The sequence below is a fragment of the Phaseolus vulgaris genome, chromosome 1 (genome assembly GCF_000499845.2).
Source record: "Phaseolus vulgaris cultivar G19833 chromosome 1, P. vulgaris v2.0, whole genome shotgun sequence".
Lineage (NCBI taxonomy): Eukaryota > Viridiplantae > Streptophyta > Magnoliopsida > Fabales > Fabaceae > Phaseolus > Phaseolus vulgaris.
Genome location: NC_023759.2, coordinates 49,326,859 through 49,447,192, shown reverse-complemented (window position 1 = coordinate 49,447,192; position 120,334 = coordinate 49,326,859). Strand labels below are relative to the sequence as shown.

General features: G+C 30.2%; 15 protein-coding genes across 17 annotated transcripts; 8 read left to right on the top strand and 7 right to left on the bottom strand.

Moving 5' to 3' along the window:
* Positions 1-1,185: 1,185 nt before the first annotated feature.
* Positions 1,186-6,053, bottom strand: LOC137815065 (arginyl-tRNA--protein transferase 2-like). Its single transcript, XM_068618096.1, has 6 exons — positions 5,675-6,053; positions 4,958-4,996; positions 4,255-4,405; positions 2,693-3,817; positions 2,108-2,423; positions 1,186-1,496 (listed from the first exon to the last, which is right to left on the bottom strand). Exons 1-6 carry the CDS (start codon positions 5,784-5,786, stop codon positions 1,380-1,382), a joined length of 1,860 nt encoding a protein of 619 aa, XP_068474197.1. The 5' UTR covers positions 5,787-6,053; the 3' UTR covers positions 1,186-1,379.
* A 4,003-nt stretch (positions 6,054-10,056) lies between these two features.
* On the top strand, positions 10,057-14,937 carry LOC137815064 (uncharacterized). Of its 2 annotated transcripts, XM_068618095.1 has the most exons (6): positions 10,242-10,384; positions 10,508-10,825; positions 11,020-11,137; positions 12,429-12,543; positions 13,138-14,235; positions 14,432-14,937. In XM_068618095.1, the coding sequence occupies exons 2-6, from the start codon at positions 10,627-10,629 to the stop codon at positions 14,687-14,689; spliced, it is 1,788 nt and encodes a 595-aa protein (XP_068474196.1). In that variant the 5' UTR covers positions 10,242-10,384; positions 10,508-10,626; the 3' UTR covers positions 14,690-14,937. The 2 variants fall into 2 exon arrangements, with proteins under 2 accessions (XP_068474195.1, XP_068474196.1); XM_068618094.1 differs by having other exon boundaries at positions 10,057-10,825.
* A 781-nt stretch (positions 14,938-15,718) lies between these two features.
* LOC137815062 (anthranilate synthase alpha subunit 1, chloroplastic-like) lies at positions 15,719-21,426 on the bottom strand. The gene is made up of 11 exons (XM_068618092.1): positions 21,161-21,426; positions 20,645-20,838; positions 20,386-20,575; positions 18,132-18,283; positions 17,792-17,904; positions 17,461-17,707; positions 17,320-17,376; positions 17,015-17,167; positions 16,560-16,640; positions 16,388-16,474; positions 15,719-16,292 (listed from the first exon to the last, which is right to left on the bottom strand). Exons 1-11 carry the CDS (start codon positions 21,321-21,323, stop codon positions 15,969-15,971), a joined length of 1,761 nt encoding a protein of 586 aa, XP_068474193.1. The 5' UTR covers positions 21,324-21,426; the 3' UTR covers positions 15,719-15,968.
* A 737-nt stretch (positions 21,427-22,163) lies between these two features.
* LOC137815063 (anthranilate synthase alpha subunit 1, chloroplastic-like) lies at positions 22,164-26,710 on the bottom strand. Its single transcript, XM_068618093.1, has 11 exons — positions 26,418-26,710; positions 25,628-25,812; positions 25,340-25,529; positions 24,809-24,960; positions 24,293-24,408; positions 23,960-24,206; positions 23,799-23,859; positions 23,488-23,639; positions 22,972-23,052; positions 22,785-22,871; positions 22,164-22,688 (listed from the first exon to the last, which is right to left on the bottom strand). The coding sequence occupies exons 1-11, from the start codon at positions 26,596-26,598 to the stop codon at positions 22,365-22,367; spliced, it is 1,776 nt and encodes a 591-aa protein (XP_068474194.1). The 5' UTR covers positions 26,599-26,710; the 3' UTR covers positions 22,164-22,364.
* Positions 26,711-28,383: 1,673 nt separating this feature from the next.
* LOC137815042 (auxin transporter-like protein 1) lies at positions 28,384-32,566 on the bottom strand. Its single transcript, XM_068618063.1, has 9 exons — positions 31,851-32,566; positions 31,579-31,760; positions 31,152-31,337; positions 30,913-31,025; positions 30,544-30,727; positions 30,340-30,437; positions 29,443-29,650; positions 29,067-29,324; positions 28,384-28,814 (listed from the first exon to the last, which is right to left on the bottom strand). The coding sequence occupies exons 2-9, from the start codon at positions 31,747-31,749 to the stop codon at positions 28,602-28,604; spliced, it is 1,431 nt and encodes a 476-aa protein (XP_068474164.1). The 5' UTR covers positions 31,750-31,760; positions 31,851-32,566; the 3' UTR covers positions 28,384-28,601.
* A 9,673-nt stretch (positions 32,567-42,239) lies between these two features.
* Positions 42,240-44,048, top strand: LOC137816258 (large ribosomal subunit protein uL10). Its single transcript, XM_068619336.1, has 5 exons — positions 42,240-42,591; positions 42,719-42,787; positions 43,004-43,102; positions 43,205-43,597; positions 43,807-44,048. Exons 1-5 carry the CDS (start codon positions 42,334-42,336, stop codon positions 43,939-43,941), a joined length of 954 nt encoding a protein of 317 aa, XP_068475437.1. The 5' UTR covers positions 42,240-42,333; the 3' UTR covers positions 43,942-44,048.
* A 7,390-nt stretch (positions 44,049-51,438) lies between these two features.
* Positions 51,439-53,651, top strand: LOC137815061 (nematode resistance protein-like HSPRO2). Its single transcript, XM_068618091.1, has one exon. It carries the CDS (start codon positions 52,005-52,007, stop codon positions 53,502-53,504), a length of 1,500 nt encoding a protein of 499 aa, XP_068474192.1. The 5' UTR covers positions 51,439-52,004; the 3' UTR covers positions 53,505-53,651.
* Positions 53,652-60,452: 6,801 nt separating this feature from the next.
* On the top strand, positions 60,453-61,952 carry LOC137815060 (probable aquaporin PIP-type 7a). Its single transcript, XM_068618090.1, has 4 exons — positions 60,453-60,966; positions 61,049-61,347; positions 61,438-61,578; positions 61,699-61,952. Exons 1-4 carry the CDS (start codon positions 60,630-60,632, stop codon positions 61,789-61,791), a joined length of 870 nt encoding a protein of 289 aa, XP_068474191.1. The 5' UTR covers positions 60,453-60,629; the 3' UTR covers positions 61,792-61,952.
* A 1,916-nt stretch (positions 61,953-63,868) lies between these two features.
* Positions 63,869-67,724, top strand: LOC137815041 (eukaryotic translation initiation factor 3 subunit F). Its single transcript, XM_068618062.1, has 6 exons — positions 63,869-64,283; positions 65,485-65,564; positions 65,863-66,092; positions 66,916-67,037; positions 67,107-67,220; positions 67,385-67,724. Exons 1-6 carry the CDS (start codon positions 64,053-64,055, stop codon positions 67,472-67,474), a joined length of 867 nt encoding a protein of 288 aa, XP_068474163.1. The 5' UTR covers positions 63,869-64,052; the 3' UTR covers positions 67,475-67,724.
* A 3,273-nt stretch (positions 67,725-70,997) lies between these two features.
* On the top strand, positions 70,998-71,855 carry LOC137816257 (WUSCHEL-related homeobox 5-like). 2 transcript variants are annotated; one of them, XM_068619335.1, is made up of 2 exons: positions 70,998-71,440; positions 71,539-71,855. In XM_068619335.1, exons 1-2 carry the CDS (start codon positions 71,110-71,112, stop codon positions 71,739-71,741), a joined length of 534 nt encoding a protein of 177 aa, XP_068475436.1. In that variant the 5' UTR covers positions 70,998-71,109; the 3' UTR covers positions 71,742-71,855. The 2 variants fall into 2 exon arrangements, with proteins under 2 accessions (XP_068475436.1, XP_068475435.1); XM_068619334.1 differs by having other exon boundaries at positions 71,536-71,855.
* A 2,034-nt stretch (positions 71,856-73,889) lies between these two features.
* Positions 73,890-78,090, top strand: LOC137815059 (26S proteasome non-ATPase regulatory subunit 7 homolog A). Its single transcript, XM_068618089.1, has 10 exons — positions 73,890-74,218; positions 75,114-75,206; positions 75,297-75,378; positions 75,664-75,760; positions 75,920-75,995; positions 76,145-76,203; positions 76,355-76,477; positions 76,742-76,799; positions 76,880-76,965; positions 77,770-78,090. The coding sequence occupies exons 1-10, from the start codon at positions 74,032-74,034 to the stop codon at positions 77,836-77,838; spliced, it is 930 nt and encodes a 309-aa protein (XP_068474190.1). The 5' UTR covers positions 73,890-74,031; the 3' UTR covers positions 77,839-78,090.
* A 5,595-nt stretch (positions 78,091-83,685) lies between these two features.
* LOC137816256 (uncharacterized acetyltransferase At3g50280-like) lies at positions 83,686-85,711 on the bottom strand. Its single transcript, XM_068619333.1, has 2 exons — positions 85,026-85,711; positions 83,686-84,651 (listed from the first exon to the last, which is right to left on the bottom strand). The coding sequence occupies exons 1-2, from the start codon at positions 85,660-85,662 to the stop codon at positions 83,864-83,866; spliced, it is 1,425 nt and encodes a 474-aa protein (XP_068475434.1). The 5' UTR covers positions 85,663-85,711; the 3' UTR covers positions 83,686-83,863.
* A 7,673-nt stretch (positions 85,712-93,384) lies between these two features.
* Positions 93,385-95,206, bottom strand: LOC137815039 (uncharacterized acetyltransferase At3g50280-like). Its single transcript, XM_068618060.1, has 2 exons — positions 94,546-95,206; positions 93,385-94,316 (listed from the first exon to the last, which is right to left on the bottom strand). Exons 1-2 carry the CDS (start codon positions 95,192-95,194, stop codon positions 93,556-93,558), a joined length of 1,410 nt encoding a protein of 469 aa, XP_068474161.1. The 5' UTR covers positions 95,195-95,206; the 3' UTR covers positions 93,385-93,555.
* A 13,517-nt stretch (positions 95,207-108,723) lies between these two features.
* LOC137815040 (protein SRC2) lies at positions 108,724-110,013 on the bottom strand. Its single transcript, XM_068618061.1, has one exon. The coding sequence runs from the start codon at positions 109,920-109,922 to the stop codon at positions 108,984-108,986; it is 939 nt and encodes a 312-aa protein (XP_068474162.1). The 5' UTR covers positions 109,923-110,013; the 3' UTR covers positions 108,724-108,983.
* Positions 110,014-112,588: 2,575 nt separating this feature from the next.
* LOC137815058 (peroxisomal nicotinamide adenine dinucleotide carrier) lies at positions 112,589-117,337 on the top strand. The gene is made up of 11 exons (XM_068618088.1): positions 112,589-113,013; positions 113,124-113,201; positions 113,304-113,378; positions 114,348-114,478; positions 114,786-114,840; positions 115,483-115,590; positions 115,911-115,979; positions 116,045-116,137; positions 116,255-116,323; positions 116,628-116,682; positions 116,869-117,337. Exons 1-11 carry the CDS (start codon positions 112,933-112,935, stop codon positions 117,060-117,062), a joined length of 1,008 nt encoding a protein of 335 aa, XP_068474189.1. The 5' UTR covers positions 112,589-112,932; the 3' UTR covers positions 117,063-117,337.
* The last annotated feature ends 2,997 nt before the right edge of the window (positions 117,338-120,334 follow it).

The following is a 120,334-nucleotide window of genomic DNA, read 5'->3' as shown; positions in this document are numbered from 1 at the left end:
GTGTCGTATATTCATGAAAGAAACGTTCTCGGTATCTACTTCAAAAAAAATAAAATTGAATTGTCAAATTTGGAAGATAGCTTTTTATTGAATAATTCATAAGCTCTTTTTTCAGAAATAAAAATTAACTTCTGAATTGCAGAATCCAATTTTTTTTTTTTTTTTTTTTAAAAAATTACTTTTGGACCGCACAATTCTAAAACTTTTTTTTCATGAAAAAGATGATTTACGGATTGTTTGAATCTGGAAGTTAGTTTCGAATTTGAAAGCCTATTCCACGTTATACAATACATAAATCATTTTTCATAAATAGAGTTTTTAAATATGCGCAATTAAAATGTTAATTTTTACATAAAAATAGAACTTCAAAATTGTATAATCCAAAACATAATATTGGTTTCAAATTATATATTTTCAAGTTCTGATTTGCACAATACAATAGGTTTTTAAATGCCCAATCCAAAAAAAACTTTAAAAAGAATGACAAAGTGGGAATTTTAATATTTTTTTGGGATGCAAAAAAAAGTATAAGGGTGAAAAAAAGAAATTTGCTTTATTTATTTGTTATAAGTGTTTTTTATAATCTTGTTGGATTTGTATAAATGTTTGTTCTGTTCCAAAAGAAATTACTTTGGGTTTTATCTTTTAGCACTCCATAGTTTCTTCTCGCACTTGGTGTGTGAGAAGTTCAAATTGTTATTAGATTGCATAATCTAAAATTTAGATATGTATTTTTTATTATGCAATATAAAAACGTATTTTAGATTATAATCTAGAATATATTTTCGGATCTAGAATATGTTTTTTGCAATCTAAAAATATATTTTTGGATTAAAAAATGCAATGAACAGAGGAAAGATAAAAAATGGGGAAAATGAAGTAAATTGATTTTTTTACAGACAATACCCAAACCCTGCCTGCTAACTGGAAAAAAAAAAATACTATTCGTTCCAGAAACAGAATTCATGACAAAATATATTTCTCAAACTAAATTTAGATCGTGCATAGATTAAATGTCCTTTTTGAAGAAACTAATATTAAAGAGATTAATTTTACATAATAATTTATACAAATTATTTTATACATAATAAAAGAATTTTCGTCTTTTTTTCTTCTTTTTTGTTACATTATAAAATATAATCCTTAACTAATGCACTGGAAAAGAAAATACCATTGAACTCCGTCTATGCAAACGCAAGAGAATTTTGATTATGTAAGATGTAAAATGAAACAATCCATTAACCAAAAACTTCTGGGCTCACACAATTGCTATTGCCATTATCATTAGCTATCCCACAGAAGAACGCGTGAATTATATTTGCAGTGGTTTGTTTCCTTTCTGAGTAGCTTCTTATTAAATTGAAGTACAGAGATTTATATTATCCAAGAGAATAGACCATTCGCTCAGATACCACTGTACCCACAACCTTCCTGTATCTCCGCAATTGTGAGTCCAAGTAACTTCGCTGCTCAGGACCAAGGGCAATCCGCAGATCCTTCAGAGATGAAAACGCCAGTATATGCAAAGCAAAAAAGTAGACAAAGCTATAGTCAGAATGAAAAGGGATAAATCACGCAGCACTTACCTGTTGTTAAACACAAAGGTCTACCAAATCAATGACTCTTATCCCATGCAATCCTGTTTTGTGTTTGATAATGCATAATTTGTTTTCATTCCATGTTTTACAAATTATTACAAGAATGTTATGTTTTCGCTTCTTTTTTGTTTTCAAATATTTCTACCCAAATGATGAAACAAGATAGCTGTTTTCATCATTTCCTTCCCTTTTTACTTCCATCAAATGTTCAAACGCTATTTCAAATAGCGTCTGAAAAAATGCTATAAATTAGTGAGATATATTGGGTAATCAAGCACAGAAGAACGCGTGAATTATATTTGCAGTGGTTTGTTTCCTTCCTGAGTAGCTTCTTATTAAATTCAAGTAAGACATACTAGATTCCATTGTGACCAAGTCAAACATGTTAAAATGCTGGTTATACGAAGTCAAGACATGTTAAATGGAATGTTATATGCTATTTAAGAACAGTCAGGTGCTTAAAGTGCAGGAAGTAATAGGTGTATTTATTCACCAACCATTAAGCATACCTTGTATTTCATATGCGATCCCTTTATCCCCAGCAAAACCTTGCTGACATCACTAATTTCTGGATCATCATATGAAGTAGTTTCTAGATCAGGTTCATCGTCAGAGCATTCTGATTCAGACTCAACCATTTCTTCATCCTCAAGCATTGGAACATCATTTGCATCTTCTTGGCCACCGTCATCAAACTCCCTTCCCATTATATCATCAGTATTTTGAGGTAGGGGTGACTCTCCATTTTGTAAAATGGAAGCATCTGATAAGACAACATAAGGTCTTCTATCAAGCAGAGGCCTTGCAACATCAAATGGGACCCACCTGGAGGTCGTGCATTGCTGTCAGACTTGTATAATATATAGGGACAAGGGAGCAGAGAAAAAGTGATCCAAGTTCAGGGAAAATAACTTCCATTTTACATTATTTATTCCTTAAGCGATTACACCAAGATTTGTAGTCAAAGAGAATGTGAATGGATATAATTCAAAGCAAAACCAAGGGGTTGCAGACAAACTAAATGCTCTATAAAAATAAACTGGAAGCATGATGAAGAAGTGGTTTTATTAGCTCACTGCAATGGAATAACTTACTGATAGCGAAGAGGGCATAGAAGTTCTGAAGGGCGATATGCAGCTTTGTATCTCATCTTGTTGCAAGAGTGAATATAGTAGCCAAGATAATAGTATTGTAAACTAGGACAATAAACCTGGTTTTCTTTCACCCAACCTATTTCTTGAAACGCTGAGTACTTGCCTAGTGATAGAAAGGCAAAATCTGGATCCCAGAACAAATATTTACTTGACAAACAATTAGGAAGGATATCTATAACACCAACTGCCACTAACTTGCCATCTATTAGATATTGTTGATGGAAAGAGCCAAAACCACAAGGAGGAACCGTGCTATCACCATTAGGAAAAACTTGTAATAATGGAGTATCAACCAAAAACATGCGATATGAGCTCTCAGTGACACTTTGTGGTTTATCATTATGTACTTTGATCTGATATCTTCTGTACAAAGCAAATTCTTCTGGATCAAAACTGGATCTGTTTAAACGGATCTCAAGCTTTCTTCTTTTTACCTGACAATGTTGAGGACCAATCAAACCATTTTCTCCAATATCACGCTCCATTCTAGACTTTTTGGGAACTGAAGCAATTTTACCACTTCCAGTCAGGGAATCGTGCTTACTAGAAGCATAAAAATTAATATGTCCATTGCAAGCCCTGGTCAAAAGACCAGAATTTTTCAATGTTGGATCTAAAGAAGCCACTAGCTTTTCTGCAATAGTTTTAGGAGAGAATTCATTCTCCTTTTCACAAACTTTTGATGGGTTGGAATCATTGCCAGCCTTGTCACATGATTGTGCCCGCTTTATAGATGCTGCAATTTGAAAGGCAATATTGCTGCTGTACAAGAGATCTTCAGATCCATTAACTAGGAACTTTCTTTTTCCCTGTGAAACTATTTTTACTGAAGCTTTTGGTAATTGAATACCAGAAGGAAATTCCCCCTTCTCAATGAAGATGTGTATTACACTCTCAATTTTGTTTGATAAATAGTGCAGAGATTCTTCAACTTCATCCTTGTCATCATTGACAGCAGCTAGGGATTCTTCTGACATAGGTCTGGAGTGGTTTTCTGATTTGGTTGAAGTATTTGGGTCCTCCATAGCCTCAACTTTTTTTACATCCAAGGCTCCATCTAAAAACCTAGGCAGATAGAATTGCCGATGAAAAATACAGTTTATGGATAGACAGAATATGTGCGGGTCACAAATGTCAAATAAAGAGAATTTCCTGTGCTAGAAAAATACAATTCTAATGTTCTCTACTACCTACTTGAAAACTCCCACACAAATAAATGAAGGAAAGAAAAGAGGAGCAATGTCTTAAGCTAAATATATTGATGCACTTCAAAAGTCCAACCACCTTCAATCCCCAACCCCAAAAGAAAATAGAATAAAGTTAGAAAAGGTTTTTTTGTAAAATAATGTTAAAAATTGTCTCTCATATCATGCCTGTAAGATGCTTAAAAAACATCTAAACTTGCAAAAAGTTCACAAAAATAACACTTTCTAATTTCAACAATTTCGATTTTAAAAAATGCAGCTCAAACCCTCAAGAAAAACCATATCGAACAATCATACCTTTGGATTCGTCTAGATACACGAAGTTGTTCCTTAGAGGGAACGTAGTCACTTGCTTTCAAACGAATTGTATAAGAAGGGCAACATGTCTTTTCCATCTCTGGTTTATAAAGAAAAGATCCAGATCTTCTCCAGCCCCGATCAAGCAGATCTAGCAAAGGAAAATAAAGTGAAATTTAAATAATTTGAACTAAATAATACACACAAATCCATTCAAATCAAAGTTTTATTAACGAACAGCTAAGAGATAAAAGCTATACATCTCTCCAAAAACAGAAGTTTGGAACATAATGTAATTTGAAGGTCAAGAAAGAAGGGAGAGAAAATTAAACCATGAAGCAAAAATCACCATTTCAATTAAAAAGCAATCACTTTCATTAGAAACATTTCTTTTGAGGAGAAATAATCATTCTTTTAAAAGCTTACTTTGGAAGCTTTTTATTAAAACTTGCACATCAATTTCAAAGAGGAAAATATTCAATAGAAAAGCATCAGTTTTGATTTGCAACAAAGAATATGTAGTTCCAAAGCATGTCACAAAGCTATACATATACTTCATGATGCAAAAAGCAGGCTTGTTAATCTAAGCCTCGAGAATTTTCTTACTCAGTTGGAAATTAGATATTAGATAATGCAAAAAAAATGAGCAATCTAGAATTGAGTAGAGAGTGTCAAGCATAAGCAAAGAACAAACTGTACTGACCTTGGTAGTCTTCCACTGTAAGGCTATGTGCCCACATCCCTATGATAAGAGGGAAAAAAAATAATTAGACAACTGATTAATTACATTAGTGTAAGTCTGGAGAAGGCAAGAAAACAATCAAGACATGATATGTACTCTTATCTATCAATAATATTGAAAATGCATGATTTTCCAAAAGGGAATTAAACACACAATCCGACGTAGACATTAATAACTTGGTGCTCTCGCCAAGCTTATCAGAAGTGTATTTCTGAATAGTAATCCATATGGCCATAACATAATGCTAATTCACAGTTATAAAATGTCTATCAACAATACAAGTTTTTATAATCTATTCAGAACAATCAAATTAATTGTTCGAGTCCATGGCTCAGTGGTATAAGATTATTGAAGTAAACAAAAATTGAAAAACAAAGGACCTTTGAACAATAAATGAAAGCAATTTTGTAAGCTCGCTTAGTCATAGCAGGATTAAGTGATTAACTAACTATAGCAAAGCGAATTAGAAGAATGCGTTTATGTTTGAATTAAAAACTAGACGCTATCGTTTTCCGCAGAAGATGACTCGTTTCTATTAACCAACCAACAAATTCTTCAAATTGACGGAGAAAACGCAAACCGCACCGAATCCAATAAAGAGCCGAAAACTCAGTTCAGGAAAAAAAAAGGAGAATTCACGAAAAAATCAAATTGAAGAGAGAGAGAAAGGGAAGGGACCATGAGAGATGCTATTGTGACGAGAAGATCTGCAATAGCCGCAAGAGGTTCGACGCCTTCCGCAATCCACAATCACGCTTTCCTTCGGCATGTTAGTGCTGCTACTCGCCATTTCTTCTTCGCGCTTGGTTCAGAGGTTTGGGGCTTAAACGGCGTCGTATTAATGGATATTCATCGATGTCAATGTACTCTTAATATCAGAGGGTTCTTTCTTTCAGACAAGTTTTTCAATTTTTGTTTGTTTGGAGATCTAAATAATTACGCAGTACAGCAAAAAAAAGAATGCGTCAACATCAAACGCACAACAACAACAACAACCCCGTTCCGTCTGATTATAACAGTGATTCATATTCTGGTCTCACAGGATGTTTCTATCGCAAATTAATTATATATAATTCTTTATAATTTAATCAGTGGGTGGTTCTTTTTTATTGTAAGTAAAAAAAATGTATTTGTATTGTCTAACGCGACTATTATATTAATAAATATACTTATATATATTACACAATTATAACAGAAATCCTAGGTTCTTCAAACTAATATTCATATTAATTACATAAATATTACAAAGAAACTAAAAACTTCTAGTTAAATATGAACTAGTTATATTACAACATATACAATATATATATATGAATTAATAAAGAACAGGAAATAATATAAATATATATATATATATATATAATAAGTCACATATTATATTTTACTAAAATAATATACAATGAATTACAATTAAATTATTTTTACATAAAAATATTAATTTTTAACTTCATCTCAATAATTTTGTATAATTTATCATACTTATCACATTTTTTTTTATATTTGTATTAAAGACGTCTCTTATATAATAATACTTAAATCATAAAAATATTAAAAATTCATATTATGAATATTATTTATTAATAATACAGATAATTAAATATACTTTGTTGGTTTTAAGTGATATTAAGAGAAATATATAATGTCTTAGAGACATTAAGAGGAGTATATAATATTTTGTTCACTTTAATTACCTTTTATCATTTTAGTCTTCTCACTCACTCTAAACCTTATCCATTATTTAGTATTTATTACTTAGGGCAATTTCAATGCAGGAGAGATGTTCTTTCTTACATAACCCAAAATTTAAGAATCATCCTTCATATCACTTCCTCAACTCTTGAGTTCACATTTATCATTTGTTGCTTAAGGCTCTGTTTGCTTCATGGGTTGTACTCTTCAAGAGGAAGGATGTGAGTGAATATCCATGGTTTAGATCAAGGGATGTATTGAAAAGTGAGAAAGTGGATATCCATGAAGAGTTATTTTTCTCATCCTTCTCATATACAAAAATTTGAGGGGAAAACACCTAAGATAGTGGTGTTTTCCCTTTTTGGTCTTTTTTTTTTCTTTGTCATTAATGTAATAATATATATAATAATACCTTTTATTTTTATTATTTTTCAATCGTAATTATCATATTATGATATTTCATACTTTATTATATATATTTTTTGTTCTTTATAAATAAATTTGTTGTACAATTCACTCTATATATAATATTTTTTTATTATAAATGTCCTGTAAGATATCTACATTGTTATGTATTTACATACAATCTAAATCAAAATCAATGAATATAAAAAACTTTCAAAATGTATAAATAAATTTGTATATGCTTAGATAATATTATTTTTATGATTTTTTTCATGTTTCGATAATATTAAATAACTCGTATTTTTTTAAAAATAATTATTTAATAGTATCAAAATAAATTATTCAATTGTACAAAAAATAATTTAAAATATTTCAACTAACTCAAAGTTTCACAAAAATACATCATATTTCATTATTTAAATATTTATAAATACAAAGGTAAATTTGTAAACTTATATTTTACATTTTTAAAAAAATAAATAAAAAAACCTCACAGCATTACATCACTCACAAACTTTCCTCACACATTCATCCTAACATACTCCAATCCAAACAACCTCATTTTCTTCTCAAATCCTCACACATTTACTCCTTCAAATGTTCACACATCCCACTCATCAATCCAAACATGGGATAAGTGTTAATAACAACGGATATTAACCAATAATTTTGGAGGATCACAATAATATATTTAATTTAACTATAATTTTAATGTCTAATATTCCTGTAAAGTTACTAAAGTTTATTATCAAGTATCGTGAGTGAAATTCCCTTTCTCATACACAAGTTTCACACCACCCATGTGAACAAATAATATAAAACTACTACATCTTCATTATGCATTTATATAAATTTAAAATTATACGAGAATGATACGACATGATAAATTGGCAATTTTTGTCTAAATGACATATAAAAATATAAATAACATTTTACAACTTGATTTATTTGAAATTTTGTTCTAATAATCACTTACATGTTTTTTTTTTGTGATATAATACTACTCACTCAAGCTATATCACTTCTCCGGATAAACATTACTTCTTTTTGTTTACCCTATTTACTTAATCCATATAACTTTTATTATCACATGTACCACCTATAAAATCTTAAAAAATATCAATTATAAATGCAATAATTTTCATAATATTTATAAAATTGTACATCTATATACTTTAAAATACTTTATTAAAGTTTATTTTGTGAGAACAACAACTTCCCAGGTATACTTTAATATTAAAGAGTGTTTAAAAACAATGAAATTATAAAAATATAGAATTTCTAATGAAATAAAAAATGAAACTTTTTAATTTTTTTATCCATTTAAAATTTATTTAAAACAAAATTTTACATCTTACATATTACACTCTTTTTTATTTTTCTTAAAAGATGAATTAATTTTATACGAGAATTATATGTCGGTGAATAAATATTATGGAGACTTTTTCCTTGTACTAATTATTGACGCAATTGATAACAAGTATTTATTCTGTCTTTTAAAATCAATAATAATATATTTAAATTACATCGTTGAACACATCAATTCTTAAATATTCCTAAAGTAAAATGTTAATAGACACTAATTAATACGCTGAAATTAAAATTTAATTATAGATTCTGTAGAGTAAGATCATGAAAATAAAGTAAACAAAAATAGTAATGAGAAAAAAAGGGAGAAAAATAATGTCAGAATATTGTCCTTTAATACAATACATGTTTGTTACTTATAAATTAAATAGTATAGTTTTTTTTTTAGTATAATGAGTAATTTAAATTTTATGAATATTTGTAAACAGGGTCTCCAGAGAAATAATTAACAGTTATTACTCAAAAATCATCTTAATAATATTTCATAAATTTAAGTAAAGAAATATTTCGTATATTAAAAAGTTTTATTTAGTGAAAAGTAGAATTTAGTATGTTGTATTTTTATATTACATATACTTTTGTCTACATTTTTGTACCTTTATTTTCTTCAACGTAGTTAACATTTACCGCAACAAAATTAACTTGAAAACATAATGCTAAATCATACAGAGCTAAATTCAACATCACTGTGTTGTATTTGAACAACTGAATATGAAAACTCTTATTTAAATATGTAAAACAATATTTTTTTATTAATTCATATTTGCTAATAATTTATTCAATGTAAATGAAGTTTTCAAGATAACATGTGTAAACTATTTTAGTTTTTCTCTCCATATTTCAAAAAATTCGTAATTTTGGTTTGCATATATTTTATTTTATTTATTTTGAACTCTAAATATAATATATTATCAAAATAATGATTTAATCAATTAAAAGTAAAAACAAAAAAACAAACATATACAAAATTACAAACTATATAAGAATTATGTTTCTAAAAATAAGAAGACTATAACTACAAAAAAATAAAAATGAACCAAAAGTATATTTTTAACGGAACGCCTGAAGTTAACATTAAACTCTTCTAACATATCACTGTCATAAACAACGTAAACGCAATTTCACGTGAAATTTTTCACTAAAGTAATGTTTTTATAATACAATTAATTAATTTAAGCAATAATTATCAAACTATTAAAATATTGAATTGGAGACAGAGGAATGCCACCTTTGGTAGTTTTTTTTGTACTATTGTTCGTTTTTAGAATGAAAATAATAACAGTTTTTGCTAGTGTCACTCCAATACTGAAAAATTATTACTAGCTTTGAAATATGGAAGACCATATTTTATAAATTAAAAAATATCTAATTGAGAATTTTGTTTGAAGCAAGAAAATATGAAAAATGTATTAATGCTAAAAAAATTAGGAAAGTTGAATATTTTAATTACAGTATTTGGAGAGACATTCTAACATAATTGGACTACACGAGACTTCATTTTGGAGTCACATTTTCCATTTAAAAAATTAAATAATAATAATAATATGTTTTTTTTTTGTTGTGATATGATTAATTTAAGCAATAAATATGAATTGAAATTGGGGAGAGTGCATGGCTTCTAAGGAAAGTCACCGTTGCTAAAATTCAAAAATAGAAGTTGGAAGAGGAGGGGTATTTTGGTGATTATCTACCAAACCATGAAACGTTGCATCAAACCAATAGGAACCAATATCTTTACGATGTCCTATCCACAATAAATTCCCAATTTTGCATCTCAACAGTTACTCATATTACCACTCACTGCCACTGTCTCTCTCTCTCTCTCTCTCCACCGTCAAACTCAACCTTCCCGTTTTCCGATCCCTATCCCCCACGCGCCTCTTGCTCCCACCTTTCCCACGCGACGTTGGCGTTTTCTAGAACGCGGTTCGTTTTTTTTATCTCTTTATGACAATGTCGTTTTGTTCGAGCTGCGACCGTTTTGTTTTTCTCGCTGAGATTTGAACTTCGCGAGATATTCAGCGGTTTCTTTCACTATGGCTTTTGTAGAGTTCTCTGTGTAGGAAACCGCTGTTACTGGTTCTCTGTGCTTGTGTGTGGAGTCAGCGAGAAACTCGGCTAGGTTTTTCGGTTGTTAATTTAGGGTTCGTGTCGTTTGGATTTTGGGGATGAATCGGAGTTTCAGGGCTCAGGAGTCGCAAATGCACTCTGCGTTGAAGCGGAGGGAGCAACAATTTGGGGGTTTTAGGGCGTCGGTGATGAAGGAGAAGGAGGAGGAGCTCGCATTGTTTCTGGAGATGAAGAAGCGCGAGAAGGAGCGGAGTGATCTTCTGCTTAACGGCTCCGAGGAGTTCGATGCACCTCTCGGTATAGATTTGTGCTCGTTAGTTTATTTATCTGCTTTTGGTTTTGAGATTTTTGAGGATTTGCTTATTTGCAGTGTTTAGTGAACTGAGACGAGCATGTGAACTTTTGTCTGGTCGTTTAACTGGATGAAGAACTAGAAAATGATTGTGTTGTTTGGATTTCTGTTTGTTATGTTGCATGTTTCATGGTTGCAGGGTCGAATGCCAGCGCGAATCCCATATTTAGCATTTCGTCGTCTACGCCGGCTCCTGTGAGGAAGACTGGTGTTGATGAGTTTCTCAATTCGGAGAATGATAAGAATGACTATGACTGGTACGTCGTACCCTTCTAATAGCATTTTGGTTCCATATGTGTTTATTAGTGCAATAATGGAATTTTCGCTGCATAAATAGCTATACGATATCCCAATATGGTGGCTTCTAGAGGGCACCATTAATAGGCATGACCCCCTAATCACACTTGCTCATGCATAGGAGGAGAGGCTTGAGGTTTCTTGAGTTCTTGACTGGCTTTAGAACCCCTCACTGATTGTGTTTTTAGATCATTTCCTTATGGAGAAGTCTTTCCTTTTTTCCTTTTTCTTTTCCTTTTTTCAGGTAGGTTGATAGTACATATATTTTGTACCATATTTCATATCATATGAAATAGCGTTACTAGTATTTGATAAGAACTTTGGAAGAACCACACCACGAGAGTTAGCTTTTGTAGTGGGAAAGGTCAAGACCTTACCCCACACTAGAATCCAAGGCAAACTGTGAAATGCCAGTATCATCATCATCGCCCATGCTGGTCGATTGCATCTGAGAGATATGGTTACCTATTGATAAGAACCTTAGCTTAGGTGAACCGTACTTCCAGTGTGGGACTCAATTCCCACACCTTGTACATTTGTCCCACACCTTGTACATTTGGTATCATGGGGCTGAGCTTGTTCACCTATGCTCCCAGTAAAAGGCAAAAAGAAAATGTAAGAAACGTAGTATGGTTTGCTTCAATGCGTAAACAAAATCCTCAGGACCTGGGTGTGTGGACTATGAGGTAGTAATTTTTTACCCTGATATTATCAAATAAAATAGAATATTATCGTGGTGTTAATATATTTGGGGTTCATTTCAATGTTTTAGTTGAATCTAAACATTTCAATAATTTTTTCCTATAACAAGTTGTGACGCAAAAGTTGATTTTAATTTATGGAAAATTTTCCCCCATTTATTAAATTGCTTAGTTGAGGACTCTGTTCTAACTGACTCTAAATGCAAAGTAAAGCCAAATAAATTATTACTACCTCTGTTCTCATATATAAGAGAAAAAAATTACATTTTTCTTGTTCTCAAATATAAGTAAATTTTAACTAGTATTTCATTTAATGATACCTTTCCTAAAATACCTTAACTTTAATTAGTGTTTGACTTTTGGTTACACTATCACAATATGTTTCGTTTGTTTTACTATACCACCACTTTAGAAAGAATATTAAGAGATTAGTAAAACGTAATGAATTAACTGGTTTCCTTAATTTGTGGGAAGATTTTTTTTTTTTCCTTATATATGAGAACATATATTGTTATTCAAATTGGTGCTTAGTGTGTTTCATGTGTTTCAGGCTTCTCACTCCTCCTGGTACTCCTCTTTTTCCTTCTTTGGAAATGGAAAGTCGAAGGACTGTTATGAGTCAGCTTGGTACTCCAACCACACGTCCTGTAGCATTAAAATCGAGGGTAAGCATTTTGAGTGAAGCTTTCAGATTATGTGAGTTATTTTATTTATAGTGGATGCACATCTTTTGTGTCTGGTTTGAAATGACTAATGGAGTGGTACTTTTCCTTGTAATTTTTGGTCTTAGAAATTTTATCATTATTATTATGCTGTATACCCGATGATGTGGTGTGGACTTTCTGCATAAGTAGTTGAACATGTTTAAGATGTGATCACTATATTTTATTAGAGTTATTATATATTTTGGGTTTCTGATGACTTACTAGATATTATTTGTTATTATTTACTGCCCCCTCATAGCAATGACGTCTTTGGTCTATATATGGAAATAGCTTCCCATCATATTGCATGTTTTACATATTTTCCGTAACATGCTTTGGTTGAGATCTAAGTATAACATTGCAATGAATATGTATCAAGACTTTTAGATTGAGGTAAATTGTCCATTATTTTGTTCTAAACTTTATATGGTGATAAAAATGATGACTCTCTTTGATTGATCCATGTTGTCACTGATCTCTCATAGGGAGAATTGGCATGGCTGTTGTTAGTGTCAGGATTTCAATATTTTTCTTATTGTTTCCTTGTGGTTATAGTTAGCAAATCATCAATCAGAGCCTGCTGTGAGGACTAATTTTGTATCTAAACAACCTGCTTCCTCTCCTGGGTTGAGCTCTTCAAGTGGGGGAACCAGGAGGCCTTCATCATCAGGGGGTCCAGGATCACGACCTGCAACTCCTACTGGACGCCCTACACTAACTGCATCTTCAAAATCATCAAGACCTTCGACACCTACACGGTCCACCTTACCTTCAACTAGGTCCATGGCAGCTACATCTAAGAACACAATTTCCACAGTCAAGCCTGCAGTTTCTACTACAAAGCCTCTGAGTTCTGCCGCTAAGACTCCAGTCCCTGCAGCCAAATCCACAATTCCTTCAAGATCCTCTACGCCCTTGTCAAGATCTGCTGCAAGATCATCTACGCCAACTAGCAGACCTACTTTACCTCCTTCCAGGTCCACATCAAGAGCATCTACCCCAACCAGGCGACCCTCTTTACCATCAAATGAACCCAGCATATCTGCTTCTTCAGTTAAAGCTTCTTTGAACCCTAAGCCAGCTACTGTGACATCAAGGCAGCCAACTCCTGTGACAACAAGAAAGCCCGCTCCTGTGAACTCAAGGCAGCCAGCAGTACCATCACGTGGCAGTTCACCAACAATGAGATCAAGACCATGGAAGCCGTCTGATATGCCAGGTTTTTCACTTGATGCCCCACCTAATTTGAGAACAACATTACATGACAGGCCTCTGTCAGCAACTAGGGGCAGGCCCGGAGCACCTACTTCTCGGTCTTCATCTATTGAGCCTTCTTCTAGTGGAAGACCCAGGCGACAGTCATGCTCTCCTTCAAGAGGAAGGGCTTCCAATGGTGTTGCTCATATCAGCGGAAACTCTATGCCAGCGGTTAGTCGAGGGCGCTCCAAAGTAAATGACAATGTTAGTCCCGTTGTAATGGGCAACAAAATGGTTGAGAGGGTAATAAATATGCGAAAACTAGCACCACCAATGATTGATGACAAAAACTCTCCGCGTAGTAATCTGTCCGGCAAGTCAACCTCATCTCCAGATAGCTCAGGTTTTGGAAGAACACTTTCTAAGAAGTCGTTGGATATGGCGATTAGGCATATGGTGAACATCTTCCCTGCATCCTATTTATTGTCTTTCCTAATGAAAATAAACTTGTCATGCCATACCTGCATATAAATCACCACTCTTCTCATAATTGCTAGCTGATTACCTGTTTTAGATGCGTGCTGTAATCCAATTTTCTTATTTATTATCTTCTCCGGACATCATGATTTTAATTGTTTTATCTTTTGAATAGGATATAAGGAGAACCATTCCAGGCAATTTACGGCCATTGATGACAAATATTCCGGCATCTTCTTTGTATAGCGTGAGGTCTGGATCTCATCATGGCCGAACAATCAGTGTTTCAGGCTCTCCACATGCCACAAGCAGTAATGCTAGTTCGGAACTGAGCGTAAACCAAAATGGAATTTGTTTAGATAGCAGTGAAGTAGATGATGATATTGGCAGTGAGAGATGTGGTCAATCCCCTGCCAGTGTTCGGGGAAGGTAAACCTTTCGCACTTATTTAAATAGCACCAGTGTTCATCCTGCATTGGAGCTCAGCTAACCACGCTTTTACTAATGTAAAGCTTCTTGGAAGCTATGTAACCTCATGTAGTGGGAGGTACTCTGATTTGAAGTAGATGATTATCTGTTGTAGCTGTAATGCTCATTTTTTTAAACAAGCCGAGGTTTATCCTCCATTTATGAAAATTGAGCTTAGTATCTGGAAACCCTAAGCCAGATATTTATATCCTATGTCATGTCCATGTAAATGCTTCACAAATTCGCATTACGCTTCACTTTTTCTTTTTTTTTTTTAAATAATTGACAGCTTTATAAGCCTAAGCAGCGAATGGATGAAAAATAAGATAATTTACGAAATAAGTGTTTTAAAAGTTAATCGTTGGTGAAATTGATTCAAATATTTCAAACTATTAAGGCTTGTTCATATTTGTTGGTTATCATTAAACGATTTATACTCCGTTAAAAAAATTAAAGTGAATATTTTGATATCTGGGAAAAGGTCAAATCAGTTTAGTGTGTCTACAAGACTATTTATAATATTTATCAAAACAAATCAAATATTCAGGACTAAATAAAAAAATTAAAACATACTACAAGGACAAAAAAAAACTTAGAGAGACGGTCAAGTTTTTTTTTTTATCAGCACGGTCAAGTGATAATTATTTTAGAGACAAAAACTAAACACAAGAGAAAAAAGAATATCATTTTTATTTTAAGAACTAAATATGTTTTAGATTAAATATTTCAAAAAGTAAAAATGAAAGTTGCATATATAACATAGGTCTCTGGTACCAAAATAACAAAAATACAAAGAACATGCAACTTTAACGTAAAAAATAAATATATTTACCAATTTTTTTGTATTCAAAATAAAAATGATTTAATATTTATTTTTAAATACCTAAAATCATTAATTAATAGGAAATATGTGTTGTCATCCGGACACTCACTACGAGCAATCAATATTTTGTCTACATAATTAAGTATTTAACAACTTAAATTGCAAGTGCTTGAATTCTATTTTGTAGAAAACAAAACTTCAGGTATCATGACATAAAATTCAAACAAATAAGTGACAATTTAAAAAGATAGCCATGATGTTGTAATGATTGAAGTGTGCAATAGTGTGATGTGTATAGATTCATACAAGAAACTAATTTCTTCCACAAATAAAATTTAAGTTTGGTGGTCCATGAGGCTTTTAATGAAGAACTTCACTATATGCATTTGCTCATGACTATATTATGATGAGATAATTGAATTCAATGATCAACAAAAGCTGACTCTGCCAAGTCAATAGCACGAGCAAGAGCAGCAGCTTTGTTCTGACACTCTTGGTGCTCATCAGCAGGAACACTATCAGCAACTATACCAGCGCCAGATTGAAGATAAGCAATCCACTCATGACGTTGGTCGAGGTCTTTGTATGAGTACATTGTGTCATACCTTGTTCCTGTTGGAAATACCATTGTCCTTAGAGCAAGGGCAATGTCCATCTCACCAAAGAAAGATATGTATCCAAAACCTCCACTGTAAGGCCCTCTCCTTGTCACCTCCAGTTCATCTATCAACTCCATGGCCTTCACCTGCATCCACCATCCATCACATTAGATAATGGGCTGTCACTCCTCACACCAACCACAGCTATGTTCCTATCACAACCCAAATCACCTCAATTTACCTTTGGTGCTCCACTCACAGTTCCAACTGGCAATGCAGAACGCAGCACATCCCAGCTACTCAAATGCTCTTGCAATTCTCCAGTTACCTACAAAAAATAAAAATCAACATTTCTATTGAAATGGAAAGATGCAATTCAATACTGACTTGGTTGAATACCAACTAACACTTACCGTTGAGCTTATGTGCATGACATGGGAATATCGTTCGATATTCATAAGTTGTTCCACTTTCACAGAACCACTTTTTGCAACCTACAAAAAATCATTTTTGTTTTCAGAACCATCACAACTTAAAGTACCAAATAAGCCATCTTTTCAGAATGTCAGAATAAATTACTTTCTCCATGTGATCACACAAACATTTTTTTCTGCTTCATGATATGTAACAAAATCAACTATTAACAACATATTAGTTTCTTACAAAGAAATGAAGATTACTTAATTACTGCAAATCCACAACAATAACTTTTATGATCAATATCCATAAAATAGACAACTCAATTTAAATAAAGATACACATTAACACAGTGTGGCTTTTCCCGAACACCAACACAAGTTCAGATAAAAAAACTGATATCTATTTAAAGAAATAGGAGTATCTACTAAAATGAATATGTAGAACAAACCTTGCCAACATCATTGCGTCCCAAATCAACCAACATTACATGCTCTGCACATTGCTTTTCGTCTTTCAGCAGTATTGCTTCTAACCTTGCATCTTCTTCACGTGTATTCCCCCTTCTAGTTGTCCCAGCCAAAGGACGATTCACAATCTTATTCTGTTCATGAAAAAAGTTCTTAATGCCCTAGTTTGTTTTAAAATGTATCAGAGTAATTTAGCAAACCTAATATAATTTTATTTAATTTATGACTAAGATAACAGTGGCCAAGTAAGAAGTATAATTCAATTTGTAGATGTACATAATCCTACCTTCTTTATACGAGTAAGAATTTCTGGACTTGAAGCAACTAGAATACACCCCCTGGCCTGATTAGGAAATACATAATAGTCAAAAGATGAAAAAGCAAAACGACAAAAACTTTCTTGAATGAAGGATGCACAGAAATAAACCTGCAAATAGGCCATATATGGACTTGGGTTCACAACTCTCAATGCTCTATAAATTTCAAATGGATCAGCAAATGTCCTTCTTTCAAATCTCTGACTCAACACAATCTGGAAAATATTCCCTGCTTTAATATGTTCTTTGGCCTGAAGAACTGCCTCCTTGTATGCTTCAGTTGTCATGCTCGACTTCTTTAAAGGTGGACCAAAATGGTGAGTGTGTAAATCCACAAAGCCTGGCGCCAGCCTTGGACTATGAAATGCACATTTTAAGTTACTCTTGTTCAGCCATAACATGTACATCATCAACCATAGAAACGATCCACAGATGACTTACGATTGAGTTTGTAATTTGGAAGCTAATTTTTCTAATCGTTCCATTCCATCCTTGTAAGCACTCTCAACGGAGGGGTACCGATCAATCCTCACCCAATGAATCAAATATGCTTTCTGTTATCAGTCATGAATGAGTCCTAAATATAATCCATATCAATGCAATTATACGATGCAATTCTAACATTTTGTGCAAGCGTGTGAATTGAGTTTTTGTTGAAATGATAAGAAGACATACTGCAAATTTCAACATCAGAAACAAAAGACTGTCATGGAAGGATTACCAAGTTAGATACCATACCAACATTGAGACAGCATTTGTGAAGCAAAGAAAGAAAAGGTACCTTTTCTACATGGTCAAACACAATGACATTCTCGTAGAGGCCCAGATGTATGTCAGCAAGGTTCCTATCATCTTCTGGAGCATTTGAAAATGGTAGCTTTTTCTTTTCCACATAACGAACTGTATCATACGAGAAATAACCTGCCCAACCACCTAGAAGAGTAGCTTGAATAGTTAATGTACAATGAATAACGTAATTAGAAAACCAAAATCTTAATCATCTAAAACCACAAGAAATCCAAAACAGAAAATACAAATCTTAAGAATTTTTTGTTTTGACTAAATTGTTTTCACTAAAAAGTGTTTTAATTCATATTTTTAATAGCATGGTACTATTATGATATGAAAAATTTGGCTAAAATTATTAATGACCTTGGTTATTAAAAAATACATATTTGGAGAATGATCATAGTAAAAAAAAGACTAAGTATATATTGATAGAATTTTTTGTAATTTTGCATCTTTTGTTGGTTGGTTTTGCGAGAGGGAAAACTCTTATTGTTATTATAAGAAAAATATTTACAATGGGCTCTTTGAGATTTAAGTTTCTAAATGCAATTTTGGAAATGATTTTTTTTATGACATGCGATATTGGAGATTTATGTTTTGTTATTAAGATTTTTGAGTAATTTTAATTGGTTACAATGTCAACTGTGATATATTATAAAGTTTTACAAAACATTACATGGTTAAGTAATTTAAATTATGGTATGGTGTATTTCCATGGAGAATTCAAATTCAATAATTTGTTTTTGGTTCAAACGGGAAAAAAAGTACAGAAGTACTTGTTTGAGTACGAATAGTTGTCAATTTTATGAAATTAGAATTTCTTGTACTTAAAGGTTATTATATTAAATATTTATAGAAAAATAAAACCTAAGGCAATTAAAATCATGGTTTTAACTCAATCTTTGTGAAGGCATGAACAAGGTTTAAGTGATAATCAAAATAAATCTTTAGTTTGAGTAATTTTTGGATTATAGTAAAAACTTTTATGTTTTGTAATCACATTTTGACACTTTTGTGACTAAATTGATGGGTCAATTCTTTTCTAATTAAAATTAAAACAAGAAACTATTTTTTTTATCGAATTGTTTGAGAGATACAACATGCAAAAACATTATAATTTCAATCATCAACTTTATAAATTAAATTTTCATTTGTTGTTTGTAATAGAATAATAATATTTTTAATTTATCTAATTGAATACATTGATTAATAAGTTAAAAATTTAGAAAATATTTTCGTAATTAAATATGAATTTTAAATAAATATATATATTTAAAAAATCAAAACTTAAAAGTTACAAAGTTATTAAAAAAATTGAAAAACTGAACCCTTTTCATATCCTAAAAAAGTTTACTATCTGTTAGCAAAAAATGATTATTTGGCGTCCACTATTTTTAAAACAATCTCTCGATAACTTCTTTTAATGATCAAATATTATATTAAGACGATAGTGTAAATATAAATAAATTTTTAAAATAAAATAATATATATATATATAATTATAATTATAATTAGGTGACAGAAAGAATATTTGGACATTTCCAAAAGAATACTCTCACCTAATAACCAATTTTAACAATATAATAATATATATTAAGATTTAAAATTAAAAAATATATAATATTTTTATCTTTGAATGATGTTAAATGAATATATTTTACTTTTTAATAATATCAAATAAATGTATTTTATGGTAGTGTCAAAATATCACCATTTATGCAACATACTAATACCAAACACTTTATAATTTGAAACTTCTGAATAGTTACATTACCTTTGAAATCCAGATGTAAAATCTTGATAATCAAAGCAACTATATTATAATAATATAAATAGATTCAGATAAATTAAATAAACTTGTGATGTGACAAATCAATAACATAATGTTATTGCAAAATATATTTTGATAGATTTAAAATAAATATATATAATAAAGGATAAATTTAAAATTAAATTATATAAAAACATATTAAAATAATAATATTAAAAGTTATAATGTATTTATATAAAAAAAAATGTGAATTATTAATATATCATTATCCATAAGATACCTTTCTTCGTTTGTAGGTGTGTCTCTTAAATAAAAGAGAAAGAAGGACACTGTCATGCCAGACTTCCCCTATCTACGTCAACATTTATGCATGATAATACCATATAAATTCAGCCCCATTATTCATATACACTTATATATATATACACACACACACATTTATTGTAGGAAGAAATTATAATCCAGAAATGCTTACCACAAAATGCATCTGGAAGTTCATCAATGAGACAGGGTTTCCAACCTTCTGAGATTTCTTTTGGAATCATGATGGGGTCATCAACAAATTTCTCAGTTAAATTCCCAGATTCATGATCAATAATCGTGACCTTATTTTCTTTTGCCACAATCTCCATTGAAGGATGAGCTCCAACAACACTATAGCGCCCCTGCAATAAAAAAATCCTAGTAAAACATCTGAAAAATTCAAAATCATAAAAGTGCTAAAAGCTACTCACCACACTGGAAGCATGATAACTTGGTTCTGCAGACTCAAAGAGAAAGCTTGGAGCCTCCCGATCATCTTCTTTAAGCAAAATCCGGTAAGCAAGAACAGGAGTAAGTTGGTCGGAGAATATGCACTGATAGAGAGGAATCAAGTTCCCCTTCTCTGAAGCCTCTTCAAACTTTGTTCCTTCCTCAAATGCAAAAAGTAATACATTTTTAGTCCAAGATTTGAAAAGCCATATCACAAAAGCAAGCCAAATGCAATGCCTATTCACAGCATACTTTCTCATTCACCATAGAATATCCAAGAACTAATCCAAACATGGAGAAAAGATCATAACTTGATGATCAACATACTTACCCATTTCTCATGTTTTCCTTAAGATTAAAAGCAGCACAAAATACCCATTCAGACATAGTAGAATGCATTCAAACATGAAACATTATTGAATCTTTGTGAACAAGAAAGTCAGTCACCTTGTGATTCTACCTACAATTTCCAAAACAAGAACAAAAACACTTACGATGTGAAGAGCACCTCAACGTGAGAGGAGCGCATGAGAGTGAAGCGGCGGTGAGTGTAGCCGGAGAGAGACGGCTGCAAGGGGGAACCAAGCGGCGAGAGAAGGATAAGGAGGCATTTGCAGAAGTGGCGGAGGCAAGAGACATTGGAATCGTTGCGGAAAACATCTTTGTAAATTCTGTTAGTGTAACCGTTTCTGGCTCTAATTCTAATGTGGAGAAATTTATGCATTCACTGAATGAATGAAAAGATAACAATGAATCTTTTCGTTCCTAATTTATAGGATAATCATGTTGAACTTTTCTTTTGGAAAATGTTGACAGAGAAAAACACGTCACATTGTTTTAGAAGTTTCAATGCAATTGCAACTCTTGTAAGGACAACACTCCTTAAACTTCAAGACATATTTCTCCAAATCCTTTTCCTGTATTATATTTATCTTTCATGTCTATTATCATAAACATTGTTTGTATTTTAATTGCTATGTGAGATTATACTATTTTTTTCATGTTTACCATTTTTAGGCTTATCGTTTATTTTTTTCTCTCATAGAGAAAAAACCTTATTATTTAATGACCAAGTAATATTTTTAGATGCATTTCAAAATTTGTGCAACAAGTTTACTTCTTATTTATTTATCTATTTTGTTTCTCTGAATAAACTTATATCAACATATTCAATTATTTTCTTTCTATGGCTTTCATATTTTACTTCTTTATTTTAAATATTTTGGTTTATTTATTTATTTTGAGAACATTACTCATTATATTAGTGATTATTAGTTTAAGTTGATTCACCCTAAACTAAAGCCGTAGATCAATAAACTATTAGAAAGAGAAAATAATCAATTTTTTGAAGTTTCATGGCAAAATGTTTTATATAATGCATGTTAACCAACAATTATCCTCCGAGGGGAAAAAAAACTAAAAAGTAACATGTTATACTCTTGATAATAATAATAATAATAAAAAACAAGATTTAACCATATAAAAAAACAAAAAAAAGAGTTTAAAGAAACAATGAGACTCATATTTGAACTAGAAACTAAGTTCATTCCTTTGATGGAAATTTGAATTTGTAGAAACATACTCCTCTCTCCACATTCACATGATTGAAAGACAGTGATGCTCATATATATTCACCTATCTAAATGAAGTTTAAACTTGAAGCTCTATCAAGTCTATATGCAATCAGGAGTTAAAGTGAGTTCATTTATCAACAAATGAGGACTCAGCCAAGTCAATGGCACGTGCAAGACCAGCAGCTTTGTTTTGACACTCTTGCTGCTCATCTTCAGGGACACTGTCAGCAACTATACCAGCACCAGCTTGAAGATAAGCAATCCACTCGCGGCGTTGGTTGTGATCTTTGTATGAGTACATTGTGTCATACCTTGTTCCAGTGGGAAATACCATTGTCCTCAGAGATAGAGCAACGTCCATCTCACCGGATAAAGAAATGTATCCAAATCCTCCGCTGTAAGGCCCTCGTCTTGTCACCTCTAACTCATCAATCAACTCCATTGCCTTTACCTGCAACCACATCATCACAGTAGATAATGTGTATCAATCCTTACACCAAACACAGTTCTGTTTTTATTCCAAGCAAATGACCTCGAACTTACAAACCTTTGGTGCTCCACTCACAGTTCCAACAGGTAATGCAGAACGCAGGGCATCCCAGCTAGTCAAATGGTCTTGCAACTGTCCAGCAACCTACAATACAATAAATAACCAACATTTTTATCCAAACACAATGCTATTAAATACTATCCACTATTTTGACTTAATTAATTGAATATCAGCTAACACTTACCGTTGAGCTTATGTGCATGACATGGGAGTATCGTTCAATATTCATTAGTTGTTCCACTCTCACAGAACCACTTTTCGCAACCTACAAAAGGGATCTCTTCATTTTCAAAACCATCACAACTTAAAAGTATCCCAAAATATAAACCATCTATTGAAAATGCAAGAATAAACTACTTTCTTCATATGATCATCCAAAAAGCTTTGTTAAAGATACCCGAGCAAAGCACCTATTAGCTATATAACAAGTTGAACATTGAATTTTACTAAACACATACACAGGTTTAGATTAAGGATTAAAAACTACAGGTACGAAAGCATTGCTTAACTCCAATTATTAGCTATGCTTCATATTTGTAACTGAATATTTTGAAAATGAAAAGGAGGTCTGACTCCAAGTTGTGTCATTGACTTTTTAGTCCTTCGGATTAGTCAATTGGATTTCTAGTTTGGGACAAGGGAAGGAATATAATTTGTAAAGAAATAAGAGTATCCATTAAAATGAACATGTAACACTAACCTTTCCAACATCATTGCGTCCCAAATCCACCAACATGACATGCTCTGCGCACTGCTTCATATCTTTCAGCAGTAATGATTCTAACCTTGCATCTTCTTCAGGTGTTTTCCCCCTTCTAGCTGTCCCAGCTAATGGACGGTTCACAATCTTATCTGTTTGTGAAAAAATCAAAATAACTATAAGTTCTAAACTAAATAATAGACTAATTTAACAAACTTAATAGGGTTTTTTTCTAAGATTTTATGCCAACCATAGCAGTAGTCAAAGAAAGAAGTATAATTTAATTTAAAAATCTATAATATTTACATAACATACCTTCTTTATACGCGTAAGAATCTCCGGACTTGAAGCAACCAAAATACATCCTCTAGCCTGTTTAGCAAATAGAGATAATCATCAAAAGATGAAAATAGTTGAAACATAAAACCTTCCTTAGTGAAGGAAACAATTTCAGATGTTACACAAAATAAACCTGCAAATAGCCCATATATGGACTTGGGTTCACAACTCTCAATGCTCTATAAATTTCAAATGGATCAGCAAATGTTCTTCGCTCAAACCTCTGACTTAACACAATCTGGAAAATATCTCCTGCTTTAATATGTTCTTGTGCCTGAAGGACTGCTTCCTTGTATGCTTCTCTTGTCATGCTTGACGTCTTTAATAGTGGACCATAATGGTGAGTATGTAAATCCACAGAGCCTGGAGCCAACCTTGGACTAGGAAAACCACACTTTAAATTAATTTTGACTCAATCATAACATGTACAATCATTCGAGGGAAAAGTGATCAGCAGATGACTTACGGTTGGCCATCTTGTAATTTGGCCACCAATTTTTCTAATCGTTCCTTTCCATCCTTGTAAGCACTCTCAACAGAGGAGTATCTATCAATCCTCACCCAAACAATCACATATGCTTTCTGTTATGTACAATACGAATAACAAAGAAATATTGAAGTTATGCATTAGTCCTAAATATAATCCATATCATACAGTTAAATAATAGTGAAATAATTGGAGAGTCATTTCACAACTTTTATCCTTTAAATATATGTCCAAAGATGTAAAAAGCCATGTTTGTGAACACTAAAAAGTGATAAGATTTTCCCTTGGTAATTCAATGAAACAAAAATCCAATTAAAAACTAAAAAAGAAAAGAATATAACATTTTGTTTATGAGCATCTGAATGGACTTTTTCTCAAATGATAAAAGGATATTCTATACTGTAAATTAGAAATACTGAGCTAACAACATTAGAAAAAAACTGTATAGTGAGAAATACCATATTAGATGGCAATATTTACAGGGAGAAAAGGTACCTTTTCCACATGGTCAAACACAATCACACTCTCATATAAACCAAGATGTATGTCAGCAAGGTCCCTATCATCTTTTGGAGCATTTGAGAATGGTAGCTTTTTCTTTTCTACATAACGAATTGTGTCATATGAGAAATAACCTGCCCAACCACCTAGACAAGCAGTTGAATGAAACAAGTTAATGTACTATGGATAATATATTTAGATAAATAAAAAAATGCTTCGAAAATACAATCCTCTGTCTCAAGCACAGGTGTATGTGTGTGAATACACACATGTGACACGCACATGTAAATAAGTCACCTAACATACAGAGAAATCAAGATCCCCAACCTCTAGATTTCAAAAGCAGATACTGTGTAAAAGCATAATCGACAAGCAGATTTAATATTCTCTACTATCTTAGGATATTTTTTTATCAATAAGCTTTCTGTCATTGTGAACACCCCACATTATATGTTAATAAATAAATGATTTGAGAATATCCTATCTTAGTACACATGAGTTGAGTTATGATTATAGAACTCTTACCACAGAATGCATCCGGAAGTTTATCAATGAGACAGGGTTTCCAGTCCTCTGAGATTTTTTTGGGAACCATTATAGGATCATCAACATTTTCCTCGGTTAAATTTCCAGATTCATGGTCAATTATTGTAACCTTATTTTCTTTGGCAACAACTTCCATAGTTGGGTTAGTTCCTACAACACTATAGCGTCCCTGTAATCCATCAATCAATCCAGTGTAGAATATTAATAAAGACACATTCAACTCAACTCAACAATTTGATATCATAGAACTACCAAAAGCACACTCACAACACTTGAAGCATGGTAGCTAGGCTCTGCAGACTCAAAAAGAAAGCTTGGAGCCTCTCGATCATCTTCCTTGACTAAAGTTCGGTATGCAAGGACAGGAGTAAGTTGGTCAGAGAATATGCACTGACAGAGAGGAATCAAGTTCCCATTCTTTGAAGCCTCTACAAACTTTGCTCCTTCCTCAACTGAACAGTAATATTCATTTAGTCCAATATTAACAAAAAAAAAGTTTATGATCAATAATAACACAAGAACAATTAACCAAATGTTCATGAATGGAAGCCCCAAAGCTATCCGAAGATTCCTTCATTCATCTAAAATCAATTATCACAGGATATCAAAAGTTTATTCAACCATGGAGAAAAGATTAAGCCTCAAAAGCTTGCTTGCGCGAAAAAAGGAATTAGAAATGATGATTGTGGTTTGTTTGAACTGATTTGGAGGGATTGGATCAGTGAAGAAAGTTTTGTGGACTCCATTGATTATTGTCGGTTTGTGTACATGTGAGGGAAAAATCCATATATTTCCTTTTCAGTTGTAAATACCAAATAATTAAAAATAATAAATAAAATTATTAATAACAGCATCTCTTGGTCAATCCTTTTCTTACTTCTTTTTCTTCTCTAACAAAAAGATCATAAACTTTTGACTAAACATAGTTGCCTATTTATCATTATTGCTATCAGAGATCTAACACATTCAAATAACCATTTGCTTCAAATGAAGAATTTACATTGCATTGCATTGGAACTTGAAACAAGACTACCAAAAAAAAAAAAAAAACACTGACCGTCGTAAGAGTTTGGGAGTGAATAACACCTCCATTTGATAGAAGCCCGTGAGGGTGAAATACGGACAGCATAAAGACCATCGCTGCCGCCGAAAGGAACAATGTGGCGGCCGGTGAAGGCTAGAGAGACCTTTGCTGGCATGAGCGAAGTGAGAGACATTGGAAATGTAGGAGGAAGCATGTTCACGAATTCAGCTACTGCAAAGTTCTGATTCTCTATATTTTTTTTTCTTCTATGTTTCAAGTTCCAATGCAATGCAGGGTAAGAATCGATTCAGTTACATACTATTTTATTTTATTTAATAAGCAACTGCATCTTCATATTTGTTTCCTTTTATAGTGAGGGTTTAAGTACATGGATTCAATTATCCTTATATTATATTTGGCATCCAATTAATTTTTTTCTTTATAATTTTTTCAATGTATATCATAACTGTGTTTATTATCTTCCTTTGAAGTATTGGTCGGTTTAATTTTATTAATTGATATAATGAAATTTGGTCTTCAACTAATTAATTTTTATTTTTTATTTAATCTTTTATTAATTATTGTCCAACTCATTCTTTAAAAGAACAAGGACATCAGTGAGGAAGAAAACTTTTAAAAAAGTTAAGAAATAAATTAAAAAATGAGAAGACAAAAATAATATTCATATCAACCCAAAAAAGTAAACAAGAAAATAAAAACGATAATTGTAATATGTTATACTTTTATTTTATTTTTAATAATGTTTTAAATTTATAATACAATGAAAGTCTTAAAAAAGTATATAATATAATATAATAAATAAATCCACAGAATTAAACAAAAAGCTATAGTCAATTTTTCTATTATAATATAATATCTCATATATGGCTGTATGATTACGTAGGAAATAACTTATTGAATCATGTGTAGTATTTATTTATATATGCAATTGTCATATAATATGTGTGATTGAATAGTCAATGAAATGTAAATACAAATTGTAATTAAATATTATTTTTTGTTTTTGATTTTTTTAAATTAAAATTAAAAGCGTAGGTTAAAAAGTAGAAAACGTAAAAAAAAAAGTCAAATACAAATGCAATTTGCATTTAAACATTAATTTCATTACAATAAAAAATTATGTAACATAATCAACTTAATTTATTACTTATTTAAATTATGTTATAATATTTATTTAAATTATAACGATAAATTATCTAAATTATATTTAATTATAAATAACTTTTTAAAAATTTACTCATTTCCACAAATTTTCTTTTCTTTTTCACAGGTGCCCTTGTATTCCTTTGAAAATACTTTTATGAAAGAAACTTTCTCCACTCCTCCATGCCTTTCTTACACCATATATTTCTTTTTATTTCCATTTCCCATATTTATCTATGCCATAAAAATGTTCACATGTTGTTACTTACATGCTTGAACGTATGATATGCAAATTTTCTCACGTATTACACATCCATCATGCATGCATGTTGTTCTCTACTGAGGAACATATGTACTATGCAATTTTCTCATCTTCCATTTTCTCTCTTTCCTACACTTTTTACTATTCTTTGCTCAACCAACCTCTCTTTGAAAAGCAATTGGGCCCAATTGCTTGCTATGACAAAATTGTATCATAAAAACATGATTAATTTATTTGAGCAATGTTTTAAAATCCTATTTATTAAAATTCATTATTTTAATAGTAGTGTTTAATAGTTTCTTTATAAAAAAAAATACTAAAACCTTTTTACGGGGGAAAAGAAAAACTCTTGTTAAAAATCAGAATAGAACGGATCCAGTCTCATGAATTGAAACCGAACACCGTGGCCTAGTGTTAGCCATAATGATTGAAATGATGATAAGGAGTAGAGTGGAGTAACATGGTGTTATTAAAAATGGAAGCTATAATAGGGACTCGCGGTTCATGTTGTACCTTCTGCCAACCATCAATTCCTAGAATAGTTATGTTCATGTTCATGATGACACCAAGTGATTAAGAAAATAAGTATCATGATCATAAAAAGCAAAGTAATAATGTTGTAGGAAGTATTCTAAGAAATTGTTGTATAATATCATATCTGCCAAAGCAATATGGCTTTCTACATAAGGATCATAGGAGATTAAACTGGACAAAATAGGGATAATTCAGCAGCATCAAAAGGGGTGATGCAGATGCCACCCTACATAGAAATAAAGAAACATAGTTTTTTCTCAGTGATGCAGGGTGTGGTTAGTGAGTTTGGGTGGACACTGGTAGCACTTGGCAAATAGCCCAAATGTGTCGACCTGTTTGATGAAGTTTGTCATGCTGGCCCACCCTCCAAACCCAAAGCCCACCACCAGAACCCACACCACCACAAGTGCATTCACCACATACATCACCGTCCAGTTTGGAATGAAGGAGGGCAATTTCTCTGCAGCATTCTGTTTAAAATACCAAAATGAATAATCCATATCAGATACTATGTGTTGTGATAAAAAAAATACTACATGATACAATGTAATTTCCACCAACTTCTGCTTCTCACTGCTCTTATGATGAACTCTTTCAAAGTTGAAACAAAGATATTAAGATAAGATGAGCATTCGATACATGCTTGTTTTTAGTAGGCAGGGTTGTGATCATATTTATTTGTTGTTTCTTCCTGATAAAAAAAAATGAGAATTGAATTATACCTGTCTTGCAGTGGCAGATCTGAAGGTAAGCATATGAGCAGAAGCAGGAATGATGTAAACGGTGAAGCTGACCAAAAGGGCCCCAACAGCTGAATTGATGGGTCCAAAGAAAGGGAAAATAATAGCCAAAAACCATATTGGTATCACCACAGGCAACCTGGCTAGAGCCCTCAAGCATATGCTCTTTGTGTCATGCATTCCGATCACTTTCTCCCACACAAAATACAATGGCGTACAAGCAAACCCAAATGTTATGAACTGCAAGTTACACAGAAAAACACCAACTATTAGTTACTCACTAAGAACCTAAACATCACTAAGATCTCGACTAATTCACATGATGGTTTTGAATTACGTAAGAAAAGTATGCATGGACCTGGTGAATGAGCATTAGGATGACACCAGCGTCACGCCAGCCAGTGCGTGGGAGAAGTGAGAAGGCATTGGAGTGATCCAAAAGTTGGTCACCAAAGGCCCAGTAAACCGAAATAGCAGAGGGTAGAGTGAGGGTGAACACATAAAATGTAGCATAAAGATATATATATTTGAACTTCTGAGGCTTCCACATTGCATGCATGATTTCCCTGAAATAGTTATATCACATGCTCCTTATTACTTCATTGAAACTTTCATCTACAAATGACACATGAGATTCCCAATATATATTTCATTTCGAAAATATGAACTACACTAAATGGAAAAACAAACCACCCATTGAATTTCCAAGATTGTGTATTTTAATGCTAAAAAGGTAAACACATGCTTTTGGCACCATTTTTAGCTTAGTTGAACTATGAAACAATTCATGGTGAACAATGCCTGAAAGACAAACAAACATAATTTAATGTGTGCGTTTATGTTCGAACTTATGTGCCTCTAGCACCTTTCACTGGAGTGAAATAAATAACTAGGACGTACCGGTACCACAGGGTAAAATGTGGCTCCCTTGTTATTTTAAGGCTACAAATCCAGCTCTAAACGAAGTAGAAAAAAGTTGAAGTGGGGTTTGATATTTTTACTGGTAATGCAGAGAATCACAGTGAGCCAAGACACCATCGTAATGGTTATTCAAAAGGGTTGCATAAAATGTTTGTCTTATTTCCAAGGGACATTAGAAATGAATGCAGGATGATAAAGGTGCAGTTGAAGAAAGGGACCGTGCAGTGAAATTCTCCAATTATCTTTCTTTGGTGTCTGTCCTAGACAATAAAGAAAAAACAATATCATGATTGTCTTGTCCAACTTAATAAGCAAAATATTAAAAAGTGCATACACTGTGACGGCGTGCCCGCCGAAAGTGTAGAGTATGTTGGTGGCGCCTGTGAAATACAAAACCAACTTTTTTGGGCTCGAATGAGTCACATTCTCAACCTACCAAATAAAAAACAGTTTTTAAACCAAGTTTAGTTGAAACAATTTCAAAGGGTAGATACCCCACCAGAGAAAAACATTTAAGGTTGTTGTTGGTTTTGCTTACCCTGCCATGAACAAGTGCTGCGATGGTCAAATACCAAGCAGTGTATGTGGTCATGCCAAGACCAAGGAAGGACCATATCCTGTAGTTGTGGAATGATGGAATGAACACTGTGGTGGCACAACATGCCCCAAATATGTAGGTCCAAGTCCTCTTGTCCAAGTGGTCATTTATGTAGTATATATTACTGCATATAAAGACAAGAGTCTATATAAAACTAAACAAGTTAAATCTTTTGGATCATACATATCTAGCTCAATCAATTCACACTCTTCTATCAGGCCACTGTTGCACATTCTAACCCTGTATAATAGTTCCAATGACATAAGAGTTATCCACACAAAAATGAAAAAGTAATGAGGAAATTGAAACCTGGCACAAGCTATGAGCTGGATGACAGATCCAAAGAGGAGAAAAGTGCAATTGAAGGCCAGTCCAATGGCTTTCCAGTATGGACCCAGCAAGCCTTCCAACACTTCAAACCACTGCAAAGAAATTGAAGGGAAAGTTGTTGATATTAAGAGTAAAAACAAAAATGGCACTGTATAGAGTGGAAAAGGAGGTAAAAAGTGGTTCAATTGTTTGTTATCTGGGTTCCTTGGATATCTAACCTGGATGACATGGTTTTTGAAGCTGACATTCTCTTTCTCTTTCCGGCTTCTGTACTCAATGTACAGAATGCTAATTAAATAAGCAGTATAACTCCCAAGCAAGCCATACAACACTTGGAATATGATCCCTGAAACCATCCCCAGCTGTGAGAAAGAGTAAGGCAGAGTCAACAGAACCTGGGCAACCTGCACATCACAAAATCACAAAAAAAATTGTACATTTTCCTGCTTTAGAACAAACCAAAACGGTGTTCAACCTCAGAATCTCATCTCCTATCATGAGAAAAAGAATTCGTTGACTCATTTTTTTAGGTGAACACAAGTAACAAAAAGCCAAAACCAATTTATGTAAATCATGAGATTCATTTGAAAAAATGATCTTTCAAAGCAAATGCTATTATATACACATAAACCTGAGTATAGCTACCTGATTTGAGGCACAGCTGAACCAAGCATCATAGGCAGAACCACCATGCCAGAGAGCATTTTTGAAGCTAAAATGTGACGTCTCTCCTTTGACTTCCTCTCCCTCTTCACGCTCAACCGTTTGGGTGAGGCTCGACACCATGGCTTCTTCAGCTTGCTTCTGGCGCGACATCTCTTTCCAATCTGTCAAGACACATACACACAGAGTGTCAGAGTTAGGAACGAAGCTGAAACCTGACAAGAGAGGAGACTTGGGTGTGTGAAGGACAGTACCAAATTATTCAAGAAGAGAACAAAAGCAAGAAAACTGAGCAATGTTGAAAGGGTTTATTGCTCTTGTTGATTTATAACTGAGAACTTGGAAGGTAGCGGTTTAAGGTGCAACAAATAAGGGAAGGTTCCTTGTAACTCCTTCCAAACCAGCGTGCTTATCTCATTTTTCCTTACGATGGGGCAGTTCTTGCGGCTTTACCACTCACTCGGATAAAGTTTCATAATTGCAAGCCGAAGCTCCTATCTCCTACCACTCAACCAGGTTTTAAGTTCAGGGTGTTAAATGCACGAGGATTTGGCAGAAGAAGCAGCTAGTGTAGTAGCAATTTCAATGCATGTAGATTGCGGAAACCCAGCGAGCAAGTAACAGTTACTGTGTTATTAAATAATGGGAAATGAAAAAGGTGAGATTGGGAGAGTTAAGCTCAATTCTTGGAGTTGGAGAATGGAAATCTGACAGAAACGTAAATGAGAGAAACCATAGGCAATAGGCAAAACAAGAAACAAAGTGTTCAAGTTTCAATTCAACTATGGTTACATTTGTCACAGTCTTTTGTTTGCCTTCGCATTCTCTTTATAGTGTGTCTTTTTTTTTTCTGTATTCTCTCTATCTCTTGCTATTATTTGTCTCTGCTGTCACTCGAGACTTTTTGCAAATGGTTGGTGAGAAATGAGAATGTGACAGTAGAATAGTAATTTTCAGACATTTGTGTGACAGTGACACTACTCATTCCACCATTTTTATTAACATGTATCCACAGATCAAGATCTTTCAATAATAATGATAAATAAACTGGGAAACAATTTGAAAATGTTTATTGGAATTGTTTCATAGATTATTTAAGAACATTTAATTTAATGGTACCGTAAGTTCGTATTAAATTTTTATCATCATTCATCTGTGAATGCATTAAATGTGTGTTTAATTTTGCAAGCGTTAAATCAAGGAAAAAGTTTTGTTAACACTCCAAACAGTAAATAACACCATTCAACAATCCATTATAATAATATAATAATATTTTAAATTAAAACTTCAAATGAAAATAGTTAAAATATTAATTTATTTATTCGTTAAGAATGTGTTTTTACTGTAAGGTCCTTAAAACAAACGTTAAATTTCTTCATTGACAACTAAGCCTCTTTTAACAGTTGCGTTGCGACCCTCTCCTTTCTTTTTTACGCGGATTAATAAATTTAGTCATCATTCAAACATGTTAGTATAATTTTAGCTTTTGTTTGAATTAATGTAACATCCCTATTTATATTGGATAAATACTATATCATAAAGTATATATAGAGATCATTTATAAAATATATCAATTTTCATAGGAAAATTAAAATATATATATACATACACATATTAAAATAAAATATTCAAAAAAATAAAGAAAATAATTAATTTAGAGTTTCATTCATTGTAACGACGACTTCATTGTAATAAATTAACATCACATATCTTAAAACCAACACAAAATATAATTTTTATTTAAAAAAATCCATTTAAAAACATATTAATCATATACATCCTCCAATTTTAAAGTAACAAACACTAACCGTCTACAATTATCTCAAAATTCACATACTCATACTCGATCCTATAAACCCTCATGACTATTAGTACTTAGTACTCTTCTTTTACGTCATGTCACACATCAATACATTTTTTTAACAATTTCAATACAATATTTTATTTACTAAAAATATTAGATTTCGATCACACTTTCACTTTTTTCATCAATCATTTCAAACATTATATATTCATTAAAGATCAAATATTTAACTTATACATATATAAATAAGTATTCATTAAAATAAAAATAAAAAATTATTACACAATCAAAATTAGGAGAAGTTTTTTTAGCTTTAACGAAAATTCGCCTTGCTTAAATGAAAAATTGGTTATTTAATTAAATTTTATGTCAAATTTAATTATATGTTTGATTGAAAATCTTTTAGAATATGTAATTATGTGTTTTTTTGAATAAATTTTTAGTTTGATTGAATTATAAGTTTTAATGAAATTGTAATCGAGACATAATATTTTCAATAAATAAAATACCGTATTCAAATTGTTAGCATGTGCATTGACTAGTGATTCATCTAAAATGAGGTATCATAATTCTACTTATGTAATGAACTTATATATATAAAATTATTCAGATGGTGAGTGAGTCAATTGTTTGAAAGATAACTAATTAGACATAATTTATGAATTAACTACAAACATAAATTATAAATCATTATAAACACTTAATTACTTTAAAAATGTATGAGAATTGATAAATATATGTTTGTTATTTAAATTGACATTTATAGTATAAATTTTAAAAATAACTACTTACCATTTAATTTGTGTTGTATTCTTTTTATGTAGTATAAATACACTGAATCCATGATATTTCATGTGATAGAGTTTCATTCTTAATTGATAAAGAAACTTATGTTTATTTGATATTTTATTTTAAAATATATATATTAAAATTCGTATAAAGAGAAATATATTATGAAATATTAAATGGATGATATATATATATATATATATATATATATTATTTAAACATGATAACTATGAATGTTACACTTGAACGGTTGGTTTGATATATTTGTATAAAATGAGCACAAAAGAGGATTATGTATAAAAAATAAATTTAAAATTGGTTAGTCATCATGATTATATTGTTAGTTATCATTTTAAATTTTTCTTCGAATACAATTGATAGAAAAGCTGTATATTGAAAATAGAATTATATTTAATAATTAGATTTTAATGATTTTAAATTCTTAATTGATTTTATTAACATAGTTAGTGGGTAGGGAAGCTTATTATCCATTAGTTTCATTTTGAATAACATAATTATTATCCAACATTCATTTCTGTTAAACATTTTTGTAAGACCTCTTGTTACAAACAAAGGAGGTAATAATGATGCGTGGGTCAGGTAAAAAAACTTGAACCTTATTATCTACAGTTCTTCCGTAAAGTTCGCAACCACACTCCACGCTGCTACACATGTTAGGAACCATCACTTTTACCAATCATCATTTTTTTTAAATTTAGTTTTTAAGAAAAACAAACTCAAATGAGTATAGTTTAAGTCAAAATTATCTCTTTAAATATAATTTTCATTTAATGGATCTAAATAAAAAATATAAATATATGAAAAAAAATATAAAAGTTAATATTTTTTTCATCTAACAAATTTATTTTGATCACTTAATTTTAAAAATCATTCAAATAAAGATTAGTGATCCCGTACGTGACTCTAGCTAAAGAAAAAACATTTTTTTTTACACATACTTTTAAGTGACACTTAAATCGCTTCACTCGAACATGAGAACAAATGTATTACCGGATAGTCAAGAAGATTTATATAATCGATTGGTCGAAAAAGTCAAATGACTCTTTTAATTCAAACACAGTTTGTAAACCCACAATTAATCGTAATTAATTCAGTTTAGTTGTAAATCGTGATTAAGGCACGATTGAGTCATCTTTTGGACCCACGAGTAGGCCATGACATTTAAGACTCATCCAAAAGATATAAATATCAAACGAGACCCAGTGCCAAAGGTAATTTTTCTCTCTCGACTCACCTGCACATTGTACTCAGACTAACTTGATCGTCAGAGTACCTTTACAAGTTTATCTAAGTGAAAAGAATAAACAATTAAAGACCACTACACTTAAAGACACTGAAAACCAAAAGGAAAAAAAAAAGAGTTCCTCTAATATTAACTCAACTTTGTAAAACACAATTTAATATTCCTCTAATATGAACTTAACCTTGTAAAACACAATTTAGTATTACGAAACTCCGTTGAGGAGCAAATAATAAAAAAATATATATTTATGTCTAATATGTATTCATTAAAATTACTCATTTGATATTCATTGCAATTTTTTCTATAAATATTAAATACAATCTTTTCAATCCTAATTATACCCACTTTTCAAATTGTAGACTTTTGATACTCGTTTTGTGTCTACGCAAGTATATCCCATCCATGTAAAAGAGAAATAGTTAAAGCTATAAATAATGTTTAGAAGTAGTAATTTATGGGAAAATTTCTCAAAGAAAAATATACTAGTATTATTTTATTTGAAATATCAAGGTAAATAAAAAATTTAAATTATTTAATTTCGTGTTTTAAAAAATATGAAAATAAATAAAATTTATAAATTATTCAAAATATTATATTATTTAATATCCTATTTAAATAACATATGAAATAATTAAATTTTTTAAATTATTCAAAAAAATTAAAAAAATTAAATATAAATTATTTAATTTTGTATTTAAAAAGAAAAATAAATAAAATTTTAAATTATTTAAAATCCTAAAAAATCTTAAATTAAAAATTATTTAATAACCGTATATTATATGGTAGCAAATGATACTTCAGATAATGATAGTCCATTTTAAAATGAGGAAGTAGTTTATGTTTAGAATTGTTGTCTTCTTTCATATATATATATAGATATATTTCGAGATATTGTGAGTTAGATATGATAGAAAATAGGAATGTTACATACATATAGTTGAAAAGAAAATGTATAGAGTTTTACTCACATATGGTATGAGTAAAGTTGAAAGTTAGAATGTGATATAATTATGTGTATAGGAAGGAAGAACACACAAGTTGTTGTGTGTATGAGAATTCTGAATTTGAAAGTACTCGATTCTGATTTGGTAGTTATGATTAGAGGAAAGATGAGTGGATGTATAAGAATATGATTGAAGTTGAGAGAGATAAAAGTGAGAAAATGAGTAGGATATAGGCTTTGGAAACGCCATACTAATACTTCATTTCTTTTCTTTCATCATGTTTGCCAATGGCTATCATTTTTCTTGCAGGAGCATGGCTGCCATGTAATCACTGCTTCACTCATTTCGATTCTTTCTTTCTTTTCAACCCTCTCCCCAAATTCTTAATATAATTATTTAATAATAATAATAATAATAATAGTGTTGGAAAGTCTTTTAAATGAAAATCTTATTTTATAACTCGATTTATAAAGTTGAGTTGGTTGGAGATACAAGTAGGTGTAAATCATGTTGGAAATTCCTCATCGATTAGATATTAGAGTTTTCATAATATATAAGTGGATGCAAATCTCACCTTATTGAGTCGGTTTTATGGGATTGAGTTAGGTTTCAAGTCTACTTCTTAACAAATTTTATCTTATAACTCGATTTGATAAAGTTGAGTTGGTTAGAGATTTTAAATTAACTAGAAATAAAAATATTTAATAATATATAAACGAATGCAAATTTCATCTCATCATAGTTTTATAAAATTAAATTAAACTTAAATTTCACTTTTTAATAAAATTAATTAAAAAATAAATTTCTCTTTGATAACAGTATGAGTGAAAATTAAAAATATGAAAACGTGTATTATTTTACATCTCAAAAAAATCTCTTTTAATTTTTTTATCATGTGTTTTAGGGTACGGGTTATCATTTTTCTATGACAAATAAAATTAATGTAAAGTTTTGTTGAAGAAAAAGTGCGTCACTTTAAACAATTTACATGTAATTACAAGAATACGAATATGTGATAATGACTTGGTTGTGGAAAATATTATTACCATCTTCTCTTCATTACTCATATACTACTTTTAGAGGAATATATTCAATTTGTGACCGCTTCAAATCAAACTTTGGCTTTTTTTTAATTTATGGAATTAAAATTATCGTTAAAATATATTAATTTTATTTAAATTTACATCTTGTGGTACAAATTATTTAAAATATTTATAAAAATCATTTGATTTTATTATATAATCTAATTTTTACATACTTTAAAATCAAATTTTCAGTTTATATTCTTAAAAATTACTGTTAAATAAACGTATTTTTATAGGTGATATTTATATGTTTAAGTGGAGAAGAATTATAGGATATAACAAAATTTACGCTTTAAATATTTAAAATAATTATTATTTATGATATGAACTCGATAGTTAATATAAAACAATGATGTATCAATTGGTGTTTAGATTTTTGTATTTTTATATTCAATAAATTTTTGCCACCACCTAAGACTAAAATTGAGAATTTATAAGAAAGAATTGCAGAAACTGAATCCGAGTGTTATCATATATTAGAACTATTATAAATAAAATACTGAGTTCGATCTAGCAGTGAGAGATTAAAGTAATACATGTGATGATATAAATTTCAATCTCAGTGTAACCATTGTAAAAAAAACTATTAGGAAGTAATAATTTCATATTAAAATTATTAAACCACAAAAAAATCATTAATGATGTGGGAACACAAGTGTTTTTTTTTATATAAATGTTAACAGGTAGATACTGATTAAAGAATTAGAAGATTTTTTTTAATTGAAATAAAAATGTTTTTTTTTTAACTTTTCTTTTATATTTTTTAATAAAAAAATATTTTAATTTCAATACAATATCTTTAGAGAATTTGGCAGTGAGAGTTTTTTATAATGTGAAAAATGTTATCTAAAGCACTCTATGATACCCCTAAAATGCTATAGGCTTGTAGGTTGTAGCCTCTCATTGCATGTGGGGGTGACCCCACCCACCACTGGAATTTTAGTTATAACCTATGTCTAAATACAATGGATTTAAATTTATATGACCTAAATATAAAATGACTTAATTAACTTCTTTATTTTATTTAATTTTAATTTGTTTTAAAAAAATTAACTAGATCGTAATAATGTGATTTCTTTTCAACTAATTTACTTGTATAATAAATAAATATTAATAATGTAAACTTATTTATTTTTCGGTTTGGTTTTATAAGGTTTGAAATTTGAAACATCAATTTTTATGAATACATACAGAGTAAAACTGACAACATTGGAATCCAAAGACTATGATTTAGTTACTATGAAAAGGGCATAAAATTCATGTTGTGGCTACCTCGAAGAACACAAAGAACTAAGGAAATTGTTCGAATATGAGTTGCAATGTAATACTATGATTATGATATATTTTGAAAAGTTTTAGCAGGGATTTTTTGAAGTGAAGGGAATAGTTACGTGGAGAGAAACTTGAAAGGAATCGAAATTGTGAAAAGTGAAGGTGTAGAAAGTGAAGATTCTTGGTCCAGTCCTGCTGCAACAAATTACTGATGCAACATATCAATGCAAAACGAACAATTGAAGATGGTCATTTCTTTTTCTTCTCTACTTTATTTATCCTTTAATTCCTCTCTTTGGTACCACTGTTTAACTTTTTCTAATTTATCACACAAATCTTCACTTAACACACTAATTTTTTTTAAAGCATTATAAAAGAATGAAGCCCATTTAAGTACGTACAAAAAACACTGAAACAAGATGCATTTTGGGCATTTTCTTCCTGCATCCCTAAATTTTTCTTCCTGCAGCCCCACGCGGTTGTGCAAAGACAAAACTGTCCCTTTATAAAACTGTACATTTATTTTTTTTGTATTTCAGATTATGAAATCCAGAAATTTTTCAGATTGGTGCTTCTGGTAAAATTTTGGATTGGCGCGTCCCATAATCTCCCGGATTGATGCTTCCGGTAGTACATGAATGACAGTGTTAATCCAAAATAAAAAAATGCAAAACATCCATAATTGAAAAAACTATTACAAATCCACCAATCCATAATTCAAAATATGCATTCTAGATTCAGAATTATAATTGAAAAAGTTCATTATGGATCTACCAATTTGTAATAGAAATTAGGCTTTTGAATTCAGTAATCCGAAAATCAACAATTTATGCAAACTTTGCTTTCGGAAAATCCTCTCACCAGAAAGCAACATACTTCAAGATTGATGAATCCATAGCACACTCCTAGATCCTGAATTCAAATAATAGGTGAAGGTTAGTTTCGAAATTTACAAAATTATGGAGGTGCAGGAAGAAAAATGTAGGGGTGCAGGAAGAAACTGCCTGCATTTTGTTGTTATCTTTTTTAGAGTTTTAATTTGGGCCGAAGTCATATTGGCAGTAAATTGGATCTAGGCCCATCACCAATATTCCAAGTGTTGTTTAGAACTCAGTAAGCTTGAGGGTTTCTCTATTTATAAGATCATAATCTATCCCTATCAATAAAATATAGAGATTCTCTTATTTAACTGTATTTTTTAATTAATTTTATTTTAATTTAACTGTATTTTTTATTAATTTTATTTTTATATTAATATTTATTTTATTATTTTATCTTGAAAATTTCAATTATTTTATTATTTTTATAAATATTTAATAATTAATTAATTATTTTTATAATTAATTTAAAACTGTTTTTTAATCTAATATTCTATCATGTTGTAAAAAGTCGTTATTAATTTTAAATTATATTATATACTAATAATTGTTTTTGCATCTATTTTTTTATTTATTTTTACTTTATAACTCTCATTAATAATATTTATATTTTAGATTATTTTAAATGATTTTTTTAATATCTATTAACACTAAAATGTGAAAGACAAATTTAGAAACTAAATATTGCAAATAGAAAATGAAGAATAATTGAATAAATACTTTACTTCTTTTAATTGAATGGAAAAATAAAAACATCTTAAATTTCAATATTTATTTAATGTCTTAGAATTTATTATGACAAAATCACAACATTGTAAATTACTGCTTTATTCTTTAAAGTTTATCATTAAAACTTTTAAGACACCAAATTTATGGTTAACTATTATCTTTGGCTATGTAAATTGTATGATATTTATAAATTGTCTGACATTTTATTTACCATATTACATGACATTTTATTTATCATATTACATGACATTTATAAATTGCATGACATTTGTGATATATAATTATTATGTTGGCTATTTTTTTTTTATCATACTTCACTTAGATGATTGATGTGTCTTATTTGTATTATATTTAAAAAGTTTAATAAGTATAATTATATATAAATGATAAAAAAAATCACTAGTTAATAATAATAATAATAATGTAGTTAGGGATTAATTTGTTTTTAGTCAGGATTAATTTGCTTTTCTGTTTCTAATTTACTCAAACAGGATTATAGAGGAGCAGTGAAATTTTCAAGGGCAGAAGTTATATTGGCAGCAAGTTGGACCATTACCAATATTTCAAAATATTGTTTTAGTTTTGGTGCTTTATTTGTAAATATTGAACAATAATCATCAACATTTTCACCATTTAGATTATTGTCTTTAACTGCAAACCATTTATTTTTCTATTTAATTTTTATATTAATATTTAATTTTATTTCATTATCTTGATATTATGTTATTTCTTATATTTTTTAAAAACAATTGGTCGTAGACGAGTTTTTTTTATATTTCACTTATTTTTTATTTTTAAATATTTATTAAATAAATAATTATTTTTATAATTAATTGAAAACTATTTTTTTTTTTAAAAACTAATATAGTGTGAACAGTTATCCATTTATATGGAATAGTTGGTCAAAAATCTTTATTTATTAAACGTGCTAACAGTTAACAGTTTATTAAACGTTAGACGTGGAAACATTCTTAAGCTGAAACCATTCTTCTTTTTATATCTTCGTCTTTCTTAAAATTATAGTTTTTATATTTTTTTATTATTTAGTTTAATTAACATTTTTTATTTAATTTTTAATATTAAACATAATTATATATAAATAATAAAAAAATCAGATACTATTTATTTAATTTTTAATATTAAACATAAATATATATAAATGATAAAAATAAAAAAATTGATGCGTATGTTTCCGGTAGTAATATTATACTTATTCTATATCTATATAAAGAGGATTTTTTTATTATAGCTGTATTTCTTTACACAGTTTTTTCATATTTTATTATTATATTAATATTTTATTTCGATTATTTTGCATTTTATAATTACTTAAGTTTTAAATTAAAAAAGAAGTTAATTGTAATCACTGCAATTTTTTTTTATAAAATTAGTAAATTTAAAATATGATTTTATTAACATTAATAGTTATTTTTAGTTGATCTTTTCATTAAAAAATAATTTAATTTTTTCTCTTTAATATATATATATATAAATTAATAATTGAATATTTAAAATATACATATATCTATATCTCATTTAAATAAATATAAATACACATGTAATAATAATAAAAATACAAAATACAAATAGAGACTTTTTTTTTCTGTATATAATAATAAAAAAATAAAAAAACAGAGACGTTGCCGCTAACAATTATAATGTAGTTACTAAGGGATCAATTTGTTGTTTTTCTGTTTCTCTGATTTAGTCAAAAAGCAGGATTGTAGGAGCAGTGAAGTCGTGGGCTATTTTAGAAACCAAGTGGGGTGCAGTTAAAGTGTGTATTCACATAACTTAGTATTGTACTTGCACTTCATTTCTAACAATTTCTTGTTCCTCTCAGATAGATTTGCACCCACCGTAGAGGAGGTTAAAGAGACGGCGGCGTTTCGCTGTCCACCTTGACTCAGCCCTAGCTAGCTAACTTTGTCTAGGTCCTCGCTCCTAGTAGAAGAACTAAGGTGCAACAACAATGGCGGTGAAACTCACGAAAGCGCAGAAGAAGATAGCGTACGATGCGAAGCTGTGTCGACTTCTGGATAACTACACCCAAATTCTGGTGGTGGCTGCGGACAACGTGGGATCCAACCAGCTTCAGAACATCCGACAGGGTCTACGTGGCGACTCCATTGTGCTCATGGGAAAGAACACCATGATGAAACGCTCTGTTAAACTCCATGCTGAGAGCACCGGCAACAATGCCTTCCTCAATCTTGTTCCACTTCTCGTGGTCAGTGCATGCTTTAACATTCTCACAATATCCTTACACTCATTAAAGCTTTCCGCTATTCTAACCATTCTAGACATAACCTTGTTCATTCATGATGTTTATATGTATATGTTTTTGGTTGAGTTAGGGTAATGTGGGGTTGATTTTCACCAAAGGTGACGTGAAGGAGGTTAGTGAAGTGGTGGCTAAATACAAGGTATACTCATTATCATTGTTTTCGTTTTTCATCCTTCCAATGCATCATTTCTCTTTCAAGTTTTAATGGTGCATTTTTCATTCATTACTGAACTTAACATCGTGGTTATGTATGAACGTTTGGTGTATACATTGCATAAAAAGTTTAGGTATAAAAGGTGGTGGTTTGTTATATATTGGCGTTTGAATTTTGTTGTATTGGAATGTGTGATTACAGGTGGGAGCTCCTGCTCGTGTTGGGTTGATTGCACCAATTGATGTTGTAGTTCCTCCAGGCAACACAGGGTTGGATCCATCTCAAACTTCTTTCTTCCAGGTTTCTGCGATCTTCTTCTTCTTCTTGGAAGAACCTGTTTATAATATACATATATAGTATGGTGTTCGTTTACATGAATTTGATACAAATATAAAATTTCAGGTGTTGAACATTCCTACCAAAATTAACAAGGGTACTGTGGAAATTATCACCCCTGTGGAACTCATTAGGAAGGGTGAGAAGGTGGGGTCTTCTGAGGCTGCACTGCTTTCGAAGCTTGCGATAAGGCCCTTCTCTTATGGCCTTGTTGTGGTTTCTGTCTATGACAACGGTTCGGTGTTTAGCCCTGCGGTTCTTAACCTCACTGATGATGACCTGGTTAATATGTTTGCTAATGGTGTTTCCATGGTTTCTTCACTGTCGTTGGCTATCTCCTACCCAACAATTGCAGCTGCACTACACATGTTCGCCAATTCCTATAAGAACGTCCTCGCTGTCGCAGTCGTAACAGAATATTCCTTCCCCGAGGCTGACGAGGTTAAGGAGTTCTTGAAGGTATATACTCTTCTAATATTTATGTCTTCAATGCCATTCAACAATTCAACATCAAGGATTTTCATAACATTTTAAAGATTATATGAATTTTTGTATACATCTATGTCTATGTTGTATTAGTGTTTGTGTTATATAGATTGCTGTAGAATTCATGAGATATTGTTTTCATTTTTAAACTTTGTGACTAACCGTTGAGACGATGATTGCAGGATCCTAGTAAATTTGCAGTAGCTGTTGTTGCCGCAACTGCTACTGATTCTGCTCCAGCGGCTGCTAAGGAGGAGGAAAAGAAGGAAGAACCAGAAGAATCTGATGATGACATGGGCTTCAGTTTGTTTGATTAAGTTGTATGGTTATATTCATTTTAGTTTAAAATTGCTGTCTGGTTTGGTAAAATAGATTTTTTCTTATGTAGGTGTTATTTTCTATTTTGATCATTCCTATTTTAGTTACTCTTTATAATAAATAATAGTGCTAGCACACACTATTTGAACCATTTTAAAGTAATTAGGAGTAGTTTAGTTTTATTTAATTTATTTTAATATAATGCAATTTATTATATTTAAATATTATATACGACTACATCGAAACAATTTTAAAATTCAGATTAAAAATAACGACTATCTAGTTGGTAAATATTTTCGTTTTTGTCTTTTAAAAATATATAAATAAATTAAAAGTATCAGTTATAATGTATTTTGTATTCTAATGCTGTGAAACTTTTGCCTGCCATACCACAGTTTGATTTGATTTCATTTTCGGTCTTAACATTTAGCATAATTAGACAATATTTTTAACTGTGAATTACATTAAAAATTTAAAAACTTTTTTGAACATTATTAAGAGACTTTATTTTCGACATGTTCTTGAATTATAATTAAAACGTAAAGTTCTTAGTTTTTGAACACCTTCACTATTGACATTAATCTAGATAGTTTAATTTTTTTTAGTTATTCCCATAGTCTTGTTACTTTTACATAATGACTCATAAAAAGATATAAAAAAATAAATTATTTTTTATAGATTAAAATTAATTTGTATATAAATTAAAAATAAAAATTTAGAGAACTTATATGAAATAACTTATAGAAATCGATTTACGGATGAATTTATTTTATTTTACGAAGAATTTTTTATTTAAAATATTATAAGGAAATGCCGCAATTATTGTAATTTGTTTTTCAATGACTTTCCTTCATTAATATAATCTTGCTTGAATAGAGTCAAATTACTATGAATAATACTACTATTTTTAGAATATTTTAAAAATAATTTTGATAGACTAATTTAATAAAAAAACAATTTTATATTATTGATGTTGCTGTAGCATTGCCATATTTTCTTATTTGCCGCCGGTGTTCGTTTGGATTAAGGTATATTAGAGTGGATATGTGAGAAAAGTTTATTGAAGTTTGTGTATGATAGGATGGTTGTTAGGAGATTTTTATTTTTTTTAAATTGTATAAAATGTAAGTTTACAAATTTACCCTTTAAAAAAAAAATTCACAAATCAAATCAAAACTAAAATTAACTTTTATTTTTATTTTTGTTAATATTATTATTTAATAAATTTATTTTAATTATTATTAAATATGTAATTTATATTTATATTTATTGTTATTGTTATTTTTTATATTTAATACTATTATTATATAAATTATCCTTTGTTATAAATAATTATATTTATTATTATTATTAATAATATTATTAAATAATTTTATAATATCAAGGGTAATATAATCAATTCACATCATCTATGTGACTTTCTTGGCAAATCTTTGGACACCAGTGAAGATGAAAAAATATGTTTCAGCACGTTTCTTCGCTCGCCAATACACAGAAATCAGTGGAAACAAACGCAAATAATCTGTGTCTTTCTTTCTTCGAATACAACCAGAAACAAACACAACCTAAAACTGGTAGTGATAAACCACGGCTACAAATTCAGCAGCAGATAGATTAACAAAAAAGAGGTTAAAAATAAAATATTCATTTTATTTTTCTTGTAGATTTTAAATTTAATTTAAATGCATCTAATGTAAATAATTGCTTTAATCATGTCACTTTGCATAAAATATTACCGCTGAATTTTGTAATAAATACTTACAAATTATGTGCTTTGTGTTTATTTTTTAAAATTTATTTATTCAATAAAATATATAAGTCATTTATGCTTTTTATTATACATTTATTAAGGAAGTGAATATTTTGAAATTTGTGAAGTTTATAAGTGTTTATCTTAAAATAACTTCTAATTGATTATATTATTATTGGATGAAACAAAACATATGTATGAAAAAAATTATAACACATAACAAGTAGATATCAATATAAAAAGAAATAACAGGTTAACCACATCATAACACAAAATTATAAAAAGAATTTGTTTTTATTTACCTTACCTTATCTTTTAGTTAACTTTTTATGAGCAAAATAATAAATAAATTAAGAATTTTAAGAACATTTCAACTCATTTTAGAAAAATAATAAATATTTGAATAAAGTTTTTGTAGAAATATTTAGAAAGAAAGTGATCCATGTATATCTGTTAGTAAAAGTAGAGGTGGATTAGAATGAGAATATCTGTGGTTGTGTCACCCAACAGCCAACTGGGAAAGAAAGGGACTGAAAATGAGAGCACAATGGTTCCAAAAGTCAGTGCAACAAATCATTCTCATCGTCCCTGCATTTTGAATTTTGAACCAAAATCACATTAACAACTTACACATGGAGAATGTACCACCAATCATGCCAACATTATCTTTCTTTCCAACACCAAAACAAACCATCTTAGAATTTTTTCAACATTTAGACTACAGGATTGTTGACATACATAAAATGTAGATAATTATGAAAATATGTATCACCGACACTAATACCACACGAATAGAAACACAAAGATATACAAATCTGTATATTATATAATTATAAATTGATAATAAAAATTTATATAAACAATTATTTTTAAAAAATTAAAGCACGAACAGAGATGAATTTCTAAACCTCATGTTATACAATAATATTTCATAATAAACGTGTTAAAATGAGTAGACGACATTTTTTGAAGTGGTAGTAGATGACGGCTACCTATAGTATTGCCTCATCTATTGATACACATGGATTCAGAGTCCCATGTAGTCCGCCACAAAACATGCTTCTTTCTCATCATTTACACGCTTTCTTTCGATGTCAACCTACTCAAACTACCATACATCATCATTTCCTTTATCCTTATCAAAACCATAATAAACAAATCATAATCTCCAAATTATTATATTATACACACACATGCTTTTGTAACAGAAAAACCCTTAAAACCATTTGTTACTTCGTATCATCACAGATCAAAATCAAATTATTTTGTATCAACTAATTGGTACAAATTTTATGAATCCGTGTTTGTGTTTATCACCTTTTTTTGCTTAACAGTTTATGGTACACAGGCAAAATATCTGCTATATATACTTTACTTTACTCACAGCCCAATAACAATCAAGTGACACGTGGAAGCATCCTGTGATGCAGTTGTGAACTGTAACAGTCTAGTGACACGTGGAAGCATCCTGTGGTGCAGTTGTGAACCGCCCGAGCGACCTGATGTGTCTACCTTTGACCGACAGCGTGAGTGGACCGCCACGTCTCACAATTTATTCTTGTAACGGTCGACTCCGTCCATTCACAATTTTGTTTAGGCTGGATTTTTTTTTTTTCTAATAAGTCGACAGATATTTTATTTATTTTAAATATAATTATTATTCTATAAATCATATTCACTTTTAAATACATGGATACGTGATCATAGTTCATTTAAATTAATTTCTCTGAATGAATCTAATTTTAGTGCTATAGTTATTTTCAGTTTTGTTAATGGTAGGCAATTCTTTGTTATTTTAGTTTGAATGGATATAAAAGCACAAATATGTTTGGATCTGATTTAAATAACAAACAGTAGTTATTCTGTACCTCCTAACATATAAGACCTGTATTTTTTTTTACCAGACATGATAATAAAGATTTGGTTAATGAAAAGTTAAAAATGTTAGACGCTAGTTAACTATATGCTGAGTGCCTAATTTCAGGTATAGACTTGAAATTATGGAAGGATATAAATGATTTATTTCTAATATTTAACACGATTATTGAAAAATTATATATTTCTTCATATATTATATATTATATGATCAATTAGACTAAAGTGTTCATTTAAGGGCAGAAAGATATTAGTCTTCTCGTGGTAATACTATTATTAGTTTTCAATTTTTAAAAATATTATGATATGATATTTAAGTTAGTATTACAAATATAGCTATTGTTGGTAATACATATTTTTTTTCATAAAGAATATTTATCTTTATTAGTTTACATACTAATATGATCATAATGAATCTTGAGTGTAGACTGATATAGTATTAATTATTATGTTAATATTAGTATTAAGACAAGATGCTTATAATAATTAAGTTAAGTACATATTAAGAGATATAATTTACTTCTAAATATTAAGTTTGGGCGATATTAATAGTGGATATTCACTTGGTAAAGATAGTAGATAAAGTAAATAGTGAAGAATCTTAAGAAAAAGTAGTGATTAACTATGTAATGACAGTGCATTGAGCTATATAATATTACAAAAACTCAGAATGGGAGGGATCCAGCTGTGCAAGCTGCAAAGGAGAAATTGAAATTGGAATTATAGAAACATCATTTTCAGAAGTCAAAAGATGAAGATAGTTGTCAGAGTGGGACATGGCTGGTTAGATGCATGAAAGAAAATTTGTGTTGTTCAATCTTCTATAGAGTGTTTTATTTAAATTGTTTATGTTTTTTTTTATTCGTTAAAGAGACAACTTAATTGAGTTTCTCCAATTTCATCTTCTTAAACCCTAAATCATAAAAAAGACGGTTAAAACTTAAAAACGAATCAACACCATGTTAAAAGAAGAAGGAAACTTCACCCTCAAAACGTAAATCTCAGTGTTTAATCTAGATTCATGAAAAGAAAGTGGCAGACAGAACAGAATGATCTATTTAATTTAAATATGTGATTTTTTATTATTTAAATTTAAAAAAAATTATTAAATAACAACTAATTTAGAGATAAAAAAATAACTAATTAATTATATTGACTAAATTATATATTATGTTATAAATAAAAGACTATTGATATTTAAAGTGGTTTTATTATTAATAGAAAAATTTAAAGTAATATCTAAATTGATATTTAATATTAGTATCAAAGTTTTAACTTCTAGCTATTTTATATTTTAAATTAATCTCGAGTTAGATAAGTAATGTCGTATATTTAGATGGTAGTCTTTTTAATATATGTTTTAGATTATTAGTACCAAAGTTTTAACTACCAACTATTTTATATTTTAAATTAATCTTGAGTTAGATGAGTGATGTCGTACATCTGGATGATGTCTTTTTTCTAAGGTATGTTTTAGATTATTTTTTGTTTGAGCAAAAGTAATTCATTATAAAGCTTAGAAGTTTCAAAGATAAAATTAAATGCATTGAGTATAAAATGTTTAGGAAAATACAAGGCATGAATTTAAGGTCAAAATATAGAAGATAGAAGATGGGACAACGATCTGATTAACACACTCATAATTTGAAGGTTATATATTGTTCAAACCTGGTGTATCTTTAATTTACCTGTAAGTTGTTGACCGACATGTAAGAGTCATGTAAGAACAAGATACAATAGTTATATCTATTTAGTAACTAAATTTGGATAATATCGTTAAAACATTTAAACTATTTTAATACGAATCATTATGATTTTAAAGAAGTGTAATTAGTAATAAATGTGATGAATGGAAACTAAAAAAAACATGGTATGGATTATAACAAAGGAGTAGATAAATATGAGATTATAAAAATTAGTGACAAAAAGTAATATGGTGTCATAAATTTCAATTATATAGGTCTCAAAACCTTGGTTGTATGATGTCATGGATAAATCCGATTGAAAATGATTTTGATAGAATAAGAGTTGATTTTAGATAAATATATAATTGAAGATGAAACAAACATTTAATAAAAAGAACTCTTTAATTTTTTTTTTCATATTCAAGATAATTTTAATACAATATTAAAATATTATAAAAAGTATAAAAGTAGTATTTTATAATAAATAAAGACTAAAAACAGTATAGATAAAGAAGGAAGAATAAGAAATCAATAGAACTATAACATGTGAGAAAATTGAAAGGGGAAAAAGAAACTCAAACTACAAATCCTTATGTTTCTGGCTAATTTAAGATACAACCTTTCGTTTTAACTACGAAAGTTGTGAACTAATCTTTAATTGTAAATGAATACTGATTAACCTTTTTGGTCATCATATGCCAGTTGTTCTGCATGGGAGAACGCCCAGTTTAATCGGTGTAATGTACTTCAAATTTATGTCGTTTTTATCGTAAATGGTTTTTTTTATGCATTATAAAAGGTGAAAAGTGGCGGCTACTGAGATATTTTCTGACGCATGACAAAGTTGGCGAATTCCACCGATAGTTCTTGCTAAAGAAATTATCCACGCTGATGAAATCTTTTTATGATTGTTATTCAGTTTTTTTTTAATCGAGCCTCTTCTTTTAATTACGTTTTTTATTCATAATATTTAAATATAAAATATTATTAATTGAAACAAATTTAATAGCTAAAACAGTGTGTTGGAGAAAATAAGCAGTGGATGTGGTGGAGTGTGGGCGCCGTCGTTTTCCCAGAAAGCACGGCCAAATTGGGCAGTTTGTGACAAAGAAACTTCACTCATCTCTACCAAAATAACCATTCGCATTCTGCGTATCTAGTCTTCTCCTACATTTCCCTACTCTTTAAGGAATGCACACTATACACATATATATATATATATGTATGTATGTATAGTTACTGTGTATCTACCCAAAGAAAGTCTTCGTGCATATTACTTAAGACTGAGTTAAAGTAAGTTCATGAATTAGGCCACTGTGTAAGAACAACAGTGAAATTTCTTATTCTTATTATTATTATTATTATTATCTGTCAGATTGGAAAGGAGTCTGATCACAGCATTTATGCCAGACCTGTTTATTACTTTATGAATTCTTTTTTAATCTAGATTCAAAGTGTTTTTAGTTACTTGTTTTTGTCTCCAATGAAACGCAACAGTATTATTACGTAATTGTTAAAAATGGTGATTAGTAAAAGGTTGTTCATTTGTTAAAGTCTTTCAAGTTTTACAAACAAAAAATAGGTCGAAAAATGAATATTACAAGTGATAAACAAAGTTTTATGACAAAAATAATTATTAATAGAAGTTAAGAAACATTTCACAGTTATCGAAAAAAGAAGCTAAATTTGATTATTTATTTAGTTTTTGGAGAAATATTAGTTTGATTGTCCATGGCGTATCTCGATATTAACACAGTATATGTGAGTGAGATATAGCATGTAAATACAGAAGTTAGAATCATTGGTCGATATAGAGACATAGGGTTTAAAGTCTACAGAGTCTCTCACTCTGCAGCATCAAGGACATGAAGAGACTATAGATAATGAGATTTATTAATAACTTTAGAGATCAACAACCTCTATTAAAGTACAAAAAACACAGGGATAATATAAGTTTTTAAATGAGTCTGAGAGTAGATGACCAAGTTAATCCTTAATAACGTTACTACGGAGTATAGAAACAATTTTTTTTTTAATTTGTTAACTTCTCTTATCTAAAATAATTCCTAAAGTCAAAATCAATTTTAATTAATTATGAAATAAAATTCATTATACCTACAATTTTTTATTGACCATCTTAAATTCAATTGGACTTTTATTTTTTTTCCTTAATATTCTTTAAACATATTTTACTTTTGGACCTATTTAATGAACTTTATTATTTTTTATTTAATTTTTCAATTTTACTGTTAATTTTTCTACGTTTTGGTCAATCTTTCTCCCTTTTGAACCTTTTGGTCTAGAGAGTAGATTAATTATACATAAATAAGTATGAATTTGAAAAGGTAAAAATGATAGAAATGAAGAATAAAAAAGGAGATTGATATGATAATTTTAGAAATGAATTGAGAAGGATATTAGGGCGAACCGAGCGCCGAATGATTGGGCACAGAAGAAGAGGAGTGTGAAAAAGCGGTGGGTGGGGAAACCAAACGCTGCCTTCCAACGCGTGCCGTAACTTGGAGTAAGCACCAGTTTCCCATTTGAGAGTTGAAAGTAAACGGAGAGCCTCTTCAGTTTTGGATAAGCTTCAATTTTGCATTGCCGCTCCCTCTTTCCCACAAGATAAATATCGCCCCCTCTCCTTAATTAATCTTCAAATTAATATATTCTTTATCCTAAACCACTTTCCGTAATTTTAAATCATTTTAAAACCACCGCGACTTTCTTCTCCTTATTATTCTTCTTCTTCATGCCCCCAACATTCCCAGTCCACACGTCTTTCAAATTTCACAACTCCATCACTCCTCTCCTTCCTTCCATATATATACCCTTCAATCTTCCTTCCCCGTTTCAATTCCTCATCACAACACAACAACAACAACACAAAACTCCCAAAATGGTTGATTTACATTGGAAATCAAAGATGCCCGCTTCCGACATGTCTTCCAAATCTCCAAAACTCTCGCTCTCCGCCAACTCCTTACCCTCTTTGCACCTTCCCTTCCGCACCACAGACATATCTCCCGCTGCACCTTCACTCTGTGCTGCATACGATTACTATCTCTCTCTTCCACAACTCAGAGCCCTTTGGAATTCAATAGACTTTCCCAATTGGACCAACGAACCAATTTTGAAACCTGCCTTGCATGCTTTGGAAGTCACTTTCCGTTTTCTTTCCATTGCTTTCTCCGATACCAGGCCTCATTCCAACCGAAGAGAATGGAAACGTACCATAGAGTCCCTCGCTGTTCATCAGATAGAGATCATAGCCATGCTGTGCGAAGACGAGGAGTACAATTCTCAGACACGTGGCGCCGTCCCAACCGCTGATCTCACTCTAGATACCACCAACAGAAGCTACAGCGAGGCCAGTCTTCTTCCGCGGCTTGCCACGTGGTACAAATCCAAGGACGTGGCGCAGAGGATTCTTCTCACCGTGGAATGCCAAATGAGGAGGTGTAGCTACACCCTAGGGTTGGGAGAGTCGAACCAGGCGGGGAAACCGAGCCTGCTCTACGATCGCGTCTGCAAACCAAATGAAATCCACGCGCTCAAGACCACGCCTTACGACGAGCGCGTGGAGAACCACGAGAACCACGCGGTGCATGCCACGCTCCAGATCGCGGAGTCCTGGATCCACGCGTCGCGGAAGCTTCTTGAGAGGATCGGCGATGCTATCGTCTCCAGGAGGTTGGAGCAGGCGGCGCAGGACTGCCACGCGGTGGAGCGCATCTGGAAGCTTCTCGCGGAGGTGGAGGATCTCCACCTGATGATGGATCCGGACGAATTCTTGCGTTTGAAGAACCAGCTCTCGGTGCGCTCGTCGAGCGGCGAAACGGCGTCTTTCTGCTTCAGATCGAAGGAATTGGTGGAACTGACGAAAATGTGCAGAGATCTGAGGCACAGGGTGCCGGAGATATTGGAGGTGGAGGTGGATCCGAAGGGAGGACCGAGGATTCAAGAAGCGGCGATGAAACTGTACGTCTCGAAGATCGCGTTCGAGAAGGTTCACGTGTTGCAGGCGATGCAGGCGATTGAAGCGGCGATGAAGAGGTTCTTCTACGCGTATAAGCAAGTTTTGACGGTGGTGATGGGGAGTTCGGAGGCTAACGGCAACCGAGTTGGACTGAGTTGCGAGTCGGGTGACTCGTTGACTCAGTTATTCCTTGAACCGACGTACTTTCCAAGCTTGGATGCCGCCAAGACTTTCCTTGGTTACTTCTGGGATAATAGCGATAACAAGTGTTAGATCTCATCACCAACACACTTTCATCTTCGTGTAATTCACAAAAACTAAATTTGTAATTTAGAAATTCTTTTTTTCTTTTTAAAGAAAATTATATTTTGTAACGGGCTTCGTCGGTCTAAATTATATACCAAATTATTTTTCGACAAATGATTCTGCTTCGTTAATTTCTTTGGAATGAAATACAGAACTTCAAAAATGAAAATTGGAATAATTTCGCGAATACATTTTTTATTTATTTTAAGTAATGTTGAAACTATCGACTTATAGTCTGAGTTTAGTTTTGATTTATAAAAACTATTTTAGTCATTCCAAAACTTAAAATTATTAATTCTTATTTCAAAAGTTGATTACCAGGTGGATAAATGTCGCTTAAGATGTTGTGACTGTGTTTTATATTGTAATGAATGATAATTATGATCATGTTTGCCTATTAAATCAGAACGTGGCTCCCATTTTACTCTTAACATTATAAGATTTTATTACTCTTTTATGAAAATGGATTGAGTAGATGTTGATTATGATATTGGCAAAGGCAACTAGACCCACCAAACATGGAAAAAAAAAAGCCGCCAGCTAAAGAAACTCGTAGGAAACAAACCAAGTCATGGTTTCGGTTGAAGGTTCCAAGAATGTTTCCAAGTTCAAATTTAGTCAAATATGCCTACATGGGACCATATTGAGACACTTAATAATACTTTCATTCATACTTATATTTTATCAAACCCTTACTCTCTTGAGACTTTTGAGAATTTCCCTCAGATGAACATCCACGTGACTTTTATTTTAAAACTCGACAATCATTTAAAAAAAGAGATAAACTCATTTCATTTGCTCAGTCAGATTCTCGATGTATTATATCATCTTTGCTTTCCCAATATATACCTTTTATTTATTTTCTTTAACTATGATATTTGATTTATTTGCAAGATAATGTGTGTGTCGTGTTAAAATGAGTAAAAGCGTGTTACTTATCCATCCAAAGTTGAGACAAGAACATGGTTATCGTTTTGGTAATGATGGAATATCTATGGAGTAACTTGAGTTTCCACTGCTTCTATTCAATCCTTTCAACCGTAATATTCTACTCTGTTTTGAGCATCTAGTTCCTTCCACAAATCACTTTTGAATTTTGTATCTTTTCTGACATATAATTCAGTACTTGCTAAAACTAGGTTTGAAGCTTTGGATATGTGTGTCTACATACATAAAATTTGACGGGCTTAGATGCATTCAGAATCGGATATTTCTTTCTACATCCCTACATTTTTTTCTGCATTGATAATTTTGGATGATTTTGAAATAAGAGTTTCTAGAAGGCAAAAAAATATTTCAAAATATTCTTTTTGAAACACAATTTTTTAATTTTCAGAATGGTAAATCTGAAAGTTATTTTTAAAAAGGATAAAATGGTATTTTTCAAAATAGATGGGGTGCAGGAAGCCATTTGTTGGGGTGCAGGGAGAAACACCCTCAGTGCCTTGTGGGTCATTCATGATTTATGCTGGCCCAGCTCATTCAATTGTACCCACAACAGCAAAAGATTTTAAAAATATTGTTTATTGTTTACACCTTTTTCATTGGGCTATAATTTTAAAAAAAGACCACAATAATCCAACGATGAGTGCTTAAAACTAGAAGTCAAAAGGTCATGCTTTTCACAAATTTATATTTTTATTGAAGGGGCTCCATTGATAGTAAAATTGTGAAAATTATTTTATTCTTTGTACAATGACTAACTTTTTTATAATATTTCTCATCTCTCAAAGTTATTTTTTCTATTTTTCTAGTTAGGTGATCTTTTTTTTAATTATAAAGAAAATGCTTATTTTTTATATTGAAAGTGTCAATTGTCTGTTCAGTCAAATTTGATTACAGTATATGTTTTCAATGCAAGGTAATGTTTTGACAGTTGTGAAACGAGGTTTATTCGTGGTACTACGTTAATATATAATATTATAAATTTTTCAAAAACATTTAAAACAAATGTAATTTATTTAACTTAAATTAAATATTAAGAATATTAAAAAGTAACTACGGAAGATTAACATTTAAAAAATATTTTGTAAAAACTGTAATTAAAATGCATTAATTTTATAAATATTAAACTTAGCGACTAAAAATTGAAAAGAGGTGAAAAAAAAACATCAACTAAAATCGAAAGTCGACCATTTATTAGAAAATAAAAATATACTTTGACCTCGATAAAATCTATAACTTACAGTTACAAGACACCACGCATAATTTAATAGCAAAAAACAATTGCATTTACGCAACACCTTTTATATTATTAAAAAAAAACTTAACTATGTTTTATTTTTATTGGGAAAATTAGTTAAAATTTTAAATACTAAAATATATTATAGTAAAAGAAAAGTGTTGTTTCTGAGAAATATTTTATCACCAGGGACATAATATTTTTCTTTAAAATATTTTAATTTAGATAAAATTAAGTGTTCACAAGTAAAAAAAAAATGTTTATTCTTAAAAAATAATTACACTCATATACTTACATGTATTTGGCAAGGCTAATAAATTAAATACTAGTTTGTTTATTTAACTATAATTAGTTTGATTGTTACAACAAAATGTTTCATAATATATTTCAAATAATTTATTTTAAGTTTTTTATTTCATATTCTACTTCGATTAGAATTTAACTTTTAGTTTATTTATTATTTTTAATTGTTTATTGCTTATAAACCAACCAGTTTAAATAGAACTTGTACAAATAAATAAAAGCATGTATTCTAAAAAGTAAATAAAAATACAAAAAATTTAATAAAATTTAATAAAATTTTAATTATTTTAAAAAATTCAATATATCCTCGTCTTAAAAATACAATTTCTATTAATATTTATATGAAAAAATTATGTAATTATATTTTATATTTATAGACTAACTTATAAGCTAGTTCTAATAAATGTTTTTCATTCAATAAACTAACTTATTAACTCAGAGAAATTAAATTTTATCAATTAGATGCTAAAGGTTAGCTTATTACCTACAATTAATTTATAATATAGTTTTACTATACATACATCCGATAGTATTGAATTGTATTTTTCCAAACCTCAATGTCAAACTGATTTATAAGAGCCAATTACCAATGTGATGACATCATTAGATATTTATCTCCAAATTTTACATTGATAAGAAATTATGTTGAATGCGTCAAAGGAAGCAATGTAAACACAAGAAAAAACAACACTACATGATTCAACGTGTAAGAAAATATGAAACATAAAATAAGGATGTGTATCCACTACTTTTATGAACTTTAAAATTTTGAAATTTCCAAGAACAAGATAAGCATATCACAAACAAAGCTAGAAATTAAGAAATTAAAGGTATGTACAATGTAATATACGTATACGTGCCATTCAGGTAGATAAACAAAGATTTCTCAATGTTGTTGTTGATCCAATTAGATAATAATAATAATTCCCGTTAGAACTTCTCAATCTGTAAGTAACATAACACCATATCCAAAAAGTTAGAGAACAGGGAAGTGTTTTTATTAAACAGTTCCACGAATCTCTTAAACAGGGAAGTTTTTTATTAAACTTTAAAGTTTTCAGAACTCATTACACTAAATTTATTTGTCCTTGTAGAAGGTTTTGAAAAAACATCATTAAAAATGAGAAAAATTTAAAATAACCATTATATATAACTTTTGCATTCTTGTTCTAAAAATTAATAAGTGCTTCCTTCAGAGCCATCTTCTGTACCATCATATTGCAGGACTAATTCATGAACTCATGCATACCACTCCAGATTCCAAGTTCATGAACCTTGCTAAATGACATATATGCAAAAATGGGTTAAAGAAAGAACAAGAACAAGATGAAAAGTATCGACAAATAATCAGATAGAAGGAAAATCAGAACACGGCAAGGTCAAAATGGGGTTCATGGTGTAAAAAAAGAAGAATGAATGAATACGAAAATGATACAAATAATGTTATTATTCAGCATGTGATATAATGAGTGTGCGGCTGTGAGAATTTTTCATATAGCAAAATAAACCGTCAAGATTCATATAGCCTCTAATTAAAAAAATATATAATTTGAAACTTGTGGCTCTAATTTAGTTGACAGTGTATGGTGAAGAAATATTACACTATTTAATAATTTTCCGTCAATAGTTTGTCAACACAGAAAATAAAACTTTTCTGTATAATATATATATATATATATATATATATATATATATATATATATATATATTCAATTATTGAGGCATACGTTGTTATGAATTGAAAGAGACAAATTCTTATTCTTAAAATAATACATCATTCTGAAAGCAAAAAGCGAATAACCAAAGTTTTTTCTTTATCAGTTTTTTTAATGGGTAAAGTACAATATTAAACACTATAATTATTTTTTTTCTTCACTGAATTTTTATTATTATTTAAAAATGTTATCATGATAATTTTTATATATTATCTATCAATCTCCATTAATTGTTTAATTAAAAGATTCCGTTGAATTATATTGCGAAGAGAGCTGCTGTAAATATTTAAAAAATAAATAAAAAAAACGTATAATCTAAATTTGTTGAAAAAATATATAACATAGTTAACTCTTTCTTTATTTAACATCGCAAAACCAGAGTTTAAAAGAAGCAAGAAGGGTCGAGGACTATGATTTGAACAGGACATGAGTGGCATTGCCAGATCACAATGATGAAGAAAAACTCTAAGCTTACTAAAAAATGGTTTTACAAGGCAAAGTGATCACAAATAATTTGTTTTTATTAATGCCATCCCTGACAAGTCATTGGAACCAGACATGGAACTAAATTAACGCATGTTAGGTAGCATTATTAAAAAAAGGTATAAAAATATTTAATTTGTTTTATGTGATAACAACTTTGCATGTCTATGAATAACTATAATGAAAGTAGTTATTAACCATTATAATATGTTAAGTGCATGGTTTAAATTTCTTTCTTTTTCTATGAAACAAAAATACAATATTCCTTTTAGTTGTAAATCACCTAAAACACTTGTCTCAACCATTTTATAATCTTTATCGGCATACTCATTTTGTTGTCATCATAACATAGTTTTCTTTCAATTTTTACTCAACAAAATTACGAATTTTTTATTATATATCTATTTTCTTTAATTCTGGAATTGATTTTACCTCGTGCTTCAATATAAAGAACACGTTCCTGATATACAAACTAGGAGGCATAAAAAGTATATGGCTTAGTTATTCACTGTCTCGTTCTATCTTATAGAAACAAAATAGTGCAGAGTTGGATCAATTATTCTAATTGAGAATAAACATTATGTAGCAGACGTGAGATAAGTTAATTGCTGGACAGCCATAGGCCAACCATATTCTAATTAATTGATTTTCGAATTCAAAAAGAAGAAAATCGATCATAACGGATAGAAAACCAGGTTTATCTAATCCTCGATATATTTTTAAAAGTATGATTGGTTCTATATATAAAGGTGGCTTTGGCTATTTAATATTAACAACGTGGAGAAATATGTTAGGAAGTGAATTTATATACTCACTAGTTTTTTCGAAAGGAATAAGAAAAAAAAAATAAATTTTAAAACAACAACTCATAAGCTAAATATAGTGTTGAACTTTTTACAAGCAAGCAACAATATTATAGTCTAACATTACAACAAATTAATCTAAATATATTTAAGACAATGGTTGTTGGGAGAAATGTAAATTGTATTGGTATGGGCAAGATCGAAGATTCGGTCATCCTGATCGAGATTCGGGCTTGCTGACTGAGATTGGGAAAACTTAGTCGAGATTACAGAAACTTGGTCAAGACGAGGGAAATCGTCACAGTCGGCTTGGCCGACCGACCCATACATCCATCAATGCTCAAACCAAGGTCAATAAAGCTAATTCGTCATTAAGAACTAGGTAATACACCCATAAGTGAGGTTCATTCCACTAATCAGACCCAATAAGATAAGTCCATTAAAATAATATAAATAACACACATCCCAAGGAGAAATGTACGTCATTTATTACTGTGCACCTACCCGAATACTGATCACCCGCTTTACTGACTTGAGCATCGGAGTGCCTTCCACAGGTACCCCATTCAGTGTTCACCCGAGACCGAGAGCCAAAGGAGAAGTACGAAAACGAGAAGAACCCCAGTCAAATACCCAACAACCTGCCTGACCGAAGGAGAAAGACGAAGACTTCAATAGTTCTCTAGGTCTCATATCCCTAACAGGAACATAAATTAATTGTTCTTCAACCAGGTTGAAACTAAGAGAATGATTGTCTTTTTCTCAATTGGTTGGTATACATTTTTTCCCTTCACTCGAACGATCTCCTTATACTCATCTCGCTTCTCTACTCCTTGTTTTCTTAAACTTCTAGCTCGAATGGTACCTGTAAAAGACACTCTGAAGATCAAATAAAATTTCGGTGTTCAACACTCGGTGCTATTAGTATAAAATGATTTGCATGAGTTTATTATTATTGAATCAAATTAAATAATGATTAAGAGTGTATCATTTAGTATTTAACCACTAATTAATCTTGTTAATCCTACGTTTAGTGTCGTAGTTTTGATTATCGGTTAATCTTGAACTAGTGTTGAATCTTGAGGTAGGTGTAATTTGGTAAAAACGGTAGTCTTATGACTCTTGAAGGTGTAAGATGTTGTGACAATAGGCTATGAAAATTGAAAACGACAATTTGAGTAGAATGACGGTGAGTGCATTTGAATTTGACAGTGGAATTAAAACATGGCGAAATCGAATTCCATCTCTTGTGCATATTTATATGAGCATGTGCAACTGAATGGAAAAATGGCACAGTGGGCCATGGTCTCCGTGGTTAGAGGCGTGCCAGCAAGGACAGTACCATTGTCTGTTTCTCCGATCATAGTCTTCCAACGAAGTCCCCTTCATACCAATTCATGAATCAGAATGATTGGACGGCCAAAAAGATAAGAAATCACAACATCATTAGGCCCCACCAGCCACCCCCCACTCACCCTCAATTTCTAATTTTCTTTTCTAATCCATTATAACACTCTACGCATATATAAATAATCCCCTCAACACAACCATCATCATCATCATCTTCATCATCATCACCACTGTGTGAGGGATAGAGTGAGCAAAAATGGAGGGAAAGGAGCAAGATGTTTCACTGGGAGCGAACAAATTCTCGGAGAGGCAACCCATTGGCACTGCGGCTCAGATCCAAGACGATGGAAAGGACTACAAAGAGCCTCCATCGGCTCCACTGTTCGACCCCTCCGAACTCACTTCTTGGTCATTCTACCGAGCCGGAATAGCGGAGTTTGTAGCCACTTTTCTTTTCCTCTACATAACCATCTTAACCGTCATGGGTGTCAATAGGTCCGATTCCAAGTGCGCAACCGTTGGCATTCAAGGCATTGCTTGGTCCTTCGGTGGTATGATCTTTGCTCTCGTTTACTGCACCGCTGGAATCTCAGGTCAAAACACTTCCTCTCTTTCTTTCATATGCTGTTATGCTGTTATAATTATACTAATGGTTTGTGTTGGTGTGTGATGCAGGGGGACACATTAACCCGGCTGTGACATTCGGACTCTTCTTGGCGAGGAAATTGTCGTTGACTAGGGCAGTGTTCTACATAGTGATGCAGGTTCTGGGTGCTATCGTTGGAGCTGGTGTGGTCAAGGGTTTCGAGGGAAAAACATTCTTCGGCAAACACAACGGTGGTGCCAACTTCGTTGCCCCTGGTTACACAAAAGGCGATGGACTCGGTGCTGAGATTGTTGGAACCTTCGTTCTTGTCTACACTGTTTTCTCAGCCACTGATGCCAAGCGTAGCGCTAGAGACTCACACGTTCCTGTATGTACCCTCATGTTATTATGCATGAATTTTATTTTTAGATAAATACATATATAAATGTGTTAATAATAATATTGATGAAATGATCAGATTTTGGCACCCTTGCCCATTGGGTTCGCTGTGTTCTTGGTGCACTTGGCCACCATCCCAATCACTGGCACTGGTATCAACCCTGCTCGAAGTCTCGGTGCTGCCATCATCTTCAACAAAGACCTTGGCTGGGATGATCACGTATGTTATCTTTCTCTGTAAATTTTGAAATATAGTTTTATCAAATTTTAGAATTTTCAGGAACCAAGTTAATGAGGTAATGCAGTGTTATTTATAACCTTTTGCATTTTTGTTGCACAGTGGATTTTCTGGGTTGGACCCTTCGTTGGAGCAGCTCTTGCGGCTCTTTACCACCAAGTCGTGATCAGAGCTATTCCCTTCAAATCCAGCTAAGGGATGAAGCTTGTGATGAGTGGGTAAAAGAACCAGACGAAGCAAAGTTTATGGTCTAATTTTATATTGTTATCTGTTATTTAAGTTGGAAGATGACCATGAGCGATGTGTGCTGTAATTGCTTGTGAAATAAAAAACAACGTCCTCTTTTTCTGGGCTCATTGTTGTGCCTCTTTTTCTTGAGAGTGTTTTGTCCCTCTGCGTTTGGCATCTTTCATTGGGTATATGCTCAAATTACATTCAATTATGCACACTACTAATATTGTTGCATTATTAAGGTGGGTGGGTGGTGATGCCTAACTCACACAACCCTGAATTCATAAACCACACCACATGTAATTAAAGATTGATTGCCAAAGATATATCATCATTCCCATGTTGCTATTTGAGTTGTTAGCACATTTAAAACTAAAAATGCTTCTTCACGAACCAGAAGTCATGATTTTCCAAAGGAAAGATTTGTTAAGTAACTTACTTTCATTTAACAATTCTTTATAATAATATTTAAATTAACAAAATAAGATAAATATAATTAAAATATTAATTTATCAATTGTTAAATAGATGTGTTTTACGGTGTTAAAGTATCACGGGCCTTTTCCTAAACCGACAAATCCTCTTTCTCGTACCATTTTTTTTTACGGTTTTACATGTAGCATCCGCTAAAAACAAGATACAAATAAATAAGAGGGGCCAAGCATTAACACAAAGTTACAAGTTAAAGGAAATTAGGCAGGATTCTTGATGACTCATTGACCTTTAATATTATGAGTTTGATGAGATGAAATTTATATATTTAGTTGATTTGTTTATCTTTAATAAAAAAAAACATAGAAATTATCTTTGTAAAAAATACTTGTGAAAGTGATAGGGAAAATGATAAGAATAATGTAATTTGATCATAAAATTACACCAGCCCAGAAGATTACATAAATAGAGAAGTCATCACTTCACGTAAAGTTATAATTATAGTTGATAACTTTTTTTAAAAACTTAATAAACCTAGCTAATTTATTTTTGTATTGAAGTCACGTCATCCTCAGACGATGACAGTTAAATTTCTCCTTGAATCATAATTATTTTTTAAATAAAAATATTTATGTAATAAATTTAATTATTTATTTTCTTTTATAAATTTTTATTTTAAGCTATATAATTTTAAAATTTATATTTAACTAGTTTTTAAATTATCATTTTATTTAGAATATTAATTATTTTTACTATAAAATTCATAGTTTAAAATACAACATTTTTTTTAATTTGAAAAATATTTAAAAAAATAGTATAATATTTTTAATTTTTTCCACAATTTATTTTTAACCTAATTCATTTAAAAATATTTCGATACTGAAGTTTAAAACATATTATTAATTAAAATATTAAAGATTACTGTTTAAATATATTTTAAAAAATTAATAATAATTTCAAAAAAATAATCCTATAAATAAAAATAGTTTCGTAGAATTTAATTAAAATTTTAATATTTTGAACGTCTAAAAATTGGAAAGTAAAATTAAATTTGTTTTATTAAAAAAATACTCTCCCTATATATATATATATATATATATATATATATATATATATATATATATAGAGCAATAAATTTTTTCTTTCAGATATCACTTTCTTCAACAACAAAGTACACAAAAGTGCTATTTTTTAATTATGTGCTTTATTATTCATTGCAATATAAATTAGATGGAGAAAAGAAAGATAATAGTTTTTTCTTATATATTAATTAGTGAAAACACATTTGTATATGTATACGTGTGTTCAATTTGTCTTAAAATAATTTAAAAAATAAACAAATATTAGAATAATTATTAAAATATAGATAAAAAGGAATTATAAATTAAATAATTTGATTGTAAATAGTATTTTTTAGAGTTATTAGATAAAAAGTAAGAATTTGTATGGAAAAAAAGTTAAAAGAGATAATCTTTTTTATTAATGTTGTAGACATACATTGAACCCTAAAAATATATCTGTGTAAGTAGCATATTTTTTATTTAAAAAAAAAAAACTTAGCGTATGTAACTGACCCTTTTATTATTGGGCCTTATGGGCTTTGTTTTTTTGAAGTAAAGCTTACATCAGAAAAAAGGGAATTGTGATTGCTGACCGGCCTATTGACCAAAACCTGAATATTGAGGAGCCCATTTGTAAAACCCTACTTCCAGATTAGGGTGCTTGCGTTGTGCTGTGTTTGCACGCCTTGTTCGGTGCTGTGAGTAGTGACGGTGCAGAATCGAATCTCCGAACATGGCGTCGAGCGATCGCACAGTGTTGCAATTCTCTTCATCATCTTCTTCTTCGCAAAGCATCTCGGCGAAGGTTCACCCTCTCGTTATCTTCAACATCTGCGATTGCTACGTTCGGCGTCCTGACCAAGCAGACCGTGTCATCGGAACCCTTCTCGGATCCGTCCTTCCCGATGGAACCGTCGACATTCGCAATTCCTATGCTGTTCCTCACAACGAGTCTATTGAGCAGGTCCTTTACTCTTTTTTTTATCATTATTTATATTATCATCGATAATTAGGGTAAAACCTTGGTAGCTGCTTATGTTATCTTGCCTTCTATACATTTGGAATTTAGTTCCGCATCTGGATCTGAGAAATTGGATGTTACATTTATATTTTGTAGTTTTATTTATTTATCTAGTTTAGTTTATGTTTTGATTTGGATTTGCATTTAGGTTTGTGTATGCTCCAATATATTTCTCGCATTGGATTGACCATATGCGACATGTTTTCTCATTGCTGTTTCTTTATTATTTAGGCATTGTGTGGATAAACTTCTCAGTAAGTACTTTTAGGATAGGAAAAAAAAGAAAGGTGTAAGGTAAACCTACCTTATTACAAATTAAAATAAACCTTTGGGGAAGTCAAATAAGAAAACTTTTATGAATTAGCCTATGCCAAGAAAATGTTAACCCAGGGAGTTATGATAGAAAGAAACATTATGCATTTTACTTTCTTATTTTTTTCTCCTACAGGTGAGAGAATTTTATCCAATAAAGACCCGAGCTTTTATTAGTAATTTGGTTTTGATTACTATGCTCTCTGTTCTGGTTAATTGTTGCATACTAGCAATTTGTAACTCCTCTCTGTTCTCTCCCAATTTATTCTTTAATTGATATTCAAACATAGTTTAAGGCTCATATACTATTCTCACATTATTTAATTGTTTTGTTCTCATTCTGAAACTCAAACTGGACGGAAGGAAGAGGGATGCCCATTTCTTAATTGAAAGTCAGTTTAAGCCTAGACAAATAATGACAGCCTTATCCTACAGCCAGGTGAAATCTGGCTTAGGGCCTCTTATAGGAGAAGATGTATGTGTTTAATTTATGTCCTGTTGAGGCAATTTATTTTTATCTTTGTCATGGAAGTTGAGATTAGTAATTCTGAGTCAATTATATTGAGCGTACTGCATGGATTTCTTAAAAAGATTGAAAGGTTTTAATTTTTAATATTACGTTAAAATTATATTCGATACCTGTATAGTTGACACTAGTATTTAAAGCCTATAAAAGAGTTGCATTGTTAAAATTTACCTTTGACTCTATTATTGAACTTTTGCAGTTGGCTTTAACCGTCTCTCTTCTGGTTGCAGATTCTATTTCTTCTTACATTTCAGCTTCCGGTCTTACTAAAAATTGTTCTGATATTTTAACTTGTTTAATCTACAGGTTGCTTTGGATATAGAGTACCACCACAACATGTTAATATCCCACCAAAAAGTGAATCCAAAAGAAATCATAGTTGGATGGTAATTCCATTTTTTTGTAAAACGTAATTTTTTTTATTATCATGATAGTATTCTCAATGAAGTGGTGGTCAAGAGTACTTTGAAATCCATATGGCCTAGGTTAAATGACGTTTACTTTTGGTGGAGGCATCTGCAATATTTGACTTATAAATAAAGTTGGTTTTGTTGGATCCTATTGGAAAAAATAAATGTTTTTCAGGGGGGAGCTTCGGTGATGGGTATAAATAGACTGAATCCTGTTTTATTTATTTATTTTCCTGGAGAAAGAAAGCAATGCTAACTTTGGCTATTTATTCAGGTATTCTACTGGTCTTGGAGTAACTGGTGGTAGTGCATTAATCCACGAGTTTTATTCTCGAGAAGTACAAAATCCTATTCATTTGACTGTTGATACTGGGTTTACAAATGGAGGGGGTACCATCAAAGCATACGTGTCCAACAATTTATCTCTTGGAGAACGGCAAATTGCTGCACAGTTTCAGGAAATCCCATTAGATCTTCGTATGGTTGAAGCAGAGCGAATTGGATGTAAGTAATTCTTGGGCCTGTATTTTCAATCACCTCTCTCTTTCCTTTTCCCATTCTTCTCTCTCTCTCTCACTCTCTCTCACTCTTTACTCTTGTCTCTTATTTTATATACTTAATAAAGAGTATGTGCTTACTTCCTTGGATGCACTTGAAACAAATGTTTTAATTTTCTTCTCTTCATCAGTAACTTGTTTTCTGTGAGTTGTATTCTAGAATATTGCTTGATATGGAGTATTTTGAAATTATTTAATTGATAATTATGTAAATAAGTCATGCATTGCATTGTGCCAAAAGGATGCAGTCTAAACACGTGCTCTCTGACTTTCTTGACCTTCTTTCTTTAGTTCTTGATGAAGTAATTTTTCATGACATACCTTCTAAGTCTAAAGTCATTCTTTAATATAAAGTTATCCTCCTTTAATCTGAAAACCTCTAGTTTCACTGAATGAAATTTTGTGGTACTTCACTGAGTCTTCAACTAAGGATTCCCTATCCTCTTATTCCAAACTGTTTTCTCTGGTTCAGCTTTTTAGTGTATGGATTGTGGGTGCTTTAATGTCCCTTTTTAATTGTCATCTGGTTGGACGTTCACTTGGATGAAAGTTCATAGTTATTTAAGCTGTTCATATGTTTATATTCATAGTATAGAAAGAAAGGTCCTTGAAATTTTATCTTTATGATGGAATTTTCTGATCTATATTCTCCACTATGCTATGGCGATGTCTTTTCAATTGCATCCTTTAACTAACGTTGAAATTATCTTTCTATAATAATGATTCTGAAATGTTTATAGCTGAATTTATGTTTATTCTGGTAATGGCAGTTGATATGCTTAAGGCAACTGCAGTTGACAAAATTCCTTCAGATTTAGAAGGGATGGAAGCATCAATGCAACATCTACTAGTCTTGATTGATGATATCTACAAATATGTTGACGATGTTGTGGTATGATATTGACATCTTTAATCTCTCCTCATGTCCTATAAGATCGTATTAATTAGTTTTTCATCACAGGAAGGGCGAGTTGCGCCAGACAACAAAATTGGGAGATTTATATCCGATGCTGTAGGTTCCCTTCCTAAAGTGTCTCCACGGGTTTTTGATAAGCTTGTGAACGATAGCTTGCAGGTAATATTTTGATGCTTTACTGGTGAATGATAGCTTAGAATTTCATACTTCAGTTTTGATGAAAATTTTGTAACGTGATTGATTGAACAATTATTATTTTTTTGGCTTGTGAACTTGTCTTTCATAGTGTTGTTGTGCTGACACGGGTGTTTCATCCATTTCAGGATCACTTGCTTTTGCTATATTTATCTAGCATCACAAGAACGCAGCTTAGCTTGGCCGAAAAACTGAACACAGCTGCCCAGATTCTGTGATTCTTTCGCCTCTTTGTGTCGTGGAAGACAAATTTTCCTGATAGTTTTGTTGTCATTATTATGTCAAATTTCCAGAAACGTGGAATGTTAGCGTTTTATACTCCAGTTTTACTTTGCTTTATATATATATTTTTAATATTTTGGGTCCTCTTTGCATAGTTTATTTAGTTCACTTGGATATTAGCAAGGTATGCCGTTGTAGCTTCCCCTTGTTAATTTTAATGTAATATGAGCGAATGCCTTCCCTCCATTGCCTATTTGTTTCTTCTTGCGATTGGATAAAGCTTGACAAAATGATATTTTTCTTTTAGAAGTTAATCTTGAAATTTATTTTCGTTTTTGGTTTTCTATTAGATTTTTTTTTCTGAAGAATGGAGATTTTTTCTAAAACTTTTTATCAAATGATACTAATATAGTATTATATTGTATTATTAAACTTTTTTGCTAAAGAACAAGCCGGTCTATTTTCTCTATTATTACTTTTATTATTGTTAATTGTTTTTTAATAGTGCTTTTTAAATCTTTCAGGCTTAAAAAATGTAATGTTTGAAGTTTGAATAAGAACAATATGTAGCGATTATTGCCATTCAATGTGTGTGTTGTTAATTTAGCATTTCTTTTCCTTTCATCCTTTTTAAATGAATGAGCTGTTAAGGATTACAAAGTCGATGAAAGTATAAAAGACGCAGGCTGATACAGAAAGACGTCAAACATTCACACTGCACTCTACTAATTCTTATTCTAAATCCTGCCCTTAGACTTCCACAATACACAATAGTTTAGTCACAATGCGGCAGTAATTTGATCAAATATTTATAAATTAACCAATTTAAATTTTGCTGATAAAAAAAACAATTTAATATTTGAAATTAATATTGTTGGTCTATAATCCTTCATTTTATAAATAAAGACATTTTGATTTGAACAGTTTTTTAATTTATTTTCTATTTAACAGAAAAACTATTTTTTTAGGTTATATATTTTTTGGCCATGAAGTATAGGGTTTAGGGTTTATTTACTTCAAAATTAATTTATTCCTTATGCTAACTAATTGATCTATTTGATGCATGCACCTTTACATAATTGTGATAATAGTTCTCATTAACACATTATATTAATCTTTGGTTTACCAAACTAACACTATTTCACTCAGCGGCTACAATCAAGCAAAATACAATGGAGGACTTTTAGTCACTTGTTGTCTTTTGACACAGATGGAATATAAAATTGGTAAAGTATGAAAAGTAGAGCAATTTTTTTTCAAAACTTTGTTGAAAATCCCATATAAGTTAGAAATAAGATTAATTAATAGTATATAATTAGAGTAAATATCACCTTATACATGTGGTTTTGTTGGAAGAGTTAGATTTAAATTTTATTAGTTTAATATAGTATTAAAACAGTTAAAAGTATATTCTAATTGAAATTTTAGTCTATTATACTATCAATTATCGATTTTCCCTCAACTTTTATGTTTGATCTCTTTAATTCGAGATGGTGTATTGTAGATTTTAAATTGATTATAAAGTATATAAATAGAATAATTCTTTTTTTTACTAAACCGTTTTTATAGAATTATTTTTACTAAACCTTTTTTTTAATAAATTTAAAAAACGAATAAAATACTATTGATAATATCATATTTGGAGTTTCAAGTTATTATTTAATAAAATGAAAAAATTCAAACTAAAATTCTAATTTAACTGGGAAAGTCACAAATAGTTAGACAAATATCTCGTGAATAATCAAAAGTATAGATACAATTTTTCTAAATATAATATTTGATCTAGAGCAAAACATTTTTTCTTAAAGATAAAAATTTCATATAATTATGCAATCTTTATTATTACTCAAGTAAAACTAAGAATTAGCTTAATGAATGCAAGAAATTTGATCATCCATGGAGTGTATATAAGTATTATTGTTCTATTTTTTGGGGGATCTTTGACAATTAGAAAAGACAGAGTAAAAAAAGTTCTTTATATAAAAATAGCTAAAATTATAGTTTATCAATAAAGTGGATGTTTTTTTTGGTAGAAGAGATCAAATATAAATATCTATCGTGATTGTTCAAATTGGTAAATAATATTCGTGCTTAATTCAAAATTAAAAGAATTATGTTATTTGCGATCGCGTTTGATTTTTGATTGATTCAGTTGATTTCAAGTTGTGTTACCTTCCTCGAACCCTTAGATAACTGAATTAAACAAATCAGAAATTTCATATATTTCCATGTTGTTTCAAAATCTTGTGACATTTTCTTCATGAAATTTTGCAAAGACACTTACAATATTACTAACCATTTTCTTAGCATGAAGTACTATAATGATGACTTATTTGACAAAGAAACTGGTCAATTACTTTTTGTGTAATTTTTTTTTTTATCACTTTTTTTAATCCAAATAATTGAAATATAGAATTATACTTAAAATTAATGAGATTTAATTATATTGGAACGAAGCACTTGAAACACTTAACCTTCTTAAAGAATTCTTAGCTGCTCGATGAGGTATTTTTGTGTATGACAAATAACTAGATGCCTAGTATTTGAAGTTGGGATAACAACTTCAGTCCAAAAGTCCTACAAGTTAGAGTACCCAAACCCCTTATTGCCAACTATGAACAGACAAATGATCCTCGAGAATTGTAGGAAATGATCCTCTCTCCTTTCTTCACTACCAAATAATAGTATTGTATCATACTATTACTACTATTTCATCACACTCTACTTTGAGTCCCTGTTCGAAAGACAAATGTTAAAGACAAGAGAAAGTGACATAAGAAAAGCCAAGTTACTCTCCTTTTTGTAGGTCTTGAATTGTTCCTCTAAAATCAATCAATTGGGTGGGTTCGTTGTCACTAGTATATGTTTTCACATCTTAAAAAGAAGTTTTCCATGAAAACTAGTCAACCTAACTCGTTTCTATGTCAGTCTTTACTCTGATCACAATAGTCCAAAAGAGATGAAACAATATGCAACTTTGACTTTCACTTCCCTTTGTCTCTCCTTCATACTTACATATAAAACTACTTTAGACCGTTCTTTACAAACTTTAGAAGACAACCACTTCTTTTAAAAACAAATTTTGGCTCAACTCACACTTCTTCATGGAATTAGATTAATCTCATAAGTATAATTGGTGAAACATAAAGCATTGAAAATTACAGGAGAATAGCAGTATTGTATCTAAGAAGAATAGCAGGAGAAGTGGAAAACATTTAAATATGTTTCCATAGCATAAACTACATATATAGTTTAATCAATACGTACATGTTTTCGGCCTCAGACCAAAACGTTGAATAGTGACTGCTTTTGCGCATGTCTTTCTCTTTTCTACTTCTTTATTAGCACAAAAAACTAGGCTAAATCAAACTACACATGTTGTTCAGTGTTCATTAGTCTCATATTTCCTAAATTCAATAAGACAGAAGATGAATTATAAAACATAGTGGTTGATCTGTAATCCCCAAAAGCAAATACAAAAAACAAAGTGGAAAAGGTAAAAGATTTTGGTACTAGATTATTGAGTCATGGCATTATAAATGTACACGGACTGAGATCTTTATGGTTCAGAAGCCCAGAGCTAAGGTTCAGAGGCACATAATCATTGAGTGGCTTCTGATAGTGAAATTCTATGGAAGAGGGCATGTCAGATTTTTGTTTCAGAGGTGAAAATGTTGGTTGTAATAGAGGTAGTGGTAGTGGTACCAAGTGTGGGCGTTGGAATCCCACAACTGAGCAGGCTAAGGTTCTGACTCAACTGTTCAGTTCTGGACTTCGAAACCCAAGCATTGATCAGATTCAAAAGATCTCTAATCAGCTCAGTTTTTATGGTAAGATTGAGAGCAAAAATGTGTTCTATTGGTTTCAGAACCATAAGGCCAGGGAAAGACAAAAGCGTCGCAAGGTTGATAGGGATGTGACTCGTAGTGAAAACTCTATCTCCATTAATTTTTTCACACAAAGTAAGTACCATATCAGATTCATTTTGTATCACCACAATCTTCTTTCAAACACCAAACATATTGGTCTAATATGTTATCTGATATGTTTCTTTTAGCAGATTTTACTCAGCTATATGACGTTTCTGAGACTGAGAAAGTCACTGAGACCCTTCAACTGTTCCCCCTGAACTCTTTTTGTGAATCAGAATCAGAGAATATGAGGGTTCATGCAAGTGACTGCAGGAATAATACAGTGTTTTCTTTCACAGAGGAGGAACAAATGAATCATTCACCATTAGATCTTCGCTTGAGTTTCACGTGAACATGAGAATCTTTTTCGGGTGGTGGTTAGAAAAGAGAAGGGTTTTCTTTGATAAATTCTTGGACATTCTTCTCTGCATGTTCGTCGTGTTAGTTTTTTTTTTTTTTTTTTTTTTCTGAGTATACTCTGTTGGATTGTCGTTAGATATCTTCAATGCTTGTGATTCTAATAACTCTGCATTCTAATAATAATTTTACTATTTAACATCTATTTAATTATATTTATAATTTCTTGATGTTTTTCAAGAAAACCATAATATTCTTAAAAGAGTTAGTTGACGAAAGTCAAAATTGAATGCTAAAAATACTAGGATACACTCTTGTGCCACCATGCTAAAAATACTAGGCTGCTTCTTCCTGCACCTCCATACCTTCTTGTGCCACCCCCATAAATTTTTCTTACTCCAAAAATACCCTTTTCAATATTCCGGATTACATAATCCGGAAGTCTTTTTCTAGATTCAAAATTAGCTTTCGAATTATGTAATCCGGAAGTCTTTTGTGATTAGCTTCCGGATTACATAATCCGGAAGTCTTCTCTATACATAAGATTAGCTTCCGGATTATGTAATCTGGAAGTCTTTTTTTCAGATGTGTTATTAGCTTCTGGATTGCATAATCCGGAAGTCTTTTCTAAATATGAAATTGACTTCCGGATTATGTAATCCGGAATTTATCCGGATTACATAATCCATAAGCTTATTATTTCAAATCTAAGGGGTGAAAAAAAATGATAAAATAGTATTTTCATATTTAGTATGGGGTGGCACAAGAAGGTATGGAGGTGTAGGAAGAAAGAGTCCACTCTGAAATACTGTACAGCTGTTTATAGTCCTGGGCCTAAACACTAAACATTGATTCTAGCCCATATCTAACATAGGAGGAGGTAAAAGCCAAATTCTTCCTCCACCTCATTAATTGTGATTTGTACCAGATCTTCTTTCAAAAAATTTAAATTACCCTTCTTTATCTTGAACTGAAAATCTGAAAATTCAAAAAATTCAAAAATATATTATGGAATTTTTTTTTAAATAGATTATTATGTTTCAGAAACGAAATTTCATAATAGAATTCGAAAATCAAAATCCTATTAAAAAATAATTTCAAAATACAAAAAATACATTTTGAAAAAAAAATCAGAAAAAAAATTAAAAACATATTATGGAAAAAGATTTATGAGATTTATAAAAGTGTTCCAAAAAATCCAAATCTAAAAACATGTTTTAGAAAAGGAATTGCAAAAGTATTTTTGATTCGGCCCCACTTTTATGCAAAGGCATTTTTTATCATTTCACATAAAAATCGAATACAGTTTAAAATTGATTGATCAGGTGCGGGAAGTAATTGTCGATGTAAATTCTATTATTCGAATTCATGATCTTATTTTCAATTCCAGAATTTTTTTGAAAACTTACGGAAAAAGATTTCCAAAATTCAGTGTTAAAAAAATCCAAATTCAGAAACGTGTTTCAGAAAGAGAATTATAAAAGTATTTTTTATTTGGACTGTTACTTTTATTTAAGGGTATTTTTTATCATCTTACATAAAAATTGGGTGCAGTTTAAAATTGATGGACGAGGTAAAATCTATTATTCAAATTTATGATCTTATTTAAAAAATAATAATTTATGGTATTATGATTACACAAACCAATATAATAATAAAAAAATAGTTATATATAATTTGCTAATCAATTTGGCTTAGTGTTAAAATTTGCTTGTATTTGTATGAGTGTTTTTTTTTTTGTATTTTTATGGATTATATACATCAATGTGTGGATTTGTTTTAAAAATATTGCAAAAAGTCATTGGTTTATTCGCAAAATTGGACCGGTTCATATGATATCACACCAAGATGATAGCATGTCCAGTATGAAAAATATCTTTTATTTAGTCACAACTATACCTTCATTAGTTTTCTTTATTATTAGTACAAATTTTAATCAAATAAAAAATAACATTTGAATAAATATAATATAATAAAATGAAATGATATTAGTAATTTTCACCTAGTATGAATTAACTATTTTTTCTGGAAGTTTCGATTTAAGATTGGGCTTGAAGCCCAAAGCAGTTTGAGGACAGAAAAAGTGGGCCGTTGTACAATATCGAGGGATTAAATAAGATGAGAGTCCAATCCAACACAACACGCAAAGAAAAGTTGAAGAAAAGGAAAAGGAAAAGCCGGTTGGTGAGGCGCAGAAGAGAAGAGAGGAGAGGGAGAAGAAAAGAATTGAAGTTGGAAGAAGAAGAAGAGGAAGAAAGAGGGAAATCGGAGTTTCTGAAATTGCAATGGACGTGATAAAGACGCAGCAAATCTCATCTCGACCAATCGAGAAGGTCGTGGTTCACCCGCTTGTGCTTCTTAGCATCGTCGACAACTACAACAGAGTCGCCAAGGACACTCGCAAGCGCGTTGTCGGCGTTTTGCTTGGCTCCTCTTTCAGAGGCACGGTCGACGTTACCAACAGCTACGCCGGTTCGGATCTGTCCTTTTCCTTTTCCTTTTCCATTACCGCATTCCTTTACTCAATTGTTAGAGTTGTTGCAAGGATTTGTGCCCTAATTTTGTCTAGCTAATAGATATTGGTAGTGAGATCGTGTGTTTGTTGATCCTGAAACTTGATTAATAGAAACTCCGACACTAAAACCTCTCTTGCTGTAAATCTCTTGAACATGTAAATTTAATGTATAGCTAGGTTTATTTAGCGTGGTGGCCAAGATAGTAATTACTTTAGAGACCTTAAAAGCATGTTGCTGAGTAAAATGAAGTTGAGAGCAGTGGCATGTCGTTGATCAATTCGTGTAAGTTTTGTGTCTCTGTGTGTCTACTCCGTTGACCATGCGTTGCATTTGCTCCTCCACCTTTGTTTATATGTGTCCAAGCGCTTTACAGATTCATCTATTCTTTCTTCTGCACCATAATTGCCGTTCATATACACTTTCTCTTTCACTCGCCTGCCTTGCTGCTGTCTTAAGCCGTTCTTTGCCTTCTCGCCTGACCCTCTCTTTTGCTGTCTTGCTGATTCCCTGCACATCTTTCTCATCTCTGGATGCTGTTACTGGTTTAGTGTTTTGGTTTGCTTTGTAATCACTGAACATTTCCTTTTTTGGGCTTGGAGATAGTGGTCTGGAACTGGTGGATATTACGCAACTAATTATATTATGAGTCTCTTTGGACGTCATGGTTATTAAATTTCAGTTTGATGTTTGCTTTAATGTTGCTATTTATCTGTTTCTTACCTATTCTATACGTGTGTATGTATTAGTACAATTTTACATTTTGGTAAGATCGTTCTAACCTTGTTAGGATACTATGTTTTACGATTTTGATATTGAGAACATTGCTCACTTTTTAGTTATCTTATTGACAGTGCCGTTTGAAGAAGATGACAAAGATCCCAGCATTTGGTTTCTTGATCACAATTACCATGAATCAATGTTTTCCATGTTTAAAAGAATAAATGGTATGAGTTGGACAATTTCCTTTTCCTTTATTTTATTTCAATTGAATATCTCTAACTAATTGAACATGGATTTTTTGTTTTGGTTTACAGCAAAGGAGCATGTTGTGGGGTGGTATAGCACTGGTCCAAAGCTGCGTGAAAATGACCTTGACATTCATGGCTTATTTAATGAGTATGTTATTGATCCGAATATCTGGGTATAATAATATTTCAAATGCAATGTGTTTTCTTCACTTCATTTGAGCATAAATATTTCGTAGTTTTACAGGAAAAATAAAATAACATAGATACACACACATTGGAAGTTCCTTATCCTCATCAATATGTTTTTAATAAATTTAAACTAAGTGTTACTTTTATGGTCTTTGCTTCATTCTGTCTTTACTCGTGTTCATCTGTAGCTGTGTGTACCCTGTTCAAACTTTTTCCAAATTGACCAAGCTTGTAACGATTGCAGTTATGTTCCAAATCCTGTCTTGGTTATCATTGATGTTGAACCCAAGGAATTGGGAATCCCAACAAAAGCATATTACGCCGTTGAAGAGGTTAAAGAGGTAGAAATTAAGTCCTTTATATCTGTAATAGAAATGTTATATTGTTTTTACTGATATTATTGCATAAGTAATATTGCTGTATATGATGGTGGGAAGGGAGTTTGCTCATTACTAAATTAGTTGTCAAAGAAAGTTACATATAGTTTATTTTGAATGCAGAATGCCACCCAAAAAAGCCAAAAGGTCTTTGTACATGTGCCATCAGAGATTGCAGCTCATGAAGTTGAAGAAATAGGTATTCCATGCCATTGAACATAAAACTGCTGTAATTTTTCTTTTTTTATTCTGTTTATAAACTTTCTAATATGAAAATTCTGAATTTTATTATCCATACAGTAGTGTAACCAATTCCTCTTCTTTTATTTTTTTCTTACCCCTGTGCAGGAGTGGAACATTTGCTTAGAGATGTAAAAGATACAACCATTAGCACCCTTGCGACTGAGGTTTCATTTTTCCGTCATGATGTCCTTATTTATTAATTCCTTTCACTTTGTGTTCATTTTTCTTGATTTTTTTTTCACTGCTTATACTTTTGTTGTCCTTTTAAAAGAAAAAAAATTAATGTTTAGTGTTGACAATGTAATTTTTACTCAGGTAAGTGCAAAACTTACAGCCTTGAAAGGTTTGGATGCTAGACTTAAAGAGATAAGGAGTTACCTTGACCTTGTTATTGATGGAAAACTTCCATTAAACCATGAGATCCTGTACCATCTGCAGGTTTGTTTCTCGTATTCTGGCTCAGTTAATGCCTCTGATTATTTGGCTTTGTTATCAATTGGTTAAAGAATCTTGATTAAGTATTGTCTGCTGATCCAAATTTCTTAGTTTAATTTGTAACGTTTTGTAAGAAAACTAACAAAACATGTGATGTGACATTAATGGCTGGAAGGCTTTAATTTAATTACTTGGAATAATAGAAGCATTTTTTTCCTTTTTTCTTACGCTACATTATTCCTTCTCATTTCTATTGCAATTTTCCAGGACGTGTTTAACCTGCTACCGAATCTCAATGTTGCCGATCTTATCAAGGCGTTTGCAGGTTATGATTTGTGACTTGTATTTTTCAATGTCATGTTTTTCTAGAATATCTCTTTTAAATAGTTGATCTGTCTTGTGTAGTGAAAACCAATGATATGATGCTGGTAATATACCTCTCGTCTCTCATTAGAAGTGTAATTGCACTCCACAACTTGATTAACAACAAGGTTAGAAACATTTCCCTAATTTTTGCTGCAAGTATCATTTATGTTTGCTGATTACTTAATAATTTGGTATTAAATTATGAAAATAGCAATTGTGGCAAGGTTGGAGAAAAATTTAGTGCTCCATTTGTACAAGCTAGGCACTTGATGAGCTTAGGTGTGTTCATGCATTACTTTGAACAGGATTCAAGGAAAATGAAATCCAAACCAATTAATTTTTATTGGTTTGAATTTTTCTTTTTAAATTGCATGATCCAGAACCAATAAAAAACTGGTTGGTTTGAATCGATTTAAGTCCACTGATATGTAAATGTACAAAAAATTTATTTTAGGCATAGAATGAATACATTATTTTGTCAAAAAAAAGTTGCATAGTCCTGTCCTTGAAAGCGGTAAATTACATCTTATTGTAAGTGGCTTAAATTAACTAAATAATAGCGAAGTTAAAAAAGAAAAAAAGATTGTGCTATAAAATTCCATGCACAATATTTAATAGCAAAAAACTTACAATACTGATTTTGTTGAGTTTTTGGTAGTTCATAAATCTAATTCTACTAATCACATTGAGTTTGATTCAAATTGAATTTGATTTGATTAGGTTAAAAATCAAAAACCAATTTAATTGGTTCAGTTTGGATTCCTGGATTCAAACTAGTGAATTCCAATTGATTTCTGCTTACACCTACTGGGTACATGGATTATATCTATATCATAAATGATGAGTTAATCTTGTCAGGTGAAAGAGGTTGTTAAATCATCAGCGATTTACTGTGTTTCATGTCTTTATTTTTTGGAATGTGATTTCAGATGCTTAACAAAGAACATGAGCGGGCAGAAGACTCAAAGTCAGTTCCAGTGCCGAGTGCAGCTGCATAAGTTTTGATGGATTGTGATGGTCGGAACTCCTTGGATTGAGATTGTAACACCTTTTTCACTTTTGTCGGGTTAGAAACTTACACCTAACATGGCATAATGATCCTTTTATGCTTGTTCCGGTGCTCCATGTATTTTACTCTTCATTACGTTGCTCATTTTCTTTGTTCGGTAGCTTTGGTAACGGCTCTTAAAGAATTCGTTATTATAAACAAATTGATTGAAGATATCAGAAATGAATCTTTGCTCTGGTAATTTTTTGCTGATTTTTAATTGACCTGTATCCGCTGAATCCCGTGCATTGTGTTGAGTTGCAACTAGAAAGAAATCATGTAACATACCATATTATAGTTTATGGACTAGGCAATAGATTGAACCATGTTAGCTAAGATTGGGGGTGGTGGGAGTATAACCTGCAAATAAGCAAGTATCTGCTAATTGCAATGGTAAATTACTTAGATCGTAAATTACTTGCAAGTTCTAGATTTTTTATATATTGCCCCAGAAGTGTTAATTTTAGTAACACATCATCTTGAATTTAAATGCAAATCATTTTTGTAAAACAAGAAGTGAAGTTTGTGTCAATTTAAATGCATCATTGATGTCGAGCCGAGGGGGCCCGCATCGATGTTGAGTCAAGCAATCCTGTGCCGATGTCAAGTCGAGCGTGCCCGCATTGATGTCGAGTCGTTCGGGCTCGTGTCGATGTTGAGTCGTGGGTTGATTTTGAGACGTTCGGGCTCGGGTTGATGTAGAGCTGAGCGGGTCTGGGTCGATGTTGAGTCATTCGGGCTTGGGTCGATATTGAGTCGTCCGGGTTGGGGTCGATGTTGAGTTGTGTGTGCTCGGGCCGATGTGAAGCCGAGGGGTCTTGGCTGATTTCGATGCGAGTGAGCCCATATCGATTTCAAGGTGAACGGGCTCGGGCTGATGTTGAGTCGTTCCAGCCCATGTCGATGTCGAGTAGTTTCGGCCCAAGTAGACGTCGAGTCGTTTTGGCCGGGGGTGATGTAGAGTCGTTTGGGTCGGGGTCAATGTTGAGTTGTCCAGGTCCGGGTTGATGTCGACTAGTTCGGGCCCGGACCGATGTCTGGTTGTTCGGTCGAGTCGTCCGGACCCAGGTCGATGTTGAGCGTCTGGGTCTGGTTCGATGTAGAGCCGAGTTGGTCCATGTCCAGGTTGAGTCGGCTTAGGTCCAGTTCAAGCCAAGTTAGTCTGTGTCCATATCAAAATGAATTTAATGTAATTTACAAAGTGGATTCAATATAATTAACAAAGTAGATTTAATGTAGACTTAATCTCACTTTTTAAATGAATTTTTAAAAAAATTAATTATATTTTGATCTATTTAAAGTGGATATATTTATTTGGATTTGGATTGGATCTTTTGGAAAATCCAAGGCCACCCCTACAATTTATGTTTCAACGATTTTTCTAAAAAATCTTTAACATGGTATACGTTTAATCGTACATACTAGACATGGTATACGTTCTTAAAGCATTTTTCCATAAAAAAACCAAATGCTAAGTTACTAACTTCTGCTCAAACAAACGTTTGCCCCGTTTTAAAAACCAATACAACCAAGTAAATGGTTTTAAACTCTTTATGCAAGAAATGAAATCTTTTCACCCTTTTTTATGAGCTTTTGGTTCGTCAATTACTTTTGAAATGCGTTCCTAGTTGTTTTAGGAGAAGACTTCAAAAAACATTTTTACATTTTTATTTCCATAAAATATGGCTTATTGAATCAGAATGTTTTATTAATAAAAGAATATGCAAAATACTTACCATTTTCTATTTATACGCCAATAATCATAGTATTATATGTTTTCTATGTAAAAATTATATGTAAAAGTTGTTTAATCCATATATGATTTAATTAATCTCGTAATAAATTTTTTTTGTAATTACCAAGTCAACTTATATCACTTTTGTGAAAAAAATGATTTCTATTATCTAGTTTATTGTAAAAAGAGAAATATGAATTAAATCATTACTAACATTTTGATATGTATTTTTTTTTTTATAAATGTTATTTCCTTCTCATTTCACAAAAACAATGTTGGTTTTGATAAGCTTTCCATTTAAATAACAATACAATATGGTGTATTTCTTGTACATATCAAGACAAACTCAAGATTGGAACTATAAAGTTTCCTTTCATTAAATTGTAGTCATAAATTAACCAAGAAAGAGAAAAGATATTTTGATTTTGTTTTAGACAAAAAAATAAAATGAAAAAAAGGAAATAAAAAAATGAGTTTCCTTGTACTATTTATCTTTACCCCTCATTCTATTTCTCTTATGTTCTTTTTTAAAACAAATTCAACGCTATTTTCCATTCACATCACTTCTGTAATGCCATTTAAACCAATCTACATACATCCTTACTTATGTACTTACATACTTTGTTAATTAAACTTTAATCTTACTTTACATAACATTCTTACTTTTTATTTGTTTTATAAATTTATACTAATACACTACAAAAATTCTCACCATAGAAAACATATGTGAACGTACATCACTGTTTTTTTTTTTTCTTAATAAGTAATTTAAGATATTGATTAACATTTATCACATATACATATAAGGATATTGATTTTTAAAAATTAAAATGGCGCATACATTAATTATATTTTAAAACTATTTTAATCATAAATGATTTTATTATAATATATATATATATATATATATATATATATATAGTTTTAGATTAGTCTCGTGCATAATACATCTCAGTAACCGTTTATTTGGATAAAAATTTCTATAAAAATTTAATAAAAACAAAAACAAGTTAAATTAAAATTTTCATCATTTACATATAACTGAAAATCTTATTTAAAAAAGGTTACCAAGATATTATTTTACAAGATTTTTATAATTTATTTATTTTCATTTATAAAAAACTTATTTTATTTTAGTTTCTTCTGAAAATATTTGGGAAGAAGTTCATCTATTATACTTTTGATCTCTTCACAAATTTTAAAATAACATTTAAATTAAAAAAAAAATATTTCAAAATCTTAACGATTAAAAAGAAACGAGTATTTCATAAATTAATGGTTATTAATTTCTTCTTTCAATAAAATAATTATAATTTATTATATATATATATATATATATATATATATGAAGAAAATATATGTATTAGAAGCTAATTATGTGGAGAGGTACTCTTAAGGTAGTAATATTTGTAAAAAAATGTATAAAATGTATTTGTATAAAGATGGGACATGTAATACCTCATACTCATAATACAATATTTTTCAATATAATATTTGAATCACATTTTTTTATTAGATAATGTAAATATTTTATTGTTCCCAATATATTTTATAGGTAAAATAATATAAAAAATACTACTTAATAAATAATATAAAAAAAAACTATTACAGGAGGAAACACATTTATAAAAGCAGAAACATGGCAGTTGCACTATGGAATTTATATGTTACATTATAATCAGTGGAAAATAGTGTGTACTTAATTTTCCGCTTACATTTTTTTCTGTAATTTACATGATTTATAAAAGAATTGGATTAGGAAAAATCATTTACCTTCTTTGTACTTAAAAATTACAACTTTTAAATGTTAAATAAAAAAAATACTTATTAAAGAATAAAAAAAATAATTAGTATGAGATTAAATTAATAAATTATAGTTTCACCAATATTGAAAGAGTAAATTCACTATATTAGTTCGTGAACACAATGATTAAATAAGTACATTACAATTACGTGATCTGTGAAAACATTATTGCCCCATTACAATGATTAAATAAGAATGCTACTAGACGTATGGGACTGATATGGCGAAATCATGAGTACAACTTTTACTTGTTCATAGGAATGGTACCCCCATTATTGCCCAATGGGAACACACGTAAGTGGAGAGGAGGATATATATGCATACCTATATTATAAATATATGAGAAACTAAAAGTTTTTTTTTTTTTTAAGATATAATTAATTGGTGGGGTTCTTCTATAATCATTAAATACAATTAGTTCATTTAATTTTATTGGTATTTGTAGAATAAAATTTAAACTTAGTATACAGAGTATTTAATATTTAATATTATAAGATTATGGGTCGAGTTCGTGATGAAACGATTCTAATGTCGATTTATGTAAATAATGATTATGAACTTATTAATATCATTAGCTTATGTTAGAGACTCTGGGGTTGTGAGGTCATGGGCCAAGCCCAATAATAGGCTGAAAGCATATATGATATTGACATCTGGAATTTAATGTTTAAGTTTATTAGTCTCATTGGCTTACGCCTGAGGCTAGGGGCTATGAGGTCATGCGTCGAGTTCAATCATATGGTGAAATGATTTTAATGTCGATCTCACGATCTCTAAAGTTAATGAAAAATGTTTCATTTATTTCTCATGAAGAGGGGGAGGACGTTAATTATGGAGATTGACTGTATATGCGAGATTGTAATTAATTTGAAAATATAACTTAAAATAAGACCAAATACAAAGAGAAGGAGAGTACTACCTTATATAAGGAAAAAAAGATGATCTCATAAGACACAACATTTTTTAGGTTTAGAAACCACGGTTTTCAGCTTAACTGTATGTTCTAGTAAGAAGACATCTCTCTTAACTAGAACATTTGTAAAACTTTTTCTACCTCCACAACATATATGAAAAAAATTTCTTATTTCACAAGGCAGCACACACACCATCAAACCATTTCTCTTGCAAACCACTAGGTACATTCCAAACACAATTTCCATGATGGTGAGTAATTTTGTTGTCTTGCTTTACTCTTTTAATGTTCTTTCCTCAATGGTAAGTAATTTTTGTTGTCTTACTTTACTATTTTAATGTTCTCTAGGTTTAATTTTTATATTTAATTTAATACTCTTTTATGCATTAAAAATTGTTTGTATAAAACTATGTTAGTGTTGGATAATTCTCCTACTTTTTAAATTTTGTTTTATATTTTAATATTTTCGTAATAACAATTAAAAATGACTTGTTGGTTAAATTTTGTGAGAAGGATAATCATAAACATTTGGAGCATTCAAATCATTTTGGTCAATAATAAAAATTATTTTCATGAATTCAATTATGTTATTAATTAGAATGGATAGAAAGTTTATTAAATTAAAAAATATAGAACTTCAGGAATTAAGTTACCAAAACTGCAATGTACTTATGCTTTTGAACATTTTCTCTTATCATAATCATTTTGTTAGAGACCTTTCATTTAGTTATTTCTAAATTATTGAGTTTTAAATTATATTTATTGCAGGTAAAAGAAGTGTCAAGCTCAAGTTCGATCCACTATCGGAAGTCAGTTGAAAGGTGGAATCAAGCAATACCAACAAACTTATTAGCTTCATTGGCTTATACCTGAGACTAAGAGGCTGTGAGGTTATGAACCGAGCCTCATTATGTGATGAAACGGTTTTAATGTCAATCTATATAAATAATGTTTATGAACTTATGAACCTCGTTGTCTTTTGCATGAGGTTGGGCTATGAAGTCATATCTAAAATTTAATATTTAAGTTTATTAGTCTCATTGACTTACCCATGAGACTAGGGGGTTGTAAGGTTATAAACCGAACTCAAAATGATTTTAATATAAAAGATCTCATCTATGTTTCATAAAAAAAAAAACGTTAATTATAAATATTAAATGTATATATAAGATTGTAATTAATTTAAGAATATATTTCAAAATGACAGACTAAATTACAATATTTTTTAAAACTAAAAATCACTGTTTCTTACTTAATTTTTCTAACTCAATTTATGTTTTAATAAGGAGACATCTCCTTTAATTAGAATAATTCTTCATTTAATAAAATTTAATAAAGAAAGATGTTTTAAAAAACTATAAGATTTTCAAGAACTCAAACCAATAATAGTAAATAGCGATAATACATATTACATCCATGCAAAGATGTTGGCGCAAACAACAAGACATAGTTAATTATAGTTGAACATAAACATAATCTACCAATAACAAGATTACGATAAAACTTATTATTTCCTTTCACGTTCAAACACGACTCCCTACGCTCTGCGCAGACACGTAAACCATGAATTCAGGATCGGACTCCAGTTGCGCCATTGTTTCAGCCGCCAAAACCACCTCCACATCCACGCTGCCACCGCCACTACTCCCGGGAAACGCCGACAACTTACCGTCAAACTTGTTTGCTCCGCCGCTCCGCACGGTTACGGGCCGCCCCCATCCAAAATCGTTGTCATACATCGGAAATCTTGGCGAGCTTCCCATCTGCACAGTGGCGCCGTCATGGTTCCCTAACTCGTAGCACTTGGGATCACTCTCCCAATTCTCCACATTGCGCTGCACCGTAGCGCTATCAAACGCCTTCACGCTCCTATTCAGTTGCTCTGCGCACCATGGAAGGTCCTTCGACACCACATCACCCACCTTTGCACACGTCGTAATGCTCTGAAGCGCATTTCCGAAGTAACAGTCCTCCAACTCGGGCTTCATGCGTTTCCGAATATTAACAGCCGTTCGAAACGACGTCATTTTAGACTTCTCCATATTCCTCGCCCTCGTCACCACCTTCCACATCAGTGCGCACAACGATTGGAACGAAGAAATCTCTGTTCTTTCACCCCTTACGCCTTCGCTAGCTGTTTTCAGTTCTGTGTCGCCGTTCAGTTTCGCCGTCAACTCATCCGCCACATCAACGTTCTCCGCCGTAAACATGCTGCTGTTCACCGAGGCTTTCAGCTTCTGAATTGATTCACGGCTGAAACTGAAAATTTTCTCGCGAAACGGCGCGTCAACATTGAAGGTGACCTTGATTTCTACTTAAACAAAGAAAGTTAGTTACTCTGCACTCTGTATATAATTATTAATTTTCTCTATAATTCAAAACATTTCATTCTTGTTTTTATAAATAAATTTTAATTTATTTTACTACTAATACCTTTTACCCTCAAAACTCTTTTCTTATCCAATAATTCAAATTAATAACAACTTACATTTTTTCTTTCTTTTTTAATTAATTAAAAGTCATCTGAGAATAAAATTTCCACAACAACATTCGTCTTATATAAAAATATATTGAAGATTGTGAAAGAAGAAAAAATATAATAATATTTTTTTAATTAAAAGTTATAATCATAAAGCATTTATGTATAGAAATTAAAAAAAAAGTTTTGATTTCAAGTATTGTCACCTTTTGGCAGTCGAAGCACGACGTTCGAGGAGAGGATGGAATCCCGACGAAAATCCGGGAGCCTGGAGGGACAAGCGGTTTCTCCTCGCGAAATGGCGGCGAAAGTGTTAAAGAAGTTCCAGAAGGTGGCACCGTCGGTGACGGCGTGACAGACAGCACAACCGACGAAAACGCCGTCAGCGAGTTCGGTGACCTGAAAGGCCATGATAGGGGAAGAATGAGCAGCGTAGCTAATTTTGTGGTGGAAAGGGAAGAGGTGCTTGACGGTTGGATGAACATCGGACGACGACAGGAGGTCGGCGACGGAGATATGAGTGGCGGTGGCGTGGATGAGATCGACGCCAGCGTCGTTGCATGCGATGTAGACGTAGCCGTCAACATCAGTTTTGAGGCGACCTGCAAAGGGAGGGAAAAGGGAGAGTGTGTGGGATAGTGCTTTGGTGAGATGAGGGATGAGAGGTTGAGACGGTGGAGATGGGGTGGTGAAGAGACACCCCTTTTGGATGTAGTGACATAAGAGCATGTTAAGGTCTGAGATTGAGAGTTTCAGATCTCCCACAGTGGAGTTCTTCAGAGGGACAACTTTGCATTTTGAAATCACTGTGACTGAATCACAAGGAGAAGATGGAGAAGACATTTTTGTATGTAACAAAAACGAATGTGTTCTTCAAACTCTTGTTTCTGTGGAAAAGAGAACGATGGGTGTGCCTTATTTATACTAACTACCAAACATGTATGTGTGCTCATACCCTTAAGGATAAACACTTTTAACTCTTCTTTAAACATCTGAAAATAAATTATGGAGGAGAGAGATAAAGAAGAAAATAAGTAATAAATAACCATATTAAGAAGAGAGAAGAAAGAAAAAAAAATTATGTGATGAAAGACCATTGTTATTATTTACGACCCTTAAAGTTATATATAATTTTTTATGTAATAAATTTATATAATAAAAATAAATTTGAAATTGAATAATATGAAAAAATATTAAAACAATAATATTAATAGTTGTAATGTGATATAAAAAATGTGAGTGATAATATGGTTTGATAATAGTATTTAATATAAGAGTTTTTATGAAAACAAAAATCAAAAGTGAAGAAAACACAAAATAAGATGTTACGCTATAGGTAGTAGCAGTTTTATTTACATAATAATTTAAGGATAGTTAATGTCTATTTGAAATATGCTACGTCAATTAGAATTTATTCATTTATGTGGCATAACAAAAATAATTAATATAACCAGTTTCTATATGTTTCTTGCAATTTAATATTACATGTTTACGTTTCTAGTTTAAAAGAGAGAGAGTAAGTCAAAAGATCATTTATAGCGAAATTGATTTCACGAAAATCAATGAAATAGCAATTAATACCATTTAAATATTTGACTATTTTACATAATTAAAACTATAATAACTTTTTTTCTAATGAAACAGTTCTACGTTTTCTTTATATTTTTATAGTTTACATAATAATACTGGAAAAAAATTATTAACTAAATATTAATTTTAGAAATATCAAATTCAAATTTTTTTCTTTCTGAATTTCTAACCATTCTAACACGTTCTAATACAATTTTGAAAAAAAAAACATTAATCTTTTAAAAATTAAAATTTGTTGTATAAATTTTTATTATGATTATAAAAATAAGAAATAAATTCTTTTTGAACCACACATGAAAAATAACACATTTTTCTTCAAAAAAAAAGTGAGCACATAAATTTCTATTGTCAATTTATATAATTCATAATTATATAATATATAGATCTGTGTCTCGTATCCTACCTTTTAAATATTATATGTACTCGTGTCAATGTTTTTATTATATTTATGCTTTTGTTTGATTTTGAAGATAAATTTTAGAAAAGATAAAAAATATTTGAGAATAAAGATAGAAAAAAAATGAGTTCGTTTGAATTAAATATTTTTATTATAAATTTAGTTTATATTTATTATTATTAATTTAATTTAATTTTATTATTATTGTTTTATTTTTGTTATATTATATCAATTAGGTTATAATATAATAAATTATTTGTATAATTAATTATGTTATAACATAATAATTATATATATTATCCTATTATTATAGGTAATATATAATTGATTATGTATTTCGAAAGTCTCACCTTTTTTATGTCTAATCCATTTTAGCATTATTATTTCTTAACGAATCATCGTCACATAATTATGTCAACAAGCACCATAGCTTAGTTACAGATGTTAATATCATATCAAACAATTTTTGTTTTGCATGTATTTAAATTTAATATATTTTTATTTTTATTCAAATAAAGGGATCAAAAGAAGACTAACTCCCTTAAATTCATCTTGTTGAGAATACTCACAGTATATAAATATAAGAGGTTAATTATTTCTTTCATTTAATTTTATATGGATTTATAAATCCTGATAATTGGTACACTAGCAACTGTTTTTTTTTTTTGTTATAATTTACATTTGAAGTGCCTTGTAATTTCCTCTTAATGTTTATCATAAATAATTATTTTTATTTGAAATCTGGTAATCAATTTCTTAAAACCACTTGTTAGTATTTATTTTAATTCATTGATTCTTCAATTTAAAAAGTCAATAATCAAAGCAATTGTTTATAGCATCAACATTCAATATTGAATATTTAATGGGAAAAAAAGTCTTTTGCAAACATTTAATGTAAGTTATTGAAGGTCCTTTTTTTAATAGCACTATAAAAAAAGGATGAACCTTTGTGTTAAAAAAATATAGAAACTATTTAAAATAAAGAAAAAAAAATGAAATTAAAATAAAAGTTAATAAAAAAATTAAAAATTAATAAATGAAAATAATTGATAATAATACAATAGTTTATATATGATTATTTTTATAATTATTTTCTCTTACTATACATATTATATTACATTTTTTTTCTTCCATCTTTTCCATGTTCTTATAATAATATGTTCTTTAACAATTTCTTTTAAATTTAAAATTTATTACTAACCAAGGTGTCATTAAAAAATATTAAATAACAATTAATTTAAAAATAATAAATAATTAATTATATTAACTAAATTGTCAGAATTGACCCTTTTTCTTCTGTTTGTGTGTGACAAGGTTTTAGTTGGTGGCAGCCACTATTATAATTTTGCGGGCCACTGTTATATCTCTGCAACGTCAACTGATTGACCCATAGTCTGCACCACTGCATGTCCACCATTTAATGTAAATGCAATTTTTTTTTAATAAAGATTGAAAACTAGGATGAATTTCTTTATAAATATATTTTTAAAACATAAATAGTATACAAACTTTTTAAATTAATTTTTTATTTTTTTTGTTTATAAATTAATTTCTTAATTTTTTTTGTTTATAAATTATTATTAGTATAATTATTATAAAATATATAACAGTTTATAGTTAAATAAAAATAACTTTTGTTTTAAAATTATGACATCATTATATTAGAAAATTATTAAATAAAAAAATTAATTTAAAACCAAAAAAATTATTATATTAACTAAATTAAATTTTATTTTAATTAATTATTATAAATATTTAACATTGTTTTTTCAAATTACAAATCTTAGAAAAAATAAAAATATATAACGTAATTGACCTAAATTAGTTAAGTTTATCCGCTGAATTTAGTAGAATTAAGTCCAATAAAAAATCTGTACCTGTAATTTCATTTGATTTCATATTAAGGATTATCACAATCTCTTAGGCCAGTATAAAATTCAGTCCTTTGTCATTACCATATTATTCAATTAACAAATATAAAATGTACAATGCGAACTACAACATTTAAGGATTTTTGAAAAATCTACCACCAAAAATAATGAATTAGAATAAGTTTACTATATATGTCACTATATAATAATTATCTCCTTATTTCTAATTACTTGATGTCAATGTGTATGCATCTTAGATTATCAATAAAATAAAAAATATATATAATAACATAATTATTATTCTTTTAATAAAAAATTTCATGTTAGACAAATAGCATAATTATCTTTATTCAATATATAATTAATAGTTCACATGTTAGATTTGTGACTCTAAATTTATACTATTTTGATTATTTTCAAACAACATAATTTATTTAAACAAAATCACAAATAAAATAAATATATAAATTAATATTTATTTTATATTTATAATAAATATTCACATTCATTTCATTGAAGAGACAAAGAAAGTGAAAAAAAAAATTAACCTAGAATGAAAATTGTCTTGCTTGAACAATTTTTTTTTATTTAAACAAAAATCCAACTTAAAATAATAATGAGTTGTAACTCTATTTTTGGTTGGACCAAAAATCTTTCACTTAGGACCAAAAACAAATGTTTGATTTCTAGTTCTATGTTTGCTTAAATAGAAATAAGACTAAAGAGCAAAACTTGAATCTCTATTATGTTTTTATTGGACTAAAATCTTTAGCTTAGATAAAAAAAAAAATCAATTTCACATAAGATCTACTTTAACAAATACAACTTTCAAACCTTTTAAAAATCATTATCATATTATTCAATTAATAAATAAAAAATGTAGAATGACAACTACCTACTTAGATATGATAGTTATTTGTTTTAAAATTGATATAGTCCAACTGAAATTTAGTTATTTTATAATATTAGATTGGCGTACTCCCTGAATGGTAATAGTAATTTATATATGCTTCGTGATATTATACAAAATCATAAAACAATTTTGGTCATGTAATAATATAAAATATCTTTTCATATTTTTTTTCTCATGATCATCTAACAAAATAAAATAAGACACAACTTCATACCGAATTAATCTTAACTAGTTAAGATAGGTTTGGTGTATTTAGAAAAGATTCTTGGTCTTATGTAGTGGTCCGGGAGCAAAGCATGTGAGGTTGATGAGAACAATTAGAAATAAATAATAATAAAAATTTGGCAGAACATTGGATAAAGATTGAGACAAAACATATATAACAATTATTTTAGAGAAAAAAAATGTTAAGATGCATGCACTTGAAGGTGTTTAAAACAGGAAAATGCTAATCAGGAGAATTTCACACATGAAAACGCACTAAATAGAGATGGTGTTATTTGGAAAAATTATAAAAATGGTGCAATTTGACACTGAAAATACCTAAACGGATAAACGCACAAAAAATTACGTATATAGATTCGCTATTAGTAAGTACAACTTTAATCATTCAAAATAATTTAAATATTTTCAATGTATACAAATTTTAATTTAAAAAAGAAATCTTCATGACCAAATATAATTTTTGATGAAAATTTAAATAGAAGTCGTCATCTATATATACAAATTTAATTAAATCTCTGATTTGTTATAATCTCTTTTAAATTAAATCATCAATAGACGATATTAATTTCAGTTAAATAAATTAAAACAAAATCATACTAAACAATGACGACTTGTTATAATTTATTTACATTGAAATTATTATTCCCTATCATAACTTGAATTAGAAAACAAATTAATAGATTAAAGACTTAATTAAATTTGCATATAAGGAAGACGACTTTTATTAAAATTTACGTTGAAGTTGTATTTGAAAATTGTAATTTCTTTTTCAGACTGAATGAGTTTAATTATTTTGAAAATTGAAATTGTACTTGTTGACGAATACTCTCCATATATGTAAATTTTTTCGCATTTGGCAATTTACTTATTTTCAATGGCAAATTATAATTTTTCCGTGTTATTTAATTGTTATGACTTAGTTTTTCTTTAATAGGCAAGTGTTATGGCTCGGTAGAGCCAATAACAAACTTAATAAATAAAAGAATGTACAATGAAACATTATTAATAATAGAAATAAACATTTTTATATTATAAAAAAAATGTGAACAATCCTTATATATATCAAAAAAGAAAAATTTAGTCTTTTCCTAACAAAAATAAAACCTCCTACCAACAATAAACAAAACTTCTGCCAACACCTAAGACAAGCTAACATTGCAAAAATATCATATAACTAACCTCATACAGATCAAATGATGAAGACACTAATCAGAAGAAGAGAAAAAAAAAATGAAGATATCTTGGAAGTAACTCACGACCAAACCTTCACTTAAACAAAAGTAAATATTTTTGAAACATCAATCACACCATATTTAAATGTGACGTTGTTTATGTGCTTCCAAATTTCACTTATTATAGCAATTCAAATTGTTTCTCAAACATCATTAACAGATTCAGATGCTCCATTCATCATAAACTATAAAAAAAATGATATCATGAGTCATTGTGATTCATTAACGTTACTTCAAATCAAACATAACACTAACTCCAAACTACTTAAGCTCTTTTTACTTTTAAAAAGTAAATAACGACGCTACCTCTCATTCACCTCAACTTATTCAGAAAGAAAGAAATTATGATAATTTCTACCCTTAAATTAATATAGAGTTTCTTCCATGTTATTTTTTATAAGAGAAATCTTTGAAATAAATGAGGTGATCTGACCCAGTTAGCAGAGTGACAATATCTATCTTTCCAAACATGGATTGTGTATGAATGAAGTTTCATGTGGTGGGAACAATGGAATCTTCTTTGGAACCATTAACATTTGGAGTATATAGAATGTAACAGAGACCATTATTCTGTGTCTCAACATACATGAAGTGATGTCCAACCTCAACCACCAAATTTGGCAGGACATTCGAGTTAAAGAAGATCGAGGCTAAAGCAAAAAGGCATCAGAACTAATTATACGTACAAAACACTAATTACAAGACTACGCACTACCACAATCCTCTGGAATTCCACCTTGTTTTTGGCATGCACACTTTCAGTTTATAAAAAATTTAAATAATTTATATCTTATCATGCATCATCTGTGATGTATTTAAGTTAAATTCGTCAAGGGAAAGTATATTTTCTACTACTTTGAAGGTTGTGTACTACATCTGTATGGCAATGTATGCAAATGTGGATTTTAAAAAAAAAAATTATAAGTAGTTCATAAAGAATTTTCCTTCGAAACACAACAATGGTTGTATGGTTCTTGAAATTTCAAACTATCTGATTTGCTCTCATCTCATCGATGTTTGTTTAATTTATCATTTACAAATCAACACATTTATTAATCTACATTAAACTTATTTTTACAAATGAAATTTTAACTAACTAAAAATAAAACCTTAAAGTTGTCATGAAACACAATTTCTACTTAAATGAAAGAAAAAAACTAAATATCCTAAAGTTATAAATATAAGCACGACTTCTACGTACCATATCTTAAAAAAAAGTAAACTATCCAAAAGTGCTTCATATCATGATTCCTTTACATAAATTAAAAAAATAAATTCATTTTGAAAAAAAAAAAATGTTTGAGGACTAGGTCCTCTTCCCAACATGTGTGATTCGTGTTGAAGGATTCGGGTATCTCATCTAATCAATTCAGCCCGAATCAAAATACAAACTTTCAAAAACTAGTCACACAAATCTCTATAAAATTGCCTATTATTAGTGAGATCAGGTTTCAAATTGAAGCTGTATTGATGCTTTAAACTAAGGTTAATGTGTGTGTATATATATAATTTTAAAACTGAAGAAACAGTAAATAGGTAAGAGGGTGGTTCACTTCACTTTACACAAACGACATTTTAGATATTTTTAATATTTGTCAATATAAAATTGAATTTATTGTCGCTATAATTAACCTTTAGATGTTATGTCGACCTTTATTATATGGGTTGTCGATATTTATGAAACTCTTAAGCTAAACTTGCGTAAAATAGCAGCAGAAGTATTGTAGCAGTTCTAAAGAGGAACACAAATAATTTATATTGTTCTAATTGTTAATAAATTTGACAATCTTTCTCTTACTTAGACAATAGTATTCACGATAATATTTTTTTTTAATTAAGTATATATAAACTCCTTTCTTTCTTTCTTGTATATTTTTTTTAATATATTAAAATTTTCACGATATCTTCTCTGTATCTGATTTTATTATTAGTTTAATTTAATAATAAATGTCGTCTTCTATTTAAGATAGATTATTCAAAATTTATTAATTTACGTTGATATGCTATTATTATTCTTAAATATGAATGTTGATAGAGAACCTGTTTATATTATTTAATATCAAGTTCAACCATAACGCTAGAGCCCCTAATCTCAGACATAAGTCAATGAAACTATAAGTCAAGTTTACTTTGACGATTTCCAATCAACCTACATGTCTCTTAATATTGGATTCGCCCATAATACTACCGTCCTAGTATCATATATAAGTCAATAAAAATAAAATTCAAATTTATATTATGACGATATAGAATAAACTAACATCTCTTCAAATAAACATTATTTTTGTTTCAATACATTCAAATGTTTTTAATATGATGAGATAAGAATTGATTGTCGTGAAATAAAATTTTATATATTTAATTTTCAGTGAAATCCAAGCGGAATATATTAAACAACGTAGCTTTTTTCTTTTCCGATCTTTAGGAAATGTAAAGACAGAAACGGACTTTTATTGTAGATTTTGACGAAGTGAAAGCAATAGTACGTTCTAAAAGTGATTATCCAGACTAACCGGACACATAAAACATGAACTCGGGATCAGAGTGAAGTTGGTCCATTGTGTCAGGCGCCAAAACCACTTCCAAATCAACGCTACCGCCGCCATTCCTCCCGGGAAACGCCGACATTTTGCCATCAAACTTGTTGGCTCCGCCGCTCCGTACAGCCAAGGGCCGCCCCCATCCAAAATCATTTTCATACATCGGAAATCTGGGTGAGCTTCCCATCTGCAAGGTGGCGCCGTCGTGGTTTCCCAACTCAAAACACTTTGGCTCACGCTCCCAATTCTCCACATTGCGGCGCACTGTATCGCTGTCGAACGCCTTCACACTTTTGTTCAGTAGTTCCGCGCACCATCGGAGATCGCTGGATACCACGTCACCTGCTGCTGCACACGCGGCAATGCTTTGAATCGCATTTCCAAAGTAATAATCTCCCAACTTCGGCTCCATGCGTTGCCGAACATTAACTGCCATTCGAAACGTCGTCACCTGAGGCCCTTCCAGATTCCTCGCCTTTGTAACCGACCGCCACATCAGCGCACACAAAGATTGAAACGACGAAATCTCTGTCGTTTCGTTAGTTATGCCTCTAGTAACCGGTTTCACCTGTGTATCGTGGCTCAGCTTCCCCATCAACTCAACATTCTCCGACAAACAAACTTTCCCACCATTATTCGCCACGGCTTTCAGCTTCTGAATTGATTCACGGCTGAAGCTGAAGATTCTCTCGCGAAAGGGTGCGTCAACGTCGAAGGTCACCTTGATTTCTATTTCAAAATATTAGCAACTACACAATTTACTGTAATTTTAAACGTTGCTACTATTAAATTTTGTTTTGACACAAGATTCATTTTCTATCGCGAATATTTTTTTTTTGAAGTTAATCAAGTAAATTATCATCAATGGAATATGTTAAATGGTGATTACTCATCAATTTTGGTAGTTACAGAACGAAGAGAATAATTGAAACTAAATTTTTTTTAATGTGACAATTACCTTTTGGCAGCCGAAGCAGAATCTTGGAGGTGAGGATGGAATCCCGACGAAAATCCGGGAGCCTGGAGGGACATACGGTTGCTCCTTGAGAAACTGCAGCGAAGGTGTTAAAGAAGTTCCAGAAGGAGGCGCCGTCGGTGACGGCGTGGCAAACGGCGCAACCGATGAAAACGCCGTCAGAGAGCTCGGTGACCTGAAAGGCCATGATAGGGGAGGAATGAGCGGTGTAACTGATTTTGTGGTGGAAAGGAAAGAGGTGGTTGAAGGTTGGATGAGGATGGGACGGTGACAGGAGGTCGGCAACGGAGATATGAAGAGCGGTGGCGTGGATGAAGTCGACGCCTTCATCGTTGCATGCGATGTAGACGTAGCCATGATGGTGACTTTTGAGACGACCGGCGAAGGGAGGGAAAAAGGAGAGCGTGCGAGAAAGCGCGTTGATGAGGTGAGGGATGAGAGTGTGAGAGGGGAGAGATGGGGTGGTGAAGAGACACCCCTTCTGAATGTAGTGAGAGAGGAGCATGTTAAGGTCTGAGATAGAGAGCTTGAGATCTCCTAGAGTGGAAGTTTGGTGAGGCACAACAGTGCATTTTGAGAGGACAGTAATTGCATCATCACAAGAAGAAGAAGAAGAAGACATTGTTACCATGCACCACTTGCTTCCCTTGAAAAGAGAACACAGCATATGTCCTACTTATAGGCCACAAGGTGGTAAGTGAGATTTGGTTTCATAGTATTTTTTAGATCTTTTCTCTGACTTAAGTTGAAGGTTTGATTTTACCTCACTTTTAAGTTTTTTTTTTTCCCTATATAGGTGTTTGATCCTTTAATCTGTCTTAATTTATGTTATTGTCTAATATTTTTATGTTTGAAAAATATTACATTGTCAAGTCGTTAATGATTTTTTTATATAAAGGTTCAATTATAAATGTATATATTATTTATTTTTATAAAAAAAGTGTCTTCATTCATGCCCTATACGAATTCAGGTTCTGCAGCCTCCATTAAGAAATAAGGCGTATTTTCTTTAAGTCTGATTTATTCTATTTATATACGTGGAAAGAAGAAAATATATCCCATATGATGCTGACCAAGAACCATATTCCTCACTATTCTCGCAACTATTGCAAATCATTTTTAAACACTTTTACATAACTACATGCCGTATATTATCTTAATTTTATTAATTATATCACATCCCAGTAAGGTGGAACCACCTTTGCCAATAATATCTTCAAATTAAATCAAGCTGAATTCTATATTTAAATTTACGGCTTAAACAAACTATTCTTGACATGTATATATATTAAAAAACTAAACTTTACATAGTTTTATATTTGTCATTATAAATAACTAATTTATTTTTTATATTAAAAAATAAATAACATTAAATGAATAACATTTACGAGGCTAGATATAAAATAAAAGAATTATAACCTTTTTTTTTTTAAAAAACATTTTCCTATTTATAAATGATATAATATTTTAAAATATCACAAAAGAAATAAATATTAAGTTTTAAAAATATTTTTATTCTAAATGTGTAAATAATTTTTACATCATATATATTTATTTTCCTTATAATATATGAATTTTGTACTCTTTTAATCCGTAGGATTTTTTTGGTTTTTACATGATCGGATGATATTTGGTATATCATAGATCAGTATGATATATAAGACCATACATATGGTGTTATGTATCTTGATGGCAATTCATATGGGGTTATATGTTGTGGGATTATACATGTATCTTGATGACCATATATAAGTTTTATTTTTTCAAAATGTGATTTTTTGCATCATGTAAGTTCACACGGTGTTATATATATTGAGATCTATAGTTGAAATATCCTTTAAATATTTCATTTATTTACTTATTTTTTTTATAAAAAAATTTAATAACAAAATCATTTCAATTTATCATTTAATCACTTATGAAACTTTAACGGACAAATCAAATTAGTAAGATTTTAAATTAGACCAAAATAGATTAAAAAAATCACCAAAAATTATAAAATGAATACATTAAAAAGGATAGCTGGCCTGTTACTGTTTATTTCCATAAAATAATTATTTATTTTTATTAGTTTCTTAACAAAATTTTGAAACCAAAATAGATTAAAAAAATCACCAAAAATTATAAAATGAATACATTAAAAAGGATAGCTGGCCTGTTACTGTTTATTTCCATAAAATAATTATTTATTTTTATTAGTTTCTTAACAAAATTTTGAAAATGTTTCGAATGCATGCATTTAGACGTCCCAAGTACTTTCCATAGTGCCAATTATGTAGCTCTTCAGACAATGGATGTGTGATTAGATTAAGACAGCAAATGCCCTTTAATACATTGTTAACTTATTTTTAAGTCTACAGATGATAATTTGAACGAAAATCAATTTTTATATGTCAATTATATACTATAAAATTTCAAATAAAAAAAGTTGGTCTGTTATTGAATTGTCCCTATTATCTTCTCTTTCTGTCTGTTATTACATACTAAATTCATATTTATTTTCTCTCTCTCTCTCTCTATATATATAATAAATCACAATTAAAAGAGAAGGTGTTAACAAATAAGATATATATTGATTAAAAACTGAACATATTAGGATGTGTTAATTAATTAAAAAGAACTTTAAAGAATACTTTCAAAACCTAGTACAAGCGCATTAGTAATATTGCTGGAGTTTTGCAAAGTTACACATTAACATTCCAAACAAAACAAGAGGGGTGTTCAAAACAAAATCCCTTTTTTTCCCTTGGAAGGTTCTTTTAAATAGGGTAGTTACAAAACAAATCTGAACAAGAGGGGGGCTCAATTAAGCTTTGGAGATTGTGTCCTATGTGATAGAGCTCAAATAAGCACATCACATATATTTATCACTTGCCAAACTCCACATAGAGTATGGAATATTTGCAACTTTTGATTTGGAATTATCTCCTTTCATCAAAATTCTCTAAAGGAACATTTTACCTATTGTCTATGCTTTAACAAGGAGGGAAATAAGTTATGGAAATGTGGGTATCTATCACTTGGTGTATATGGAAGTAGAGAAACAATATTACCTTTAATCATGAAAAGGTTGATTCAAAGAACATACTAACTTTAGCACAATTACATATTTGTGCTTGGATGAAACACAAGGTTCCTTAAGTAAGTTTTTCTTACTCAAATTGGATCCAATGTCCAATTGAATGCATAAAATTGACAACAAAGTAAATATACTTATCTTTCCATCAGATATGATTCAAATTCGTTAGTTATATTTTAAAGTATTTCCTCTAAGTTATTTATGTGGGGTACCTCTATTATGAATGTGGTGATATTTTTAGTTCTTTTGACCCATTTTTTGCCTTCTATAATTGTGTATAATTGTACCTCGTAATAGTGATTTTTTCATAACATTCCATCGAATAACTTTGTCTAGATATTATTTTTTAGAGGTTAGGTTTGTTCTTGGGAAGTCTATTGGATTACTTGGAACTCATTGAGATTGGTGAACAAAGACAAGGGTTGTAGTCGACATGGTTGCTGCTGTTTTAGAAAATACACCTTGAAAAAAATTTACGGGTGAGCACATTAGAAAAGCAAAGATTTTCTCCCCTACTTATATATAAGTACTTTTTGATTTCAAGGAAAGTATTGGTAGATAGAGTTTGTACGTTTGGAGATTATTCGAAGGCAATTCTAATAGATTGTAAGAATTTGTTGTTTATCATTGTTTTCATATTGTCTTTTTACTTCAATGTAATTTCAGTTGGAAGAATGTTTTTCCGTTTATGGACTGCATAATCCTAGAAATTCTCTTTATATAAGGGTTACACATATAAGTTTTGTACATGTGACCACAAAAACAACACATACAATGATAAATCATTAGAATACATTTCTGACATAAGATAATGTATATAAAATAAAACAATTTTATTAACAATCCAAGACAAACATACAATAATGATATAGGTCACACATATATCTATACATCAAAGGATATATTCAATAAAAGGAATATTGATTGGTGTCTTCTAGAATATTTATATTAAGTATGTACTACCAGATATTAACATCTTATCTCCAAGACTTGAATTTATAGAAAAACCTAAAAATCATAGATCATGATATGTTCATTACAATATGTTCACACATTTACATGTCACGATGTATAAGAACTCCCTCTTCACTTCTCATCAACTAATATATTAATATATGTGACTTAGATTATCGATGAAATATAGAGATCTTTGTTACCACATATGTATAAATACTTAATATACAAATAAAACAATAAGTCACAAAATCATCCCAAATATGTGACATAAATTAATTTTGAGAATATCTAATGAGAATTATTTTTTTAATTAGGTTAAAATTCATTTATTTAAACTAATGATGGCAAAAATATTTTAAATATTTTAATATAAATAAAATAATATACGTAGGTATATGATAAAATTGTGAATTATATGTATAAAAAAATTATTAAATAAAAATTAATTAATTACTATATTCATTAAATTAGATACTATAATATATATTAAATAAATTATTAATATTTAAAGTTATTTTTATTATTAATAAATATTTTTTAATTAATATCTAATTAATTAACTATCAAGATTTTAGCTATTTAACTTGTATATATGTATTATATAAAATAAACTAAATTTGCATATAAAACAAGGATAAATACGTTTTACATGGATTAATCATAAGTTATTATTTTTATAATATTATCTTAAAAATCTTAAAAATGATAATAATTATAATTTTTAATTAATTAATAATATAAAGATAAAAGTTTATCATAGAAGTCTTTATACATATAGTATAGTGATGAGATTGGTAAGAACCTTTGTTGTGAGATTTTATTTGATTTTGTTTGGTGAAATTCAATAAGAGGGAAGTATCCTTGTTGGGTCCTCTCATCTTTAACCTGACTTGATTGATAGTTGATATAATGCATGGATCGATACTATATGTCTCCTTACTGTGTATCTCCTTTTAACAAATATTTTATACGGGATATAAATTCAACACTGTTAAATATGTTTTAGTGATTATAAATAGAATATAATTTATTTTCTAGTCTTTTAAAAGTATTTTTTTTAATTTATTATTTATACATTTTTTGGTAAATTTATTATTACAATACAGTTATAATTATAAATAAATAATATTTTTTCTTTCTTTATTTTTAAATATGATTACGTCTATGTGTAAAATTATATTATTAACAATTTTTTTCATTTATTTTCTGGTCTTTTAAAAGTATTTTTTTCATTTATTATTTATACATTTTTTTGGTAAGTTTATTATTACAAGACAGTTATAATTATAAATAAATAGTATTTTTTTTCTTTATTTTTAAATATGATTACGTCTATGTGTAAAATTATATTATTAACAAATTTTTTTTTATCTCCCAACATGTAACTAGAATAAATAATATAACATGATGAAAAATGAATTTCTTATATATGAATTGTTTTCAGTAAATAAACAAAGATTTATGGATTAAAATGCAAACCATTTATTTTGGTTTTTTTTTCATCATCCTCTGTGCCCTTGTTTGTTTTTTTATCAAAAAAATTTGATAATTTTGAATAGGTGATTTTTGGTGGATTTATGTTTAGTTAATTATTTCCTAAAATCTTATGTGTGTGTAAGTGGTGTGAGGGTGATGTGTGTGAATCATAAAATTTGATAGGTTTAATTTCATAAATTGGGATTTTTACTTGTGACGTGTGAGTTATGTAATTATTACGTGATACTTAATTATATATAGCCTTATACGAAGAATATAATCTTATAATTGTTTCATATGCAATCTTTTTAACATAAACCTAGTAATAACTTATGTAGATAAATACATGTATAGGTCATTAAATGGTTTTTAAATTATTTATATTAAAAAAGTTGCCATAAGTTGTTTAAGTAATCACCTTAATAATCAACTTTTAATTGTACATGACTTATTCAACTAACTTTTAATCAGTAGGGTGAGTTAGCTAATTTAATTCACTAAAAATGATTGAGTGGTTTATAATTTAATTTATAAAAGTGTGTTGCATAACATGTCAATTTTAAGTACTGATCATTTGAACTTATTAATATAGTTTTAGATTAATAAGTGTGGATTAATTAATACAGTGTTCTAAAATTTGTTTCTCAATTATGTATTTAATGTCCATTATTTGTGTCTTAATTTATAGGGTAAGGAAATCACTACAAGAAAATTATTAAATAAAAATTAATTTAGAAATCAAAATAATTAGTTATTATTGGATTAAATTAGAGACCATCTTATAAACTAAAAAAATTATTGATAATCAAAGTAGTTTTTATTATTAATAAAAATTTATAAAATGGTTTTTAAATTGGTATCTAACCATTAGCTACCAAGGTTTTAGTTACTTACTACTTTATATTCTAAATTAGTTTCTATTAATCTTTTAGAGACTAATTTAGAATCTAAAATATTAGTCTTTAAAACTTAAGTAGCTAATTTAGATATAAAATTTAAAATTATTTTATATTTTTTTAATAATAGAAAACACTTTAGATATGAATAATTTTTTAGTCTTTAAATTAGTATCTAATTAAGTTAATATAATAACTAATTATTTTTAATTCCTAAAATTTGATTACTATTTATTAATTTTCTTGTAGCTAACTAATAAGATATGCTATTTTGATATAAGATAAATTTTGTAGAAACACACAATATATATTGGTTGTAAGTTGATTTAATTTTTAGAATCTAAACAAATCTAAAGTTGTTATATTAACTTTTGTTGAACTTTACATATGTATATATACTTTAAAATATTTTGGTTAATGTAGGTGGGGTTCGCAGGACCGAGTTTATGACTTGGCACCCGGTCCAAACCGACCGACACCCTGAAGATCATTATGTCTAAATAGGATTAACAAGACTAATCAGCGATCAAACACCAATTAATGCACTCCTAAGCATGATCCAACTCTTTAATCCGGTCCAATAACAAATGACCCATGATAATAATATAAATAAACACATATTCCAAGAATCAGGTACGTCATTATATAGTACTCAAAGCACCGATCGAATACTGAATTCTTACTTGAACGTCAGAATGTCTTTTGCAGGTATCATTCAAGCCTAGATTTCACGAGACCAAGAGACAATGTGACGAAAGAAGAAGGAAGAGTTTATACAGAGAAAAAGATGAGAGGAAGTACATACCGTCCGACCGAGGAGTAGCTCAAATCGTTCTCTTATCCTAACCCCGTTCAAGAATATATTTATACTTAGATAAAACTCATGCCTTACATTAACATTATTATTATTGCTATTATTATTATGTTGATACAGTATTTTTACTCTAACTATTCAAACTATTTTCAACTTTTGAAAATTATATATACGTGCTAGCGCATTCGTTTTGAAAATATAAGGGATAGACGTCTTTCTTAAATTTTTTTTTATTTCCCTTCAAATTCATTTCTCTAAATAATTTTATAATTTTGTCTTTTATTTAATAAAGGTTATATTATGTTAAACATTAATGTATACACTATTTCTAATTTTTATTTTCAATTAATGTATGAACTTTATATTTTATCTAAAATCGAAAAGATATCAGCACAGTTGAAATTATTTATTTGTTAATTTTATTTTATACCCTTATTTATAATTTGATATTATTAGTTTTTATATGAATTAAATTTTTTTCTTTAATTACTTCTTTAGAGAATATATACTTTTTTACTGTATCATGTGTTGCATTGTGTGAATTTTTAAAGGAAGATTAATCAATTTACACTAGACGTGAGTTTGGAAAACAATTTTTTATATACTTTTTCAGTATAGTATTTATAATATATCTCAACTTTACTAACTTTTTCCAAATCAAACCCTATCTCAATCAATTCAAATTTCTTTGTCCAAATATTGATTACAACTCAAAATTCATATAACATGTTTAACTATTATATCATTAACATTATATATAACAACTATAAGTTTAGCCTATTTACATTTCAACAAAATCTTATGAAGTTTTAAAATAATAAGATATAACGTAGCTTTTAGTTTATAACATCACAAACAATTCCATCGCTTCCAAATAATATTAATCAATGAAAGCAACAGTTTAACTACAATTCACATAACTTTATAATTTTGTATGTAGCAAAAATTTGAGTGACCATTAAATCAAATTCTCTTCCAAATGCAAACTTAGAGTTTAGTGCACTAATTTTAATTATACTAGAAAGTATATCAAATTTAATAAGTTAGTTTAGTTTTTATGGAATCTAAACTCTAAAAAAGAGGAAAAGTTAGGAATATTCTAAGACTTCTTAAATAATTTTGTCGAAATCAAATCTAATAAACAATCAGGTTATAAACCTTTTATTCATAAAAACACTTCTCTTCACATTATATCTTCATGCAAAACAAAGCATCCATGGTCAAAATCATTCTACAACATTCTAATACTAAAATATATGGACAAAACCTCAATGCATTATTATAAGAATGCTTACGTTGTTCTTTACTAGAAAAGTAAAATTTTAATTTTTAAAACATAAGAATAATTTAAGGAAAGTTTAGATGAGTTATAATGGTGATTATCATCATTTGTTGATGAGTGTATAATACTGAATAAACAGTGAGTCCCAAGTGTATAATAATACTGAACAAAAAGGTATAAAAACTGTGAGAATGGAATTTACAAGCATGAAAATGATCCCTGGTCTTATCTAGTGGTCTAGGAGCAAAGCATGTGAAGTTGGTGATAATTGCTTACCTACTTCTCTTATTCAAGCATTGTGCGAACCAGAAACTGCAAGTCTATAACTATGATTATTATCATCTGTGATTGTTCTGATAAGATGCCAATGGACAAAGAATAGGACAAAACATAACAGTAAATTTAAGAAAAAGATGTCAAGATGCATGCATTAATATTCCACTGTGTTTAAAACAGGAAAATGCTGATTATCAGGAGATTTCCTACAGGAAACTGCACGAAACAGACATGGCATGTTATTTCAATGTTGTGGAGCAATAGAATCAATAACAAGATTAACAAATAACTGGATCTTAAAATATTAGTCATTGTCTAATTTCATTGTGCATACAAAACATTTTATTAGTAAGAGACAGACACTAGTTTCGATCGTTTGTACCCCTTGTAGGATTAGTGTACAGTTTCTTGTATTTTGTTTCCATGTGAAAAATATTTGGGGAAGGAAGAATATCAGCAAAACGTGAAAAGTGTATGAAGAAATCCTTGTTGTGGTGGACCTAGTGAATGTTGTTGTGGACCATTAATAATATTTCGTGTGATTTGAGGTGAAGCCTCCACCACTGATGTTGGCGCAGAACAAAGATTACACCAACATATGTACGGTAACCTTTTAAGACTAGCTCCTACCACAACCTTGTGGAATTCCATCTTGATCTTCACTTCCACTGGTGCACCATGCATGCAGACTTTAGTTTATAAAACCACTCAAACATCATTCAGGAATGTATTGTTCTCTTATTTATTCATAAACCATCATATATTATATATAATACTTATTATTAAACATCAACTAAATATTAAAACATTTAATAGATTATAAATAAATGCAAATCTCACTTTAAAAGTTGATTTTATGAGATTGAGTTAGACTTAAAGTTCAATTCTTAATATAATATCATAATTATTTAGAATTTATCTTAATGAGTATTTTTGAGTAGAATTTATCACCTGCTGTAGAACTTATAAATCAATTTTATGAAATTTAATTAAACTTAAAATCCATTTCTTGATACTTATTTTAAATGCGATTCAATTTTAAACTCCTTATTTATTCTTGTAAAGTCTTTACTTAACTTAAATTCATACTAAATATATAAAGGGAAAAAAAAATATTATCCGACTACTACATGTGGTAGACTAGCATTACTCTTCTTTTGAGATCTCAAATCTTTTTTGTCTTTGTACACTACAAGAAAATTATGAAATAAAAACTAATTTTAGAGGAAAAAATAATTAATTACTATAGTAACTAAATTAGAAACCATTTTAGAAACTTTTTTTTTTCTAAATGAATTTATATTATTGTTAAATGGTTTCTAAATTGGTAACTAAACTTATATACCAATTTAGAAACCAGTTAACAATAATAGAAATTAATTTAGAAACCAAAATTTTTTGTGATCTCTAAAATTGACTCTAATTTAGTAACTATAGCAACTAATTATTTTTTGTTTCTAAAACTGATTTTTATTTCATTATTTTCTTGTAATGGTAGATTGCACCGGAGTGGTAATGAAATTTTGTAGGCATATAACAAAATAATAAAAATAAGAAACTTTTATGTAAATAAAGATTCATATATACAAATTTCAATTTTAAAGTAAAAATAATTTAAAAAATGTAATTTTTTAAATAACAAAGTTAATTTTTTTTATAATATTTTAATTTATGGACTCAGTGTTAAAAATACCTTTAAACTAACATGATGAGCTAAGCACTTCTCTTATTATGTAACCAAAGTAGACGATTTGAAAATATTCATAATGATGCAACTCAAAGTATATTTAATATATATATATATATATAAGAATAGGCGACTTCTTTGCTTTATTTTTAATTATTTACATTAAATAATAACTATTTTTTATGTTTTATTTTTATTATGTTTAATGAAATAGAATTAATAGAATATACTAACGTTCACTCTATTCAAATATTAACTTAAACTTAACATCAACACTTACTTATCATCTACAAATACTATATAATTTATTGTTAATTATTTGAGGTGTCAGTTTAGCTGAGATGTCAAGTTAGATAGTCATGTTTAATTTGAAAACTTTAAAAAAAAAATAAGTTAAATAAAGTGAAAAGTATAGAAAATGTTTATCAAAAGTTAGTGAGCAATGTGATCAGTGTGATTTAAATTATATATTTTTAATTAATAAAAATATAAAATTATAAATTTACACTCCTATTAAAAATTGTTAAAAAAATAATTTTATTGATTTATCTACAAAATTAAAATATTATTTTCAATAAATTAATTTAGAAAAAAATAGAATTATGTGAAATTGGGAATTATGATGGTAAGAAAAATTGTTCATGTTCTATTTAAATAGAAATTAAAATATTATTTTCAATAAATTAATTTTTGGAAAAAATAAGAATTATGTGAAATTGTCAATGATGGTAAGAAAAGTTATTTAATGTTTTATTTAAATAAAAATTTAAAATTTCTAAAATATTCAAAATATAAAACAAATATAAATTTTAATTACTTAATGTTTTATTTAAATAAAAATATAAAATAAATAAAATTTGAGTAACACAACAAAATTTGAGTATGAGTTTGAGAATGATGGCTTTTGGGGCTCGCCTTTGCTTCCTCTTCCTTTTGCTCACATCTGCACTCATGTCTTCTGCAACCAAAAACCCCATAGGTGTTTTTATATCATTTCAACTCAAACTAAACATTATTATAAAATCATATTCTCTTAATTATAATAATTTATTTCGGAAATTCAAATCTATTGTCTAAAATAAAATTTATTTTTCTTTCTCTTCCATTCTTCTTTATTTACCTAATTTGAAAATATAAATTTCGAAAAGTATAATATTTTTAACAGGGGACCTGAGTAGCCAGTACAAATTAGACTACGCAGGCACAGGGGCCAATCATAAACATGATCCACGCCGACCTCCCAGTGAGTGCTATTTTCTTACATTTTTATATTTTAATGAAGCCCTGCTGCTAATATATTCGCTTTTTTTACTCAAATTATCTTATGCACATAACATTAATGTTCTTAGATAAACAAATAAGAAAAAAAATTACTAGAATCACATTTTTTTTACACACTCTATCTGTAATTGATTCAAGTTTATAAAAAAATAAAAAATTGAATGGATCTCACGTTTTATTTAACAATCATGTATCATAATAATTGTTCGGTTTTCAATGAATATCAATCTTGATAAGTAATTAAATTAAATACTAAAGTAGAGTTTAACTATCAATAATTTTTTAGTTTCATAATAAATAAAAAAATAGTAGTAATGTTTTTTTTTACGTGGAGATGTCCATACAATATTATAAAATGCGATCCTCTCAGTATTAGGTCGAATCCCGAACCAAGAAACTTGTAAATTTAATAATTTAAAATTATTACATTTCTTTAGCACAAACTTATTTAGGGAAAAAAAATCTCTTTATTTTCCAAAGTAAAATGGTAAAAATTAACAATCTCTGTATTTTTATGTTTTTAATAGATGATTCTATAGACGTCTGGTTGAGTTCTAAAGATTGAAAGTATATATAAGAATTCAAATCAGATGTTCATATTTGTTTTCAATTATATTTAAGTAGAAAAATATATATTTGAGAGAGTGTTGCTGACACTTTTCTCCATAAATTGTATATTTGACTTCTATTTTTTTTTGGTACATTTGTATAAGGAAAAAATAAAAGTGTGATGTAATTTGGGTGATCCTTTTGCAGGTTACAGAAGGATGCAGATGAGTGAAGAGGATTTTGAAGTAAACAAAACCTAAACGGAAACATGATCCATTCTCTCCTCTTCCCATTTGATGAGTGAATATCCTGTAATACAACTATCCAAAAATTTCATTGAGTTTATTTGCTTATTCTCATTGAGTTATAATCATGTTCATGAAATGATAGTGATAATAAATTATCACCATGATAATAAAGCATAAGCCATTTATGAGAACAATTACTATATATGATGATTTCGGTAAATAAAACTAATAGAAACTTTAAAAAAATCTCTTAACTTTTAACAGTTTCTTTACCAGCAGAGTTGGATATATTCCACACAAAAAAACAGAACTTTTGAAACTAGGAATTTTTTTATATTTAGATTTTAAATTAGTTCACGTGAGAAAGTTTTAGTTTTAGTGTTAGTTAGCAGCTAAACTTTTTTATATTTATCTTAAAATGATCAAAGTGTAAGTACTTTTTTTTAAGAATAAAGATATTTCTTTTATTTTTCTCACGTGTCCGAATGACATATATTAACGTATGTGATCATTCTGTACTTTTTAGTAGCCATGATGTTTTCCATCAAATAAAAAAAATTGTTGGCAACTTCGCCTTTATCACATTATTACACGGTTACTTATTTGAAGATTGGACTATGTAGTTGTGTGTATAGTTCATTTAAAAACATTTTTTGAAATTTTTGTAATGAGGTAACTTGATTACTATGATAATATCAAACAGTTTTACATTTTTGCACACACAAAACTTCTCAGATTCATGAGCTTCAGCATATATCTTCTCCACTATCAATCACAACAGCTACGATTTTAAGACTCCAGTAGTTCGAACAGAAAGTTTGAAATTATAAATTCGAAAGAAAATATAATACCTGCTAAGATTTTCTGCAGTAAAAACTGCATAAATGCCAAACATACGATTTTCCACTTCGCTGAACCAAATTTGAAAAACGAAACAACTACCTCTGGCATGGAACATTCTACGGTGCCTAAGCACGCTCCAAGTCATTTCACAGAAAAATCTAGATCAGAAAAAAAATCCAAATTGCTCTTTTCCACATACTCCAGAACAGCAAAATTAGAGCAGTGGTAAAGAAAAGGTGATGGGTTATTAAACAAAAGTACTCTGTAGTGGGATAATTTGCTTATCAACGCCAGATAATCCACTTGTAGGTTTATGTTGAGTAAGGCCATGTTTGGATAGAGAAAAAAGTAAATCCCTCCCATAAACTAAAGTTAAATTGTACTTATCAGACAAACTTAATTATTTTTTAAAAAATTTCATTATCTTGTAAGTTAAATCCAAAGAAGGCCCGAAGGAAGTTAAGATCCATCCCGTACAACTTAGTACAAAAAACCTAAAAAAAGAGCATATTGCTTTCCTTCGCCGATGCAATGCTTGTAAGTTGTAATATAGACGATATGATCAAAATATAAAATGACAAATACATAGACAAAGCAACATAATTCTACATACATATTCGAATCCAGATAACCTCAAAGACAGAAGAAACTACAAATTCACCAATTCATTGACTAGAACGCAACAATAAAAACATACTTGTACTAACGCTAAATTTGTAATTAACACAGAACTACGTCGAAGATCTGAATAAAAACGAAAGAAAACCGTTGGTATCATCAGACGAAACCAGCTTTATTTCACTTAGAATATAAAAAGCCGCAAGAACAGTAGCAAATCAAGACAAGCAGCAAGTAAAACAAACTGATGCATTCATCAATCCAACAGCAAGTCAAACTATATACATAGAGATATAATACTTATATATATATCTATAATATATACTGGAAGAGCACTATAGCGAGTCCGAAATGGAGATAGCTTATGAATTTGGAAACCTTACGATACCACAAGCCAGTAAGGAGTTGTTTGGATCAGTAATCCACTCGATAATCGCTGTAATCGTCGCGCGCAACATTAGCAGCGACGTCGTTCTCGACCCTCTCCGCGATTTTGTCCTCTTCGTATTTAAGTCCCTCCTCGAGAGCAAGCCCACCGAGAGCTCCAGCAACAGCGCCAACCGCGAGGCCAGCGCCTAGGCCCATTTTGGAAGACTTGGGCTTGGGATCGTAGGAGGTGGAATAATCAAGCGGAGCGGAAGGCCCACTGGGCCCAGCGTAACGGTCGAAGAAGGGTCTCGGAGGAGGAGGAGGAGGGGCACCGGAATAGTAACCGGGATAGTAAGAAGAGTTATATGAATCGGTGTAAGAGGTGTAGGAGGGGTATGGAGAGGGTGGTGGAGAAGCGGAGTGGGAATATCCCCTGTAGAAGACTAAATTAGGGTTAGAGTTAGGGGTGGGGAATACGAAATTAGGGTTGGGGTTAGGGTTGGGATTGGGATTGGGGTTTGGGTTATGGTTAGGGTTGAGGTAGTCTAGGGATTGGAATTGGGGGCGGCCGAGGAGGCCAAGTTTGAGGTGGATCTTGCCGTGGGGGCGGCCAGAGGGGCGGGAAAGGGGTAACTTGCGGAGGCGCGTGGAGTCGTTGAGGTCGTGGAGGTCCTTGAGGGGCAGGCGGAGGGTGGCGACGAGGGGTTTGAGGGTGTCAGAGGGTTTGGAGTGGAAGATCTCGAGGGTGAGGAAGGAGTCGTGGAGGGGGAGAGGGAGGGGGAGGGCAAAGCGCTCGTTCCAGACGGGGGAGGTGTTGCCGGAGTCGTCGGATTTGGTGGCCAGACGGCGTTCGGGGTCGACCCAGAAAACGACGTAGGGCTTGAGATCGCCGTTCTTCCAGTTGACGTTCTTGAGGTGCTTCGCCGCCACGATGGTGAGGTCCAGATCCACTGATTTCGACGGTGGGGGACGCGATGACGCCATCTTTCTTTCTTCTCTGTGCGCTTCTCAATAGCAACAACAAGTCTCAGTACTCAGAAAAGGACCAGAACAGAATTTTTGTGGAATATGTTATTGTTTATGTTATTTTCGTTTTAACTTTTAATCCATCTTTCGCTATCCACTGTTTGTTTACTCAACATCGATACATGTTTAGATATAAAACGGGGTCCATTAACAAATTAAAAAAAAAAGTTGAGACTTGGAGGATTTTGGAATTGAGGGATGGATTTATGTTGGAGGAAAATAATGACTTTCAGAGGAAAGAAATTAATAAGTAAGGTTGTTTCAATTAAGAGGAAAAAAAAGGGAACAAAGTGAGTTGTTTAAATTAAGAAAGAGTAAATGGAAAGTGAATTTTGAGGATGAGAAATTTAATTGATGAAATTGTAAAATTAAATATTGTTTGTGTGGTTAAAAATAATTTAAAATAAAATATGATTATATGCTTTTACATGAAACTACCATATGATTATAACATTATTCATTATTTTTGTAAGGTTTATGAACTTAATTAAAAATAAATAAAATTATTTATCATTGTGATACAAAATTGTTTAAAATTGATTTTGATAAAATTAAATAGAATTGGAATAAAAAAAATTGTAAATACTTAAGGAAAGTTGTAAATTTTATAAAAGTTAATAAAATAAGCTAAAATTGGTGTAAAGTTAAATCAATATTATTGTATAAACTCAAAAAAAAATACAATTTATCTAAAAATGTATAAAAAATTATAAATTAAAATTAAATTAATATTGATAATTTTATTCCTATTACTTTTATAAATTCATTATTTTTATTATTATTAACACTACTTACCTTTATATAAACACAACAAACTTAAGTCCCTTAAGATAACTTTAATATGGTCAATTACACATTTGAGCTATTTCATCATAGGGTTAATTGAGGAATTTGGATTTAAATTGTTCTTCACCTCAACTATTAAGCGATGTGGAGGCATACATGAATAAGTCCTTTAGTTAGAGGTTAAGAAAATGAGAGTTCGTCTTTGTAATCACCTTTTCATCCTTATAAACAGAGTCAATGTTCTGACTTTAAGTCGGTTGAGATAGCATCACTAACACATCTAAAATATTGTCAACTTTAGAGTTGAGAGTTTCATCACAAATTTATCCTTAAAAAACGTTTTGAAAGATTAAGGGATGAAGTTATATTTAAATTATTTTTGACATCAACTCCTAATTAGAAATTGCAAAACAGGTCAATCCGCCTATTTTGGCCAGACCTGCATTGGTGTAAAATAAAAATGGTACAAATTTATCTACACCAAAAATGAATAGTTTTATTAAGGTTATAGATATTATTAGATAAATTAAAATTTTAATATATATATATATACAAATATTTCAAATAAAATTAATTGGAAATATATTATTAAATATATAATATTGAATATGCGTTTTTTATTCACTAAATTGTGTATTTGTACCATATTTTTAATCAATCTTCTTCTATTTATCCCACATCAAATTTATTAATATTTCTAAAAAATATATTCATACATAATATTAATGTTATTATTAGTATTATTTAATAAAGAAAATAGTACTAAAAATATACATTATTTGATACACAAATAAAATTATAACATGTAATAGAATTATATCATATAATAGAATTATATCATATATATAATAATAATACGAATTGTTTATTCATATAAGTTTCTTTTGCTAGTAATAATTAGATTTAATTAACTTTTTAATCTATAGAGATAATTTGTTCTAATGATTTTTAAAAAAATTAATTTGATTTTTTTTTTAAATTAACATAAATAACGTTAAGAGGTGTTGTTCAGAGGTGATGATGTGACATACAAAAATTATGATATTTATTTGTCTCCACATACAATTTGGTTTCTTGCAAATTTTCATTCATTTCCAAAACCATGATTATATGATTTTAAACAATTATGGACATTAAACCTAGGAAAGTATTTAACCTTTTTTTAGAGTGGGTGGCGTTGAAGAAAAAAAAGGCCATAGAACTTCATAAAGAATGATCAAATTACATATATTTTTAAAAAATTAAGATGAAATTATTTGTTTTTAAAATCACCAGACTAAATTCACTATTATACATTAATATATAGGGATAAAAAGGTAATTATATGATGTTAATTAATTTAAATATATATATATTTTAAAACTAAACTAGCTTGACATTTATGCGTATGCATGACCTGCTTGTTTTTTTTAATTTAATTAAGAACCTAATTTTAATTTATTATTAAAATTTAATAGCTAATTTTGTATACAATAATTTTGTAATAAATTTTAATAGAATACGTATTATTGTTAAAAAAACATGAATAATAATACAGTTTGTTGTTATATAAAAAATTGTGTTTTGTAAAAAACAATTTTATATTAAAACTTATTATAATTACATAATTATAAAAGGAATAATTATTCATATATCAAAATTACCATTTCAACATTTTTAATATAATTATCTTCTTAGTTACTAATAATCGTGTAAATACTAGTTGATACAATAATTGATTATTATTCTTAATATGTTTTAGGTGGTATTATTAGATAGATATGGAGATTTGGGTGATAAAATAATGGAAGTGTAAGAGAGTAGTCAGAATAGAGAAGAGAAAGTGGTAATAATGGGTTAAGGCGAGTGGAGGGTAGAATGGTCTGTGCATATTTCACAATTTTAACATTTTCTTTTCCCAGACGCAACAACCAAAGTGAAACTTTGTAGTTGAGTCGAATCGTGTCGTGTGGGACATCACATTCATTTTCATTCATTGGTACAATCCAACGCCATTTTTCATGTGCCAACGCCGAGATCGCCATTACTACAACACAGACAAGTACCAAACACCACGAAGGAGTGGGTGCATTCCCTGCTTCTTCACTCAGACAACAGTTAAAGTGTAAAATCCCTTAATACTACAACCCAGATTTTCGTTCCCCCCAGTGGGGAAAACAGAAAAAAATAAAGGAAGAAAAACATGTCGGAGGCTTTGATCAATGGATTGGCCGGAGCTGGAGGAGGGATCATTGCTCAGCTCATCACATACCCACTTTCAACTGTACGAATACGGTTTCAAAGTCGTTTTCTTTTTTACTTTTTCGTTGAAAAAATTCGTCTGGGTCGTTGTGTAAGGTTTCTAAGATTTAATTTTTCCGACGTGATCTATAGGTAAACACTCGTCAACAAACCGAGCGTGATCCGAAGAGAGCGACGAGGAATCAAGGTGCCCTCGAACGAATGTGCAAGGTTAGCGAGGATCACACGACTGTTTAGCTGAATTTAATTGTGGTATTGGTTTGCTGTGGCGATGGAATGAAAGAAGGTGTTTGTGATTGTGTTTATGTGTAGGTTGTAAAAGAAGAAGGGTGGGGACGATTGTATGGAGGCTTGACGCCATCTCTAGTGGGTACCGCTGCGTCTCAGGTGAGCTCATTTTAGCACGTGTTTGGTAATATTGCTATTTTTTTTTGTAGTTCTGGATTGGATAGCTGAATCCGTGAGAAAACTAAAATTATGAGTGATTGATGGGGATTTATTTTGAGGATGTTATAGTCAACATACATGTGTTAACACCCAAGATGACTGCAAGATTAACAAGGTTTTGAAAATCTATATGAGACTTTGATTTTGACTGCAACTTTCATGTTTTTGGGCTCTTTGCGACCATATTGTGACTGCATTTGCTGCAATGTCCAGGATCATGATCAAAACTGTGTCTGTGACCAAAACTTGAAACCTGGATGGTTAATGCCAAACGAAAGCAGTTTAATTGGTTTCTGTATTAGCTGCTTTCCTGGATGAAATATAATAGAAGTTTGACTCTAATGAACTGTGTTTGAAACTTTGATGTAATCATGTATTGGAAAGCCAACAGGAGAGTCAGTCATAGATTCAGAGGATTCATGCTTGTGTAGTTCTTATTCTCTGACTTTCTCCCTATAGAGTTAAGAGTTGTCAAACACTCAGTTTGATTGTTTGGAGGCTTGATAATATAGGCAAGTAAAAACCAGTTACTTCTCCAACTATCAACTATCTCGTATGATTATTGACTAATAGAATTCACACCCATTGTTTCAGATTTATGGTACTATTGATTTTGGTAGAATTAATTTTAATCCATTGAATGTGATTGAAACGTGTGTCTAAATTAGTCTCAGCCGCAAATTGTTTATTTTAACACATGCCACTGCATGGGAAATTGATTATTGTTGTAAACCAAAATTCTATTGTTTGATGTTGATGGTCTCTAGTCTAGCTTACTATCTTTTTAAAAAAGGATGGAAATTTTCCAACTATCCTTAGTTCCTGCGTGATATACTCTCTGGTAACTTGCTTGTTCAATGTTCTAACTTAGGTTTCAAGGTTTTAATATCTCACAATTTTATTGTACAGGGTGTTTACTATTATTTCTATCAAATATTCAGGAACATGGCTGCAGAAGCTGCGGTACAGAAAAAGAAAAAGGGTGTCGGTGATGGATCAATTGGGATGCTCTCCTCTCTCCTCACTGCTGCTTTATCCGGGTAGTTTACTTTGTCTTAGTACACAAACCCATTTCGTTCTACTCTGTTATTACCCCAGCAAATATAAGTTCTTGTTAAGCTTTTCTTACAGCTACGGCTGTTAATTTTCCATATGTAGTTCTGAAGGCTCTATTTCGACATTTCTCAAATTTGACCTTGTAAAAGAACTACTGAATTGACCTTCCTATAATAAAAGCACAAACTGTTAAATGTCGATTATGTTGGTAGAAACTAATGATTATGAATTGTCTCACTGTCTCAGTACTCAATTGTAGTGGTATTACCTAATTGATAAATCTTTATGTAGGTGTGTTAACGTGCTCTTGACAAATCCCATTTGGGTAGTTGTTACCCGTATGCAGGTAATTTGCATTTTGTAATTCATCTATTGTTTTCTGTTTTTTACGCTTTCCTTTCTCTTGTTGCTTATCCTAGCCCTTGTTTGTCTTGTTTCTTGGTATACTCTAATCATTATAATGAAATAGTTAATACAGATTAACTTCTGGGAGAACTTCCTTTTCTCCTAATTTTTTTTCTTTTGTATATGGTTATTTAGAATGTAGATAAATTATTAAGACTATTATTGAGGATTTTATTTCCTTTCTAATAAGCTAAAACATTTTCATAAGTAATCAAAATTGTAAGTAGATAAACTTGGAAGAGAAGTGATGATAACTTTGAATGCTTGACTGGACTTCATAAAGTTTAAAGCTTTCATGGATTTGGGGACTATTTGGGAACATTGTAACGGACACAAGATTATTAGATTATTTTGTTGGTTTAAGTTGTTTCATTTCAGTATATAATACATGGTCTGTCATTGATTTTGTTTTACTATTTGTATTTGTCAAAGTAATCAAAATTGTGTTCTCTTGTAATTTAGAATAATAAATGATGATAAACAAGAGCTGTCTCTCTCTCTCTCTCTATCCTTTGATTTTCTCCTGCCCGACTTCAGCTAGTAAGTCTTGGATTCTGATTTTGCTATTATTTTTACTGTTCAGGCACATAGAAAAGGGTCGAACCATGCACCTGATGAGGGTTTGTTAGTTGCCACTGAGCAAGCAATTATTCCTGCAGTTGAACCTCTTCCTTATGGAACTAGCCATGTGGTAAGTAAAGTCTATATTGGAATCTTAAGTCATTTAGAGAAGTTATGCTAGCTTGGCTAGTCTGACGTGATAAAATGTTTGCAAAACTCATCTTACAGTCTTGTTTCATATGCCGAGTTTTTATATTCGAGTTAAAATAGAGTGTCCGATAATATTCATACAAATTGATTGATGATTTATGATAATCATGGTTTTCCCTCCTTCCATAATATGCTGAGTTTCACTAGTCCTGATAATGCTTGGGGACTCCTGATGACACTTTATACTTCTCAAACCCTCTTGTTTCCTTTTATGTGTAATTTTTTAATACAATTTTGCAGATCGAAGAAATCTTTGATGAAGCTGGTATTCGGGGTTTCTGGAAAGGTGTATTACCATCATTGATCATGGTATGTTGGAAGTGAATCTCTTTCATGCTTAGGGAGTATTACTAATCGGTTTCTCTTTAACTCAGGTAAGCAATCCTTCCATGCAATTCATGCTGTATGAAGCCATGTTGTCAAAGTTAAGAAAAAGAAATAATAGCAACAGGGTAACTGCGTTACAGGTATTATGTCATTTCCCCAATCTACATAAAATCTCTTTTCAGTGATGTCATTTCCATATATTTTCTCTTATATTGCCTTGTTACTATATTGTTATTGAAATCTCCCTATGATGCTAGATATTTCTTCTTGGAGCTTTGGCTAAGCTTGGAGCTACTGTTGTAACTTATCCTCTTCTAGTTGTAAAGGTATACAATAATAGCTTTCTCTCTTGGTTGTGATTGTGCAAGTATATCATATAGTGTGACTGGTTATAAGTTGAAATTATCTAAACTTGCTTTCAACGTGAAGGCCTTCACTTTATATTATTAATGATATTTAAGTAATTATAAGCTGTGATTATCCGTGGGTATGCACACTTTACTATCCAATGGATATCCGTTTAACTATCCATTTTCAGTCAATTGATGGTTTTATCTGTGACAATGACTGAGAATATTATCTGTGAGAAATGCCTTTCTCAATTTCTTACTTCATATTTTGTTCCCTCAGGCGAGGCTCCAGGCTAGACAGGATAAAACAGGAGACAGGAGACAGCATTACAAAGGTATAAGTTATGATGATATTTTGTTTTACCTCGTTTATCAAGAAAGGTTATAACTTATGAGCATTTCTTATAGAAACATGCATTATGTTGTGGTACAAGTTAATTGAAAACTAAGTTTGAACTTTTAGAAATTTTAATCTTTTCTTCCTTTGCTCTCTAAATGTGCATAATTTTCTTTAAATTCAGGTACTTGGGATGCTATTATTAAAATGATTCGCTATGAGGGGTTGAATGGGTTTTACAAAGGTATGGGAACAAAAATTGTACAAAGTGTGCTTGCTGCTGCTGTTATATTCACTATAAAAGAAGAACTGGTTAGGGGGGTTCACTTCTTGCTTGCCAAGGAAGCTGCCAAAACTGTAAAGCAAAAGCGTGTGTGATTGATTGGAGGCCACAAGCTTGATCAAGATTTCGTTTACCATCTTCAGTTAGCAAATTAGTTAAAATGGTAGTAGGGGAACTAAAGTGATTCAAACAATATATTGATTATTTTTATCAGGTAGTTTCCTTATAGCAAATTCATGTCATGATCATACACTGGATTCATTGATTCATTCCATGAACAAAGCAGGGTTTTAGGTTTGAAGTATGCTGCTGGAATGGAACAGAAATTCATTTTACTAATGAGTATCACCATTTGATGATTTCGTTGGTAGCTGAGTTTTAGATCAAAATTCAATTCAACTGGAACCATTTACAATTCTCATTCATTATCAGATAACAAGTCCTTGGCATTTGGCAATGTCGAAATCTGCATTTTTATCATCCTGCCATATGAATAATTACCAGGTTCGTACCAACAAGCAGCCAGTGGACAAAAATTTAGTATCAATGCGTATGATATCATACTTTTTCTTTTCAGAAGTGTAATTGTATGAAAGTCAACATGTTGGATCAATCACAGCCAGAAATTACATTGGATCATCCAAACATATTTGTTTTAACTTAATCCTCCTCATTATACACGACAAAGTAGATCACTTGTGTGATCAACTCACGTTTAGAGTAGATGAAATCGTGAATTCATTATCAGTTTGATAAGCCAGTGATGTTCATAAGTATTCATTACAGGAACTTTTTTTCATAAAAAAAAATACTTTTAAATTACACAATTAAAAAGTCATTTTTTCATAAACAAAAATGATAAAGTGAAAATTTTCATATTATGGATGCATAATGAAATTATGGGGTGTAAAATAAAATCATCCCATACAATAGTGAATTGTGTGGGCCCATTTGTAAATTGAGTGACATGAGGGGTGTTTGAAAAATATTTCTCAAACAAGAAGAGAAAAATGTTGCAAAAGATACACGGATCCTGATCAACAATATGGTTGACACTATGGATGGAAAATAAATGTGGAAATACACTGGTTTCTGTGTCTTTAAAACGGCAAATGCTCCCCGCACCATATTAATTCCAACATGCACCCAACCTATTATTAAAAATGACCAAAAATCCCTTCAAAATGACAAAAATAACCTTAAATAAAAGGATGATGTAAATAAAAATTAATTCTATAACCTTTTATCCAACAATATTCTGAATTTGGATATCCAGAACATATTTTTAAATTCCGGAAACTTTTATCCTGCATTTTCAATTTTGTGTTCAAGATTTTTTTATTCAGAATATATTTTTTTATTTTTGAATTATATGTACTATTCCAAAATTTTAAATCCAGAATAAGGATAACTTTGGGAATTTAAAAAAATAATAAGGTGCAGGTTAAATTTGATATGGTGCAGGAAGAAATTGCCCTTTAAAACTTATTGAGCTAATCAATTTCCTCTTCTTTTACAATTCAACAAATTCAAGGTTGGCCAAATACTCCAATTTTAGCTTTTCTCATTCATAAAAATTATTTAAAGAAATGATATGCTTGGGGATGTAAAATCAAACTGTCATATTAATAAGTAATCATGAAAATTTCTAATAATTTCATTTACGTAACACATTTTACATTAAACATCTCTCCATTCTATAATCTTTACTTGGGTATATTTTTTATTCCTCTTGAATATAATTTTACAGGGAATTGCATGTATGACAACCTTAAATACACTAACACCCATAAAGCCCAACAAAGTCCTTGGATAGTGTGACATGTTCTTTGGCAGGCAAATTCTTCCCACACACCCAATCATTTTGAACATACACCGTACATAATTTTAAATTTCCAAAAATACCTTTCATTCTAAAAATAAGAATCCAAAATTAGAAATAATACATTTTAGAAAAGTAAATCGAAAAGAGATTATTTTTTTCTGAAAATAAAACAATACAAAATATTTATTCTAAAAAAATCTTAAACCCCATATTTCATAAAAATAAAAGAGATTCAGAATATATTTTTATACATTTTATTTAAGAGTATTTTTATACTGAAATACTGAAATTGAGTGTAGTTGTATAATGAGGAAGTAATTGCCTATTTGACATCAATGAATAAAATGCAAAAATTGGAATTGATAATAAGTTAAGGTCTTTAATGGTGATGGATTTTGTTGGCTGGAGGCGATGAGGAGTTGGTGTAATAATGATTGATGGTTACGTTTCTTTCGTGATGCTTCACTACAACTGCGTATAATTGCTGTGTTTTTATATAGTTCAAGGGTGAATCACAACAATGGAGGTTGTCGCTCATAAATTAATAACATTTTTGTACCAAGTACCAATTTTAAAATGATACGATTGTAATATAATAGATTCGCTTGACTAGTGTGGAGTCGTTGTTTTGCATGGCTTGGAGTGCAGTTTGTGTCCCATAATGATCCACTGCTAAATTTTTCTCAGTTTAGATTGTGTAATGCGTCTGCTTTAGCAAGTGAGATGTGGGGAGTGATATAGATTGCAGTGGTAAGTGAGTTGTGGAAGCATAGAAACAAGGTAATATTTAATGGGAGAGTTGTCGATGGTTTAGAAGTGGCTGTTTTGGTTCAAGTGAAGACTTGGTCTTGGATTACGTCAAAGTCTCTCTCTGGTTTGTTCTCCTTTTCTGAGTGGTGTCTTGAACCTTTGGTCTGTATGACGATGGTTTCTTGAATTATTTTTTAGCTCAGTTTGTATGGGTTGAGTTAGAATTGTTTAGTAATTCTAGGCGTCTGGCGGTGTGAGTGTTGAGATGGAGTGTCTTAGGTATTTTATGTTTGTATAAGGGTTGAACCACCCCGGAAGTAATTCACATTTATTTATTTTTTATTGCCGATAAAAAAATGGTAGAATCAAATGAATAAATAATTAATAGTATTGAAAACTTTAAACTCTTATAATGTAAATATTTACTTCTCAAAATGGTTTACACTTAAAATGTTATTATCATTAGGATTTAAATTATAGTTTGACTTTAATTTTCATTAGTTCAAATTATTTTCTTAGTTTGTGCCTATTTGTTTGTTTACACCATTAGTAAAATCATAAACAATATAATATTATAAACGTTGTTAGCGTTCATTTTCAAGTTTATATATGGACCTTTGTTTTAAATTTCTATCGCTTGTCAAATGATATAATTTATACCAATCTATATTAAAATAAAAATATAGCAATCTATATTTTTATAGAAGTTTAATTTATTTTGATATTTTTTTATATTATTTGAAAAGAATAACGTTTTATAACTTATTCTGATTAGTTCACATCTATTTAAAC

Coding starts and splice junctions, on each gene's coding strand:
- LOC137815065 (XM_068618096.1), bottom strand. CDS start 5,786: ATGGCGAGTAGCAGCACTAACATGCCGAAGGAAAGCGTGATTGTGGAT. Junction 2,424..2,692: donor CTATGCCCTCTTCGCTATCA/GTAAGTTATTCC, acceptor CACGACCTCCAG/GTGGGTCCCATTTGATGTTG. Junction 1,497..2,107: donor GATCGCATATGAAATACAAG/GTATGCTTAATG, acceptor TCATCTCTGAAG/GATCTGCGGATTGCCCTTGG.
- LOC137815064 (XM_068618094.1), top strand. CDS start 10,627: ATGAATCGGAGTTTCAGGGCTCAGGAGTCGCAAATGCACTCTGCGTTG. Junction 10,826..11,019: donor GGAGTTCGATGCACCTCTCG/GTATAGATTTGT, acceptor TCATGGTTGCAG/GGTCGAATGCCAGCGCGAAT. Junction 14,236..14,431: donor ATATGGCGATTAGGCATATG/GTGAACATCTTC, acceptor TCTTTTGAATAG/GATATAAGGAGAACCATTCC.
- LOC137815062 (XM_068618092.1), bottom strand. CDS start 21,323: ATGTTTTCCGCAACGATTCCAATGTCTCTTGCCTCCGCCACTTCTGCA. Junction 17,377..17,460: donor CATATATGGCCTATTTGCAG/GTTTATTTCTGT, acceptor TTTCCTAATCAG/GCCAGGGGGTGTATTCTAGT. Junction 17,168..17,319: donor TTCTTACTCGTATAAAGAAG/GTAGGATTATGT, acceptor TTTCATGAACAG/AATAAGATTGTGAATCGTCC.
- LOC137815063 (XM_068618093.1), bottom strand. CDS start 26,598: ATGCTTCCTCCTACATTTCCAATGTCTCTCACTTCGCTCATGCCAGCA. Junction 24,409..24,808: donor TGTTTGACCATGTGGAAAAG/GTACCTTTTCTC, acceptor TGTACATAACAG/AAAGCATATGTGATTGTTTG. Junction 23,640..23,798: donor TACGCGTATAAAGAAGGTAT/GTTATGTAAATA, acceptor TTTCACAAACAG/ATAAGATTGTGAACCGTCCA.
- LOC137815042 (XM_068618063.1), bottom strand. CDS start 31,749: ATGTCGCGCCAGAAGCAAGCTGAAGAAGCCATGGTGTCGAGCCTCACC. Junction 30,728..30,912: donor CAGCTCATAGCTTGTGCCAG/GTTTCAATTTCC, acceptor CTTTATATGCAG/TAATATATACTACATAAATG. Junction 29,325..29,442: donor TCCTAATGCTCATTCACCAG/GTCCATGCATAC, acceptor TGTAACTTGCAG/TTCATAACATTTGGGTTTGC.
- LOC137816258 (XM_068619336.1), top strand. CDS start 42,334: ATGGCGGTGAAACTCACGAAAGCGCAGAAGAAGATAGCGTACGATGCG. Junction 43,103..43,204: donor CTCAAACTTCTTTCTTCCAG/GTTTCTGCGATC, acceptor ATAAAATTTCAG/GTGTTGAACATTCCTACCAA. Junction 43,598..43,806: donor AGGTTAAGGAGTTCTTGAAG/GTATATACTCTT, acceptor CGATGATTGCAG/GATCCTAGTAAATTTGCAGT.
- LOC137815061 (XM_068618091.1), top strand. CDS start 52,005: ATGCCCCCAACATTCCCAGTCCACACGTCTTTCAAATTTCACAACTCC.
- LOC137815060 (XM_068618090.1), top strand. CDS start 60,630: ATGGAGGGAAAGGAGCAAGATGTTTCACTGGGAGCGAACAAATTCTCG. Junction 61,348..61,437: donor CTAGAGACTCACACGTTCCT/GTATGTACCCTC, acceptor TGAAATGATCAG/ATTTTGGCACCCTTGCCCAT. Junction 61,579..61,698: donor ACCTTGGCTGGGATGATCAC/GTATGTTATCTT, acceptor TTTGTTGCACAG/TGGATTTTCTGGGTTGGACC.
- LOC137815041 (XM_068618062.1), top strand. CDS start 64,053: ATGGCGTCGAGCGATCGCACAGTGTTGCAATTCTCTTCATCATCTTCT. Junction 65,565..65,862: donor AAAGAAATCATAGTTGGATG/GTAATTCCATTT, acceptor CTATTTATTCAG/GTATTCTACTGGTCTTGGAG. Junction 67,221..67,384: donor TTGTGAACGATAGCTTGCAG/GTAATATTTTGA, acceptor CATCCATTTCAG/GATCACTTGCTTTTGCTATA.
- LOC137816257 (XM_068619334.1), top strand. CDS start 71,110: ATGGAAGAGGGCATGTCAGATTTTTGTTTCAGAGGTGAAAATGTTGGT. Junction 71,441..71,535: donor CATTAATTTTTTCACACAAA/GTAAGTACCATA, acceptor TGTTTCTTTTAG/CAGATTTTACTCAGCTATAT.
- LOC137815059 (XM_068618089.1), top strand. CDS start 74,032: ATGGACGTGATAAAGACGCAGCAAATCTCATCTCGACCAATCGAGAAG. Junction 75,379..75,663: donor ATTCATGGCTTATTTAATGA/GTATGTTATTGA, acceptor TAACGATTGCAG/TTATGTTCCAAATCCTGTCT. Junction 76,800..76,879: donor TCTTATCAAGGCGTTTGCAG/GTTATGATTTGT, acceptor TGTCTTGTGTAG/TGAAAACCAATGATATGATG.
- LOC137816256 (XM_068619333.1), bottom strand. CDS start 85,662: ATGTCTTCTCCATCTTCTCCTTGTGATTCAGTCACAGTGATTTCAAAA. Junction 84,652..85,025: donor CGTGCTTCGACTGCCAAAAG/GTGACAATACTT, acceptor TTGTTTAAGTAG/AAATCAAGGTCACCTTCAAT.
- LOC137815039 (XM_068618060.1), bottom strand. CDS start 95,194: ATGGTAACAATGTCTTCTTCTTCTTCTTCTTGTGATGATGCAATTACT. Junction 94,317..94,545: donor TCTGCTTCGGCTGCCAAAAG/GTAATTGTCACA, acceptor ATTTTGAAATAG/AAATCAAGGTGACCTTCGAC.
- LOC137815040 (XM_068618061.1), bottom strand. CDS start 109,922: ATGGCGTCATCGCGTCCCCCACCGTCGAAATCAGTGGATCTGGACCTC.
- LOC137815058 (XM_068618088.1), top strand. CDS start 112,933: ATGTCGGAGGCTTTGATCAATGGATTGGCCGGAGCTGGAGGAGGGATC. Junction 115,980..116,044: donor TATTACCATCATTGATCATG/GTATGTTGGAAG, acceptor TCTTTAACTCAG/GTAAGCAATCCTTCCATGCA. Junction 116,683..116,868: donor CAGGAGACAGCATTACAAAG/GTATAAGTTATG, acceptor CTTTAAATTCAG/GTACTTGGGATGCTATTATT.